The sequence below is a fragment of the Nycticebus coucang genome, chromosome 1, assembly GCF_027406575.1.
Source record: "Nycticebus coucang isolate mNycCou1 chromosome 1, mNycCou1.pri, whole genome shotgun sequence".
Lineage (NCBI taxonomy): Eukaryota > Metazoa > Chordata > Mammalia > Primates > Lorisidae > Nycticebus > Nycticebus coucang.
The window spans coordinates 97,093,304-97,195,563 of NC_069780.1; the positions used below are offsets into that span (position 1 = coordinate 97,093,304).

General features: G+C 39.8%; 5 protein-coding genes across 12 annotated transcripts; 3 read left to right on the forward strand and 2 right to left on the reverse strand.

Annotated features, from left to right (window-relative positions):
- The first annotated feature begins 4,231 nt into the window (after window positions 1-4,231).
- On the forward strand, window positions 4,232-32,509 carry CCDC110 (coiled-coil domain containing 110). The gene is made up of 6 exons (XM_053598219.1): window positions 4,232-4,316; window positions 4,634-4,738; window positions 17,201-17,256; window positions 17,511-17,576; window positions 29,443-29,553; window positions 30,389-32,509. Exons 1-6 carry the CDS (start codon window positions 4,232-4,234, stop codon window positions 32,507-32,509), a joined length of 2,544 nt encoding a protein of 847 aa, XP_053454194.1.
- A 2,146-nt stretch (window positions 32,510-34,655) lies between these two features.
- C1H4orf47 (chromosome 1 C4orf47 homolog) lies at window positions 34,656-48,994 on the reverse strand. 2 transcript variants are annotated; one of them, XM_053584392.1, is made up of 8 exons: window positions 48,515-48,994; window positions 46,778-46,958; window positions 44,563-44,782; window positions 42,438-42,575; window positions 42,261-42,336; window positions 38,042-38,221; window positions 36,363-36,529; window positions 34,656-34,891 (listed from the first exon to the last, which is right to left on the reverse strand). In XM_053584392.1, the coding sequence occupies exons 2-8, from the start codon at window positions 46,875-46,877 to the stop codon at window positions 34,843-34,845; spliced, it is 930 nt and encodes a 309-aa protein (XP_053440367.1). In that variant the 5' UTR covers window positions 46,878-46,958; window positions 48,515-48,994; the 3' UTR covers window positions 34,656-34,842. The 2 variants fall into 2 exon arrangements, with proteins under 2 accessions (XP_053440367.1, XP_053440357.1); XM_053584382.1 differs by having other exon boundaries at window positions 34,660-34,891; window positions 46,778-46,955.
- Window positions 48,995-49,334: 340 nt separating this feature from the next.
- UFSP2 (UFM1 specific peptidase 2) lies at window positions 49,335-67,627 on the forward strand. 2 transcript variants are annotated; one of them, XM_053584407.1, is made up of 12 exons: window positions 49,335-49,401; window positions 54,005-54,083; window positions 54,658-54,841; window positions 54,923-54,989; window positions 56,929-57,086; window positions 57,950-58,142; window positions 59,478-59,624; window positions 62,535-62,699; window positions 62,906-63,030; window positions 65,203-65,279; window positions 65,983-66,107; window positions 67,474-67,627. In XM_053584407.1, the coding sequence occupies exons 2-12, from the start codon at window positions 54,020-54,022 to the stop codon at window positions 67,558-67,560; spliced, it is 1,392 nt and encodes a 463-aa protein (XP_053440382.1). In that variant the 5' UTR covers window positions 49,335-49,401; window positions 54,005-54,019; the 3' UTR covers window positions 67,561-67,627. The 2 variants fall into 2 exon arrangements, with proteins under 2 accessions (XP_053440382.1, XP_053440393.1); XM_053584418.1 differs by lacking the exons at window positions 49,335-49,401; window positions 54,005-54,083 and having other exon boundaries at window positions 54,678-54,816.
- Window positions 67,628-67,937: 310 nt separating this feature from the next.
- On the reverse strand, window positions 67,938-72,156 carry ANKRD37 (ankyrin repeat domain 37). Its single transcript, XM_053584481.1, is given in 6 exon segments — window positions 67,938-68,293; window positions 68,603-68,654; window positions 68,657-68,676; window positions 69,163-69,254; window positions 70,725-70,874; window positions 71,644-72,156. Coding segments are annotated over 6 exon segments (579 nt in total). The 5' UTR covers window positions 71,779-72,156; the 3' UTR covers window positions 67,938-68,163.
- On the forward strand, window positions 70,872-100,995 carry LRP2BP (LRP2 binding protein). 6 transcript variants are annotated; one of them, XM_053584439.1, is made up of 9 exons: window positions 70,872-71,487; window positions 81,772-81,898; window positions 82,841-82,953; window positions 83,757-83,870; window positions 93,323-93,465; window positions 93,544-93,649; window positions 95,171-95,394; window positions 96,894-97,068; window positions 99,821-100,995. In XM_053584439.1, the coding sequence occupies exons 2-9, from the start codon at window positions 81,793-81,795 to the stop codon at window positions 99,884-99,886; spliced, it is 1,047 nt and encodes a 348-aa protein (XP_053440414.1). In that variant the 5' UTR covers window positions 70,872-71,487; window positions 81,772-81,792; the 3' UTR covers window positions 99,887-100,995. The 6 variants fall into 6 exon arrangements, with proteins under 6 accessions (XP_053440414.1, XP_053440405.1, XP_053440421.1 ...); XM_053584430.1 differs by having other exon boundaries at window positions 70,872-71,124; XM_053584469.1 differs by having other exon boundaries at window positions 71,309-71,502.
- Window positions 100,996-102,260: the final 1,265 nt, after the last annotated feature.

A 102,260-nucleotide genomic window follows, 5' to 3' on the forward strand; every position in this document is an offset into this window, starting at 1 on the left:
TCAAAAACAAACAAACAAACAAAAAAACCCCAAAAAACCCTGCTATTTAAAGGTAATTCAGTCTCTTTGAAATTAAAACACTTTATTCTGCGTTGACAGAGTGTCTTTCGATTTAAATGTCTTTTAAAGATAGATATGTGGTCAAATTGAAGGTTTAATTCCATCATTCGTTTCTCCTTGTTCAGTGGCTCCTTCCTAAGATGACATCTCCCAAAGTGGCCAATGTAGGAGCCTCTTAAGGAAGTCAGGGCTGCTGGTGTCTTGGGGCTCTGTTTGTATCCACTGCTAAAATCCATGGTTTCACGTGTGGTCAGTTTTCTTGACATAGCTGGGGCCAGGCAATAGCCCCACTGCCACTCCCACCTGTAAAACTCTTAGCTTGGACTTGGCTGGAGCCGTGGACTCTCTGCATCAAAGAAGCACAAGTCACTCCACCTGGCCCCAGCCCAGGCAGTCCTGGACCCAGGCAAACTATCTCCCAAAGACTGGCCCTGAGGCACTGGGCTTCAACTTCCTCATGAATGAAATAAGAAAGTTACACTGGCTGATCTCTGAGATCTCCACTAGCTCAAACATTCAATAATTTGTTCTTGACATTGTCTCCATCAGTTTCAATTGGCCACTCCATTTAGTGAGGTCATGATGTTGAGGTGGCCAGCTTCGGCTGGGTGCAGTGGCTCATGCCCATAATCCCAGCACTATGGGAGGCCAAGGCAGGAGGTTCCCTTGATCCTAGGAGTTTGAGACCAGCCTGAGCAAGAGCAAGACTCTGTCTCTACAAAAGATAAAAAAAAAAAAAAACTAACCAAGTGTGGTGGTGGGTAGTTCCAGCTACCTGGGAGCCTGAGGCAGGAGGATTGCTTCAGTCTAAGAGTTTGAGGTTACTATGAGCCATACGATGCCAGGGCCCTCTACCCAGGGCCAGGGTGACAGAGTGAGACTTTGTCCCCTCCTCTCCCCATCCCCCCAAAAAACCTGGCCAGCTTCCTGGTTCATTTATTCCGTAGTCACAGATATTGCCCTGACTCAGGGGTTATGGCTTACAATAGAAGTCAACCAAAGAACACGTATTTATTATTGCAAATGTATTAGCTCCATCAGAAGGACACACTGATTGTATGTTTATATAGCAAGGGAAACGCTATTATTATTGATGTGAAACAAAGTGGCCTGAGGCAGCGCAACTCCATAGGTGTTTAAAAAGCAGAAAGCAGCTTAGTATCAGGAAGAAAGGGACTTCTATATTGAGTTGATTACAGACTCCTCCATCTAAAGAGGCTACAGGGACTACTGCCTCTGAGCTACTCTATGTGTAAATACCTACTCACCCTTCGGAAACTTCACAGAGTAGTGATCTGAGCTAAGAGCCTTGTCACAGAGAAAACACATTCCCCGAGGCTTCCACCTCTATCAACTCTACAAAACTGCCAAACCTTCACCTGTTCAAAGACACCATTAGTCCTTGGTCTTCTTCTTAGTCCAAGTCATCCTTATTACTCTATTTTACTACCTCATCTCTCAAGTTCTTTCCAGTTTATTTTTTTCACTTAATCTTTCTTCCTTGCTGACTATTGATTGCAACCTGCAAATATGCTAAAGCCCTTTACCCCATCTTAAAATATCTTACCTTGACACCTGTTGCCTCTCCCTGGCTATTTCTTTCTTTCTTTCTTTTTTTTTTTTTTTTTGCAGTTTTTGGCTGGGGCTGGTTTTGAACCCGCCACCTCTGGCATATAGGGCTGGTGCCCTACTCCTTTGAGCCACAGGTGCCACCTTCCCTGGCTATTTCTTTATGTTGATCCCTTGAGTTCACAAACTGCTCAGGATTAGACCAGGTCTGTCCTCTCAGTATGCCCACCACACCTTTACATAAATCTCCTTAAAAGCAGCAATTTCCTAAGAGCCAGAGCTGGAGTCTATACACAGGGAATTGTGGAGTTTGTTCTCTTAACATAGATGAAATCACATTAATGCTAACAGAAAAGACAATTTAAAGAAGGCTGGGTGCAAAAGTGCTTCTGTTTGAATCAAACCTTTGAGCTGTGGAAGAAAGGTCTGCTACCCACCCACTGTGTTCTAAGTCACTAATACATGTGTGTAGCCCTCCATGATCAAAATGCACGCTATAGTACAGCCACCCAAATCTGCTACACTCAAAGGGTGGTCTGGTCACTTTTTCATGTTGCTATAGAATTTCATCTATGATTTAATGATAGCCTTGTGATCTCAGGTTTAGAAAAAGATCTTATGAAGCTAAAAACAAAAAACAAAGTATTTTAAAATACCCAGAAGTATTTTAGCCTGCTAGTGAGTTGCTGAGAATAGATGATTAGCTTGTTTTTGTGTTCTTGAATTTATTCCTGATTCCTGAATCTGCAGTTGTTAGTCAACAGCTTCGATTCCCTAAGAGGAGCTACTGTTCGAAGGTTTTGAAAGATTGTGACATAGATTTTCTTTGAATCAGTAGTTAAGATTTTAATGTCATCTTTTGGCAATAAACTTCACAAACAAACAAAAAAAGTGTTAGAATTTTCAGGGCATTTGGTAGGCTATGTGTCCAGAAAAAGCATATCTCTCAACAGAATATGCTTTATTGTCTGATGTGAGGCTGCGTAAAATAGACCCAGTCTCAGTACAAGGTCAAGGTCATGCAGGTAAAGGTGAGGCCACACCAGGAAACAGGAACTTTTAACTCTAGTATTAACTATATTAATACATCCTCTCTACTACCCTAAGATTTAGATCAAACACTGACCTACATCATAGGACTATAATTTGCTATGGAAAGAAAAAAACTTTTAAGATAAGCTGCTTTGGGCAGAACCAAAGTTTTAGAATCAGGAAGTCTAGTATTGATGAGTTGTGGTTTTTGAAAAGTTCCTAACTTTCCCATGTTTCAATTTCCCCCACATAAATCTGGAAAACAGTCTTTTTTCCATAAAATTTCACAATTCTCAACATCATGAAATATAAACAGGAATATTTCACCAAAAAGTTATTATTGGGAGAATCAGTACATTGGGGAGGGGCCAATTTAACATTCCCCCAGAGGGTTAGGAAGCTAAACTTCACTCACTCATTTCAAATGGGATAATAAACCATTCATTGTCACAGGAGCAGGAACAGTGATGGATAAGCCCAGGCAAGTCGACTGCATGTTTTTGTACTTATCTATATATATATATATATATATTTTTTTTTTGTAGAGACAGAGTCTCACTGTACCGCCCTCGGTAGAGTGCCGTGGCGTCACACGGCTCACAGCAACCTCTAACTCTTGGGCTTACGCGATTCTCTTGCCTCAGCCTCCTGAGTAGCTGGGACTACAGGCGCCCGCCACAACGCCCGGCTATTTTTTTGTTGCAGTTTGGCTGGGGCTGGGTTTGAACCTGCCACCCTCGGCATATGGGGCCGGCGCCCTACTCACTGAGCCACAGGCGCCGCCCTACTTATCAATATTTTTACATTTCTCAAAATTTTTCTATGTTATTAAGAAATAAAACATCGTGAAGATAAGCCATCTAAATGTGCATTTGTGAGAAGCTCCTACAATTTTTACATTTTTAGAAGTTTGGCAAGTTTATCAATAACGTTGCAAAATAAATAACATATTCATTTAAAACTTTTATTTTTAAATAAAAGCACCAAGATCAAGACCAAGTTCTGGTCAGCAGGAAGGACGTGGAACTAAACGCCCACGCAGGACTATCCCCTGGTTTGGGAGGGTACAACAAAGGGTAGCACCTTCACCCCACGCACCTTAACCAGGGACCGCTCCTGCGGGGAAAGCGACCCGCCCAGTCCACGCGGGATGCAGGACCCGACGCGGGATCATGAGCGCGCACCGCAGCCTGCGCCCATACGGCCCTAGCGCGCGCCACCGGCGCTCGCGGAGTCCCAGCCACCTCGTTACCTGGCAACGGGATGCCTGAGCTAGAAGGGACAGAGCGGAATGCAGGGGGAAGGCGGTTTGGAGAGAGGGCCTGAGCAGCAGGGATGAGTCCAGGTAAGAGCAGGCGGCGCTGCCGGGTTGTGGAGGACCGGGAAGGAGCGCGGAGTGGCGGAGAAGAGCGGAGAGGCGCGGGGAGCAGAGCAGAGGAGAGGGGAAGGGCAGGGAGGGGCGTGGAGAGCCGTGGAGAGGCGTGGAGGCACCTGAGGGAGCAGCGTTGTCGGGAGGGGCGCGGAGGGGGCGCCATGAGAAGGGGCGTGGCAGTGCGTGGGGGGCGTGGCGATGTGTGAGGGGCGTGGTCGCATGAAATGCGTGGAGGGGCGCGGAGGGGCGTGGCGGCGCGCGAGGGGCGTGGAGGGGCGTGGCGGTATGTGGAGGTGCCTGAGTCCGGGCGGGCAGCGGAGTAACGGGGCACCGAGATGCGTGCAGGGGCGCGACGAGGTGTGAGGGGCGTGAAGGACGACAGGGGCTCTGCAGGGAGCTGAGGGGCTGGGAGTGCCTGAAGGATCTGGGACCCCGCGGAGCGCGGTCTGGGTACTTCCCGGGACAGCTTGAGGATTTCTCACGTCTGCCCAGTTCGAGCGCCCCGGTTCGTAACACCCCTCCCGCCCGGTGTCCCCGACGCTGCCACCAGCACCCCCACGTGGTACCGCCGGAGCTGAGCACTTGCACGTTCTGTTACAGAAAAGCGGCGGGAGGCAAAGGATGAGGTGGACACCGTGCTTCTTTCTGCGTCCAAGATCCTGAAATCCTCTGAGGGAGTGAGGGACAGTGGTGGCAGTGAAGCAGGTAAGGTCGCCGAGGACGGGGCTCTGAGAGCCATAAAAGGCTCCTAAACCCGCTAGTCCGGCTGGGGCACTTGTAGTGACCATTGTCGGATTTGCACCGATCCCTTTAATCCTCACAACAGCCCTCTGAAGTAGTGAGACAGCAGGACAAAGAGGTTGTCGAACTCCCTGAGGTCACAGCGGCAGGGGACAGAGCAGGGCGGCGCAGAGCACACCTCTTTTTTATTTTATTTTATTTTTTTGTAGAGACAGAGTCTCACTTTATGGCCCTCGGTAGAGTACCGTGGCATCACACAGCTCACAGCAACCTCCAACTCCTGGGCTTAAGCGATTCTCTTGCCTCAGCCTCCCGAGCAGCTGGGACTACAGGCGCCTGCCCCAACGCCCAACTATTTTTTGGTTGCAATTTGGCAGGGGCCGGGTTTGAACCCGCCACCCTCGGTAAATGGGGCTGGCGCCTTACCGACTGAGCCACAGGAGCACACCTCTTGCCCACCACTCTGCACTACCTGCTTCTCTGAAGGCTGAATAAGAATTGTTGATTTTAGGGTAGCAGACCATATAACGGTTTAGAGTTGGTCCTCTGCATCTAGAGGTTCCCAATTTTAAAAATCAACCAACCACAGATGGAAATTTTCAGGCTACAACCCCACAAAAACCTAAAAAGTAACAATATAATTAAAAAAATACAAATTTCTTAAATACAGCATAACAACCATTTATATTGTATTGGAAATTATAAGTAATCTCTAGGTGATTTAAAGTATATGGGAGGGTGTGAATGGGTTATGTGCAAATAACCCCACCTTATATCAGGGACTTGAGCATCTGCAGATTTTGGTATCTGGAGGGAAGGGATCCTGGAGACCATCCCCAGAGGACATTGAGGGCCTACTGTATACTTTTTCTATAGTATACTACTCTTTACAGGAAATATTTGTGGACTACAAGATACGGTATGGGGAGAGTGTTTGTTATATCCACATAAACCATGAATGAGATATGCATAAGTGCCCAGCTAGGGAAATATGAGAACACTAAAGTTGGTGTCTCACTTTTTTTTTTAATTTTAATTTTAATTTTTTTTATTGTTAAATCATAGCTGTGTACATTAGTGCAATCAAGGAATACAATGTGCTGGTTTCATATACAATCTGAAATATTCTCATCAAACTGTTCAACGTAGCCTTAATGGCATTTTTTAGTTATTGTATGTAGACATTTGTATTCTTCCTTTAGTAAGTTTCGCCTGTACCCATTCTAAAATGCACCGTAGGTGTGGCCCACCCATTACCCTCCCACCACTCTAACCTCCCCCTCCCTTCCCCTTACTTGGCCCATTCCCCATAGTCTTGTGCTATAGTTGGGTTATAGCCTTCATGTGAAAGCTATAAATTAGCTTCATAGTAGGGCTGAGTACATTGGATACTTTTTCTTCCATTCCTGAGATACTTTGCTAAGAAGAATATGTTCCAGCTCCATCCATGTAAACATGAAAGAGGTAAAGTCTCCATCTTTCTTTAAGGCTGCATAGTATTCCATGGCATACATGTACCACAATTTGCTAGTCCATTTGTGGGTCGATGGGCACTTGGGCTTCTTCCATGACTTAGCAATTATGAATTGGGCTGCAATAAACATTCTGGTACATATGTCTTTGTTATATTGTGATTTTTGGTCTTCTGGGTATAAACCTAATAAAGGAATTATAGGATTGAATGGCAGGTCTATTTTTAGGTCTCTAAGTATTCTCCAAACATCCTTCCAGAAGGAACGTATTAGTGTGCATTCCCACCAGCAGTGTAGAAGTGTGCCCTTTTCTCCACATCCACGCCAACATCTCTGGTTTTGGGATTTTGTTATGTGGGCTACTCTTACTGGGGTTAGGTGATATCTCAAAGTAGTTTTGATTTGCATTTCTCTGTCTCTTCATGTGTTTGTAGATTGTGTGTCTGTGTTCTTTAGAGAAGTTTCTCTTCAAGTCCCTTGCCCACCCTGAGATGGGATCACTTGTTCTTTTCTTGCTAATACGTTTGAGTTCTCTGTGGATTCTGGTTATTAGACCTTTATCGGAGGTATAACCTGCAAATATTTCTCCCATTCTGAGGGCTGTCTGCTTGCTTTACTTACTGTGTTCTTGGCTGTGCAGAAGCTTTTTAGTTGATCAGGTCCCAGTAGTGTATTTTTGATACTGCTTCAATTGCCTGTGGAGTCCTCTGCATGAAATATTCACCCAGGCCGATTCCAGGGCGGCGCCTGTGGCTCAGTGAGTAGGGCGCCGGCCCCATATGCCAAGGGTGGAGGGTTCGGACCCAGCCCCGGCCAAACTGCAACAGAAAAATAGCCAGGCATTTTTCTGCAGGTGTGGCAGGCACCTGTAGTCCCAGCTGCTTGGGAGGCTGAGGCAAGAGAATCGCGTAAGCCCAAGAGTTAGAGGTTGCTGTGAGCCGTGTGACGCCACGGCACTCTACCCGAGGGTGGTACAGTGAGACTGTATCTCTTCAAAAAAAAAAAAAAAAAAAAGAGTTTTCCCTGCACTTTCTTCAAGTATTTTTATAGATTCATGTCTTAAGTTTAAATCTTTTATCCAGTGAGAGTCTATCTTAGTTAATGGTGAAAGGTGTGGGTCCAGTTTCAATCTTCTACAGGTTGCCAGCCAGTTTACCCAGCACCATTTGTTAAATAGGGAGTCTTTTCCCCACTGAATGTTTTTAATTGGGTTGTCAAAGATCAAGTAACAGTAAGTAGCTGGATTCATCTCTTGGTTCTCTGTTCTGTTCTAGACATCTCTTCTCTGTTTTTGAGCCAGTACCATGCTGTTTTGATCACTGTCGATTTATAGTACAGTCTCAGGTCTGGTAGCATGATTCCTCCTGCTTTGTTTTTATTGCTGAGTAATGTTTTGGCTATTCAAGTTTTTGTATGATTACATATAAAATGAAGTATTATTTTTTCAGCATCTTTAAAGTATGACAATGGAGCTTTAATAGGAATTGCATTAAAATTATATATTGCTTCGGGTAGTATACACATTTTAACAATGTTGATTCTTCCCAGCCACGAACATGGTATATTTTTCCATCTGTTAACATCTTCAGCTATTTCTTTTCTTAAAGTTTCATAGTTTTCTTTGTAGAGATCTTTCACATCCTTTGTTAGGTATACTCCCAAATATTTCATCTTCTTTGGCACTACTGTGAAAGGAATAGAGTCCTTGACTGTTTTTTTGGCTTGGTTATTGTTGGTATATAGAAAGGCTACAGATTTATGGCTGTTGATTTTGTGGCCTGAGACATTGCTGTATTCCTTGATCACTTCTAAAAGTTTTGTAGTAGAGTCCCTAATGTTCTCCAGATATATCATATCTTCTGTGAAGAGTGAAAGTTTGATCTCTTCTAACCCTATGTGGATAGCCTTGATCGCCTTTTCTTCCCTAATTGCGATGGCTAAAACTTCCATTACAATGTTAAAGAGCAATGGAGACAATGGGCACCTTGCCTGGTTCCTGATCTAAGTGGAAATGATTTCAATTCAGCTCCATTTAATACGATATTGGCTGTGGGTTTGCTGTAGATGGCCACTATCAGTTTAGGAAATGTACCTTCTATACCAATTTTCTTAAGTGTTCTGATCATGAAGGGGTGTTGGATATTATCAAAAGCTTTTTAAACTGCATCAATTGAAAGAATCATATGGTCCTTATTTTTTAGTTTGTTTATGTGCTGAATTACATTTATAGATTTACGTATATTGAACCAGCCTTGAGAGCCTGGGATAAATCCCACTTGGTCGTGGTGTATATTTTTTTTGATGTGTTGTTGGATTCTGTTTGTTAGGATCTTATTGAGTATTTTAGCATCAATATTCATTAGTGATATTGGTCTATAATTTTCTTTTCATGTTGGGTCTTTCCCTGGTTTGGGGATCAAGGTGATGTTTGCTTCATAGAATGTGTTGGGTAATATTCCTTCTTTTTCTATATTTTGGAAGAGGTTTAGTAATATGGGTACTAGTTCTTCTTTAAAGGTTTGGTAGAATTCTGATGTAAAGCCATCTGGTCCTGGGCTTTTCTTTTTAGGGAGATTTTGTATAGTTGATGCTATTCCAGAACTTGATATAGGCCTGTTTAACATTTGCACTTCGTTCTAGCTAAGTCTTGGTAGGTGATGTACTTCCAGGTATTGGTCAATTTCTTTCACATTTTCATATTTCTGAGAGTAGAGTTTGTTGTAGTATTCGTTAAGGATTTTTTGAATTTCTGAGAGGTCTGTTGTTATTTCATCGTTACCATTTCTGATTGATGAGATTAGAGATTTTACTCTTTTTCTCCTGGTTAGGTTGGCCAAAGGTTTATCTATTTTATTGATCTTCTAAAAAAACCAACTTTTGGATTTATTGATCTGTTATATAATTCTTTTGTTTTCAATTTCGTTTAATTCTACTCTGATTTTGGTTATTTCTTTTCTTCTGCTGGGTTTGGGGTTGGAGTGTTCTTCCTTCTCCAGTTGTTTGAGATGTCCCATTAAGTTATTAACTTCCTCTCTTTACGTTTTCTTGAAGAAGGCTTGCAGTGCTATAAATTTCCCTCTTAGGACTGCCTTTGCAGTATCACAGAGGTTCTGATAATTTGTGTCTTGAGTATTGTTTTGTTCCAAAAATTTGGTGATTTCCTTCTTAATCTCATCTATAACCCATCTATCCTTCAGCATGAGGTTGTTTAGCTTCCATGTTTTTGTGTGGGTATGCAGGTTCCTCTTGTTATTGAGTTCAACTTTTAGTCCTTGATGGTCTGAGAAGATGCAAGGAATAATTTCTATTTTTTAAAATTTGCTGAGGTTAGATTTGTGGCCTAGGATGTGGTCGATTTTGGAGTATGTTCCATGGGCTGATGAGAAGAATGTGTATTCAGTTTTGTTGGGATGAAATGTTCTGTAGATATCTGTTAAGTCCAGATGTTGAATGGTTAAGTTTAAATCTAAAATTTCTTTGTTTAGTTTTTTTTTTTTTTTTTTTTGAGGATCTATCTAGCACTGCTAAAGGGATGTTAAAATCTTCCAACTACTATGGAACTGGAGGAAATCAAGTTGCTCATGTCTGTTAGAGTTTCTCTTATAAATTGAGGTGCTTTCTGGTTGGGTGCATAAATATTAATAATTGAGATCTCATCATATTGAGTATTATCTTTAACAAATATGAAGTGTCCATCCTTATCCTTCCTTATTTCGGTTGGTTTAAAGCCTATTGCATCTGCGAATAGGATCGCAATGCCTGCTTTTTTGTGCTTTCCATTTGCCTGGAGTATAGATGATCATCCCTTCACCTTGAGTCTTATTTGTCTTTTAATGTAAGATGCGATTCTTGTATGTAGCAGATATCTGGCTTGAGTTTTTGTAACCAGTCAGCCAACCTGTGCCTCCGTAGAGGACAATTTAAACCATACACATTAATTGAGAATATTGATAAGCCTTTCGAGAGTCCGGTGGACATTTTTAATCCTTTTGCGACTGTGGAAGTTGGAAAATGATCAGAATTTTCTGGGTGGGTTTACTTTTGTGGTGGAGGATTATGCTGTTCTTTATGGAGGATAGGTCTGAGAATATCCTGGAGAGCTGGTTTAGTTATGGCAAATTTCTTCAACATGTGAATGTCATTGAAGTGTTTAATTTCTCTGTCATAAATGAAACTCAGTTTAGCTGGGTACAGGATCCTGGGCTGAAAGTTATTTTGTTTTAGGAGATTAAAAGTCTATGACCATCGTCTTCTAGCTTGAAAGGTTTCAGCAGAGAGATCTGCAGTTATTCTAATATTCTTGCCCTTGTAGGTGATGGTTTTCTTTTGTCTGGCTGCTTTCAGAATTTTCTCCTTCATATTAACTTTAGTGAAATTTGATTATGATGTGTCTGGGGGATGTCTTATTTGTGTTGAGTCGTGCTGGAGTTCTGAAACTGTCTGCTATCTGAATTTCAGAATCTCTTGGCATGTCTGGAAAGTTCTCCTTCATTATCTCATGGAGAAGAGACTCTGTGCCTTGTGAAGTCACTTCATCGCTTTCGGGGATCCCTATAAGACGAATACTGGTTTTCTTCGAAATGTCCCAGAGCTCTTTGAGAGAGTGATCTGTTTTTGCTCTCCATTTCTCTTCGTCTTTGAGAGTTTGGGAGTGTTCGAAAGCTTTGTCTTCAATGTCAGAAATCCTTTCTTCTGCTTGCTCCGTTCTGTTGCTGAGGAATTCTACTGTGTTTCTCAGACCTTTGAGGGCTGCAACTTCTTGTCTCAATGTGTCAATATCTTTGATCATTTGGTGTTTGAATTCGTTGAATTCTTGAAATATCTTTTGGGTTACTGCTTGGAATTCTAATTCGATTTTATTTTCTATCCAGATTCTGAATTTGATTTCTGACATCTCAGCTATTTGTTTGTGCATGGGATCTTGTGCTATGCCTGCCCCCATTGATCTTTGGGGGAGTTGATCTACACTGATTATTCATATTGCCAGAGTTTTTCTGTTGATTTCACCTCATGATTGTTTTTCACTGTTGCCTCTGGCTGTCCTCAGAGTTGGGGAGGTGTCTCTCCAAGATTAGACCCCAGTGGGATCACTCTATTGTTGCTGGATCTTTGTAGGGAGTGACCCTGTGTAGGTCCTCTGAGGCTGCCCCAGCTAGGGAATTCTGGATATGGAAGCAGCTCTGGCGCGTGACACACCCGGATCTAGCAATGGGGGGAGATGGTATACACGGTTCTGGGAGTGCCTGGTGCCCAGTGAGTTTGGCACAGAGAGCCCAAGGCTCCAGCAGTCTCTGGCCAGGAGAAGGGCTCTGCGCAGAGGCAGGTAGGGCTCCGGAGGGCACGTGGCTACCAGTGTCCCTGGCCAGACAAGTGGGCTGGTGTGGAGGCCAGGAGGGTACAGGAGGGAGGAAAGACGTGGGGTTATGCGGTTTCCGCAGTTCGTGATTAGGGCATATGGAGGTCTGGCGGGTGCAGCTCTTATGGAGGTCCAGGCGGTGCCAAGCCCAGGAGTTTGAGGTTGCTATGAGCTGTAACACCACGGCACTCTACTCAGGGCAACAGCCCGAGGTCTCACTCTATCCCGGAGGGTTAAGGCTGTAAGGCAGCTCAGTCCCCACCTTTAGGCTGCTCAGTCACTAGGTTACTAGCTCCCGCTCGATCCTTGCTGTGCCACCCTGAGGGCAGAACTTGCCAGGACAGTTCTCTCACAATGGCTCCCTGCGGCCCACAGCTGAATACTATTAGCTCTGTCCGGCTCAGCGGCTCAGTCTGGGGCCCTAGACAATGCCCAAAGTTCTCTGCACTCCTGCTCAAGCTCTCCCCAAGACAGTTCAACTGAGTGCCAAGTCCAAAAACACTGAAACAGTTCACAGGTAAGGCCTTTCTGGTTTGCAGTCTCACTGCTGCCTGTGCTTAACGGCTGCCGGCGGGATTAGGTCGATTGAATACTACTTGCCAGTTTTCCACTGTTTTTGTCCTCCTCTTGGGGTCCAGAAGTCCCTTGCTGACTCCTTGTATCCTCAAAGGGATGATTATAGGATCCCACCAGCCCGAGATGCCTGGAGTCTTATCTCCCCAGACTCACCATGCCCAGTTGCAGGGAAGCTGTTACTCAGCCACCATCTTGCTCCACCCCTTATGCCCCCGCCCCTGTGTCTCACTTTTTGAGAGAAGCCCAAGGTGTCTGTATACATTTTGGAGGGGCCTGGTGTTCTGAGTCAGATGCCAGATGCAGGCAGAGGTGGTGGCATAGCTTACCTGGGGCACATGGGTAAACCCACACAGAGGTTCTGAGGTCAGGACAGAATTTTTGCCACAAAGCAAATCAAATACCTGGCCAAGGGTCCTGAATGAAGATGAGACAGCCACACCTCAGTAGAAGGATAAGCTGGATCCCCAGCACCACCAGGATGAGCAATATCCCAGGGAAGGCCAACCAGACAGTGACTTCTCAGACCCTTCTATGTCCTTCTGCCTCCCAGGTCTGTCTGTGAGGGTGCACATGCTTCCAGTGCCCCAAAGGTGGTGCAGGGGAGAAAGAGCCCTCCCAGAAAGCTTAGACACTGAATCAGCTCAGTATTACTTCCAAGAGACTGTTTAAAGCCAGAAGAGATGGAGGCAACTTAATTTAGCAAGATCATGTTTTTTTTTATTATTATTATTTCAGGTTAATTCGAGGGTACATACATTTAGGTTGCATTATTTGCATTTGTAAGATAAAGTTCAAAGTCTGAGGTGTAGTTCAGTCCTTCATGGAGGAAGTATGCCATCTACCAGTACATTTTACCCAATAAGTGGAAATTTACCCACCCTTTCCCCACTTTTTTTTTTTTTTGAGACAGAGTCTGAAGCTGTCACCCTGGGTAGAGTGCGTCACAGCTCACCCCAACCTCAAACTCTTGGGCTTAAGAGATTCTCATGCCTCAGCCTCCCAGGTAGCTGGGATTACAGGTGCCTGCCACAATGCCTGGCTATGTTTTTGTTGCTTTTGCAGTTGTCATTGTTGTTTTAGCTGGCCCAGGCTGGGTTCGAACCCGCCAGTCTCGGTGTATGTGGCCATAGCCCTACCCACTGAGCTATGGGCACTGCAGTCTTTCCCCACTTCTTGAATTTAATTGTTTTTCTCTCACCTGGGCCTGTAGTTGTTAGTATACTACTTTCAACATAGTATTGAGTACATAAGATACTTGCTTTTCCTTTCTTGAAATACTTTACTTGGAAAATGTTCTCCAAATCCATTCAGGTAAATAGAAAAGATGCAAAGTCTCCTCCATCTTTATTTATGGCTGGTTAGTATTCCATGGGGTACATATAGCACAGCTTAATTCATTCATGGTTTGATAGGCAGTTGGGTTGTAGCCACATCTTTGCAATTGTGAATTGACACAATCTTTGCAATTGTGAATAAACATTCAAGTGCAAATGTCCTTATTGCAAAATGATTTTTTTTTCTTCCGGGTAGATACTTAATAATGGGATTGTAGAATCAAGTGGGAGGTCTACTTTTAGTTCTTTGAGGATTCTCCAAGTTACTTTCCAAAAGGGCTGTATTAGCTGGGCGTGGTAGCTGACACCTATAATCCTAGCATTCTGGGAGGCAGAGATGGGTGGATTGCTTGAGCTCAGGAGTTCGAGACCAGCCTCAGCAAGAAGGAGACCCCATCTCTACTAAAAATAGAAAAATTAGCTGGGTGTTGTGGTGGGCATCTGTAGTCCCAGCTACTTGGGAGGCTGAGGGAAGAGGATCACTTGAGCCCAAGAGTTTGAGGTTACTCTGATATCATGGTACTCTACCAAGGATGGCAAAATGAGACTCTGTCTCAAAAAAAAAAAAGGCTGTACTAGTTTGCAGTCTCACCAATAGTGCATAAGCATTCCCTTCTCTCTACATCCATGCCAGCATCTGCAGCCTTTGGGACCTTGTAATGTGGGCTATTGTCCCTGGGGTTAGCTGGTATCTCAAGGTGGTTTTTTTTTTTTTTTTTTTTAGAGCTTCAAAGTCAACAAATATTTTATTTTTCTCATAATTTTCTGTCTGTTATTAAAATGTATATGTAAAATCTTCTAAATCTGACAGTATTTGTTTTTTTTTTTTTTTTTATTGTTGGGGATTCATTGAGGGTACAATAAGCCAGGTTACACTGATTGCAATTGTTAGGTAAAGTCCCTCTTGCAAGTGGTTTTGATTTCATTTTTCTGATGATTAGGGATGATGAACATTATTTCATGTTGTTTGTTATCTGTCTTCTTGGGAAAAGGTTCTGTTCATGTCCTTGTCCATTGATTGATGTTGTTGGTTGTTCTTTTCTTACTCATTTGCTTGAGTTCTTTGTAGATTCTGGTTATTTTCCCTTTTGTTGGTAACATCCGAATATCTCCTCCTCCATTCTGAAGGTTATCTGCTTCGTTGATTGTATCCTTTGCTGTGCAGAAGCTTGTGAACTTGATCAGGTCCCATTTGTTTATTTTCGTTTTTGCTACAGTTGTCAACCAGGTCTTCTTCATGAATTCTTTCCCAAGGCTGATATCTTTAAAAGTTTTTGTGGTGGCTCACTCCTGTAATTCTAGCAGGAGGCTGAGGCAGGTAGATTGCTTTGGGAGGCTGAGGCAGGTAGATTGCTTAAGCTTAGCAGTTCAAGACTAGCCTAAGCAAGAGTGAGAACCCATCTCCACTAAAATAAAAAAATAAAAAATAAAAAGAGGAAAAAAGGAACAGCCAGGCATCATGGTGGGTGCCTGTAGTCCCAGCTACTTGGGAAGCTGAGGCAAGAGGATCTATTGAGCTCATGAGTTTGAGACTAGCTGGAGCAAGAGGGAGACTCTATCTCTACTAAAAATAGAAAAACTAGCCAGATGTGGTGGTGGGTGCCTGTCATCCCAGCTACTTGGGAGACTGAAGCAGGAGGATCACCTGACCCCAAGAGTTTGAGGTTGCTATAGACTATGATGACACCAGGGCACTCTACCCCAAGCAACAGAGTAAGACTCTGTCTCAAAGAAAAGAGTTTTCCCCACACTTTCCTCCAGGGTTTTTATTGTTTCATGTCTTAGATTTAAATCTTTTATCTAGCATGAGTTAATTTTTTGTAAGTGGTGAGAGGAGCAGGTCCAGTTTCAGTTCTCCCAGTACCATTTATTAAATAGGGATTCTTTTCCCCAGTGGATAGCAAGACCACATGTTTTCTAATATGAGTAAGGCTTAGGACTCTGGAGGAAAACATCAACATTTGTAGAAAATAAAGTTACATGCAAAATTGTACATTATTTGTTTAAGATTTATAGTCTTTCTTGCTAGAACACAATGGTTATAACCGCAGGGATAGCACAGTACTGGCTCTCAGTAAATGTCAGGTCTCCTAAGGCAGTTACTGCCAGGGATAGCAGGGATTTCCTGCCTACAATTACAACCAGAATTAGGAGGGAAGGCCTTGTACCCTCCTGTCCTTCTGGTTCCTGTCTACACTTCCTTGTCACCTAGTGATCGTACTAACTGACAGAATAATGACCTGATTTGCATAATTTCTGCCAAGTTAGAAAGAGTTATATAGGCCTTTTCCTTATTGTGATAATGGTAGCTGTTTGCCACTGTCTATGGTGAACATACCTTTCTCTGTAAGCCTGTACCTTGTTCTTACTCTATAAAGGTATCTTTGTCTTTATTTTATTTTTTTTTTTGAAACAGAGTCTCATTTTGTTACCCTTGGTAGAGTGCCAATGGCATCACAGCTCACAGCAATCTCTAACTCTTGGGTTTAAGCAATTCTCTTGCCTCAGCTTCCCTAGTAGCTGAGACTACAGGCGCCCACCACAACGCCCAGCTATTTTGTTGTTGTTGTTGTTGTTGTATTTGTAATTGTTTAGGAGGCCTGGGCTGGGTTCGAACTTGCCTGCCTTGGTGTACGTGGCTGGCGCCCTATCCACTGAGCTACAGGTGCTGCCTCTCTTTCTTAATAAACTTTGCTTCATGCTTGCCTTAAAGAAAAAAAAATAAAGAGTTATGTAATATTTCCAGCGTCTCTTTGATTTCAGAAGAGCTAATGGTTAACCTGATTAAGACTTGACTTATTGGAATGGGCAGGTGTAAGCAACTTTTGAACTTCAGGGTATCCAGGGGGTTGGTTTTGGTCTCATATTTCTTACTTGGTTTTAGAAAACAGAATCCTGTACTTAGCTTTAAACTTGCAAGTCCCTGTACAGAAATGGGAAACTACTGCTTTAGGTAATGGAAAGTTAAGGAATTTTGAACAGCAACACCAGTAACAATGAAGTTAAAGGCTGAAGATGTTTACAAGAATGATTTCCTATCTTTGTGTTCAAATAAAGATCTTTGGGGAAACTATGGTTATAGAACAGAATGTAAACATAAAACTTCAGTGTGAAAATAATATACTAGCAAATATCATGACAAGTGGGGAGTAGATATGGAAGAAAATATAATGCTAAGGAGGGGATAGAAAAACTTTGCCACCAAGAATGCCCTTCTGAAGGGGAGGGACATGTGGATCTTTATAGTACGTTGCTTAAGACCAAAACAAAAATTAAGCTCTGTTAATCCAACTTGTTTTCCATACGGGAAAAACCCATCACATGGAATTTTCATAGAAATCGAGGCCCATATGATACTTTGCCAAAGGTCTCCCAAAACATAAGGATTATTGGTTTAAAAAAAAAATAGAAACCAAGATATTTGAATTTTTGAGAGTTCCAAGTTTGGTATTGCAAATTAATAGTGTACTACACAAGTAAAAACATTGTTATAACCTCAAGGGGATATTTTAAGTCAAGAAAGAATTATTTTCTAAACTTATTACATGAGTAGCATGGTGGGTATATCAAGTGTTCTTATTATTTCTCTGTCTCACTCTCCAAGAGAGTTGGAGACTGCTTTCTATTACAGCTGTTTAAATTCAAATTTGAGAATTGAATCATTTGGTTTCTCAATTTTGCTTCTTAGAATATGGCTGCCTATCAGAATCAGACAATCAAATTCAACCACAATCAGCACTTAAAGTGAGTAGTATATTTCATTTCATTATCTCCAAAATCCTGTATCAAGGCTGATCTTTTTCAGAGTAAATACTTCTTCAGTGCTTATGGGTTCTTCTACTTTATCCTCACAAAAATCTAATGATAACGTATTGTAGAGTTACCAACTGATCATAGTCAAGTTTAGGGAATATAAGAGAAGAATCTTAACAATTTTAGAATATGTTCACCTACTTAAAAAGTCTTCCATTTAATACTTTTTTTTAATGTTGTTATAGGTCCTTCAGCATCAGTTGGAATCATTTCAGGCTCTGCGAATGCAGACTTTGCAGAACGTTAGCATGGTATGTTTCATTCCATCTCTGTATATGTATTTTTTTTTTTTTTTTTTTTTTGTAGAGACAGAGTCTCACTTTACCGCCTTCCGTAGAGTGCCATGACGTCACAGGACTCACAGCAACCTCTAGCTCTTGGGCTTCCACTATTCTCCTGCCTGAGCCTCCCGAGCAGCTGGGACTACAGGCGCTCGCCACAACGCCTGGCTAGTACCTAAAATACGATGCATCTTCTAAGTCAGTGGTTACTAGTCAGTTGACTCATTGATAGAGAATTTAATATAATAGAGGCCACAAACAATTATAGGCTCAACGTTTGTTTTAAGGGAAATGTATTCTTCTCTCTGTTACGCTTATATTTGATTACCAGCCAAAAAAAGATTGCACTCACTGATTTTTTTATTTTATTTTTATTTTTTATTTGATGATGCAGGGTCTTACTCTGTTGTCCTTGGTAGAATGCTGTGGCGTCATAGCTCACAGCAACCTCAAACTCCTAGGCTCAAACAATCCTCCTCCCTCAGTCTCCTGAGTAGCTGGGACTACAGGCACCTGCCACAATGCCTGGCTGGTTTTTCTATTTTTAGTAGAGACGTAGTCTCTTTTGCTCTTGTTTAGGCTAGTCTTGAACTCCTGAGCTGAAGTGATCCACCTGGCTTAGCCTTACTCAGTGATTTCTTTTTTTTTTTTAAGACAGAGTTTCATTATGTCACCCTCAGTAGAGTGCTGTGGCATCACAGTTCACAGCAACCTCTAACTCTTGGGCTTAAGTGATTCTCTTGCCTCAGCCTCCCAAGTATCTGGGACTATAGGCACCTGCCACAATGCCCGGCTATTTTTTGTTGTTGTTGCAGTTGTCATTGTTGTTTAGCAGACCTGCTTTGGGTTCAAACCCACCTGCCTCCATGTATGTGGCCAGTGCCCTAACCACTGAGCACAGGCACCAAGCCATTCACTGATTTTTTTTTAAAATACACATTTAAAGTGCTACCTGGATATAGTCTACAAATAGGGACTCTCATTACAAGTGATATAAAATCTAACTCAGACTGGTGCAGGGAAAATAATGCACTTTTGTAGTTTAAGTAACTACAAGTCTTGGAGATGGCTCACTTCAGAACAGCTTATTCCCTGCGATCAGGACTTGGGTCATGGGGAACAAGACTGGCTCCATCTGTTGATTCTGTTGCCATAGTAGTGGATTCTCGGATTCCTTAGATAGCAAAAGATCAGCTTAAAGTTCCAGGCCTTTATCCTTCAAGATTCAAGTCAGGAAAGAGAGGACACTTAGCTCTTCATGTTTATACTAAAATTCCTGGCCTGCTATGGATTGCTCCAGATTGGTCCCATGCAATGCTTGAACCAGATGGATGATGGTCTCTGACTAGTTACTCTGAGTCTCATACCCACCCTGGAAGCTAGAGGTAGAATCAGTATCACCAAAGGCATAGGGGCTTTATCCAGAACAAATAAAGAGTAACGTAAACAGAAGGCTAGGGTATGGATATTGGAGTGAATAGCACACATATATTCTCTAAAGACCCAATGTTTATACACTTCATGCTGATGTTCATACACTAAAAGCACCTGAAGAAAAGTGGGAAAAGAAGATAAATTCCTCCTGATGGTGACAGAATAGATTCCATTGTGATGACTGGAATCAAAGGGCTGTTATTTATTCTACAATGCAAAAGGCAAACATTGAAAATTATTTGAGATTTTCAGCCCACTCTCCTCTCCGCTGGAGCACCACCACTGTGGTCCCCCTTTAGCTGCCATCATGATTGTCTACCAGGACCCCATCAGCCACAATGAGATGTTCTGACATTGACAAGATCTGAGAGATTCAGATGGCCTGTGCCTGGAAGTGAAGGGAAAGATGGTCCATAGGACAGAGGGTAACAATGATAACTCGCCTCACTCATTGGTGGAAATGTTTCCACTGAAGGCCCTGAGGGTGAAGGTGCCTAAAGCACAGTAATCACTGGGGTGGATATCCTCATGAACCATCACTTGTAGAAAACCAGCTTCACAAAAAAAGCTTACAAGGCATACCTCAAAGATGACATGAAGTCAATCAAAGGCACACTTGAAGAACAGAGACCAGAAAGAATAAAGCCTTTTATGACAGAGGCTGTAGACCAAATCAAAAACACCCTTGCTAATTTCAAAAACCCACCACTTCTGGGGGAGAGAAGACTTCAGGCATCTTTGACTTGTGGGCTCTGCCCAGAAAGATCCCCTTGCAGACACAGAGAGACAGCAAGAGACTTCTGAACCCCAGGAGGAGGACAAAAGCAGTGGAGAATGGGCAAGTGGTTGCATTTGGGTAGTGGCTGCCACCACTGTATTAACAATAGCAGCAAGATTGCAAACAGGACTGTGGATTGTTTTGTTTTTTTGAACTTGGGCACTCGGTTGAACTACCTTGGGAGAACTTGGATGAGAGTGTGGATGACTCTAAACCTGTCTAGGGCCCTGAACTGAGCTGCCAAGCCAGAATGGAGCTAACATTGTTTGTTTGGCTGTGGGCTGTGCGTAGCCATTGTGGGAGATCTGCCTCTGCAGGCTCTGCCCTCAGGGTCACAGAGCTAGGCTTGGGCTGAGAGACCTTAGGCGAGTGATCTTGTGACTGAGCAGCCCAAAGGCCAGGACTGAGACACTGGGGAAGAGGGGAGCACTCAGGGTTTGGCAGTAGAAAGGCTGCCTTGCAACCTCGGCCATCAGGGGCATAGAATGAGACCGGTTTTGGTGCACTGGATAAGCGGGCAGCCACTTCAGGAGAAATCCAAGTGACAAGTGCTTTCCTGGGAAAGCTTCGGCTTAGCCAAGGTTAACAGTTTCAGGTGTCTTTTAAGCAGGCTGAGGAGAAATTTAGGCTTTCAACATGGTGGAGTTTGAGAAATCAGAAGAGGCCTCCAGTCTCCATCTCATACAGCTGTATCAGCAGTGTGATTAACAAGTTCTACCTCAGAAGATCACCTGTTGCCCAGACACCAAACAATATTCAGCAAGATATATACTGTTTTGGTTTTTTTTTTTTTTAATTTCAACATTTTCCCTCTAGATTTTTCTTTCTTTCTGTTCTTTTATTTCTTCATTTTTCTAGTTTAAATATAATTTTCCCTTGTTGCCCTCTTTACTAATAAGAGCTTCATTTTTTGCTAGTGTTTCTGTCCCTATTATTTGCTTTTTACCCCCAATTTTATCCCGTAAGGTTTTCTGTTTGTTTTGGTTTGATTTTTAGTATTTTTGTCTTTCCTCTCTATTTGGTGGAGGTGGGGTACTGTGTCTGCTCAGGCTGACAAAGAGATGCTGAACTCAAGGGAACCACTTAACCCAGCACCCCCAGAGGTTGGAGGTTTTTCAGGATGTGTCAAAGTACTCTACTGTATATCTTTATTACTCCTGTATCCCTCCTTCTGTGCCTCACTTCTTTTTGTCAATATTCCCATTTACTCACCCTCTCTCCTTTCTCTTTTTTCTTTTTTAAAATCTTTTTTCCCTTCTTGCTTTTCAGTCTTCTCATCCTTTTGTTCCTGTACCAAAAGGACTCCTTGAAATTTTAGGCCAGAGGCATGGTAACTTTAAGAGCAAGAGGAAGTGAAAAGAAACTTAGGGCAAGGAAATAGATAAAAGAAAACATTCATGAGGAAGAATCAGCAGAAAAATCCTGGCAACATGTAAAACCAGTCCAGAGCAACCCCCACCCCCACCCCACCCACCAAGGAACCAGGAGGTAGCTACTGCAGAGGATTCCACCTATAAAGAAATGTTAGAAATGACAAAAGGGGAATTTAAAATATGGATGATGAAAACAATGAAGGAAATAATGAAGGAAGGTGCAGAAAAAGTGGAAAATAACCAAAAGAAAATCCAAAAACAGAATCAAATAAGAGATTAATGAGTTGAAGAATATAGAAAGGATATAGCAGAGCTAAAGGAACTGAAGCAGTCAATTAGGGAACTTAAAGATGCAATACAAAGTATCAACAACAGATTAGACCATGCAGAGGAAAGAATCTTAGAGGTAGAGGACAAAGCTCTTGAGATAGATAGTTAAAGAGGCAGAAAAGAAGAGAGAGAAAGCAGAATGTTCACTGACAAAACTATGGGACTTTATGAAGTGTTCAAACATACAAGTTATAGGTATCCCAGAAGGGGAAGAAGAGTGCCCCAGGGGAATGGAAGCCATACTAGAGAATATTACAAATGAAAATTTCCCAAATATCACCAAAGATTCTGACATACTCCTTTCAGAGGGATATTGGACCCCAGGTCACCTCAACTCTAATAGAGCTTCTCCAAGACACATTGTAATGAACCTGTCCACAGTCAAGACAAAAGAAAAGATTCTGCAAGCTGCCAGGACTAAGCACCAATTGACTTATAGGACAAATCCATCAGGATGACTGCAGACTTCTCTAATGAAACTTACCAAGCAAGAAGACAATGGTCATCTACCTTTAACCTACTTAAACAGAACAATTTCCAACCCAGAATTCTATATCCTGCTAAGCTAAGATTTAAAATTGATGGAGAAATCAAATAATTTACTGATATGCAAACATTGAGGAAATTTGCCACAATAAGACCAGCTCTACAGGAAATACTTCAACCTATTCTACACACTGACCATCACAATGGACCAACAGCAAAGTAAACATTCAGAAATTAAAGGACAGAACCTAGCTTCCACAATGATGCAAAAGATAAAACTAAACAAAGGACTTTCACAAAATAAGATGAATAGAATGTTATCACACTTATCAATTATCTCAATAAATGTCAATGGATTGAATTCCCCACTGAAGAGGCATAGATTGGCTGATTGGATTAAAGAACACAAGCCATCCATTTGCCATCTGCAGAAAACACACCTAGTCCCAAAAGACAAAATTCAGAGTTAAAGGTTGGAAGACAATTTTTCAGGCAAACGGAATTGAGAAGAAAAGAGGGGTTGCAATCTTATTTTCAGATACATGTGGATTTAAAGCAACTAAAGTCAAAAAAGACAAAGATGTTCACTTCATATTGGTGAAGGTAAAAATACAATAAGAAGACATTTCAGTTCTGAATATTTATGCACCCAACTTAAATGCTCCTAGATTCTTGAAACAGACCTTAATTAGTCTGAACAATAATTATATTCTATAACGCCATAACAACAGGGGACTTTAACACTCCTCTTACAGAGCTGGACAGAGCCTGTAAACAAAAGAGACCCTAGAACAACTGTGCTTGATAGGCATATTTAGAATACTCCACCCCAAAGATAAAGAATGTACATTCTTCTCATGGGCCCATGGAACATTCTCCAAAATTGATCATATTCTAGGACACAAAACTCAACAGAATCAAAAGAATTAAAATTTTACCTGTTTCTCAGACCACAAGGCACTAACGGTGGAATTCAACTCCAATGAAAATGTTCAACCCCACACAAAGTCATGGAAATTAAACAACCTTATGCTGAATCACAGTTGGGTGCAAGAAGAAATAAAGGAGGAAATCATTAACTTCCTTGAACGTAACAACAATGAAGACACAAGCTACCAAAACTTGTGGGATGCAGCAAAAGCAATCCGGGGAGGAAAATTTATCCCTTAAATGCCTACATTTGAAAAAGAGAAAGAGAGCGCATCAACAAACTCACAAGCCATCTTATGGAATTGGAAAAAGAAGAACAATCTAAGCCTAAATCCAGCAGAAGAAAAGAAATATCCAAAATTAAATCAGAGATTAATGAAATTGAAAACAAAAGAATCATTCAGAAAATTAATGAAACTAGGAGTTGGTTTTTTTGAAAAAATAAATAAAATAGATAAACCTTTCACCAGACTAACCAGGAATAGAAAAGTAAAATCTCTAGTAACCTCAATCAGAAATGATAAAAGGGAAAAAACAACAGATGCCACAGAGATACAAGAGATTATCTCTGAATACTACCAGAAACTCTATGCTCAGAAATTTGACAATGTGAAGGAAATGGATCAATATTTGGAATCACACCCTCTTCCTAGACTTAGCCAGGAAGACATATATCTCCTGAACAGACCAATTTCAAGCACTGAAATCAAAGAAACAATAAAAAATCTCCCACCAAAATATGCCCTGGTCTGGATGGCTTCACACCTGAGTTCTATCAAATCTTCAAAGAAGAGCTTATTCCCATACTGCAGAAATTATTACAAAAAATTGAGGAGGAAGGAATCTTCCCCAACACATTCTACAAAGCAAACATCACCCTGATACCAAAACCAGGAAAAGACCCAACTAAGAAGGAGAACTTCAGACCAATTTCACTAATGAATATAGATGCAAAAATTCTCAACAAAATCCTAGCCAATAGATTACAGCTTATCATCAAAAAGTCATACATCGTGATCAAGTAGGTTTCATCCCACGGATGCAAGGCTGGTTTAACATACGTAAGTCCATAAATGTAATTCACCATATCAACAGAAGCAAAAACAAAGACCATATGATCTTCTCAACAGATGCAGAAAAAGCATTCCATAAAATTCAGCATCCTTTTCTAATTAGAACACTGAAGAGTATAGACATTGGTGGCACATTTCTTAAACGGATCAAAGCTATCTATGACAAACCCACAGCTAATATTTTACTGAATAGAATAAAACTGAAAGCTTTCCCACTTAGAATTGGAACCAGACAAGATTTTCCTCTATCGCTATTACTATTTGACATAGTGCTGGAAGTTCTATCCAACACAATCAGGCAAGAGAAAGAAATAAAGGGCATCCAAATGGGAGCAGAGGACAGGCTGGTCTGAAGTTCTGAAAGTCTTAAGTTCTCCCTCTTTGCTGATGATAAAATCTTATACCTAGAGAGGCCCAAAGACTCAACCACAAGACTCCTGGAAGTCATCAAAAAATAAGATGAATAGAATACTACCACACTTATCAATTATCTCAATAAATGTTAATGGCTTGAATTCCCCACTGAAGAGACATAGATTGGTTGACTGGATTAAAAAACACAAGCCATCCATTTGCTGTCTGCAAGAAACACACCTGGCTTCAAAAGACAAATTAAAGCTCCGAGTCAAGGGTTGGAAGACAATTTTTCAGGCAAATGGAATTCAGAAGAAAAGAGGAGTTGCAATCTTATTTTCAGATACATGTGGATTTAAAGCAACTAAAGTCAAAAAAGACAAAGATGGTCACTTTATATTGGTCAAGGGAAAAATACAACAAGAAGACATTTCAATTCTAAATATCTATGCACCCAATTTAAATGCTCCCAGATTCTTGAAACAGACCTTACTCAGTCTGAGCAATATGATATCTGATAATACCATAATAACAGGGGACCTTAACACTCCTCTTACAGAGCTGGAGAGATCCTCTAAACAGAAATTAAACAAGGATATAAGAGATTTAAATGAGACCCTAGAACAACTGTGCTTGATAGATGCATATAAAACACTCCATCCCAAAGATAAAGAATATACATTCTTCTCATCACCCCATGGAACATTCTCCAAAATTGATCATATCCTGGGACACAAAACAAATATCAACAGAATCAAAAGAATTGAAATTTTACCTTATATCTTCTCAGACCATAAGGCACTAAAGGTGGAACTCAACTCTAACAAAAATGCTCGACCCCACCCAAAGGCATGGAAATTAAACAATCTTCTGTTGAATAACAGATGGGTGCAGGAAGAAATAAAACAGGAAATCATCAACTTCCTTGAGCATAACAACAATGAAGACACAAGCTACCAAAACCTGTGGGATACTGCAAAAGCAGTTTTGAGAGGAAAATTCATCGCTTTAGATGCCTACATTCGAAAAACAGAAAGAGAGCACATCAACAATCTCACAAGAGATCTTATGGAATTGGAAAAAGAAGAACAATCTAAGCCTAAACTCAGTAGAAGAAAAGAAATATCCAAAATCAAATCAGAGATCAATGAAATTGAAAACAAAAGAATCATTCAGAAAATTAATGAAACAAGGAGTTGGTTTTTTGAAAAAATAAATAAAATAGATAAACCATTGGCCAGACTAACGAGGAATAGAAAAGTAAAATCTCTAGTAACCTCAATCAGAAATGATAAAGGGGAAATAACAACTGATCCCACAGAGATACAAGAGATCATCTCTGAATACTACCAGAAACTCTATGCCCAGAAATTTGACAATGTGAAAGAAATGGATCAATATTTGGAATCACACCCTCTCCCTAGACTCAGCCAGGAAGAAATAGAGCTCCTGAACAGACCAATTTCAAGCACTGAGATCAAAGAAACAATAAAAAATCTTCCAACCAAAAAATGCCCTGGTCCAGATGGCTTCACTCCAGAATTCTATCAAACCTTCAAGGAAGAGCTTATTCCTGTACTGCAGAAATTATTCCAAAAAATTGAGGAAGAAGGAATCTTCCCCAACACATTCTATGAAGCAAACATCACCCTGATACCAAAACCAGGAAAAGACCCAAACAAAAAGGAGAATTTCAGACCAATCTCACTCATGAATATAGACGCAAAAATTCTGAACAAAATCCTAGCCAATAGATTGTAGCTTATCATCAAAAAAGTCATTCATCATGATCAAGTAGGCTTCATCCCAGGGATGCAAGGCTGGTTTAACATACGCAAGTCCATAAACGTTATCCACCATATTAACAGAGGCAAAAATAAAGATTACATGATCCTCTCAATAGATGCAGAAAAAGCATTTGATAAAATCCAGCATCCTTTTCTAATTAGATCTCTGAAGAGTATAGGCATAGGTGGCACATTTCTAAAACTGATTGAAGCTATCTATGACAAACCCACAGCCAATATTTTACTGAATGGAGTAAAACTGAAAGCTTTTCCTCTTAGAACTGGAACCAGACAAGGTTGTCCTCTGTCACCTCTACTATTCAACGTAGAGGTTCTAGCCAATACAATTAGGCAAGACAAGGAAATAAAGGGAATCCAAATGGGAGCAGAGGAGGTCAAACTCTCCCTCTTTGCTGATGACATGATCTTATACTTAGAGAACCCGAAAGACTCAACCACAAGACTCCTAGAAGTCATCAAAAAATACAGTAATGTTTCAGGATATAAAATCAATGTCCACAAGTCAGTAGCCTTTGTGTACACCAATAACAGTCAAGATGAGAAGCTAATTAAGGACACAATTCCCTTCACCATAGCTTCAAGGAAAATGAAATACTTAGGAATATAACTAACAAAAGAGGTGAAGGACCTATATAAAGAAAATTATGAAACCCTAAGTAAAGAAATAGCAGAGGACATTAACTATGGAAGAACATACCATGCTCATGGCTAGGAAGAGTCAACATTATTAAAATATCTAGACTTCCTCAAGCAATCTACTGATTCAGTGCCATCTCTATTAAAATACCAACATCATCATACTTTCAAGACTTGGAAAAAATAATCCTTTGTTTTGTATGTCACCAGAAAAAACCCTGTATAGCTAAGGCAGTACTTAGCAATAAAAACAAAGCCAGGGGCATCAGCCTACCAGAGAGAGTTTAGGCTGTATAAGGCCATAGTGGTCAAGACAGCATGGTACTGGCACAAAAATAGAGACATAGGCATTTGGAATCAAATATAAAACCAGGAAATGAAACTAACATTTTATAGCCACCTAATCTTTGATAAACCAAACAAGAACATACACTGGGAGAATGAATCCCTATGCAATAAATGGTGCTGGGAGAACTGGATATCCACATGTAAAAGACTGAAAGTGGACTTGCACCTTTCTCTACTCACTAAAATTGATTCAAGATGGATAAAAGACTTAAATTTAAGGCATGAAATGATAAAAATCCTCAAAGAAAGCATAGGAAAAACACTGGAAGATACTGGCCTGGGGAAAGACTTTATGAAGAAGACTTCAGGGGCAATTTCAACAACAACAAAAATAAACAAATGGGACTTAATTAAACTGAAAAGCTTCTGTACAGCTAAGGAGACAACAAACCAGAGGAAATAGACAACCTACCCACTGGGAAAGGATATTTGCATATTTCGAATCAGACAAAAGCTTGATAACTAGGATCTATAGAGAACTCAAATTAATCCACATGAAAAAAGCCAACAATCCCATATATCAATGGGCAAGAGACATGAATAGAACCAGAAGAACAGCTAACAAACATATGAAAAAATGCTCATCGTCCCTAATTATTAGAGAAATGCAAATCAAAGCCACCCTGAGATATCTAACCCCACCGAGAATGGCCCACGTCACAAAATCTCAAAACTGCAGATGCTGGCGTGGATGTGGAGAGAAAGGAACACTTTTACAGTGCTGGTGAGACTGCAAACTAGTACAACCTTTTTGGAAGGAAGTATGGAGAATCCTCAAAGAGCTCAAGCTAGACCTCCCATTTGATCCTGCAATCCCATTACTGGGCATCTACCCAGAAGGAAAAAAATCCTTCTATCATAAAGACACTTGCACTAGATTGTTTATTGCAACTTAATTTACAATCGCCAAAATGTGGAAACAGCCTAAATGTCCACCAACCCAGGAATGGATTAACAAACTGTGGTAGATGTATACCATGGAATACTATTCACCCATTAAAAAAGATGGAGACTTTACATCCTTCGTATTAACCTGGATGAAAGTGGAAGACATTATTCTTAGTAAAGCATCACAAGAATAGAGGAGCATGAATCCTATGTACTCAATCTTGATATGAGGACAATTAATGACTTAGTACATGGTGGTGGGTAGGGGAAAGGAAGAGCAGAGAGAAAGAGAAGGAGGGAGGGGGTGGGGCCGTGGTGTGTGCCACACCTTTTGGGGGCAAGACACAATTATAGGAGGGACTTTACCTAAGAAATGCAATCAGTATAACCTGCTATCTTGTATCCTCAATGAATCTCCAACAATAAAAAAAAATTAACCCCCCCCCCACCACCACTTCTTTATTGGTGAAAACATGAATCCAGATGCCATGGTTGCTCTCCAGGACTACTGTGAGGATTCTGTGACCCCATATATGACTTTCTTTAAGGATGTTTGAGAAATAGAAAAATGTTAACAAATTTGGCAAGCACTTTGGATCTATCACTTTTCATCATAACTGGATGCTGCTTGTCACCCACACAGCACCAGCACTTAAGACGAATGGGGACTGATGTCATCTTGAACTCTTCATTTATTTTGACTGTGATTTATTTGGAGTGGAGGCATTGTTTTTAAGGAAAAACCATGTCATGTAGGTTGCCTAAAAATAAAATGCATTTAAACTAAGAAAAAAAATCTATTTAAATATAGTTCATAGGCTCGGTGCCTATTTCTCAGTGGTTAGGGTGCTGGCCGCATGCCATGGGGCTGGTAGGTTTGAACCTGGCCCAAGCCTGCTAAACAACGACAACAACAGCAAAAAAAAAAAAAAAAAAATAGCCAGGCATTGTGGCAGGTGCCTATAGTCCCAGCTACTTGAGAGGCTGAGGCAGTAGATCCCTTAATTCCAAGAGTTTGATGTTGCTATGAGCTGTGATACCATGGCACTCTACTAAGGGTGACATAGTGAGACTGTCTCAAAGCAAAACAAAACAAAAAAGACAAAAAAAAAAAAAAGCTTAAATAAATATAGTTCATAGAAGTTTATTGTTTAATTAAATTAAGTTTTTCTGATTTTATAATCATAATAAAGGCATAGTTTTCTTACAGATTCCTTTAATGATAGAGCTGATCATAAATTAGCTAAATTTAATTTATATTCCACATAATGGGAAAGAATTTATGGGAGGGAAATTTAAAGATATCTTTTAATTGTAATAATATCCATTATTCCTGTATACTCGTAAGTTTACAAATCTGAAATAAAATTCTAACATTCTCGATTTTATCTTTTAAAGGTACAGTCTGAAATCAGTGAAATATTGAACAAAAGTATTATTGAAGTAGAAAACCCACAATGTAGCTCAGACAAAAATCTAGTATTCAGCACACGCATTGAAAAGGATTTGGTACGTTATTCTGCACACATTGTTTCTATACGTAGGTACTTCAGAAATGTGCCTGCCATGGGTTTGTCCTCACCTTTACATTCTCCCCTTCTTTACAGGAAGAATGGACTGTCCGAGATGAAAATAAGGAAATTCCCATCCTGAAAACCTTAAAAAACGTGCGTTTACCTCTGTATTTCCACGATGTCCCCATTTCTCTTTAAAGAATCTATGAGAGACATTTGACTTAGTCCAGATAGCAAAAGACTCTCAAGTGAATTCAAATACAAGACAGTCTTTATAGCCTATCTGTTCACTTAGGATTCACCTAGACCTGCAGTGATACCCTGGACAGCTCCTAACCAGAGTGACCATCACTATGTTCACACTGATTCACATTTCTTAGAGAGGTCACAACCCTAAAATCACCCAAAACTAAGAGTACAAGCTAAGGTTGACAGCCCAGCTGTAGAAATACTCAATTTCCTCAAACCCCCATTTGGCCTACTGCTTCTGTGTTGCCCACCCATCTGTAATGGTCTCTCAAAGGCTGCTAAATTGCTATTTCTGAAATTGGGAGTTTGGCTTAAGTATCTTACCCCCCAAGGAAGTAAGTGCAAGTTCTGAGCAAATTGTGAAGATCAGAGTTACAGATCTCGAAACAACTGTTGTTAAATTTTCTGGAGAGAATGAATCATACTTGTTGGGATTCTTTTGGCTGTAGAAATGTTAAAAGGCTTGTTTTAGTTGTATATGTAAGCTGTCCACAAAATAGTATTCATTTATTAATAGTATTAATTTCTTGGTCAGATGGCAAATGACAGTACATTTATAGCACTCTTTTTATTGTTACTAGCCTATGGAGAATCAAAAAGAAGTCCTCTCTATGGAGAAGATGCATCATTTTGAAGATTCCAGGACTCTTCATTCAGTGGAAGAAAATTTCAGTAGTGATAATATTAATGGTCTTTCTCAAAGTATAAATATTCCATCCCCGATACATTTTAAGGACATATTAACCCCAAGAACTTCAACAGATAATTCATCTTCAACCATAAGTATGAAGCCTTCAGAAAATTCTGAAATGTTGAAGAGTTATAGTAACCTTTATAGTTTTCTACGTACTGTACCTCAAAATGTGATGTCTCAAGCTGATACAGTAATTCTGGATAAATCCAAAATTACTACACCTTTTCTTAAGCATGGATTTTGTGAAAATTTGGATGATATTTGCCATTCTATCAAACAAATGAAGGAAGAGCTTCAAAAGTCACATGATAGGGAATTAGCACTTACCAATGAACTTCAAATTTTAAAAACTGATAGAAATATTCAAAGTAATAGTAAATATGACCCGTCCCCTTTTCACAAGGAAAAAATTAATTTTATTAAGGAAGAAAACACAGAAGGTAACTTACATGAAGATATAAAATCAAAGAGGATTTCGGAATTAGAGGCATTAGTAAATAAATTACTCCCACTCCGGGAAACAGTGTCAAAAATCCATGTGAATTTTTGTAGGAAATGTAAAAAGTTATCTAAGAGTGAAGCACACAGGGGAAGGAAGAATGAGAAAAACAATAAAGAAATTCCTATCACAGGCAAGAGTATTACAGATTTAAAATTCCATTCCAGAGTACCAAGACATACACTGTCATTCATTGACCAAAAACTCGAAATGAAAGACAAGGAAAGGCAGCCATTTGTAGTAAAACAAGGATCAATGATATTTGAAAATGAGAAAACATCCAGAGTCAATTCTGTCACTGAACAGTGTGTTGCAAAAATTCAGTACTTACAGAATTACCTAAAAGAATCTATGCAGGTACAGAAAAAAGCCACAGAACTGGAGAATGAAAATCTAAGCCTTAAGTCCAAAATAAAACCTCTTGTCTTGACCACACAATCGCTGATACAGAAAATTGCAACATATGAAAAGCAGCTTAAGGATCTTGTAGAAGAAAAGAGTAGTATTCAATCTAAGTTAATTAAAACAGAAGAAGATGGCAAGGAGTGTCTTAAAGAATTAAAAAAAATAATAAGTAAATATAATGTTCTCCAGGGCCAAAATAAAACTCTAGAGGAAAAAAATAGCCAGTTCTCCTTAGAGAAACAGCAAATGATAGAAGCATTAGATCAACTAAAAAGTAAGGAACACAAAACTCAAAGTGACATGACCATTGTCAGTAATGAAAATAATCGAATTAGTATAGAAATGGAAGCAATGAAAACAAATATTCTGTTGATTCAAGATGAGAAACAAATGTTAGAGAAAAAAGTGTACCAGCTTCTCCAGGAAAAAAGCTCACATGAAAATGAAATAAAAGAAAACCAGCTAGAGATAATGCAGCTGAAAGAGAAAGAGAAATTAGCAAAAACAGAACAAGAGACACTTCTTCACATCATAGAAACAGTTAAAAATGAAAAACTTAACCTCGAAACAACATTACAAGAATCTATTGCTGCTAGACAAATGATGGAAAGAGAAATTGAGAATATTCAAACCTACCAGTCTACTGCAGAAGAGAATTTTCTGAAAGAAATAAAAAATGCAAAATCAGAAGCAAGTATTTATAAGAGCAGCTTGTCAGAAATCGGCAAGGAATGTGAAATGTTATCACAAATGGTAATGGAGATTAAAAGAGATAATGAGATTCTAAAAGAAGAACTCAAGAAACATAGCCAAGAAAACGTAAAATTTGAAAACAGTATCGGTAGACTTACCGAAGACAAAATACTCTTAGAAAACTATGTAAGAAGTATAGAAAACGAAAGGGATGCCTTAGAATTTGAGATGCGGAATCTTCAACGAGAATATTTAAGTTTAAGTGATAAAATCTGTAGTCAGCATAATGATCTACCAAAAACAGTTTACATTTCAAGGAGAGAGAAATTCCATTTTGACAACTATGATACTTGTGAGAATGCTTCCAGTCCTAGGAGTAGGCCATTAGCTCCTGATTTGAAAGGTATGTAATTTGCGCGGCAGATGAGTAGACGTGTTTAAGATTGTGTTCATCTTTTGGGCACTAGCCAGGGTACAGGAGTGAGAAGAAAATTTAAGATTAACAGAATTTAGTTTTGTAAGATTGGTATCCAATTTATTATATAGTAAAATTAGGAATTTTTTTCTTTAGATAAAATTTATATTACTTATATGCATTGTGTATGTACAAAGAAATTTTGGCAGGGAGCAGGGAGGTTTTAATTATTATCATCCTAAAGTATCATTAGCATTCCACCTTAAAAAAAAATTCTTCTTTTTTTTCCAGGAACTTCAAGTAAACTGTATCAATTGTTTCCATCCAAAATATGTAAATAAATTTTTAAAATCAATGTTTCAAAGACCTTCGTCCAAGTACTTTCTTCCCCTCACAAAATAATTTTAAATTCACTTTTACATACGATTACAATTACCTTGTAATTTATTAGACTAATTTTTTAAATTAGAAATTGGGAATGATATATGGTTCTTTGGCTGTCTCTGTGGGCTTCTAGCCTATGCCCTTGATAAGGTGTGGAAAGGAATAAATTGGAAACAGGTCTTCTCTATCTTTCTTGTCAACTAACTCATGTTCTATACTTGATTTCCTGCAAGTAAGTATCCTCCACCTTACCCTGCTCTCTAATTTTGATAAGGCAGTAGAGTGAATAATGTAACTTGAAGCCATTTAAAAAGAATCATTATTTCTGTGGAAAATTTAGAAAGTAACATGGGAACAAAATGTAACAATATCTTTACGGTCCCAGATGGCCAAGAAGAGTGCTTCGAAGGTGACCATAGTGATATTTAGCAGTGAGGTATGCAGAGTGCTTTTTCTAGGATAAGTTCACGAACTTTATTGTCAGACCTTGTACAATAGCTCTGATGGCCATTCCAGAAAGAGTTCCAAAAGTGCTTTGAAGAGTGGACTAGGCACTAGTGTCGGTACATAGCTTCCCAAGTTCTTCAAAGGTAATGGTAGTGATATTCAGCAAGGAGGTATGTGGCACTTTTTCTAGGATGAGTTCAAGAACTGACAGCTCTGATTACCATTCCAGAAAAAGAGTTCCAAAGTTGCTTTGAAGGGTGCTGGTATTGGGCATAGATTCCCAAGGGGAGTACCTTGAAGGTGACCATAGTAATATTCAGCAGTGAGGCATGTAGCACTTTTTCTAGGATGAGTTCTTCAACTTAATTGTCTGACATCATATAATTTAAGAGCTGATGCTTTTCAAACAGATAGGATAGGTGATGGAGAAGAGCTATCCTGGGCACTAGAGGGTAAGACTTAGGTGACAGGCAGCTTTGGCCAGCTGGGGAGGAACAAGAGAGGACACCTAAGACATACCTCATCCATCTTGCAACTTGATAACTTTTATAAGATACTGAACAAGTGCAATCTTCCTTCCTTCCCCCAATGTATTTTGGGCCTAACATTGGCTAAATAATCTGATGCCTTATGTAAGACATGAGTAGGAGGCATGACACCACAAAAGCTGAAGCTCTTGCTTCACCATGCAGTGTGTGTGTGTATGTGAACCTATGCAACAGAAATGCATCTAGTATTTATCTTTGATGTTAAGGATGCTAATAGGCTTTGACTCTGGATAGCTCTCAGTCCAATTTTAAGACCTCTAAGAAGAAAGAACAAGTTAACAATTTACTGTGTCCTTCCTACCCTGCCTCCACAGCCCTACCCTCTGACCTTGCAATTATTTTTCTTTTCTCGAGACAGTCTTAACTTTATTGCCCTGGGTAGAGTGCCATGGCATCATCATAGCTCACAGCCACCTCAAACTTTTGAGCTCAAGTGATCCTCCTGCCTTTGCCTCCTGAGTAGCTGGTACTACAGGCGCCCACCACCATGCCTGGCTTGTTTTTCTAATTTTAGTAGCGATGGGATCTTGTTCTTGCTTAGGCTCGTCTTGAACTCCTGAGCTCAAGCAATCTACCTGCCTCAGCCCAGAATGCCAGGACTACAGCTGTGAGCCACCTTGCAACCCTGAGCCTGCAATTTTTTAACATTAGGAGTAAAAGCTTTCAAATGATAGACTGAACTTCAGGTTTTATAAAATCTCTAAACATTATATTCTGCTCAGAAATACAGAATCTAAAAACAGACTAGCAGTCACATGTTAAATTATTAGTAATGAATAGTATTTATTAAGTAGTAGCATTAAAATAAGGCAGAGATTTGAGTTACAAGTTTGTATATTCCTTTTAAATGCTTTAGCTATCAGCCTCACAACATCTTATATTTTTTCAACTAATTAGCTCCTGACAATCGCTGGTAGTCAGGATCTAATTAGCTCATTGACTCCCACTTGCTAATAGGACTGTACAGAAGCGGTCTTGTAGTTCTTCATATTTAGTGCCCTAAAATTAGAAAATAAATGCACATTTAATTTTACAAGTGCAGGTAATATATCTGTGTATTCTTAGAAAAATTTGTGGTATTAAAACATTTCAAAATAAAATGTTTTTTAATGTATTAATAATTCAAAAAATCAAAAATTTCTCACAAACTTAAAAAATTTCACCTTATTAGGAAACTTAATTTAAGAAGGAAAACAGTTATGGAATCAACTGTAAATAGTACTATCCAGAGGTTTATTCATTTTTAAATTAGAGTAAAAGAAATCAAAAACTTGTTTTCGGATAATGTTTGAGATAACAAACAGAAAGACATTTCAATAAATTCAAGATTACTAAAAAAGCAATCAATTACTGTTCACGTTTTCTCTGCTTTACGCATATATCCTACGGCATCATAGCACTTTGTCAGGTTTGTTCTCTGAATAGAATAGAACACAGAGAAAAACTGAAATACAACTCCCCCCTAACACATGAAATTCCATCTGCAGGTGGGTGTAGTGAGGAAAATGTAAAGACATTAATGGGTAGTGACTCAGAAAAGCACTTTTGCAAGAAAGGCAGTCTTATTTTAGTGCAATAATAATATCATCAGTGTCCAAATGTTAAGGATGTACTACTATTTTTATAAAAGAAAAGAATGTAAATTTGATGTCCTTAATTCATTGTATGAGTACATCAAAGTTAGGAATATGTGACTTTGTTATGGCATTAAAACTTTTTCAATGGATAGAAAGGTAATCAAATGGGTTCCTCTATTTCGTCATGATCCTATGTGCATGCCCACACACACACATAGAATTACTGTTTTTTTCTAATTTATTATAATATATTCTAAACTCCAAAGAACTTGTTTTTTATTTTTGCGAGTGTTCAAAACCTGGGTAAAGTGAAGTTTTAAAAAGTAACTTTGATAATATACATATACTTTCCCCAAAGCATAAGTGATGTTATTTTTAACTAACCAGAATATTTCCTGTTTTACAAGAGATTATTTCAAAGTTAAGGGCAGAACTCTCTCTCAAGCATCATCAGGAGGCCTCAAAATTGCTGAGAATTCCCTTTGAGAAATAGCTGATGTTAACATGTACTGCTAACTGAACTATAAATATCTGAGTAGTCTCAAGTCTCCCATAATAAGATTCTAATAGATTAACTTTAAAAAAAATTATGGGCAGAATAGTTGGGAACAGATACACTGAACTTTTTCAGTTGAGAATTTCAGAAAATGAAAAAGAACTTTTACAAAGGAGGACAGGTACCTGGAAGGATCTGAGATTTCTAAAGTTGCCTAAATTTGTTTTTCCTTTCTACTTTTTTCCCCAGATTTGTCATGGGGAACATGACAAAGGTGAACCATGAAAAGATTATTATTTTTTAAAGGTCTATATAAATAAGAGGTATAATTTTGAAGTTAAAAAAGTTAAAAACCATTTTTTTCTTGGCTTGTAGGGTAAATGTAAGATATTCTTACCTTTTGACATTCAAAGTCATTATACTTTGAATTGGTCTGCTTTTTGGTCCACTTGGAGGATGGAAAATCTTACCATCTTTGCCAGAAATCTTTGTCAATTTAGCCACATAAGGGTCAGCAGAATGTGATGGGTAAGGGTCAAATGTCCCTGCCTTCATTCCACCGGCCTATAAATAAAAATGAGACAATTTAATGTAGTCTTGCAAAATATTTCTATAAAAATTAGGTTGTGAAGAAGTTCAGATACATTTTTGTCTGTGGGTCAGTTTTACTTTTAAAGAAATTTGCCTATATTGTTAAATTCAAATACCAGCAAAGCGTCTCCACCAATTCTACAGGGTCAAAACCCTAATTAAAAAATTTCTATATAAGAAAATGAAAATGTTGATAGTAAGGTAATATTCTACACTATTGCCAAGCTGTGATGATTTAGTGAGAGTTTACCAGATCAGGTTATCACCACATAGAGGAGTGAGTTTATTATTGAGGGAATAAGACCTACTCAAATGTATTTTGATAGGAAATTGAGAACAAGGAGCCTGGTACTACATGAGTTGATTAAATGCCAGGCCAGATGTGGTGGCTCATGCTTGTAATCTTAGTACTCTGGGAGGCCGAGGCGGGTGATTGCCTGAGCTCAGGAGTCTGAGACCAGTCTGAGCAAAAGCGAGACCCCGTCTCTAAAAAACAGCCATTGTGGCGGGAGCCTGTAGTCTCTGCTACTTGGGAGGCTGAGGCAAGAGTATCACTTGAGCCTAAGAGTTTGAGGTTGCTGTGATCTATGATGCCACAGCACTCTACCAAGGATGACAACGTGAAACTGTCTCAAAAAAACAAAAAGAGAAGGTACATTTTTCTAATATTTGTGGTAAAAAAAATTCATTTTGAAAATGACAAACCTCACCACAAAGGATTGATAAATTGGACTATATCTGATTGCTAAATTTCTTTTTTTTTTTTTTTGTAGAGACAGAGTCTCACTTTATCACCCTCAGTAGAGTGCCGTGGCGTCACACAGCTCACAGCAACCTCCAAATCCTTGGGCTTAGGCGATTCTCTTGACTCAGCCTCCCAAGTAGCTGGGACTACAGGCGCCTGGGGCTACAGGTGTCCACCACAACGCCCGGCTATTTTTGTTGTTGTTGCAGTTTGGCCGGGGCTGGATTTGAACCCGCCACCCTCGGCATATGGGGCCGGCGCCCTACCCGCTGAGCCACAGGCGCCGCCCGATTGCTAAATTTCTGAACAGCATACAATATCACAATCAAAGTCAAAGACCCAACAGACTAAAAAATTTTTCCATACAAATGACAGAATAAAAGTAACCTTGATACATGAAATAATCTTACAAGTCAGTATGAGAAACAGCCTAATACAAGGTCCATAAGGGAGATGAACAGTCAATTCACAAAAATAAACAAACCCAAAGTATAAACTAAGATTTATAAACTATCAGAGTATTTTATCTTTATTCTCACTTGTAAACTTCTGCAGTAAGAACATATTTAATCACCATTTCAAAAACTAAAAGATGGTTACATAGATCTGTAAAAATGGGCTTCCTGATTCTAGGCATCCATAATAGCAGAAGTTTATTATTTACTTAATAAAGTCATTTGACAAGACGTAGTATTTCTTTATAATGCTTACTGTTTTCCATTATAAAATTTGTAACTTACCTTTTTACCAGGAGAAGAGGGCTTAAAAGGGCTTGGAACTCCTTCTTTCTTCTCTTCTTTTTTAATTGGTGGTAATGGTTTCTCAGAAAAATAAGGATTCACATCAAAGTATTCCCTTGGGTAAAGATTTAACTTGAAAGGTGACCCTTTAACTAAACGATGATGTTCTGCAGTCTCTTTCTGTAAATTAAAGAGGTTGAAATTACATAGCATAAATTATGGGACAACACTAAGTATAAAGACTGCTATTTAATAGAGGAGCAAAAAAAAATTCATGTATAAAATACAGATTCAAAAAGATAACTATAAAGATTATTTTTTCACTTCTTGCAGTTATGAAATCTGGTATTTCATCATTCAACAACTGAACTGAAAACACTTGAATGAAATCTAAAATAGTTACTAGAAAGAAGACTGAATTTTTTTTGCAGTTTTTGACCAGGGCTGAGTTTGAACCCGGCACCCTAATCCTTGAGCCACAGGCGCTGCCCTGAGTTTCTTTTTTTTTTTTTTTGAGACAGAGTCTCACTATGTGGCCCTCAGTAGAGTGCCATGGCATCACAGCTCACAGCAACCTCAAATTCCTGGGCTTAAGTGATTCTCTTACCTCAGACTTCCAAGTAGTTGGGACTACAGGTACCCGCCATAATGTCCAGCTATTTTTTGGTTGCAGTTCAGTTGTCGTTGTTGTTTAGCAGGCCTGGGCTGGGCTCGAACCTTCCAGTCCCAGTGTATGTGGCTGGTGCCCTACTCACTGAGCTACAGGTGCTGAACCAAGAAGACTGAATTTTAAGAACCCTGCTGTAGCACTTTCAGAATTCTTTACTCTTCTCAGATTTTTCTGTAGCTTTTGCTTGCCTTCTTCCTCTCTCCATCCAACCCATAGGACTTGAATCCATCCTTGGTGATCTGCTCTTTTACTTCACAACAGTGGTACTTAAAATTTATTCTATTTATCCTTTGGAAAAGTGTTCCTCAAAATTAAGTTTTCATGGGACTCACCTTGTTCATTTACTTAAATTACAAATTAACAAGCTCTTCCTAAAAGATTTCTATTTGCTTTGGTCTGTAGGAGTCTGAGGAAAGAGGATCACCTAAGCCCAAGAGTTTGAGGATGCAGTGAGCTATGATGATGCCATAGTACTCTAGCTTGGGAGATAGAGTAAGATCTTGTCTTACAAAACAAAACACTGGATGACATTAACAGCAGATTGGATATTATAGAAGAATAGACTAGTGACCTAGAAGACACAGCAATAGTAGAAACTACCCCAAGTGAAATACGGAAAAAAAACCAGAAGGGCCAGCCCCGGTGCCTCACACCAGTCGTCCTAGCACTCTGGGAGGCTGAGGTAAGTGGATTGCTTGTGCTCAGGAGTTTGAGACCAGCCTGAACAAGATTGAGACCCCATCTCTACTAAAAATAGAAAAACTAGCTGGGCATTGCGGCAGGTGCCATAGTCCCAGCTGAGGCTGAGGCAAAAGGATCACTTAAGCTCAAGAGTTTGAGTTTGCTGTGAACTATGACACCACAGTACTCTACTCAGTGTGACAAAGTGAGACTACCTCAAAAAACATAGAAAAGGAAAATAGAGAATGCTTAAAAACTGAATAGGGCATTATTAAGTTCTTGGACAATTTCATGACCTAATACACGTGTAATTGGCATCTCTGAAGGAAAGTAGAATGAAAGAGGAATAATAAAATCCGTGGTGGGGCTGGGTGCCCGTAGCTCAGTGGTTATAGGGTGCTAGCCACATCACCAGGGTTAGTGAGTTCAAACCTGGCCTGGGCCTGCTAAAAAAAAAAAAAAAAATACCTGGGTATTGTGGCAGGTGCTTGTAATCCCAGCTACTTGGGAGGATGAGACAAGAGAATCGCTTGAGCCCCAGAGTTTGAGGTTGCTGTGAGCTATGATTTTTTTTTTTTGTAGAGACAGTCTCACTTTATCACCCTGGGTAGAGTGCCAGGGCATCACACAGCTCACAGCAACCTCCAACTCCTGGACTTAGGCAATTCTCTTACTTCAGCCTCCTGAGTAGCTGGGTCTACAGGCGCCCGCCACAACACCTGGCTATATTTTTTTGTTGCAGTTTGGCTGGGGCCGAGTTTGAACCCACCACCCTTGGTATATGGGGCTGGTGCCCCACTCACTGAGCCACAGGTGCTGCCCTGTGATCTATGATTTAACAGCATTCTATAGGGGCAACAAAGTGAGACTGTCTCATTAAAAAAAAAATCCAAGGTGGCCAGGCCTCCTGGCTCACACTTATAATCCTAGCAGTCTGGGAGGCTGAGGCAGGTGGATTGCCTGAGCTCACAGGTTCAAGACCAGTCTGAACCAAAGTGAGACCTTGTTTCTAATAGCCAGGTGTTGTGGAAGGCGCCTCCAGCTACTGGGGAGGCTGAGGCAAGAGAATTGCTTGAGCTGAAGAGTTTGGGGTTGCTGTGAGCTATGAAGCCACCGCACTCTACCAAGGGTGACAAAGTGAGACACTTGTCTCAAAAAAAAAAAAAAAAAAAAGCTGAGGGAATAATGGCTTGAAATATTCCAAATTTGATAAGAACTATAACCCCAAAGATTCAGGGAGCTCTGACCCCAAGCACAAGACGAATGAAAGAAAAACCAGAGGCACATGATAATCACAAGAAAACCTTAAGGTAGCTAGAGAAAACTAGAAAGACAAAAATTAGCATGATAGCAGATTTCTCATCAGAAACAATTCAGGCAAGATGATGATGGAGTCACCTTTTTAAAATATTCAAAAAAGAAAATAATAATTTTTTCAGGGCAGCACCTGTGGCTCAAGGAGTAGGGCATCGGCCCCATATACTGGAGGTGGTGGGTTCAAGCCCAGCCCTGGCCAAAAACTGCAAAAAAATAAATAGATAAATAAATAAATAATATTTTTTCAAAAATTAGTTTTAGAATTAATTTTTTGGAAATTCAGGAACATAAAATTCTGACTTATGTATAGTTAAGTACTAAAAATGAGAATAAAATGGCTTTACTGCAAGAAAAAAGTATCTTACACCCATAAAGTCTAGGATAAAAAACCAATTACTGGTAAAATTACATTGTATGTGATTGTATATTATACATGCATCATTATTCCTACAGATGAAAGGTAGTTTACATACAAATTTTATATAAATTGCATAATTCATATATTGAAACAGAGCTGCTTACAAGGTTTCTGCCCAATTTAATAGAAAATGTTTCCTGAGTTTTGGAAATGCCCATTTGCAAAATTGGCCACTATTATCTTACATTCCCATTGTGATTTAAAATAACCATAGCAAAATTGTTGAAGCCTATATGCCTATAAAACCCAAACCAAAAAAACTAATAAAGTGATTGCCGTTTAATTTCTATTCTAAACTAACTTGACTGCTCATAACTACCAGCTTTTTTTAAGTTATGCTGTTATTGTTAAATTATGTTGATACTGTTCTAAGGTTCCTCAGTTTATTCACATGTAGACATTCCCCACATTAAATGAATAGATTTCATTATAAGTCAAACATAGTATAGTTCAAACAAGTTCTCAAACTCATCTTAGAAAAAGTTCTATATAAGTCATTGCTGAATATTAATAACTACAGTCACCAGATGGCCAAGGGGAGTACTTTGAAGGTGACCATAGTGATATGCCAGTACATTTTATTCTTTATTTCTGCCATTTAATGAAGTGAACACTTTTTTCCCTTCCCCTCTCTCTCTCATCCACTCTCTAACCTCTCCTTTATCCCATCACTCCACAACTCCTCCATCCCATTGGCTCACTGTAATGGGCTCTTGATCAGCTCCAAAATATTACCATTCCTTTCTTAGGCACAAAATATTGGGGTATGATGGAAATGTGACTGAGAGTTAATATATGACTCTTAAAAAATAGAATATAGTTGATAAGGCAAGTTAATACAAGTCTCAGCAAATGTCAAGAGATGTAAGGCCAAAAAAAGGGGGGGAAATAGATGTAAGATGGACGTGGTAAAGCACAGCAGAGATAAAACTCATCCAGGAAGGAGCTGAGAGGATCTACAGCAAGATGTGGAAATCTAATATCAAAAAGGTACAATTATTACAATCCATAAACATCTGTCTGCCATTGGCCCCAGTAATACAAATAGAACAAAGCAAAATTAGAGTGAGAGTGAATTCTCAGAGTTAACCAAATAAGAGAAAGTTTGAAACACTCAAAATAGATTCTTTTACCTTGTAATTTACTTTTGCTGCATCATAGAAATCAGCTGAGTGTGAAAATTGTTTACCAATGGTAATATTTGCATAGCTAAGGAAGGAAAATAAGTAGTAGTGACTTTAGGCTTTAGACAGTTTTTATTTAATTTTTAAAATTCACAACAAATGATTAGTAAGTATTAAAAATCGTACCCATATCCAGTTCCTTTCTTTCCTGGGTTTGTATATAAATTCTTTCCAGGTGGCTGGTACTTGTCCCTAGGTTTTGACTGCGCGCTGAAGAATGGAATTGGACCACCTATTGTTCCATAGTAGCTTCCTAATCCACATCTTAAATACAATTATTTTTTTAATTTTTTAAAAGGAGGTTAAAATGGCAAATTTCATGTTACATATACATTTTACAGTAAGTTTTTAAAAGATAAAAAAGGACTAAGAAAATGCTATGAAAGCTATGTTAACTAGTGTGATGAAGATGTGTCAAACGATCTATGAACCAAGTGTATGGTGCTCCATGATCATATTAATGTACACAGCTATGATTTAATAAAAATAAAAAAAAGGAAAAAAAAATAAATAAAAGATAAAAAAGGAGAAAATATATGTAACAATTGATTTGTTTGACTTTGGTAAGAGAAAACACTTTTTATTAGTTTTTAATATAATGTTATTTTCCTCACATGTCTGTAATACTTTTATGCTTGTTTTTTTGTTTTTTTTTTTTGTAGAGACAGAGTCTCACTGTACCGCCCTCGGGTAGAGTGCCGTGGCGTCACACAGCTCACAGCAACCTCTAACTCTTGGGCTTACACGATTCTCTTGCCTCAGTCTCCCGAGCAGCTGGGACTACAGGCACCCACCACAACGCCCGGCTATTTTTTTGTTGCAGTTTGGCCGGGGCTGGGTTTGAACCCGCCACCCTTGGCATATGGGGCCGGCGCCCTACTCACTGAGTCACAGGCGCCGCCCCTTTTATGCTTGTTTTAAATGTTCCACAAAAATAGAGCTGGTGGGAAGGAGAAGTCTGAAAAACAGGAAGAAATTGCCTCAAGGGTAAAATACATGCAATACATGAAAAAGATGTCAAAAAAGTCACATTTTCAAATTTGTATCTAAGAAAATCAGTTCAAGAAACAATAATAAAAATTAAAATTTCACTTCTGTACAATGTATGGAAAAGTAGAAAAAAATGAAACTATAATGAAAGAACAAAAGAAAATCCCTACACTGAATAAAGACAATAATTTTGGCCGAGAAGAGATGATTACCTATTAGAATTAGAAGCAAGTCTTAATTATAGCAATGTAGTTTTACTAGTCTCAAAAAGTATTAACAAATAAGCACAATATTAGACTTCATCAGTTCTCATCTATCAAATTGTAAATGGAGAGAGTTGAAAGTAATTGAGCGGAAACAAACAAGATTTTAAATCTCAGCTATATAACACGGTTTTATTTGTTAAACGGATGATTTAACTAAAGTTAAGAAAAAAAATTTGTATTAACAACTATCACAACTAAAATATTTTACTGTGAAACCATGTAAGTGTATCTTCACATGGTTTTTAAATAATGTGTCTCTGATCAGTTATTTTCTTTATCAAAAAAGTGTTTCTCGTGATTTCACATTCTTTATACTTTCTAAAAGCAGAAAAAATCGGCAAGGCCACAGACATTTTAGGATAAGGTAATTTTTTTCCTAAACCTGACTCTTGAAAGTTTTCTGAACAAATTTGTTTTCATTATTTACTTGGTTTTTATTATGTAAACTAATAGAGAACAGTGATATTAGATAACTCAAAATTTAATTTAATAATATATTTTGTCAAAATTACCTGTCAATCTAACACCTTTTCTGGTCCTAGTTAAACAACAACAAAAAAATTACAGCTCGGCACCCATTGCTCAGTGGTTAGGGCGCTGGCCATGTACACCAGGGCTGGCGGGTTCTAACCTGAGCCTCGGCCTGCTAAACAACAACAACTACAACAAAAAAATAGCTGGGTGTTGTGGAGGGTGCCTGTAGTCCCAGCACTTGGGAAGCTGAGGCAAGAGAATCGCTTAAGCCTAAGTGTTTGAGATTTCTGTGAGCTGCAAGGTCATAGCACTCTACTCAGGGTGACATAGACTCTGTCTCAAAAAAAAAAAAAAATTAACCATCAATCTAAATCATACAATGTAACTGCCTCCACTTAAAGCAACCTGAAATCATTCTCAAACGTTAATCTAACATAAGTCCTACAGAAAAATAAACAATTTACACTAGATAGATAAAGGTGCAGGAAATCTATTTAAGACTTTTTTCCTCAAACACTTACGGCTTTTTATCTCCACTACTGGGGAGAAAGGCTTTGCCTAGATTTTTTTTGGCTTCTCCCATCATATGCTGCCTCTTCAGTTGATTCACATTTATGTAGCCTTCGCCTTCAAAAATCCTTACAAAATGGGGATCGAAATAACCTGCCTGGAGATCTGACATTTCCTTGGATCCCCCAGGTAGCATCTGTCTCTTTTTGCTTGCAGCCTCATTAAAGGGCCCTTTAAAAATAAATTAGGCATATTATAATTTTGAGCTCACTAGTAATTAAAGGGACATGGAATGTAACAGAAAAGTTTCCAAATGTTGTTTGGTTCAGTTATGATTTTTGAGTTCTAAATAAAGCCTAAGAGGTTATCATTGAAACATTTGAACCTTTAGTGAAGGTCATGGTTACACTCTGAATTTTAAAATTTAAGGTTGTCTAATCCAGTATTTCTACATCTAAGTACTAGAAAATGCTATTTGCTGAAATGTCAGTAAGAGGGTGTGAGTATGTTGAAGAGAAGGGTGTTTTATACTCAAATTTTGAGTGCCTATGTCCAACTAAAACATGAGCAAGAATGTTAATAGTAGTTTCACTCATAATGATCAAAACCAAGAAACAGCCCAAATGTCCATCAATAAGAGAACAGATTAAAAAGTTGTGGTATTTAGAAAATGAAATACTGTTTTAAAGGCTGTTTACACAAATATTCAGAACTTCTTTGATAATTTTAGAGTTGTATTTGAGGAGTCTTATGGTAATGTGCAATTTTTTTGAAGTGTACAGAACCCTTAATTCAACTGGATATTGACTTGTTGAATTTGTATCACCAATTTTTTTAACCTGATTTTTTGAAAAGCCAGTACATTCAAATAATTCCAAATTCAAAAAAGTATAAAGTCTTCACAAAATCTCTTCCTCTCATGCTTGGACACCCAGTTCTTTTCCAGAGCAATAAGATTTAGTTTTCCAGAGAATGTTTAGGCATGTTCAAGTGAATATTTTCATATATATATTTTTGGTTGTTGATGCTTAGAATATGATATGCACTATTCTACACTTTTCTTTTTTACTTAACTTATCCTAGAGTCGTTTACAAATCAGTGTTTTTTATTGTTTCATGCAAGTCATTAGATATCCAAAAATTTAACTGAGACACATACTATATATATTTACTTTAGCTCTTTTTATTATTTATGACTTTTCTAAAAATCCCTCGGGCAGCAATTTAGCATTTCATATTTCAGGAAAGTAATTATGGATGGTCTTCTTGGATGCAAAAGCTGACAGGCTGCGGTGTGCATACTGGAATGTCTCATCCAAGAAGAAAAGACTAAAAGCAGCAGCGGCGCCTGTGGCTCAAGGAGTAGGGCACCGGTCCCATATGCCAGAGGTGGCAAGTTCAAACCCAGCCCTGGACAAAAACCAAAAAAAAAAAAAAACTAAAAGCAAAATATTCTGGGAGAAAACTGCCACGCACCTTCTGAAAGAAATAAAATTCCCTTATGGGGACAATAAATGAGGGTAGAATAGCCCAACAAAATGAGTTTCCTACTCTTTTTTTTTTTTTTGTAGAGACAGAGTCTCACTTTATGGCCCTCGGTAGAGTGCCGTGGCCTCACACAGCTCACAGCAACCTCCAACTCCTGGGCTTAAGCGATTCTCTTGCCTCAGCCTCCCCAGTAGCTGGGACTACAGGCGCCCGCCACAACGCCCGGCTATTTTTTGGTTGCAGTTTGGCCGGGGCCGGGTTTGAACCCGCCACCCTAGGTACGTGGGGCCGGCGCCTTACCCACTGAGCCACAGGCACCGCCCGAGTTTCCTACTCTTATAAAATTAAATTCTCTTCTGACTCTATTGAAATTTTACAAGTTAATCAACTTTAGAACTAAATTCTTTAAAACATACACTAATGAAATACTATGTGACTTAAACACTAAATTCAAAATTTCTTTTTTTTTTTTTTTTTGAGATAAGAGTCTCACTCTGCCACCCTTGGTAGAGTGCCATGGAGTCATTCACAGGTCAAAGCAACCTCAAAGTCCTGGGCTCATCTGATCCCCCTGCCTCAGCCTCCTGAGTAGCTGGCACTACAGGCATCTGCCACAACACTCGCAAATTTTTCTATATTGGTAGAGACAGCGTCTTGTTCTCACTCAGGTTGGAAAACTGAAAATTTCGTATGGAAAATACCCACCCTTAGGCTGTAAAGAAAATCAAATATACTTACGATTAAATGGTGACACATATTTATCACCAACAGTAATATATTCCATCTCACTAAAGAGGCCAATCCTCTCCATATCTGTTTTTCCTGTTTCTCCAGGCATCGCAGCTACTTGCAATGGTGTTCTCTACACTGGTAACTTTCAAAGTTTCCTTAGAGCTACTTCTTTGACAGAAAAACCCTACTTTACATTAAAAAGTAAAGGGAGAAATTTAAGAAAAAATTGATTACTAAATTTCAGTTCGAATTACTTTCAGTAGTAGAGTTTTAACATCCACTATAAAACAATAGTCCCAAATTCTGTGGGAGAAAGAATCTACTCTGCAGGGCTGAAGGCAAGTTCTGGGATTCAAAATTTATCCCATGAACCCTCCCCTTGACTGTCTCTGTGAAGTGCTCCAATTATAAAGGAACGTGTATGGTATCATCTGTTGCACTGCCATTTATCTGCTGAAAATGATAAAAATCATTACTGTACAGCATAGTATAAATAGCATGTAAACAAATCCTTCTTTCCAGAAGCTTGGGGCAAATTTAAAAACTATAATGATATAAGGCATTTTTTTACAGTTTAGATAAAAATGATTTCAACAGCTTGCACCGTTCCCCATATTGAAAATTGTAACAGATTTTCAGAATGCACAACACATGCAGGTATTTCCCTATAGTTCTTGAGGGTTTTTGTTTTTCGGAGTTTAATAAGAAATGTGCCACTGGCAAAATTAGCTCCCTGAGGGGAGGTGGGAAGAGAACAATTATTTAGGCAAGATTAAAGCAAGAATAAGAAGACAAAAATTCCATGATGAATTCTCGATATTTGCTAAAGGGCAGACTGCAACTAAGAGTTTTCTTTTGAAACAGACACTTCCAACAAAGGTAGCGTTGGAAGTGAAATATCCCATTGAACGGGCAACTCTTTATTAAAAAAATAATTTTTAAATTAGATGTGTCCTTCAAAGGAGGCCCAAAGAGGTAAGAATACTTACCTCCAGTCTAATGCCAAGCATCAACTATGGGCTAAACACTGGGCTTACATTAGTGAATAAAACAAACATTGGCGTATGCTTACCAATTTATAATGCAAGGTAGGAATCTGTTACCTTGAATTTAGAGCAAGCTGTTCCAATTGACTCTCAGCAAGCCTGTCTATTTGGAACTGTGGCTCATCTGAGCATGAATCATTTCTAATGTTAACATCCATGAGGCAAGTCAAGATTCATTTTTAACTAAAGCATAAAAGAAAATTCCAACACCGTCCCCATTCTGCCTCCTCTCCACTGATCGGGTGTGCTTTAGAACTACGCGTCGGTCAACTGGGATGTAGTAATTCGATATACATTACATTTCAAAGCTCCACCCCACTGCCCACTCACAAAGCCTTTCTGCGCTGCCACAGGGAAGTTAAACCCTTAAAATGGAGCTCGAGGTCTGCTAAATCAACCAGCATCATCAGATACCTTGGAGAACTCCCACCCCCACCCCCACCCTCACCCCGGCCCCGCCCCCTTGGATGCATTTGTCCTCTTTCAGTCTTTAGTTTGGGATCTCTCCAGGCACAAGACTATTGCCTATTTTGTACGACGCTACTTCAGAGCGCCCACTTATCTGCTGGGTCATGGTTTACATTCGTAAACATTTTTCATTTACAGCTGTTTTCCTCATTAAACTGTCAGCTCCACAAGGTTCTTCCTCACCACGGGATTCCCAGCTACTGAAGACGGAAAGGAAAGAAGTTCTTACCTAGAACTTTTCCACTGCTTAACTCTTCAGCAACGTTTATGATACAAAATCATTCGTTCGTTCATTCGTTCATTCAGGTATTTAACAGATACTTTGCAAACCTGTCCTTCTCGGGTGAGGCTCGCTAGCTAGAAAATCAGATTTAAAAAGGCACAGATCCTGCCCTCAAGAAGTTTACAATCTCCTAGACAAACACACACAGCGGAAAACGGCGAGTTCCCTTCGAAAGGTGCGGATAAAAAAGGTGTAGGATGGTGAAGAAAGGGCAGAAAACGTCCAGCTCTGATGACAACAAATTACTTCCCACTAGGAAAACAGAAGCTCGGAGTAGAAGGCATCTAAGGGACACCACCTAGTGTCCACGAGGATCAAGTCGCCTCTCCAAAGTGCCCCGAATCCGATAACTGAGATGAGGTAGTACCACTTCCAGTCCCGGCTAATCCGGAACAAGAAGTGACTAGGGCTGCAGCCCGCCCAGGAGCGAGCATTCCGAGCAACACACCCAGTAGCTAGGTTCCCCCGCTGGGGGCCCGCGCTGTGACGCGTTGCCCCGGCTACGGGAGAATCCACTCCAAGTAGGCTGGGGGGTCAGGAGTAGGGCGCTAATCCGTATCCGAGGACATATAGAAGGACACCGAGCGTCAGAAAATACAAATGACTCAAACAAAAGAATTGATCGTAAATAACGTCTCAGCCTCCCGCCTCTCCAGGCTTGGGCGAGGAGACGCCTCGTGGTATGCCCCATGGCGCATGGCGCGGGGCATGCTGGGAGTTGTAGTCGATCCGCTTGGCCCCGCCCACGGATGATGATGGCGCCACTTCCGGGCCGGCCCCCCTGAACCCGTGCACTACGTCAGTGCCTCTGTCACCGCCACGTCGCGGACGTGGTAAGTACACCCTTACTGATCAGTGACCCCGGTGTTTCCCCTCGGACTCCGGTAGCCGCCACAAGTGCGGCTCCAAAATCCCTGAGGGGAGCCGATCCTGCCCGGGCGGCAATGCGAGCTCCGCGGTCTGGGAGCCTCTCCCCACCGGGGCGGGAGGGAAACTGACCCCAGCGCCAAGCCCCGACCTCGGCTGCGTCCGGACGCGCGCTCCCCTCTCCTCTTCGCGTGAATGCATTCTGTGGGGTCGTTCGGCGTTTTTGAAGCCTTTGCAGAAGGTTTTAACCTGGGAGACGCGAGGCTGAGGCAAAAGAATCGCCTAAGCCCAGGAGTTGGAGGTTGCTGTGAGCTGTGACGGCACAGCGCAGCGCTCTACTGAGGGCAATAAAATGAGACCCTGTCTCTTAAAAAAAAAAAAATATGGGAGAGATGGGCTTAACTTTTTCCCAGTGTTCTGTTTCCTGCGCTTCCGCGACATCGCACTCACCTAGTTTCCCTCCTATGTCATTCATTGCTCTGCAAGGTTCTCCACTCTGTCCTAGGTGTTGGCATTCTTTTTTTTTTTTTTTTATAATCAACTTTTTATTTATTTATTTATTAAATCATAGCTGTGTACATTAATGTGATCATGGGGCACCGTACACTGGTTTTATAGAATGTTTGACACATTTTCATCACACTGGTTAACATAGCCTTCCTGGCATTTTCTTAGCTATTGTGTTAAAACATTTATATTCTACATTTACTAAGTTTCACATATCCCCTTGTAAGATGCACCGCAGGTGTAATCCCACCAATCACCCTCCCTCCACCCATCCTCCCCCCTCCCTCCCCTCCCTCTCCTTCCCCATATTCTTACGTTACAACTGGGTTACAGCTTTTGTATGAAAGCCATAAATTAGTTTCATAGTAGGGCTGAGTACATTGGATACTTTTCCTTCCATTCTTGAGATACTTTACTAAGAAGAATATGTTCCAGCTCCATCCTTGTAAACATGAAAGAGGTAGAGTCTCCATCTTTCTTTAAGGCTGCATAATATTCCATGGTGTACATATACCACAATTTATTAATCCATTCGTGGATCGATGGGCACTTGGGCATTTTCCATGACTTAGCAATTGGTGTTGGCATTCTTAAGGTAAACTTCGCCCTATGCTTTCTTCCAAGTTCGTTATCTCCAGCTTACGCTTTTTCTTCTTCTTCTTCTTCTTTTTTTTTTGAGCTCCAGACCCTCAAATCTGCTGACTGTGCCTCTGTTTGGATAGCTCATATGTATTTCAAACTTGGCAATTTCAAAACCTACTCCTCATTTCCACCTCTCCTCACCCAACTTCCTCCCCAAACCCCCGTCTCTGCGCTTGGCACACTATAGACCCTGTTGTGCCTGCCAAAAACCTACAGATTATTTTTGACCTCTTCTCTACTACTGACATTCAATCTGTTATCAAGTCCTATGGATTGTCCTTCTAAATGTGGGTTTTTTGTCTATCCATTCTTAACGATCCTTATTCTTGCCACCCCCTGACCTAACTATCTGGGGCAGCCTCCTAAGTGGTCTTTTAAGCAAGCCTGTGCACCTTCCTTGAATTGGCTCTTCCACCTCTAGCTGCCATCTTTCCTTGGAATTGTTAATACTGGTACCTACCCTTCAGGTATCAGTTTAAATAGTATGTCTTCAGAAAAGATCTCAATTCAGAAAGGTAGGGAGACTCTAGTGCTTTCACATATGGTCTCTAATGGAATCTTCACAACTCTGGAAAGTTGTTTATTTTTACAGTTTTACAGAAGGGAAACAGAACTGGGGGATTAGTTAGATTGTGCAAAATCATACAGTAAGTAGCTGAGGTAAAATTCACACTTTCCTGTCTTTTTAACTTTTATCTTCAATCTTTTTTTTGTTGTTTGTTTTGAGACAAGAGTCTCACTTTATTGCCCTGGGTAGAGAGCCAGGTGTCATAGCTTACAGCAACCTCAAACTATTTGCTCAAGGGATTCTCTTGCCTCAGCCTCTGGAGTAGGTGGAACTACAGGCACCCACCACAAAGACAAGGTCTGGCTCTTGCTGAGGCTGGTCTCAAACTCCTGAGCTCAGCCAATTCACCCACCTTGGCCTCCCAGTTTGCTGGGATTAGAGGCTATGAGCCACTATGCCCGGTCTTATCTTCAATATCTTTAAATATTTTTTGTTCAATGAGCACATAATGTTTTGTTCTTTATTTAACAGACTTCTTTATGATAGCTATTCAAGTGGTTTCTTACTTTTTGGTTCCCATGATGAACAATAATAGAATAAATAGACATTGAAGCTAAATTTGTCCTGGACTTTCTTGTTTCCATAGAATAAATTCTGAGAAGTAGAATTGGGGTTAAAGGTAAGATCTTACAACAGGGTTACTCTTTATAGAATAAATAAAAGGAAACACTCTTAAAGAAATGTGATAATTTGTTAAAGGCTTGGTGCTTGTAGCTTAGTGATTTGGGTGCTGGCCACATGCACTGGGGCTGGTGGGTTCAAGCCCAGCCAGGGCCTGCTAAATAACAACAACAATAACAAAAAAATAGCTAGGCATTCTGGCAGGCGCCTGTAGTTCCAGCTACTTGGGAGGCAGAGGCAAGAGAATAGCTTAAGCCCAAGAGTTTGAGGTTGCTATGACGTGTGATGCCACAGCACTCTACCGAGGGCAACATAGTGAGACACTGTCCCCCCCACCAAAAAAGAATTTTTTAAAATGAGAAAAATTGTAATGGTATTTCATAGTGTTCTGGGGATTAGTACATTTTACATTAGAACTCTTTTACATTTTAAGAGCTCAGTAGATGTTAGTATTTAACTTGTTTATTTCAAAATAGGATTCTTACTATCTTAGTGGTTCTTCAGGCTGTTTGGGACATATATTGAGAATCTGATAAAACTTTTGAAATCTTTTTCCAAAAGAAATCTCTCCACTCCCCTTCAGCATTCCCCCACACATGCACACCCACGTGCACTCAGAAATGATAATGTCATTTGTCATATGTCATCAACTATCTGAAACTCAGCATATGAACTCAAGTTAAAAACTGCTGATCAATTCCATTTTGGAAATGCTTTTTCCCCTTTATAAGTTGCAAGCATTGGCTGAGTGCCTGTAGGTCAGTGGTTAGGGCATCGGCCACATACACTGAGGGTTTGAATCTGGCCCAGGCCTGCTAAACCAGGGGTCCTCAAACTTTTTAAACAGGGGGCCAGTTCACTGTCAGACTGTTGGAGGGCCAGACTATAGTTAAAAAAAAAAACTATGAACAAATTCCTGTGCACACTGCACATATCTTATTTTGAAGTAAAAAAAACAAAATGGGAACAAATAGAATCACACCGCCACATGTGGCCCGCGTGCTGTAGTTTGAGGACCCCTGTGCTAAACAGAGAACTGCAACAACAACAACAAAAAAAAAACCAGCCGGGCGTTGTAGCAGGCGCCTGTAGTTCCAGCTACTTGGGAGGCTGAGACAAGAGAATCGCTTAAGCCCAAGAATTTGAGGTGGCTGTGAGCTGTGACGCCATGGTACTCTACTACCCAGGGTGATAAAGTGAGACTTTATCTCAAAAAAACAAAACAAAAGTTGCGGGGCGGCGCCTGTGGCTCAGTCGGTAAGGCGCCAGCCCCATATACCGAGGGTGACGGGTTCAAACCCGGCCCCGGCCAAACTGCAACCAAAAAATAGCCGGGCGTTGTGGCGGGCGCCTGTAGTCCCAGCTACTCGGGAGGCTGAGACAAGAGAATCGCTTAAGCCCAGGAGTTGGAGGTTGCTGTGAGCCGTGTGAGGCCACGGCACTCTACCGAGGGCCATAAAAGTGAGACCCTGTCTCTACAAAATAACAAAAAAACAAAAAAAAAACAAAGAAAAAAAAAAAAAGTTGCAAGTATTGGCCTATTCCATTTAATTTTAATCTCAAATGTGATTTTTATATGGCTATATGATATTCATAATTATTTAACCAATCTGTTGACAGACTTAACATTTTTATACCTGAATCTTTGTATGTTTTGCAGATTTTTTTAGACTAAATTTCTAATTCAGAATCAGTAGACCAAGGATATGAATAAAAGGCTTTGATTCTTATTGCCACATACAATGAGGAGTTCTGCCAGTTTGTACTCCCACCCTCAGTGATATATTAATTTCCTCTATTGTTTTGACCACCAGGTGTGGGGTTAGTGCTTTTGTCCCCTTCTTAAACTAGTCCTTTACCACTGATGTTTGTCATTGTTTTTTATCTTAAAGCAGTCGGTCTCAGCCTTTTTATATTATAATCACTGGCCTGGGGACAGAAGGGAATTTTAAATACATGTGTGCATAGGTCCACCTCAAACCAATTAATCAGAATCTCTGGGGTATAGCCCAGGTATTTAGTATTTTAAGCTCCTCAGGTGATTTCAGTGTAGAACAAAGGCTGAGAATGGATTAAGAATTTAGGGGTTGTTCTGTTCTGTTTTTCTCCATGAAACAAGGAATTTACTCATGAAGTAATAAATGCTTTACCTTAAACTAAGTTGGTTTCTAGTTTATGTAAGGAAGTGTTTCTTTAGTTTTACAAAGGAATTTTGGCTTTATTTGTTCTAGGTGACCACAAAAACTATGGATATACTCTTCAGAATAAGAGGAGGCCTTGATCTGGCTTTTCAGCTAGCTACTGCTAATGGTAGGTCTTCCAAAACATTTTCCCTTTTTATTATAAAATTTTTGTTGAATTACACTAAGATTCTCTCCATTTTGCAAATGAAACTGAGAAGATAAATCAACTGTGTAAGATTATATAGTTAGTATGTGGATTAAGTGGGTTCAAACTTAGATATTGTGTTCTAACACCTCCACCAACCTATGGGGCATTCTGAGCAAATCAGAAGAAAATGTAGAAGGGAAATTAAAATTTTTTCAATTAGAAAAGTACAGGGAATGAGGAGTAACTGCTAATAGGTACAGGGTTTCTTTGGGGGTTGATGAAAACTTTCTGGAATTAGTGATAATTGTAAAACCTTGTAAATATATTAAATGCCCCTGATTTGTATACTTCATAAGAATTAATTTTATGGCCTATGAATTTTATTTCAATTTTTTAAAAGATAAGAAAGGTAGAAAAAATTATAATTATTGAATATGGGGAATAGATATTTGAGAGGCATTTTTACTATAATCTACTTTTGTCTATATTTGGAACCATTCATGTTGAAAAGTTGAAGTTTTTCTTAACTTCCGTTTATTTTCTTTTAATTTAGAATTTTTTATCAAGAAGGCACTAAAACATATGTTGTGTGATCTGTCTACTGAGCTTTCTTCAAATGCGCTTGTGTTCAGAATTTGCCACAGTTCACTGTATGTATGGCCCAACAGTGATGTAAACACCATACCCGGAGAGCTGACTGATAGCTCTGCTTGTAAGACCATATTGCGCTTTATTCAGTGAGTATGTTTGCAGATTTCTAAGAAGGTTTTCAAAACATTGTTCCATCTTACAAATGGCTTTGTGTATTAAAAATTTAGATTTGAGCAGGAAGAAGATATAAAACGAAAATTCATGAGAAAGAAAGACAAAAAGTTATCGGACATGGTAAGCAAATCACCTGCCTTCTTTATTAATAAAAACTGTAAAGCCTTGAATTTGAAGCTGAGTGAGATCTTAGAGATAATATGTAACATAAGTGATAGATGATTTGTTTTTCTTCACATCAATCTTGCTTCTGGTTGATTTTTGAACAAATGTCATTGAGTACCTACCTGCCATGTGCCACAAATGTTACCAGAAGTTGGAGATAGAAAATGGAGATACTTCTTCAAGGCAGACGTTACATGAATTTAATATGAATGTGATGTTTCTAAGATGGTGGGTGAAGAATGGGTGGACTTCAGGTTGGAGAGATGGGCAGTGGCTGATTTAGGAGAGGCCTAACTGAACCACTAACTATGAAGATAGAGAAGAGGGAATGAATATAAGAGATACTTAAACAACACAATGGATTTGACTCGGAAACTTACTGGACATGGCATGACCAGTTTCTTACTTGGGTGAAGATGGAAGTGGGGGAAGACAGGAGGTCAGCGTGAGCCAGGTTTAAGACCCCAGTTAGACGTACAGATGAGCTGTTAAATTTACAGATGTGGAATGCACCAAAAAAGTTGTGCTGAGGATAATGATTTAAAGATCCCCAGTAATTGGAGCTTGACATTTTAGGACTGCACATTAGGTATTTTGTAGAATGCTCCTCAATTTAGGTTTGTTTTATGCTTCCTTATAAACATTTAATCCAGGTCATGCATTAGTGGCATGAATACCACAGAAGTGAAGTTGTGTCCTGCTCACCACATCATATTAAAGAAATATATGCTATCATTCTGTTCCTAATATTAGTGATGTTAATTTTAATCACTTGAGATAGTAGCCACCAGTTTGTTCCATTGTAAAGGTACTAGTTTTCCCTTATATATTAGTATCTCATGGGAAGTTACTTTGAGACTATGTATAAATCCTATTCCTCATTAGATTCTTTACTCACCACTTTAACATCCTTTGATAATTTTTGCCAAAATCTAATATTAATCTGTCAGTCTGTCATTTCCTTCTACATTGATTAGATGAAACTGTACTATGAGAAAGAACTTTCCTTTCCTCTATTTATTATCTGCATAGAAACATGGATTCTTATTTTATTAAATGGGTTATAAGCTGTAACTATCATTAGTTATTTTGATGCTTACATCTTCCCAAGATTTGGCCAACAAAACCTTCTTTAAGCTGGCCCCAGTGCCCATCTGATACTGTAATTCTGAGCACTTCCTACTTTATTCCATCAGACGTTCCAGGTGTGACATGTCCTTCCTTGTTCCAGATCAAGAGTCCATTATTTCTCTACAGAGCACATATTTATATACATACATACTATACATACACACATGTAACATTTTCATTTTTATCTATATAAATCATATTGATACTTCAATTCCACTTGAACCTCAGAGTCCCTAACCTTTCTCAGTGAGAAGCCTGTATCCCAGTATCCTCACAATTCCATTAAATTTATTCAGTACACAGATAGTAGTTTCAGAAATGTTCTTCCATACTACTGTAAAAATCAAAGAATAGTGTTTAATATTTGTTTATAGTTTAAAAAGTAGAATTTAATATTGGCATATAGTTACTTACATGTTTAAAAGTTCCTGCTGTATTTTATGTTGTTGGTTTGATTTTTTTTATTTTAAATCTAGTTGGAAGTAGAAAGACTAGTTAATGAATCCCAGGGAATTCAATTATAATTAATCAACTGTTAATGCTTTGCCTAGCATTAACAGTTATCAACAAATGACCAGTAAGATTTTGTCTTCTAGATTATTTTGAAGCAGAAGGGAATTTCTTTTTAAAATAATATTTGTGCTGTTGAACCATTTACTATAATGTAGCTTTATATATTGTCCTTAAAAAAGCTTTTTATTTATACCCTATATATTTAGTGTATTAAATGCTACAAGTTGACAATTTCTGTTTATCTCTATAGCATCAAATAGTAAATATAGATCTTATGCTGGAAATGTCAACCTCTCTGGCAGCTGTAACCCCCATCATTGAAAGGGAAAATGGAGGACACCACTACGTTAATATGACCTTACCAGTTGATGTAGTTGTATCTGTGGCTCCAGAAGAAACATGGGGAAAGTGAGTATCTTTCAAGATCCTATCTCTTAAAAAGAAAAACAAAACCTTAAAATATGAGGACCCTTCCTCAGAATTATCAGAGCCCATTTTAAGATATCATATAGGCATATCCAGAGTGCTGGTTGGGTTTTTTTGTTTGTTTTTTATTGAGACACAGTCTCACTTTATTGCCCTCTGTGGAGTGCTGTGGCGTCATAACTCACAGCAACCTCAAACTCTTGGGCTTAAGCGATTCTCTTGCCTCAACCTCCCAAGTAGCTGGGACTATAGGCACATACCACAATGCCCAGGTATTTTTGTTGCTGTTGTTGTTGTTGTTGTTGTTTATTTAGCAGATCCAGGCTGGGTTCAAACCCACCAGCCCCAGTGCATGTGAAGGGCACCCTAACCACTGAGCTATAGGCACCAAGCCATGTGCTGGATGTTTTTACTGTGACTTACTCCTTGTTTATTATTAATGTAAGAGTCATCTAGTAATTAAATGGATATTAGGAGGAAGTAGAGTGGCATACTAAAACCTTGAGTATTTCCCTTCATCAACACAAAACAAATACATAGTTTTGTTTTGGAGACAGAGTCTCATTATGTTGCCCCTGGTACAGTGCCGTGGTTGCAGTTGTCATTGTTGTTTAGCAGACCGAGGCTGGGCTCGAACCTGCCAGCCTTTGTGTATATGGCTGGTGCCCTACTCACTGAGCTATGGGCGCCGAGCCATATAGATCTTTTTTATATTACATAATTTAGACTTTAACAAATCTAGTCCAATCAAGGTTTTTGCCACAGTAGGGCTATATTAGCTCTAAACTTTAATTTATCATAGCCACTATAACTTGTGTTAATATACTTGTATATTTCCCCTACAGAGTTCGTAAACTCCTAGTTGACGCAATTCATAGTCAACTAAGTGATATGGAAAAATGCATTTTGAAATATGTGAAAGGAACATCTATCGTGGTCCCTGAACCACTGCACTTTTTATTACCAGGAAAAAAAAATCTTGTAACAATTTCATATCCATCAGGAATTCCAGATGGTCAGCTTCAGGCCTATAGAAAGGTAACATCAGTTCCTTTATTCTTAGAAAATAAGATAATGACTATCATTCATTTTGTATTTATTCTGATAAGTGGAAATTATATTGTGATTTAATTTTAAAATGTGGACATAGACTATTATGTGATGGTTTTATGTATTATTTAATTTCTGTTCTCAGGAAACTTCTTTTTTTAAGTATTAATGAAAAAATGTTGCCCTAAACCCATATGTGGCATTTTAATTTCAGATGTTCAAGGTGGTTCATGTATTCTATGAAATGTTTATATTTTTCCATATTGAAATATAGAAAGGTGCTTGCCTGCCTGGAGTAGGCAATGAGTGTTAACAAATTTATTTTCCCTCCATACTTCCATATTTGTGAGAGACAAGATTATAGTTTGGGAAGGAGTTAGGATTTATACTAAATCTGATTAGGATTTATGGTCATACTCTACCGTAAGTAGGGTTATTTGGGTTTCATTTGAGGAAGTTTAGGGAAAACATGGCCAGTGTTCAAAAAAGTAAGATTTATTGGCAAACTGGTTTTATTTATTTATTTATTTTTACATATTTTTGATATTTTGCCTTTCTTGGCACCCATGAAATTATACCCTGGTGTGTCTTCTGATCTCTATTCCTGAGAAGAGATACAGTAACTCTAATTCTCCATACCTTTCTGTAAATACAAGATGAATTGGTTTGCTGAGGCAACAGCTACAGGAGCTGATCTATTCAAACCACTACAATACTTCGGAGATATGACAAAGAAAATGTCAAACTTTTAAAAGTAACTATTACATGTTTTTATATGATTGGGAATATTTTGCATTTTAAATATGTGTGTGTGTATTTTTATTTTCATTGGTTGGTTTTATACCACCGACTTCTATTCTGTAATTTTAGTGACTATCACTTAAAATGTATTTGTAAAGCACTTTAAACAAGATTTTTCAACAGACTGTGATATAATTATATCATTGTTAATTATAATTTACTAATTTATAAGACTGTTTCAAAACCAGTTTTTAGCCTGGGTGTATTTTAATAGACTATATTATAATAAATAATAAATTTATAATTATCCCACCTCTCTTACTCTAACAAATTATTTTCATTTTTCTACGTTCTTTTCCAGTTTCTATCCATATACATAAATAAACAAAAATAAATCTTTCTTGGTTTTAGTTTAACTTTCACCCTCTTTGACCTTACTGAATTAAATCATAAGGGTGTTTGAAAACTTTTATAACCAACATATGGTCATTTTCTATGTTTTATAACTTCTTTAGTCTATTTATTTATGACAAATCTAAATCAGCTTTTTTACCTTTTTCTGTTGATTCTGATTTCATCTAGGAATTACATGATCTCTTCAATCTCCCTCATGACAGACCTTACTTCAAAAGGTCTAATGCCTATCACTTTCCAGATGAGCCATACAAAGATGGTTACATAAGAAATCCACATATTTATCTTAATCCACCAAACATGGAGACTGGTATGGTGAGTTTAACTGACTGTGGGAGTCAATCAATCATTAATATCAGTAGTTGTTTTGTGTTCGTACCCAATACAGCATGTAAGCATTGATTCCTAATGTAGCTCATCCTTAAAACAGTTTATCACCCATCTCTTTTAAGATACAGCTGTAATTAACAGTGGTCTGAAAAGGTTATGAACCAATAGTAAATACCACATTTCTGTTACTAAAATTCCATTCTCTGATATCCTTAAAGACTTGTCCCATTTTTTTTATTCTGGAATCTGAGAAATCATGCTAAGGGCAAAGTCTACCCAAACCACGCTGTAGGATAAGTCTCAGAAGGTACTAGACTTTATTTTCTATGTACAATATACCTGGTTGCACGGGATAGATCCTTATGCTGCACAGAAAGTAAGACTAGTAGACTGAAGGGGCTGGAGAAAGTGTTACTGTAAGGTACATGCAGGGCAGTAAAAAAGGATATCACAGGCATCCAGGAATAGGAATATAGCCTAGTACAGCTGGGCCTCTGAGAAACTAAGCAGGCCTAGAGCTGGGAGCCGTCTCAGTCTCTCTCAAGGCCCACATGGATTCCTTGATGGCATTTTCTGTTGCTTTCTGTGTGTACGCTTTCAATCCTAACTGGCCTGTTCCTTACCTTTACTCTGTCTCTTAGCCTCATACCTTCTGTAGCCACATTGTTTCAGCCTGTGTATAACTGTGTATAACTTTCTCCTATTCTTTCAAGCAGCTGCTCAGTGTAGGATTCATTTCAACTTCATCCACCACTCCTTACTGCCTGATTGACTCTGCACTTTCTAATCCAGATTCCTGAGAGAAAAACGTGATGGGCTGTCTTTTTATGGCATTTATTTGGTATCTTCAGGAGCTTTGTAAGGAAAACCTAAGAATGAAAAATGATTATATGATACAGTATCTACCTTAGGGGAGTTAGGGTCCCAGCTACAAGGGAGGCTGAGGCAGGAGGATCTGTTGAGCCCAGGAGTTGGAGGTTGCTGTGAGCTATAATACCAGGGCTCTTTATCCTCAGGGCAATAATATGAGACTCTGTCTCAAAAAAAAAAAAAGAAAGAAAAGAAAAAAATAGAGATTGCTTGCAGATGGTGACTTGAACAAAAAGAATACATATAATTGTATGTAGGGCCCACCTGACTAGGCCAGGATAATCACCCTATCTTAAGATCCTTAATTTATAATTACATCTATGAATACCTTTTCTTTTTTGTTTGCCATAGAAGGTAGCATTCGTAAGTTCTGTTTTCAGGGATTAGATGGTCAGTATCTTGGAGACCATTTTTTTTAGCCTATCACAATGGTTGAGTTATGTATTTTCTATCTGTGCTTGAACAGAACATATATATATTCTCTAATTGGTGGGGGAGGGTTCTATCTTTACCCATAATTCCTCTCACCTAAGTTTTAAAAAGTAATACTAGTTCATATGAAAAGGCATTTGCATTCTTAGCATTGTACTACAAGTAAGAATTTATATGCTATTGGTCCTTATTTTAGAGTCACTAAGTAACATACCTGGGCTGTAATCAATGGTAGGTTTACAAAATTGCAGAAACATTCTTCCTATGTTCCATCGTATGGATCCTTCATCTGTTTGTGCCTTCCTTCCTTTAGTCCTTCATTCAGTCATTATTTACTCATTAGCATTTATATCCACTATATGCTGGGCCTCTTGAAGAAGCTCAGGCTCAGAAATGAATAAGACACAATGTATGCCCTCACTGAACCCTCAAATTAGTGTAGATAGGCAGATTATTTTTTAAATGGTAAGTTATATGTCAAGTAGAGATAAGAGCTTTGAAAAATAAAAAAATAAAGCAGGACAGATAATAGCTAAGGCAAAGTGTTGGATGGTAAGAGAGTGGGTGTACCATTCATAGGCCAGATGGTCAGACAAGATCTCTGACATCTGAACAGAGACCAGAGTGAGTAAGAGTACAATCATACAATTACTTCAGGAGAGGCTGGGCATAGTGGATCATGCCTATAACCCACGCACTCTAGGAGGCCAAGGCAGGTGGATCACCTGAGCTCAGGAGTTCGAGACCAGCCTGAGCAAGAGCAAGAGCAAGACCTGACTCTACTAAAAATAGGAAAATTAGCTGGGTGTGGTGGTGGGCACCTATAGGCCCAGCTACTCTGGAGGCTGAGGCAGGAGGATTGCTTGAGCCTAGGAGTTTGAGGTGGCTGTGAACTCTGATGCCTGGGCATTCTACTCAGGGCGACAGAATGAGACTCTGTCTCAAAAAAAGAAAAAAAAAATTATTTGGGGAAAGAGTTCCCTAGGCCAAGAGAACCATAGACTTTGAGGTGAAATTTCCCCTGGTATGTTCAAGCTGAAGTAAAAGTAAGTATTAGGGAACCGTGTAGGAGATGGCATAGGAGAGGAAGCCAGAAGGCAGGTGTTACTGGGCTCCTTAGTAAGGACTTCAGACCCTGAATAAAAACCCAGGAGGGTCTAACATGAAACCCTAGTTCTATGAAGGCATTTTCACTAGGAACTAAAGTAACAGCCTAACTCTGAGAACAGTAAACATGGGCTCGGCGCCTGTGGCTCAAGTGGCCAAGGTGCCAGCCATACACACCTGAGCTGGTGGGTTCGAATCCAGCCCAGGCCCACCAAACAACAATGACAGCTGCAACCAAAAAATAGCCGGGCGTTGTGGCAGGCACCTGTAGTCCCAGCTACTTGGGAGGCTGAGGCAAGAGAATCGCCTAAGCCCAAGAGCTGGAGGTTGCTATGAGCTGTGACGCCATGGCACTCTACCCAGGGAGACAGCTTGAGGCTCTGCCTCAAAAATAAAAAAAGAACAGTAAACATGACTCAGGTATACATAGCACATGTCTTTCTATCTTAAAGTGAATGTGTCACTCTATTTCTTTTCCTCATAAAGGTATATGTGGTCCAGGGCACATACAGCTACCATCACTACATGCAGGAGCAGGTAGATGACAACGGCTGGGGCTGTGCTTACCGGTCTCTCCAGACTATCTGCTCTTGGTTCACACACCAGGGGTACACAGAGCGCTCCATTCCAACACACAGAGAAATTCAGCAGGTATGGGACATGCCATTTTTAGTTATAATCAACTACATTTCGTTAGCCCTTAACATGGCATTAATAATTATTACCTCATGGCGCAGACTTATTTCTGTTTTGAAGAGAAAAAGTGTTCTTGTGTTGGTAATCAGGGAAAATGCCCCAAGTGTAATTGTTAATAGTTGTCTTGTTTATGGATTTTTTTTTTTTTTAAATACATAAAGGCACTAGTTGATGCCGGTGACAAACCAGCAGCATTTGTGGGATCACGGCAATGGATCGGATCCATTGAGGTTCAGCTGGTACTAAACCAATTGATTGGTATAACTTCAAAAATACTGTTTGTCAGGTAAGGACACTTTAAGAAATTAGATAAATCATTTCAAAGTGACACTGTCATTTTTATTAAAACAATCAACAAAGGTAGCTTTTCCTCTCATTTATTTTCACTGCTTTCTCTTCCTCCTCTTTACCTCATTACTTTATAAATGTCGTTTATTTATTTTTTTCTTTTTTATGAAGTCTTTTGTACATAGATCATAAATACATTTATGCCCATTTCAGTGTGTTGATTATTTGTACAAATTGGAGTACCCTAAATTTTTTTTGGTTAGTTTTCAGAAGGTTTCTGAGTTTTTTTTTTTGTTGTTTTTTTTTTTGAGACAGTCTCACTTTATTGCCCTCAGTAGAGTGCCATGGTGTTACAGCTCACAGCACCTTCCAGCTCTTGGGCTTAGGCGATTCTCTTGCCTCAGCCTCCTGAGTAGCTGGGACTACAGGTGCCCCGCCACAACGCTGGGTTATTTTTTTGTTGCAGTTTGGCTGGGGCTGGGTTTGAACCAGCCACCCTCAGTATATTGGGCCGGTGCCCTATTCACTGAGCCACAGGTGCCGTCTGGCGTTTGAGTTTATGAATAAACTTTGTGATATAATACACTTGCCTTGTCTAGGCCTAGTTTTAGACTAGATGAGGAAAACATAGATATATGTTAACTATAAGTGAAATGATAGAAAACCTAGTTTTCTAGGCTCAAGTCTTTGAAAAGTCTTCAGAGAAGAAAATCAAATGTTGATCTCTAATTGATCTTTTGGTTTACCTCCTATTCTTTTTCTTTAGGATATTAATAGATCAATAATATGTCCAAATGATGTACTCATTTTATCTCTTCCAGTATACAGAGTGGCCATAAAGTTCATGTGCAATTTAAAATAGTTTACTATTTTTTTAATGTTAAAACGGCTATAAGAAAATATGGAAAAATACTATATGAGAAATATAAATTAACCAATACCTTTTTTTATGACCTTAACTAGTTTACTGCTGATTGTAAGAGCTTATGTTTTAATATAACTTTTCTATCCATAATTATAGTAACATTATTGTTATTGTCCAAGTACTGAGAGGCTGTAGAAATCTGTGCTAACAAATGACTAATTAAGTAGTGAAGCACTTTTAAAAAATGAAAATTTTGGTACATGAAAACATTATTTATACATCCCTCATTAAGCAAGAGCTAAAGTATAGGACTACCTGGCACCCCCCCCCCAAAAAAAATACTTCCTTTTATTAGTCCCTCTTTCTTTCTCTTAAATACAAATTGCATATACATTCAAATATCCCTTAAAAGATAAAATGCTGCACTTGAAAACACTTTGCATTTTTCACACTGGCTAAACAGACATGTATTTTAGTCCTAGAATCTCTGTAGCACATAAACATGTTAGGAATTGGTCCCAATTTAAAGATGAGGAAACACAGCCTCACGAGTTCAGGAGGAAGAATAACCCAGGACTTCAAAGTCATTCTTCTGATAATTAAGTCCACCCATAAGAGCCTCCTGAGCATCAAGGTGACCTGTTTCAGTCTTATGTAAAAAATCTGGGACCTTGGCTCGGTGCCTACATAGCTCAGTAGCTTGGGCACCAGCCACATACACCAGTCCGGGCCTGCCAAACAACGACAACTACTACCAAAAAATAGCCGGGCATTGTGGTGGGCGCCTGTAGTCCCAGCTACTTGCTAGGCTGAGGCAAGAGAATCACTTAAGCCCAAGAATTTGAGGTTGCTGTGAGCTGTGACACCACAGGACTCTACCCAGGGCAACATGGTGAAACTCAGTCTCAAAAAAAAAATAAATCTGGGACCTTCTTTATGCAGTGCCAGAGCAGAAAATCAAAGTCTTTAAGCTTCTTTCCTAGTGTATTAGTAGCCTTAAATATTTGCAGAGTTTATGTTGCTTTATTTTTTAGCCATCAGAAGAAGAGAAATTTATGTTGCTTAAAATCGGTAAGTCAGCTTCCTACCACTTAATTTTGTTTACACACAAACACACACACACACACACACACACACACACACACGGTGCCCATAAAGTTCATGTGCAATTTAAAATATATATGTTTTTTTTTTTTTTAAATAACAAACCAAGAAGGAAAAGGGTAGAAAACATTGGCTCCCAAGCTCATGATTTGACTTTAGTGTTGAAAGTAGTTCATCTGATGGACAATGATTTCTTTCTAGCCAAGGTTCAGAAATGGCCTCTCAAGGACGGGAACTGGCTAATCATTTCCAAAGCGAAGGAACGCCAGTTATGATCGGTGAGGTGTTTTGGACATCTTGGGCACTTTTGGTAGGGTGGAGAGTATGTAAAACTTATCACTAATATAAATATTTAATGTTGCATTAGAATCATTCATCTTAAACATTTTAAAATTAACTTTTGCACTGCACATATTAATCTCTGGATATTTAAAAAAATTCCAAATTGGCTTGAACAAAAAAGTTTCTAATAAACAGAAATAAAGGCTAAAAAGAGAAATGATAACTGTGTTCAAAACATTTAAAAGCTAAGAGCAGTTTTAAAAAGAGGAGACGATCTCCAAACTGAGAATCGTAAGTCATAGTACTGTTACTAACTTGGCTGGCTGTGTGACACTGTGCAAATTACTTAATCTCTCTGGACTTTGTGTGTTTAAAATAAGATTAGATTAACTGATGTAAAGATGTATACTTCCAAGAAGAAAACTTATCCTGTGATGATAGAGGTAAGCTCAGACTACTGTGATGTCAACAGAGTATCAGAAAAAACATCATGAGTGGATGGGCTGTGTCACTCAGAGCAGTGGCAGCTGACCATCTGCTCAGAGGGGTACCACAGCAGTGATTGCTGCGCTGCTGGGAGGAGTTTGGACCCTCTGTGGGGTTCAGTTCAAGTAATTCCGTGGATGTGGCAGAAGACTATAAACTTTAGCAGTTGAGATTAGTTTATGTCCTCTTTTGTATTTCATATTTCTTCTACAGGGGGAGGAGTTTTGGCCCACACAATACTTGGTGTTGCATGGAATGAGATAACAGGGCAGATAAAATTTCTAATTCTAGATCCACATTACACAGGAGCCGAAGATCTACAGGTTATTTTAGAAAAGGTAAGTATCTACTTAGCACAAATTTTGACCCAAGGCAGAGAACCCAGAAGTGGAGGTTATCAAACTGCCTGTTAACAGAGAGAAAGTAGCTGAGGGCAGTGATTCTTAGGGTCAGAATGCTACGGCTGCCGTGACTGAGAGCCTATCCATATGTGAGGACAAGAGGGAACAAAGTTAATTTGCAAAAGACAAAATTTAGGTTAGTTTTTTTTTTAACTCAGTTATTAAACTTAATAATAGAACACAAAGTTCATAGATACTATCCTTTGCAGGGGTCCTCAAACTTTTTAAACAGGGGACCAGTTCACTGTCCCTCATACCAGTGGAGGGCCGGACTATAGTTCAAAAAAAAAAAAAAAAACCATGAACAAATTCCTATGCACACTGCACATATCTTATTTGAAGTAAAAAAAAACAAAACAGGAACAAATATAATCACACCACCTCATGTGGCCCGCGGGCCATAGTTTGAGGACTCCTGCAAAGCAGTGGTTCTGGCTCGGCCCCTAGAGCTCAGCAGCTAGGGCACCAGCCACATACACTGGAGCTGGTGGGTTCGAATCCAGCCTGGGCCTGCCAAACAACGACAACTACAACCAAAAAATAGCCGGGCATTGTGGCAGGCACCTGTAGTCCCAGCTACTTGGGAGACTGAGGCAAGAGAATCGCTTAAACCCAAGAGTTTGAGGTTGCTGTGAGCTATGATGCTACGGCACTCAACCCAGGGCAATAGCTTGAGACTCTTGTCTCAAAAATGAATAAAATAAGTAAATAAAGCAGTGGTTCTCAACCTTCCTAATGCTGTGACCCTTTAATACAGTTCCTCAGGTTGTGATGACCCCCAACCATAAACTTATTTTCATTGCAACTTCATAACTGTAATTTTGCTACTGTTATGAATCATAATGTAAATATCTGATATGCAGGATGGTCTTACATGACCCTTGTGAAAGGATCTTTCGACTCCCAAAGGGGTTGCCACCCACGTTGAGAACCGCTGCTTTAAAGATTTTACTGCTTTGTATAAATAAATGTATTGAGGTATCAATGTCTTAAAATAGAAAAGTAGAATATATATTTGCATAATTTTAGAATTAACCAAAAATTAACTAACTCTTTGACATTATGGAGGCTTCACTAACAAGTTGAGACATATTTAAGTGTATTTGTTTTTTCTTATGCTAAATTTAAGTTAATTTATAGGCAGCTTAATCCTTACATATGAAAACTCAGTAGTAAATCTTTAGGAGAAAGTATTGTAAAACATTATTAACTTGGAAAGTGCTGACAGAGCCCTCGTTGTAATTTCCATCACGCAGTCTTGTAACTTTGTAAAAAGTTTTCCTTTCCCTTCTCCTGTCTCCAGGGCTGGTGTGGATGGAAGGGCCCAGACTTTTGGAACAAAGATGCTTACTATAATTTATGCCTTCCTCAGCGACCAAATATTATTTAAAGTGTCCTGGAGTCAAAGGCTGCAGTAAAGTGGTATTATAAATTTAATAAAGAATAAGTTTAATTTTATATTTTATCCTGGGTATAGTTCGATGGTTTAAACTGTTTTGTCCCCCCAAAGCTGTAAACACTGCACAAGAAAATTTATTCTTTAGACATTCTTTTAATAATTTAGAAGATAAAGCATATACAACCAAAACATTACAGGCATGTAAACACATGTATTCTTAAATGTTATCTTCAGTTGGAAGAACATTTTCCTCCTTCTTAGAAGGAGGTTAGACATAGACTATGGTATGCCAGAAACAGTAGCTTGGATCTGCAGAAAGGGAGGCATTCTTCAAACTTGTCCATAACCAGCATCTATTTTTAAAAAAACATGTTAAAATTAAATACTTAAAAAAAAAAAAAAAGGTTTTCTCCCCAAATTTCCACCATGCATGCCAAGTTTTGGTCTCTAGAATCTAGTAGTAGTAACAACTATAACTGTATTAAAATGTTAATGATAATGCTAGAAATAAGAGTGTCAATATTTAAATGGAACAATAAATTCAATTCTAAAAGAGAAGTCCTTGAGGGAGGGAGAAAGCAGCAGCTCAGGTGTTTACCAGCACTTCCTTTTTCCACTTGCATTTTCAACATTTCCAAAACTTTGTTTTTGTCTAAGCACTGGAACACGATGATCTCTGTCAGATTGTTCACTTGATTTTATCATCTGCATATATATATGTGTGTATATATATATATATTTTTTTTTTTTTTTCTTTTTGAGACAAAAGTCTCACTATGTTGCCTTTGGTAGAGTGCTGTGGCATCACAGATCATGGCTACCTTAAACTCCTGGGCTTAAGTGATTCTCTTGCCTTAGCCTCCGAAGTAGCTGGGACTACAGGCACCCGCCACAACTTCTGGCTATTTTTGTTGTTGTTGTTGTAGTTGTTATTTGGCAGGCCCCAGCCTGTATAAACCCTCCAGTCCTGGTATATGTGGCCGGTGCCCTAGCCGCTGAGCTACAGGCGCCAATATCCTGCATATGTTTACTTGTAAGAAACTTGGCACATACTGGAAATCCATATGACCAAGCAAGATCTGCTGTTTGCCATTCTTATTACATAAACTGAAATTATGACTTAAAAAGAGTTGAAAATCCATTGTTTAGTCCTTGTTATATCTTTCTAGCTAAGAAATTTGGGGCCCATAGAAATGTTGGTTACAGAACAGAAGAAGAGGTAAAGGATACATAGGGAAACTTCATTTTTCTCACTGATACATCTTCATTGGCTAGCATAGGGTGGGCATTACATTTTTTAATGAATACAAGAGTATTATTGTTCAATACATTAGTCAATGAGAACTTCCACAGAATGGGTTTACCTAAAACAAAACTGAAGTAGAATACTGCCATAATGCATAGAATGGCACATCCGATTGCCCAGAATCCCTTTTTTTACTTGCTGAAATTGAATATTATTAGATTATCACTAGTAGCCTACATTAACATTTAAATTAACAGACTAAATCATCAATTAGGTATTATGTCAGTTTCAAGAGTCTGAATAATCCAAGAAAATATAAAATTTGAAGCTGCTAATTTTATACTCACTCAATTTGAGCATCTCCAGCTACAAGCAGGCTAAGGCATTCCAGGCTTCCAACTTTTGCTGCCTTGGGTAGTGGAGCTTCTCCTAAAACATCCTTAAGAATAAGACACAATGCATTTTAGGGACTCTCCCCAAAATACTTTATGTGGAAACTGGTGGGTAGTCTATTTGAGGAAGCCAGTCAGAATTGCATTCTACTGACTTAAATTTTTTAATTCAAGCTATTTATTTTTGATAAGTTCCTTTATGTGCTTTTAGTACAATTTTTATTTTATTTTTTATTTTTTTTTGTAGAGACAGAGTCTCACTTTACCGCCTTCAGTAGAGTGCCATGATGTCACAGGACTCACAGCAACCTCTAACTCTTGGGCTTCAGCGATTCTCCTGCCTCAGCCTCCCGAGCAGCTGGGACTACAGGCGCCTGCCACAACGCCCGGCTATTTTTTGGTTGCAGTTCAGCTGGGGCTGGGTTTGAACCCGCCACCCTCGGTATATGGGGCCGGCTCCCTACTCACTGAGCCACAGCATGGTGGTTATGGTGCCGACCACATTCACTGAAGGTGGCGGTTTCGAACCCCACCCAGACCAGCTAAACATCAGTGACAACTGCAACAAAAAAATAGCTGAACCTTGTGGTGGGTGCCTGTAGTCGAAGCTACTTGGGAGGCTGAGCCGAGAATTGCTTAAGCCCAAAAGAGTTTGAGATTGCTGTGAGCTGTGACGTCATGGCACTCTACTGAGGGGGACAAAGTGAGAACTCTGTATCAAAAAAATAAAATAAAATAAAGCAGAGATGGGGTCTCACTCTTGCTCAGGCTGGTCTTGAACTCCTGAGCTCAAGCTATCCACTTGCCTTGGCCTCCCCCAATGCTGGGATTACAGGCATGAGCCACCATGCCCAGCGTCAAATTTTTCATTAATAAAAATGTGCAGCTGCATCCATATTAAAATTTAAGTGAATGAAAGCAAAGTAGAATTCTACACAAGTCAAAGGTATACAATTTAAAATTCACTGTACTTTAATATTCAACAGAAGATGCAAACTACCATAACAGAGTTCTTGAGGAAACCATGACTGTGGGCATGCCTCGAGTTATTTCAGTTGCTATACTGAGACTTAGGGCAATGTAACAATCATTTCTTTTGACATAAACTGTAGACCTGTGCTGTCCAGTGTGATAGCCAATAGCCACTTACAGGTAAAATGCATATGCTGTCACATCAGACTGTGAAGACACAGAAAATAAAATGCAAAATACCACATCAATAATTGCTGGATATTATATATTGAAATGATAATATTGTGGATAAATTGGGTTAAATTACTAAGATTTCATGTTTTCCTTTATTGCTATGGCTGTTAAAAAATTAAAAATTGGTCTCAAGTTATTAAGAAAAACTTGAAAAATAAAAAAAAATTTTTTAAATTACATACTCTCTAGCATTCTGTTTCCATTGGTCATCGCTGCCATGGACATGATTATAACTGGCGTGTAAGAAGTGTTTGTGTGGACTTGGGGTGTGCAGGGCAGTGTCTAGCAGCAACAATCAGTTGCCTAGTTACCTGCTGGTTGAGGTCAGCGTCTGTTTGCAGCTGCCAGAGAAGGAAACACGCAAGCCGCCACTTGCGGCCAAGGGAACAGGACTCCTGGCAGGAATCCAGGGGTGCGTTGACGGAGGCCCCGGTCTCCAGCAGATGCTGCAGACCGTCCACCTGCTGGAAGAGACAGATCCAGTGCCCTCTCCGGCTAAAACAAACTCCGAGGAGACTTGACAAGGCAGTGCGGAGTACTCCGTCTACGGTCTCACCCTTCCAATGCTCCCACGACAGCGTTAGCCCCAGAAGCCAAGAAGCCGGAGTTTCACCTCCAGGTTGTGTTCAAGCAACAGCATTTTCCGCCCAAAACAAATGACAAGAGTGTCTGGAAATGCACAGTGGTGTAAGTCTGGCTGCAGAATGGCAGGTAAGAATACGGGAAATTTTAAAAGGCTGCTGGAGCCAGCAGAACTCTCCCAAGGCTCCGGCCGCCGCACGTACACACACTGGCTCGTGCTACCGGGAACCCCGGGGTAGGCGGGGAGGGGGCGGGCACGCAGACTCGCCAGCTGATTGGTGAGTTTAGGCGCTGCTAGACACGCCTGCCGAAGGGCGGGACGCTGGACTTCTGGCGAGCCTTGGCGCGCGTGCGCCGGGATTCAGCTCCCGCCCTTTAATCCCTCCGAGTGGCGTGAGTGGCGGGCGGGTGCGGGGCTGCTCTCCGCCAGCACCAGGAGGCGGGCTACTGTCTGTTGGGCTCGCTGTTGACGCCGGCCTCGGCAGGAATGAGGTTTCCTTCTCTCTGGTTAAGTCTCCCCCCTGCTCTCTTATCTCCGCGGCCACTAGCGTTTAGGATCGAAAGGCAAGAGCTGGGGCGTTGGAGAGCCGGCGAGCGCGAGCCGGGGGACCCGAACTTGACGGCGGGAACGGCGCCCCCGGACCCTACCTGGGCCTCGCTGCGTTGGACGCCCGCGCCCGGAGGGGTCCCAGCTTGCAGGGCGGAAACCTTTGATGTCCGGGGTTGGGGGAGGCGCTGCTGGAATTGGGGCGGCCCGAAGTGGGGACCCGGGGTAGCTGTCATCCTGCTCACGGGGTTCCTGGAGGACCACAGGCTTTCCCCGCCGGGCGGGGCGACAGGCTGGGGCGCGGCTCTCCTGGGGAGTTTTAGACCGTTAGGCTTGAGTCACTCGTTTTTGTACAACCGTGGGAGCAGGTGATGTCACTTAAATTGTAGCCCCTGGCGTCAGAGCTAATGTCTCCACTCTCTTCCTAAACAGTGTTTTCACATTCAAATTAGGTCTAAACTAAAGTTCCAGCCATGTATACAGACGGTGACCCCCCACCAAATGCACATTTTAACAAAGGAAAAAATATTAAAATTGTCTTAGGTCACATTTGACTTCTGTAATTACAAGAGATGCTCAACATAACTTGTATCGATCTTTTGTTATTCGTATATATCATGACAATTTTAATACGTTTTTTTCTTTCTTGAAATGTGTATACTTTTTTTTGCCTGCCTCCACACTTCTTTTCCCTAAAATCTTTAGTAATTCTCTTAAATCAGCTAGTGATATTTTTGAGAGCAGGGCGGAAAAATAAGTATGTTTATTATTATGATATTACAAGACAGGGTTGTTGCCCTCTAAAGTAAGGGCAACACTTACTTTTAGTTCTTTTAGTTCTAAATTTAGTACAGTATATTATTTGTTTTATAACAGCCATAAAATAATTTTGCAATCTTAGGGAGTGACCTAAGACGTAGTTTTGAACATTTTTGTTCACACAGATATTTGAACATAAATATGTCTTAAATGGATATATAGAATCGATCTTATATTCTGTATTTTTAATACTTGAACTGTTTACAGTAGCTTTCCATAATAAAGAATGGCAGTGCAGAGTAACTGTTGTCAGAGATTTGTGAGGTGAATACATGCCAGTATTAATAATGTCCCTGTTCTTCATATCAAATCAGAAAGCATCGCTTTTAAAACCACATGTAATTGGCTGGACTGGCTCACACCTGCAATCCTAGTACTTTTGGGAGCTGGAGGTGGGAGGATTGGCTTGAGTCCAGGGATTTGAAACCAGCTTGGGCAACCTAGTGAGACTCTCTCTCTCTTTTTTCCTGTACTACAGGAAAAAAAAAAAAAAAGAAATCAGTAAGAAAATGCTTTCAAAGCGGGTGAGACTAAGTCAGCTATTAAAGATGGAAAAAGAATTCTACGCTCAGACTGCTTCAGAGCATTTTGAAATTTATACTCCAAGAAACCTAATCTGGAATACATGCGGCCATGGTTTATACAGAAAAGATAACTTAAACTTTCACAGTTGACCCTTACTTAAATCACTTCTAGCTCTACATGTAAAGATTGGAGAATAACTATATTTTTACAGTTTATTTTTTAAAAGTTTACCATTATTTTATTATTCAGTTCAATATCCAAATTATACAAATATCCATTGTATACCATTAACAATTAGAGAATTAAAGTGAACATCACAACTCAAAATATGAAATACATAGAAATAATTCTTCAGAAATATAGTATTTCTACACGGAAAACTTCTAGTTATTGAAAATATAAAAAGACATGTCTGTATAGGTTGCAACATTGGTTTTTTTTAATTTGTTTAGGTATTCCTTCTGTTATAACGAGTTATCTTTCTAGGGATATCAGTATACCACATAGCAAATTCAGTTTGCTCTGAGGGTTCAGAAGGATTGTAGCAAACAGCTGACCCACTGGGGACACACTTATCTGACGTCGGGTGTTATTATATATGCAAGTACCTTCAGGCTTTCCTTTATATTCATAATAAGAGTAAACCAATAACACAATTTTGACAGTCAAGTTTGGGTTACCTTTTGGATACATTTTTCACAACTTTTATCATGTCTCACACCTAAGATTAAAGAAGGAAGGTGAGAAAGTCCAAAGAATCAGTAATCAGTCCCACCCCGCTGCTATTCATCCTCAAGCTTCTGCCACACATAGACCAGTCAGCTCCTTGGTATGTGACTGGGGCAGGCTGTGGGTCTGTTTTGTCAGGGTAAGACGGTGGGGATGTTCTGGACTGGGGGTGTTGTTGGACTGTCCACTCCCCATCGTTGGCTGGTTTCACACATGAGTGATGTATCCAGGCAGGGATGCCATTCACTATCACTGCTGTTGGTGAGAACAGGATCACCAAGTAGGGGTCTTTTCACCATGGTTTCAGCAGGCTCAGGCTTCAGTCTTTGATCCACACCTGGTTACCTGAATAGGGGATGGACTGGGGGTGATAAACTAACAGGATATCTATCATTCACCCATTCTGAAATTTTTTTTTGTTATTTTTCCCAGTGACATTAGTTAGTAAGTTAGTAAATTTTGTTTCTTGCAGTTCTCTCAGGGTTCCTGGTAAATTTCTTTAAATGGGAGGGGTCCGTGACATAGTATTTCATAGGGTGAGTAACTTAGTATTTATTTATTTTTTATTTTTTTGGTTTTTTTAAACCACATCACATTGATTGCATTTATTAGGTAAAGTCCCTCTTACAATTGTGTCCTGCCCCCCAAAGTTATGTCACACACTGCGACCCCCTACCCCTCTCCCTCCCTCGTTCTACTCTCCCCTTCCCCCTGCCCCCCACCGCATGCTAGGTCATTTATTGTCCTCATATTAGAATTGAGTACATTGAGGATTCTTGCTTCTCCATTCTTGTGATGCTTTACTAAGAATAATGTGTTCTACTTCCATCCAGGTTAATACAAAAGCTATAAAGTCTATTAAAACTGGAATACTATTTTTGCAGTTTTAAAGTGTATATGGTAACTGGGCATGGTGGCTCACTTTGGGAGGCCAAGGTGGCTGGTCTTAAGCTCAGGCCTTCAAGACCAGCCTCAGCAAAAATGAGATTCCATCTCTACTAAAAATAGAAAAACTGAGGCAAGAGGACTGCTTGAGCCCAAGAGTTGGAGGTTGCTGTAAACTAATGCCATGGCACTCTACCCAGGGCAATAAATAATAAAATCCAAATTATCTTACAAAAAATAAAAATAAGTGTATCTGGTATGTTTAGATCTACCATTTTATTTTTTGAAGTTTTTAAATTTCAAATTAATCTGTGTGTACAATCCATTAGGTTATATAATGTACACATGAAAGGTTAAAGTCAGAGTTGTACTGTGGCCTACACCCAGGGAGTGTGCCATACTGTACCCATTGGGTGGGACACTACTGAACCCTCCTCCCACCCCCCACAACTCAGATGAGATTTTCTCACAAGTGGGTCTGCGGCTGTTAATCTCCTGGTTTCAGATTGGTATTGAGTGCATGTGGTGCTTGTTTATTCCAATCTTGTGATACTTAGGAGAATGTTCTCTAAGTCCATGCTAGTTGTTACAGAGGATGCAAAATCTCCATCTTATTGAAGGCTTAGTAGTATCCCGTGGTATACATGTACCACAGTTCATTAATCCATCCATGTGCTGTTGATGGGCACCTGGGTTGTTTCCACATCTTTCTGATGTGAACTGAGTTGCTATGAACATTCTAGAACAGATGTCCTTGTGGTAAAATGTCTTTTATTCATTTGGGTAAATGCCTACTAGTGGGATTGTAGAGTCAAATGGTAGGTCTGCTTTTGGTTCCTTCAGGATAATCTCCATACTTCTTTTCTCATGAGAAAAGTTTCTATTTGTATATCTTGTCCAGACAAGTTTTTAATGGGTTTTTTGCTCTTTTCTTGTTGATAAGCATGAGTTCGTTGTAGATTTCTGGTAATTAGCCCTTTGTTAGATTCATAATATGCAAATATCTTCTCTCATTCTGAAGGTTGTCCTTTGGCTTTGTGGATTGTCTCCTTAGCTGTGCAAAAGCTTTTTTGCTTAATCAGGTCCCATGTATTTATTTTAGTTGCTGTGGCAATTGCCAGTGAGGTCTTCTTCATAAATTCTTCTCTAAGCCTATGAGATGAAGAGTTTTTCCCATACTATCTTCTAGGGTTTTTATAGTTTCATGTCTTAGATTTAGATCTTTTATCCATCATTTTTGTGAATGGTGAGAGGTTCAGGTCCACTTTCATTCTCTTACATGTGGCTAACCAGTTCTCCCAGCACCATTTAGTAAATAGGGATTGTTTCCCCTAGTGCATGCTTTTGTTTGCTTTGTCAAAGATTAGATGACTGGTTTCATCTCTGGATTCTCTAGTCTGTTCCATAAAGCTATATCTCTGTTTTTATGCCAGTACCATGCTGTTTTAATCATTATAGACTTATATAACCTAAAGTCTGGTATGGTGATGCTTCCTGAATTATTCTTTTTTTTTTTTTTTTTTTTGTAGAGACAGAGTCTCACTTTATGGCCCTCGGTAGAGTGCCGTGGCCTCACACAGCTCACAGCAACCTCCAACTCCTGGGCTTAAGCGATTCTCTTGCCTCAGCCTCCTGAGTAGCTGGGACTACAGGCGCCCGCCACAACGCCCGGCTATTTTTTGGTTGCAGTTTGGCCGGGGCCGGGTTTGAACCCGCCACCCTCGGTGTATGGGGCCGGTGCCTTACTGACTGAGCCACAGGCGCCACCCCCTGAATTATTCTTATTTTGTAGAATTGTGTTGGCCATTTGGGTTTTTTTTTTCCTGGTTCCATACAAAATGTAGAATTATCTTTTCAAGATCTTCAAAGTAGGCTCGGTGCCTGTGGCTCAAGCGGCTAAGGCGCCAGCCGCATACATATTGAGCTGGCAGGTTCAAATCCAGCCCAGGCCCACCAAATAACAATGACAGTTGCAACCAAAAAATAGTCAGGTGTTTTGGCAGGTGTCTGTAGTCCCAGCTGCTTAGGAGGTGGAGGCAGGAGAATCGCTTGAGCCCAGGTGCCGGAGTTGGAGTTGGAGGTTACTGTGAGCTGTGATACTATGGCACTCTACCCAGAGCAACAGCTTTTGGCTCTGTCTCAAAAAAAAAAAAAAAAAAACTCTTCAAAGTAAGATGTTGGTATTTTAATGGGGATTGTATTAAATCTGTAGGTTGTTTTGGGTACTATAGACATTTTTGATAATATTGATTTTTTTTCAAGCCATGAACATGATACATATTTCCATCTGTTAACATCCTCTGCGATCTCTTTTCTCAGTATTTTCTAATTTTCTCTGTAGAGATTCTTTAGTCTTTGTTAGATACATTCCAAGGTGTTTTGTTTTGTTTGATGCTACTGTGAAGGGTTTTGTTTCTTTGATTTGATGCTCAGCTTGACTGTTGTTGGTGTTCATGAAGGCGACTGATTTGTGTACCTTGATTTTATAACCTGAAACATTGCTGCATTTCTTGATTACTTTGAGTAGTCTCATGGCTGAGTCCTTGGGGTTTTCTAAGTATCGGATCCTATCATTTGTGAAGAGTGATAGTTTAACCTCCTCCTGCTCTCATTTGGATACCCTGGGTATCTTTCTCTTGTCTGATTGCATTGGCTAAAACTTCCAGCACTGTGTTGATAAGTAGTGGAGTTAGTGGGCATCCTTGCCTGGTTCCGGTTCTAAGCAGGAATGCTTTCAACTTTTCTCCATGCAATGTGATGGTGGCTATGGGTTTGTCATAGATGGCTTCTATCAGTTTGAGAAATGTCCCATCTATACCTAAGTTCTTGAGTATTCTTATCAAAAGAGGATTCTGAATTTTGTCAAAAGCGTTCTATGCATCAATTGAGAGAATCATATGGTCCTTGTTTTTACTTCTGTTTATGTGGTGGATTACATTCATAGATTTGTACGTGTTGAACCAGCCTTGCTAAGATTTTAGTGAGTATTTTTGCATCAACATTCATTAAGGCTATTGGTCTATAATTTTTTTGTTGTTGTGTCCTTTCCCAGTTTTAGTATCAGGGTGATAATTTGCTTCATAGGAGTAGTAGGGAAGGATTCCTTACTTCTCAGTATATTGGAATAGATTCTGCAATATAGGTATGAGCTCTTCTTTGAAGGTTTGGTAGAATGCGGGTGTGAAACTGGTCTGAAACGTTTTTTCTGTTGGAATTTTTTTTATTGTTTGGACTTTGTAGCTTGGATTGGTCTGTTCAAGAGTTCCATTTCTTCTTGGTTGAGTCCAAGGAGGTAGTATGATGCCAGGAATTGGTCCATTTCCTCTCCATTTTCAAATATCTGGATGTAGAGAGCTTTGTAGTATTCAGTAAAGATTATTTTTAATTTTTTTTTTTTTTTTTTTTTGTAGAGATGGAGTCGCACTGTACCACCCTCAGGTAGAGTGCCATGATGTCACACGGCTCACAGCAACCTCTAACTCTTGGGCTTACGTGATTCTCTTGCCTCAGCCTCCCAAGCAGCTGGGACTACAAAATATTTTTTTTAATCCCTGTGGTGTCAGTGGTTATTTCTTTCTTCATTTCTGACTGAGCCTATCAGAGATCTTGCTTTTCTGTTGCTAATCTGGCCAAGGGCTTATCAATTTTGTTTATCTTTTCTACCAACCAGCTTTTTATTTCACTAACCTTCTGAATGGTTCTTTTGTTCTCAATTTCATGTCGTTCTGGTCTGATTTGATTGCTCTTCCTTTTCCAGCTCCTTGAGATGAGTCATTAGATTGTTGACTTGAACTATTTCTGATTTCTGGATGTGGGCATTTAATATGATAAATTTCTTTCTTTTTTTTTTTTTTTGAGACAAAGTCTCACTATGGCACCCTCAGTAGAGTGCCATGTTGTCACAGCTCACAGCAACCTCAAACTCTTGGGTTTAAGCGATTCTCTTGCCTCAACCTCCCAAGTAGCTGGGACTACAGGCACCTGCCACAATGCCCGGCTGTTTTTTGGTTGTAATTGTCATTGTTTGGCAGGCTGGGGCTGGGTTCGAACCCACCAGCTCTGGTGTATATGGCTCGTACCCTAGCTGCTGAGCTACAGGCGCAGAGCCATCATGTGATAAATTTCAAACTTAGGACTACCTTTGCAGTATCTCACAGGTTTTAATAGCATGTGTTTTGTTTTAGGAATACAGTAATTTCCTTATTTCTTTTTTGATCCAGCTATTGTTTAACAATAGGCTGCTTAGAGTTCATGACTTTGTATGAGGATAAGTGTTTCTATTGACATTGAGTTCTGCTTTTATTCCTTTGTGGTCCATAAAGATACATGTGTAATTTCTGTTTTTATAATTTCTTTTTTTTTTTTTGTAGAGACAGAGTCTCACTTTATGGCCCTTGGTAGAGTGCCATGGCCTCACACGGCTCACGGCAACCTCCAACTCCTGGCTTAAGCGATTCTCTTGCCTCAGCCTCCCGAGCAGCTGGGACTACAGGCACCCGCCACAACGCCCAGCTAGTTTTTTTTTTTTTTTGGTTGCAGTTTGGCTGGGGCCGAGTTTGAACCCGCCACCCTCGGTATATGGGGCCGGCGCCTTACCGACTGAGCCACAGATGCCGCCCATGTTTTTATAATTTCTTGAGGCTTGATTTGTGTCCTAGGATGTGATCAGTCTTGGAGAATGATCTTTGAGCTGATGAGAAGAACATATATTCAATAGTATTGGGGTGAAATGTTCTATAGATGTCTGTTAAGTACAGTTGTGCTACAGTCCTGTTTTAAGTCCTTTGTTTCTTTAGTTTCTGCTTGGAGGATCTGTCCACTTCTGTCAGTGGGTGTTGACGTCCTTGGCTATTACAGTGTTGTTTGTTACTGTATTGTTCAGACCACGGTAGGATTTGTTTTATAAATCTGGGAGCATTTATGTTAGGTACATAAATGTTTAGAATTGAAATGTCTTCTTGTCTATTGTTTTCTTGACCAATATATAGTGTCCATCTTTTTTTTTTTTTTTTTTGTTTTGTTTTGTGCAGTTTTTGGCCCGAGGCTGGATTTGAACTTGCCACCTCCCACATATGGGGCTGGTGCCCTACTCCTTTGAGCCACAGGCGCCTGTTTGCCTGAAATATTGTATTATTGCCCTTCACTCTGAGTCTTGATATATCCCTGGGGGTTAGATGTATTTCCTGAAAAGAGCAAATTTTAATTTTATCCAGCCAGTCTGTGCCTCTTTAGTGGGAACTTCAAGCCATTTACATTGAGAGGATTGATAAGAGAGTGGTGTTCTGTTTGTCTTGTTATGTGGAAGACTGCTGCATTGTTTTATCACTTGGTCCATTGTGGAAGCTAGGCCTTGTCCTAGACACCAGGGATTATGAATCTTACCAACTTGTCTTTTTTCTTTCCTGTTCTTTCATGTATCAGTGTTTATTAGCCTGTTTTATTTGCTCTCAGAATACATGGCAAATTGGAGAAAAATAAGGTAAAAAGCTATGAGGTTCTCATATCCAGTGCTCACCTTAGCTTATCTAGTAATTAAAGACATCCCATCTTTCTTCATACTTTTTTCCTCTTACTTCAAGGCCTGCTATTGTAAATTTTCCACGCCCAAAAGGAAAAGCATGGGGAAAAGCACTTTGTTTTAAATAAGCAAATGGGCCTAGCTAGAAGGGGGAAAAAATAAAGAATAGAAGGCCAGTGAATGAATCCATAAGGTATTTTGATATCTCTATAATAATATTCTTTTTTCTAATTTTCTATCTTATGTGTATAGATTAGGCTTACAGTTAATATAGGAGCACTACTTTTTAAACTACCATTAGACAGCAGTAACTACAGAAACAATAACAATAAACAGAGAGCTTTGAGGTTTTGCTTGGGATGTTTATCTTTCTTTTCTTGGACACCAGTAACATTGTTTACTATGACAGCAACTTCAGTGTTGAACCTCAATTTAAAAAAAAATCTTTAAATACATTATTTTAGTATTGGATTAGGCCAACTACTAAGTGCCAAAAGAGCCAATTAGAAGTATCAGCAAATATAATTAATAACAAACTACTTACAGTCCAAACTACAGAGGAAGAAATTAACTCGTAAGATTAAATGACTGTTCCAAAATCACAAACATAATTCAATGACTTTTTTCTAATATACTGACTTTATCTCCTTTTTCTGCATCACATTCTCATTTAATGAAGCAATCTATTGTCTAAAATAGTATCATGGCTCGGCACCTGGAGCTCAAACGGCTAAGGCACCAGCCACATACACCAGAGATGGTGGGTTCAAATCCATCCCGGGCCTGCCAAACAGCAATGACAACTACAACCAAAAAATGGCCAGGCATTGTGGTGGGCACCTGTGGTTCCAGCTACTTGGCAGGCTAAGGCAAAAGAATCGCTTTAGCCCAAGAGGTGAAGGTTGCTATGAGCTATGATGCCATGGCACTATACCCGAGGCTACAGCTTGAGGCTCTGTCTCAAAAAATAAAATAGAATAGAATAGAATAAAATTTCACGTAATTATATAAATGAAGCTGTCCAATTATACTGTAGGTCTCTTGAGTTCTTCCCTTGACCACCAATCAGGGGCCTTTACTCCAAGCTTGTTTCTGATTGGTGGAAAGATGCTGTACCAGCAGAATGCCAAGGACTAAACAAACAAAGCATAGCAACAACTGAGTCTCCCTACTCTCAGCCTAGGCCAACCTGGACTCCTTCATCCCAAATGAGGTGGCCTGTGCATTTTATATGAAGGCTCTGATTTACCATTCAACTGCAATCTATCCTATAACATGGCAGTCCAATACAGACAGGAAGATAAAACTGATCAGCACAGCTGAAATAAAGTGCATTTCCAAGTAAAATAGACAATGGTTGCCCTTGTGTCTGATGAACTTCTATTAGAAGACTACAAGAAAGCACCAGTGCACAAGAACTGTATAAGTAGTTTTTCCAGCTCCCACTAAATGGCTGCTGTTGGGAGTGGGGGGGTGACATGCTCATGCAATGTGTGAACTCAGCTAGCCAGGAGATGCAACGAGGTCTCATGGTTAATCTCAGGTGGTGGAAACAGACAGGAGAGGCTGCTGTGGAGGGTCCTGGTTTCTTGGGAAGGAATATTCAGGCTAGGGCTGTGGTTTGGTGTCCTATCCCTAGGCAATAAGGGCAGGATGCTCTTCCTAGTGAGTGCCAAGTGGTAATGGAGTCTCTGTGCACTTTTCCCGGAGGAAGAAACTCCAATGCCATCTTATTTTTTCTTCTTATTTACAGAATACATATTGTGGAAACAGGATGAAGTTGACCAGTGAAAAGTTGCCTAAGAACCCCTTTCGTGCCTCTGCATCTCAGCATGCTGCCAAGAACCAAAAACTCTCCCAATGGCGTATGGGAAAGACTGGTACAGATTCTGACGTTTAATCTTCCACTGAAAATATTTTCACTAAGATTCTTTATGTATGCTAGAGCAAACGAGACAAGGAATATCTGTCTTACTGATTTCAAGGAAGTGGTTACTTTTACAGTCTTTTCCAGCTTTTTCCTGCAAGAATCTAAAATTGCTACCTAGTCTATCTGGTACAGATCATCCATCATCTTATAATTACATCCTGATCTTGATTTTACTCTCAGTACTTAAGGAAATGCTTCTAGAAAAGAGAAGCTAGATGTCATTCCTGTTAAAGAGAACAATGCATGTTTTTCTTGAAATTGTCATTTAAAATGACTTTTTTTCCTAGAAACTCTTAAAAAATTGTATTTGGGATGGTTAGCTCATTTGGTTAGAATAATTCTAATTGAGTCTCCTATTAAGAATTTAACTCACCTACAAGATAGCTTTGCCCAAAGACAAACCAATGTATGGACACAGACGGCACTGCTGGGGCTCCTGCCTGTCTGTGAATAGGCTTAGTGTGGGAGCCAATCAACAAATACTCTTTATTACACGTGTCAGGCACAGTGTCAGGTACCAGGATGATGCATTTTCTCAGGCAGTACTTTTTCCTTGAGCTCAGGCACCCAGTTTTAGGGATGAAAATTAGGAAGGAAACTAATATGTTTGATGAATTTTACGTAATTTCTTTCTTCAAGAGAAAAAATTAACATTGTATGGTAAATGGAGTTCTTTACCTTTTTTTTTTTTTTTGAGTCACAGTCTCACTTTGCTGCCCTTGGTAGTGCCATGGCATCACAGCTCACAGCAACCTCTAACTTTTGGGCCCAAGTGATTCTCTTGCCTCAGCCTCCCGAGTAGCTGGGACGACGTGCGCCCGCCACAAGCCCTGGCTATTTTTAGAGACAGGGTCTCACTTTGCTTAGCTGGTCTTTACCTTTTTAAAATCAGATCACTATAGCCATGCTAATCTGGTGGAGAAGGCATTGCAGCTCCTGAAGGAAAGGATAAGAAGAGGGGACGCTTTCGCATATTTCCTACGAGGTCAACTATATTTTGAAGAGGTATTATTTTTTATTTGTTTCCTGTAATTTATCATTTCCTATAATTCTGTTGTTAGATCTCATAGAAAAATTCCATGTATTCTGTCACATCACATAGACTATGGCTGTGGCTTTGGGGCACATAGCACACTACCAGCCTACAGAGATAGCTGACCTTTCAAGAAAAGGCATCCTAAGGAACATCATTTATGGGAGTCATGTCGGTGTGAAATCTTTCACACTATAAAGATTGAATTTTAATACTTTGCTCAAAATATTTGATATAATTTGTTAAATATATTCATATTAATAGCAATTGAAGGCTGAGTCTGATCCAGTACTCCAAGGTAGTTCTGTGCACTCTGACACAGCGGGAGGAAGCACTTGCCCTCCGTGTGCACAGAATGCTGGGAAAGCCTGGGAGGCAGACCCAGGAGGGACTCTGCAAACTCATCCCAACTCCAAGAATGTAGTTTCAGTTGAAGGGAAGATATGAAAAGGGACGGGCTGTCCCCAATCCCTCACCATCCATTACCTATTTGGGCAGCTATTCACCTTATTCCCACTTCCTTTCTAAGCTTGTGAGGGCACCTTCATTTATTGCGGCAATGGACATTTCTTGAGGGCTTATCATGCGCTGTCACTCTGAGGCTAGTGTAGCGCACTGGCGAAGAGTGGGATCTCTCAGCTCTGGGCAGGAGCCATATACAGTTAGGTTGTTTGCTATATGTCCTTGGACACGCATAAATATTAACCTCTTGGTGCCTTGGTTTGGGATTATTTTAAGATCATAATAAAAATAATTGTTTTCTGGGGGCTTATAGGGATGGTATGAAGAAGCATTAGAACAGTTTGAAGAAATCAAGGAGAAAGATCACCAAGCCATGTACCAGCTGGGAGTGATGTATTATGACGGGCTGGGGACCATTGTAGATGCCGTAAGTTACTGTCTTGTTCCCAGCTTTTCAAATTTCATTATCAGTGGATTATTTGATCCAGTTAAAGCTATTTCTATTTTGATAACACCTGTATCCTTATATTTTAATATCTATCTTTTTAGCAATTAAAATATTTTGGTATCATTTTTACATATATGTAAAAAAAACAAATCTGATTTCTGTTTGTCCCTCTTTCCCTTCCCCACCCCCAGCTTCAACCCCAGCTTCTCTCCAAAGCCCTTCCAGATTCATGTTACTGGGCTCAGCTTTAAAAAAGAATGAGTCTTTTTTAACCTGAACCCTTGGTAAGTTTACTTTCAATGACTTGTCACAGATGCTAAAGAAATACTTAATCTTTACAGGAATTTCCTTTTTTTGTTAATGGACTCAGTTATTCTATTGGAATTGCTTCTGTACATTTTGCTCACTACATTTTTGCTCAAGTGATGAGCAGATAAGGTGAAAAAAACATCAGTGGAAACTTCTTGTTCACTGGGGATCTTTTAGGGCCCACTTTGTCCCTTCTGGTGCAAATAGTTATGCCATTGAGAGTTTTGCTTTTTGGAGAGGCAGGGAAGGGGGAAGGTTCAGATTCCTTTCTCTATGCACGGTCTCAGAATTAACTGCAGAATCTTTGATGTGTTAAAATATTTTCTAAAAGCATTATAGAAAGTGTCTTCAACTCTAGTAACCTTAGATAAAAATGGAATTTTTAGGGCGGTGCCTGTGGCTCAAAGGGGTAGGGCGCTGGCCCCATATGCCGGAAGTGGTGGGTTCAAACTCAGCCCCAGCAAAAAGTGCAAAAAAAAAAAAAAAATGGAATTTTTATATGCTATAGAAATAGTAAACACATCTATAGTTCTTGTTTTTTGTTTTTGTTTTTTTTTTTTGTAGAGACAGAGTCTCACTTTTTCGCCCCCAGTAGAGTGCTGTGGCATCACACAGCTCACAGCAACCTCAAACTCTTGGGCTTAAGTGATTCTCTTACCCAAATAACTGGGACTACAGGCGCCTGCCACAGCGCCCGGCTATTTTGTTGTTGTTGTTGTTGTTGCAGTTGTCATCGTTTTAGTTGGCCGAGGCTGGGTTCGAACCCACCAGCCTTGGTGTATGTGGCTGGTGCCCTACCCACTGAGCTATGGGTACTGCCCACGAATGCTTATTTTAAAATATATTCTTTTTTTTTTTTTTTTTGAGACAGCATCTTACTTTATTGCCCTTGGTAGAGTGCCATGGCATCACAACTCACCGCAACCTCCAATTCCTGGGCTTAGGCGATTATCTTGTCTCAGCCTCCCAAGTAGCTGAGACTACAGGTGCCCACCACAATACCTGGCTATTTTTTTGTTGCAGTTTGGCCAGGGCTGGGTTGGAACCAGCCACCCTCAGTATATGGGTCCAGTGCCCTACCCACTGAGCCACAGGCGCCACCCTTAAAATATATTCTTTCATGTATTGTCCAATACACAAAAATTTATATAGTTGATCCTTGAACAAGGGTGGGGGTAAGGGATGCCAGTCCTATGCAGTTGAAAATTGACATGTAATCCCAGCACTTTGGGAGACCGAGGTGGGAGGATCACCTGAGCTCACGAGTTTGAGACCATCCTGAGCTAGAGCAAGTCCCCATCTCTAAAAATAGCTGGGCATTGTGGCAGGCACCTGTAGTCCCAACTACTTGGGAGGCTGAGGCAAGAGAATTGCTCGAGCCCAAGAGTTAGAGGTTGCTATGAGCTATGATGCCCCGGCATTCTACTGGAGGTGACAAAGTGAGACTCTGTCTCCAAAAAAAAAAAAAAAAAGAAAGAAAGAAAGGAAAAGAAAATTGACATGTTAATGGAAAAACTAAACTCTGCAAGATTTGTTATGTATTTATTTATTTAGTTTTTTTTTGAGAGTCTCAAGCTGTTGCTCTGGGTAGAGTGCTGTTGTGTCATAGCTCACAGCAACTTCCAACTCTTGGATTCAAGCAATCCTCTTGCCTCAGTTTTTCCATTTTTAGTAGAGATGGGATCTCACTGTTGCTCAGGTGGTCTCCAACTTATGAGCTCAAGCAATCTACCCGCCTTGGCCTCCCAGAGTGCTAGGATTGTGAGCCACCTCGCCCAGCCTGCAAAATATTTTAAAGAGGTTTATTTTGCACTAAATATGAGTGACCATGGCCTGGGGGAAATAACAAATTCAAGCCTTAAGTAAGTGATCTTGAGGGGGTCAAATTACAGTTTGCTTTTATACATTTCTTTATACATTTCAGAGGTAGGAATTATAGGCAAAGACATAAATCAATATCCAGAAGGTCTACATTGGTTTGGCCTTAAATGATGGGACATCTTGAAGTGGAGGCTTGCAGGTAATGGGTAGTTTTAGACATTAGTTAAAGGAGTACAGCTCTGTATAAAATTTGGACACTGTAGAAAGGAATGCTTTAGGTTAATATTAAGGACTATTATTACCTGTGATGTGATATCATGCCAGCAAAAACAAAACAAAAACAGACCTGTTTAAATAGATTGTATGGATCGTAAGGCATTACTTAATCCTTGCCTTGCATGGCCTTAATTCTTTCTTATAATTTTTTGGTATCTTTTTTGCCACAAAGAGTCTGTTTTATCAGTCTTATTTTACCATTAATGCTGGTCAGTTTTTATGACTAAACTCCAAAAGAGAAAGGGTGTAACAAGACATGTCCAACCTCTCTTCTCATCATGGCCAAGAACTCAGATTTTCAGTTTTCTCTGAGATCCCCTTGGCCACCCAGGGTGAGCATGGGAGGCTTAGGGTTTGTTTTTAGTTTACACATGTATTACTTTTGACTCCCCCCAAAGTTAACTACTACTAGCCTATTCTTGACCAAAAGCCTTGTCAATAAGTCAATTAATCCATATTGTATATGGAACATGTATTATATACTGTGCTGTTAGAATAAAGTAGGCAGGAGAAAATAAAATGTTAAGAAAATCATAAGGAAGAGCAAATAGATTTACCGTTTATTAAATGAAAGTGGATCATTACAAAGGTCTTCATCCCTCATCTTCTCATTGTGTAGGCTGAGGAGGAGGAGTTGGGCAGAGGCAGAAGAAACTGTAGCAGTTCAAACCCCAGTTCAGGAGTCAACTAAGTATATAAATTTACATGCACACTTGTATATAAGAACCTATTCACACACTCATACACTTTGTCAACATAGGACCATGCTGTCTGTACTATTTTGTAATCTTTCTTTTTCACCTAACTGCATTTGTTGATAATCTACCTCATGATTTTAATACCTCCATAGTAATCTATTCTACATCAATCATACTCGTAGGCCTTGTTTTCACATATTTGAAGATAAAAGAGAATAAACTAAAATAATGAGATTTGGTCTTAAGCATTACAGTTTTCGCTAGTCCTTATGCAGTTAAGTGATCTGGATTAAGACAGGCACAAAGATGAGGTCAGAGGAGATTTCGTAGAACATCCAACACAAGCTGAGTCCTAATGACAAGAAAAGCATATAAAGTAAGGAATGGCATTCAGACAGGAGCAACATGATCAAAGTCGGGAAACCTCCTTTAGCAGCCCACATCCAACGTTTCCAGCTGTCCTTTTGCACATTCAGTATCTTTTTTTTGTAGAGACAGAGTCTCACTTTGTCACCTGGGTAGAGTGCTGTGGCATCACAGCTCACAACAACCTCCAGTTCTTGGGCTTAGGTGATTCTCTTGCCTCAGCCTCCCAAGTAGCTGGGACAACAGGCGCCCATCACAACGCCCAGCTATTTTTTTGTTGCAGTTTAGCCGGGGCGGGTTTGAACCCGCCACTCTCATTATATGGGGCTGGAGCCCTACCCACTGAGCCACAGGTGCTGCGCCACATTCCAGTGTCTTGACAAATAATCATGGGAAGTGTTTGTAGCCAACCTATGACCTATGCTGGATATGTAGGCAGGGGGCTAGCCACTGGAAAGCCATGTATAGCAACCAGCACTAGAATAGTAATCTCAGTATCACGTACCCTTTAACCGTATCGGAGGCAATTGCCACCTAATCTCGCTGACCATTATAACCTATGACATATACTAAATAAAGCCAGGCATGTAAATTAATATATTAATTTTATTAATCTTTTATGATCTTGAAATAATATAGCTCTTTTTTGGGAATAGCTTTAAATTCTATTCTAGAAAATGTTTTAAATAACACTAATCACAATTAAGAATAGTTAAAGGATGGATAGCGGCGCCTGTGGCTCCAGTGGGTAGGGCACTGGCCCCATATACCAACGGTGGCGGGTTCAAACCCAGCCCCAGCCAAACTGCAACAAAAAAATAGCAAGGCGTTGTGGCAGGCGCCTGTAGTCCCAGCTACTCTGGAGGCTGAGGCAAGAGAATTGCCTAAGCCCAGGAGTTGGAGATTGCTGTGAGCTGTGATGCCATGACACTCTACCGAGGGCAATAAAGTGAGACCCTGTCTCTAAAAAAACAAGAATAGTTGAAGACGTTAAGATCATTAGGTCTGTTAGTTATACTGAATCACTCAGATGTGCATGCTGATTTGAAAGTCAAAAGATGAAAATGTTTCAAGATGGAGGGATCATCTTTCTGAAACTCTGCTGAGAGGTGAAGCAGCTTGAAGACTGAGCAGTAACTGTTGGACATACTAAGATGACTTTCATTGGAGACCTTGACAAAAGCATTTGCAGTGGTGGCGCCATAATGGGCCAAAACTAGAGTGGATGGCGGGGGATGTGTAGAGGCAAAGGAATGGAGATGAGCAGTTTGTACAAAGTGGAACACTTGTGTAGCAGTTGGACAGGGTCATAGCAGAGAAGAAAAACTTGATGGATAAGGTAATTTTATAGATTCGATATTTCTTTTGATTTCTTCTATTTTCTCAGTGAAATAAAAGTAAAGCTATCCGCTTGCCTTGGCAGCGTGTGTACCAGAACTGGAACAATTCAGAGCAAATGAACATAGCTGCTGCCCGCGGAGGGCAGACTGATGGGAACAGTGGTCCATGTTCTTTATAAGCCACAGCTGAGGAAGAAGGAAAGGGGAAGTGGGCGTGGAAATTTGATGAGATGGAAAGGTTTGAAATGGCATCTTAGTCCATGCTATGCTGCTGTAACGGTACCATGGATGGGATAATTTATAAAGAATAGAAGTTTATTTAGTTTACAGTTCTGCAAGCTGGATAGTCTGAGAGTGTGGTGCTGGTGTCTGGTGAGGGGGCCTCTCCTATGTCATCTCATGGTGGAAAGACAAGAACGGTCAACACCATGCTTTTATCAGGAACTCAGTCCCATGACAACTAACCAACTCCCGAAAGCATGGCATTAATGCATTAATGAGGGCAGAGCCCTCTTTGCTTAATCACCTCTGCAAGGCCCTACCTCTGATACTGTTGCAGCGGCAATTAAGTTCCAATACAGGAACTTTTAGGGAACACATTGAAATTATGGCAGTCTCTTCTCCAAGGAAGCAGGATAGAGAACTGAGGAAACAGTTGCTAGTGTTGCTCAGCAGTACAGGGGGACTATGAAATTTGTGGTCATAAATTTAAAGAAGGACCTGTCGTCATAGTTGTGTTTTCCCCAGGCCATGTTCAGTTGCTTGAGAGCAGCAGAGCAGGCAGGAAAATGGGATGCTTGCCAGATGAGCTGGTGTCAGGAAGGGAAAGAACAAAGGAATGTGGATGGTGACAGATACAGAATAAGCTGGGCAATGTGGGTAAAGGAGAGAGTGAAATTTGAGTGGAGAAAGGAGAGAGTGAAATTTGGTAGGGTCAGTCAGTTGCCATACGGCACCTCTGGTGGACTGGCCTGAGTGTATTCCCACATGGAGACCAGAGGAGCAGAGAGACAGCAGCCTCAGGCCCCTTTCTGCCTGCTATTGCATCCAAGGTCAAGGGGCAAAGATGAATTTCTTTCAGTATTTTTCACCTTCTTTCATCAATTTACTAAGTTGTTCTTGATAGTAATTTGATCCAGACTCTTGTTGAACCATATGTACTTTATGTGGCAGACTTGAAGTGTTTATTTCCTTTCGGGAGCATTAAAAGGTCACTATTGGGGTGGCGCCTGTGGTTCAGTGGGTAGGATGCCAGCCCCATGTACTGAGGGTGGTGGGTTCGAATCTGGCCCTGGCCAAACTGCAACAAAAAATAGCCAGGCATTGTAGTCTCAGCTACTTGAGAGGCTGAGGCAAGAGAATCACCTAAGCCCAAGAGCTGGAGGTTGCTGTGAGCTGTGATGTCCCAGCACTCTACCGAAGGCGATAGAGTGAAACTGTCTGGGGAAAAAAAAAAAAGTCACTGTTACCCTTGTAGACACAATAGTCACAAGTGAGCTACAGATGGAATTTGGGGCTTGCATTGGGAAAAATGACAGAGCAACCAGTATTTTGGCTGAGATGTTAAAAGTGAGGACAGTTTTACCTGTTTTACCTTTTCTTACCCTATGTCATAATCAGAATTCCAAAAAGTTTTTTTTTTTTTTAAACCATAAGGCAGTTACCATCTAAGTGAGTATAGTGCCAGTAACTCCCTGTCTGCAGGCTCATTGGGCAGGGAATGGCCACTCATTTGTCAGGGCTTCTGTTTTCCAGTGCCACTAGTTTCACATCTCACTTGTAACTGCTCTCTTGATTCAATTTTGTATATTAAATGAAATCAGAATCAAATTTCCCATAAGATGTCTTTATGGCACTTGGCAAGCTGATCCTAAAATTCATATGAAAGAGCAAATATGTAACAGCCACCTTAATTTTAAAGAAAGAAATGTGGGGAGGCTTAGATACTGCTAGCCAAATGTAAAAATGTACCACTCACAACAATGTGGTACCTGTTCAGGAAACGGAGAGTTCAGAAAGACACCCAGAGAACGTGTGGGTATTTATTACAGCACCTCATGATGACAGCGTAGTTTATTACTTAGTATTCATTCCAGTTCCTTTTCTAGCTGTTTTTATTGTTCATTTTTGTACTTGCTGAAGAGATTATAAGATGCATGTTTAACCTGTCACAGTTTGCACAGAGTTCATACTGAGTTACTTCAGGTAAATTAGGAACCTTGCCGAGGTGTCTTCCTTTTACCGGCCCCGTCTCCCAGTCCTTGGTGCCATTTGTTGGTAGTTAAGTGTGAAAGAAGTTACAAGGTGTTCTTGCACTTGTTGAGGCTTGTTATTTGCCATATTTATGTATGTCATTGACCTCAAGATACAGATAACAGTATGTGTTAGTCACAAATCTTCTGAAAAATTAAAAGAAAACCATACACACAGACAGGTGTGTTTCTTTGCGTCCTTTATCCTCGCTGCGTGCCCACCGCATTGGCGTCAGCACACCTTCCTGTCAGCTGCGCGGCCGTGTGGCACCATCCCCTACTTCCAGCCTTTAAGGGGCATTTCTGGAAGTGCAGGTCTCTAAGGTGAATTCGCTCTGATTTTGATTATCTAAAAGTTTGCCTTTACTGGGGCGGTGCCTGTGGCTCAAAGGAGTAGGGTGCCGGCCCCATATACCCCATGAGGTGGTAGGTTCAAACCCAGCCCCAGCCAAAAACTGCAACAAAAAAATAAATAAAAAATAAAAAGTTTGCCTTTATTTTTGATAAATTGTTTTTCTAGTTGACAGTTTTTCCTTCCACACTTTAAATGTGCCTCTCTCTCGTCTCTGGCCTTTCTTCTGTATCATGAAGTCAGTCACTGATTGTACCGCTGCTTCCCTATACAGAATGTGTACTTTTTCTCTGGCTGATTTCAAGACTTTCCTTATCTTTGGCTTTCAGCAGTGTGACTGTGAGGTGCCTGCGAGAGGATGTTTCTGCATTTATCCAGCCTGGGACTCCTGAACCTGGGTCCCTTCCAGTCTCAGTTTAAGAGTAACCTCTTCTCCAGCCTGTTTGCTTTGATTCACCTTTCAGTGCTTTAAAAATTGTTTTCATAATAATATTTCAATTGTTGTGATCTGCAGATTTATATAACCACTTCACTCAACAACTGTTACCTTAAATTCCCTTTTACTATCCAATTGGAGGAAAAATGGTAGATAGGTGTCGGGACCCAGGACTGGCTACAGCTATCTCACTTGGGAACAATTACCTTTAGGTGCCTGAGGGCTATTTGCCTTAGCAGAAGGGTGAGAGAGAGAGAGAAACAGTCTTAGTAAGAAAGTAAATCTTAGCAGTCTTCTTGGAAGGCCTCGGGTAGAGGCCCTGCAAGCCGGAGAAGTGAAAGAGTCAGCGTGAGCCAGTCTGTTAAAGAATACCATGCATGCCCCCCGACTGCCTTCTCCTGCAGCTTCTTATAGACGTGACCTATGGCTATTACCCACATGTTACCGGTGTGTTTGTTTTTTGCAGTTTTTGGCTGGGGCCAGGTTTGAACCCACCACCTCGAGTAACCCAGCACCCTACTCCTTTGAGCCACAGGCGCCGCCCTACTGGTGTTTCTTACAATTACAAAGTGTTCCAAGCTTTGCTCTTACTTCTCCTACCCGTGAAGCTAAATGGTCTGCTACAGACAGGTATCTACCTTACACATTCACAAAACTAAATCCCTACACTCTAGGATAGTCACCATCAGTCAACTGCCTTTCTTTCCTCCCTTCCTGTGCTGTTTAGCCAGTAATAGCACTTTTGACTATCCAATACTCTTTTTTTCTTTTAAATGATGTTTAAAGATTTGTGTCTGATGAATGTTTGTTGGGAGGAGGCCATTCTTTTGTTGCTAGGGATTAGAATGCCTTCCGTGCTTTCTTTGTGACTCTGTAGTAGATGTCATGAAGATTAGCACGTGTGCACATTAGATGCAGATTGTCACTGGGCACACTTAGGAAGACAGGACTAGAGGCAAGAATAGCAAGTGTGAAAGAAGGTGCAAGGCGTTCTTGTACTTGGTTCTAAGAACCATGCAGACTCAGGATAAGCTTGTAAGGTGAGAGGGGCAGAGTGAACAGGAGGAAATCAGTATTGAGACTTGGTGGCAACTCTGGGTGCCATCAGATGGAGATTTCTTACATCCCAGAGCTCCTGATTAGGAGATGTACTGTTACACATTCTTTCCTTCCTTACTCTATTTTTTAGAGACAGAATCTCACTTTGTTGCCCTTGGTAGAGTGCCGTGGCGTCACATCTCACAACCACCTCCAGCTCTTGGGCTTAGGCGATTCTATTGCCTCAGCCTCCTGAGTAGCTGGGACTACAGGCGCCCACCACAATGCCCGGCTATTATTTTGTTGCAGTTTGGCCGGGGCCGGGTTCGAACCCGCCACCCTCAGTAAATGGGTTTGGCACCCTACCCACTGAGCCACAGGTGCTTTACTCTAGCCCTGCAGAATCCAGGACAGTCACAGCCCCTGGGCATAGATACATGACACTCTACATCACAGCAGAGGAAACTGTCCAGCATGGTTGGGAGACAGAAATTTAGTTTGGGTAAAACTAAAAACTAGGGTTTTTTGTTTCCTTTGTGGAAGGAAAAAGGAGTGGACTATATGAAGAAAATTCTTGATTCTCCGTGTCCCAAAGCAAGACACTTACAATTTGCAGCTGCTTACAATCTTGGAAGAGCTTATTATGAAGGAAAAGGTGTTAAGCGATCAGATGAAGAAGCAGAAAGGTAATCTTCCCTGAGAGCGGGGTTTCATTCTAATGAAGTGCTGAGACAGAGACTAACCTGCCTTGCTTTCTCTTTTAGACTATGGCTTTTTGCTGCAGACAATGGAAATCCAAAAGCTAGTGTGAAGGCTCAAAGTATCCTAGGATTGTATTATTCAACAAAAGAGCCAAAAGAGCTAGAGAAGGTAACATTTCCCTTTCTTCCCACCATCCCCACCTGGAGAGAGGTGTTGCTGTGTTGCCCAGGCTGGACTTGAACTCCTGGGGTCAGTTGATCCTCCTGCCTCAGACTCTCAAGCAGCTGGGGCTATACGCGTATGCCACCATACCTATACCCAGCTCTTCTTTTTTTAATGCTAGCATTATTTTTAGATTAATACTTGTTTGACTATTTTTTGAGAGGATGGTGAAGAATAAGTATGCAGATTTGAATTTCTCCTATACTTCCTTAAAATGCAAAGAAAGTTTACATTTTAGGCTGTCAAAGCTCATATCACACCTTTTACTTATATGTAAATATTCCTCCCTGTCTATACCAAGGCCATAAATCTGAGAGTATTTTGTGTACTATAAAAAGCTGAGAACCTGGGGCTCAATCAATACCTTTAGGTATGAATAAATTAAAATTATCTTGGATTTGAGGAATATGATATTAATAAGGAAACTATACTAAGAATCAGAAATTAAATCCATTTAAAATTTTCGTGTAAATGTCCCTTTCATTGGCAGTGATTTAAATCATTTTCCAAAAACCCTATAAGGAAAGTAGATATAGTTTTGAGTACTGCTTGTCAGACAGGAGTTAATGGCAGACTTGTCAGAGGAGCATAGCTAAGACCATCCACCTTTTTTTTTGAGAGAGTCTATGTCGCTCTTGGTGGAGTGCTGTGGTGTATGTTGCCCTTGGTAGAGTGCGGTGGTGTCACAGCTCACAGCAACCTCACAATCTTGGGCTTAAGCGATTCTCTTGCCTCAGCCTCCCAGTAGCTGGGACTACAGGCACCTGGCTGTTTTTGTTACTGTTGTCGTTGTTTAGCAGGCCTGGGTGGGGTTTGAACCCACCAGTCCCCGTGCATGTGGCTGGTGCCCTAATCACTGAGCTACGGGTGCTGAGCCTGGGAAGAAATTTTTTTTTTGCAGTTTTTGGCCGGGACTGGGTTTGAAACCTACCACCTCCAGTATGTGGGGCCGGCACCCTATTCCTTTGAGCCACAGGCGCCACCTTGGAAAGAATTTTTTAAACAAATTCAGATTTGCTGTAACTTTGTGTTCAGACTGCACTTAGCTTTTATCCTCGGTTGTCTTTGATCTTGGCAGTGCCCAGCTCTGAGGTGCACTTGGAGCTCTTACTGGCTCTCAGCCTTGGAGCCCCTTCTCTCCCTGCTGGACCTCAGGCCTTTCAGACATTTCATTTCCATTTTGACCTTCTTGACTCTTCCTCTGGAGGGTTGAGAATCCTGAAACCTAGGACTGCTGCTCCTGCTCTGCCACACCTCTCTGGACTGTGCCCCCACCCACACGGTGGGCAGACACAGTGGAGCTGTCATACCCTTTTAGGCATAGGAATTCGGTGCTAGTGTGAAACATTCAGGGGGCTAGAAACTGTTGCTTAGGGATGAATAATACTAGCATATAATGAAAAGATATTTTTTTCTAATATTCCCTTATAATTTTGTCTCATGAATAAATATTGTGCTTTTTCTTAGGCATTTTATTGGCATTCAGAAGCATGTGGCAACGGCAACCTGGAGTCACAGGGTGCACTTGGTCTCATGTACTTTTATGGACAAGGCATCCGCCAAGACACTGAAGCTGCCCTGCACTGCTTAAGAGAAGCTGCGGAACGCGGGAATGTTTACGCCCAAGGGACTCTCGTGGAGTACTACTATAACATGAAATTTTTTACAAAGTGTGTCACATTTTCCAAAAGGTGAATGTCTTAACCCACTCTGTCTATAACAGAATCCCGCAGACTGGGAAATTTGTAATGAATAGAAATTCATTCCTCAGAAGTCCAAGATCAAGGCAGGGGGAGGTTTGGCTGTCTGGGGAGGACTGCTACATCCTCGGGTGGCAGCAGGAGGGAGAGGGCAGGTTAGCTGAGAGCTGTGCACAGCCCCTTTTAAGGGTCTCAATACCATTCACAGAGAGGCGCCCTCGTGACCTGCTCTCTCTTAAAGGTTCCACCACTTGGTGCTATCACATTGGCAACATGTGAATTTTGTGGGGGATGCTGTTCACACACAGCAGTAAGGTCTGAATAAGCAAGCTGGGTTACAGTATTTACAGCCATTCCCCCACATGCCCTATGCCAATGGGGTTGTTGAGTACTTGGTACTTATCTAGCACAAGTTAGAACTAAACTTTTAAATCTTAACTAAATAGCCACATGGCTAGTGGTTATTTACCATATTGTATTGCACGATTCCATCTCAGTCTTTAGGATTTCAGCGCTATTAGCTTAAACAAGTTTCTTAACTTTTTAAAGCATCTGTTACTTTTAAGAAGAAAATACTTTTACAGCAGGATTATACAAATGGGCATACATTCTGGCTTCCAGGCAGCCACTTAACAACCTGACTGCCAATGTCCCAAATTCAGTGCCCATCCTGGTTAAAACTAAAGTTTTAAATCATTCAAAATCTTTGGAACTTCTCCATATTCCCCAAAACATTGTGGTTAACATGGAACAGACTGGGGCAGTGCCTGTGGCTCAGTGGGTAGGGCATCGGCCCCATATACTGTGGGTGGCAGGTTTGAACCCAGCCCCGGCCAAACTGCAAGAAAAAAATAGCTGGGCATTGTGGCAGGCGCCTGTGGTCCCAGCTACTGGGGAGGCTGAGGCAAGAGAATCACTTAAATCCAGGAGTTGGAGGTTGCTGTGATGCCACAACACTCTACTGAGGGCGACAAAGTGAGACTCTGCCTCTAAAAAAAAAAAAAACATGAACCAGAGTAGGTCTCATTCTCACACAATTCTCCATATTTGTGTCCAAGTTATGACTTCTTGTCACTGCCCATTTTTAAAGAGTATAAATGTATTGGTTTCTTAAAGTATTTTTCTGGACGTATGTGATTAATGTTCAGATATAAGGTTGATATTTCAATACATGATCAAAAAATAGAAAATGCTTTTCCCCCCATTAGGTTTAAATACACAAAGTGATATGAAGCTTAAAATAGTAGAACAAAGAAAAGTTCCTTTGTTTTCTAGTGAGCCTGCTGAATGTGGCCCTGGGGGAATTGTAAAGTGGCTGTGCTCCTAGTTACTGTGTCTGTGTTACATATTACTTGACTGTTAGACTAACCCGTCACCTTATACAAACAACTTAGTTCTCTGAGGAATAGAGAGATTTTACTTTGGACGCATCATTTTGTGAAACTGTAAACCATAACTGATGTTCACTTTGCAATTGAATATCCTATTAGGATCGCTGACTATGATGAAGTTCATGACATCCCCATGATAGCCCAGGTCACGGACTGTCTGCCGGAGTTCATCATCCGAGGGATGGCCATGGCAAGTTTCTACCACGCCAGATGTCTTCAGCTTGGCTTGGGCATCGCAAAGGATGAAGCAATGGCTAAACAGTACTATTCTAAAGTAAGTTTTACAACAAAATACAATCTGACCCAAAAAGAAACTGCTGGGCTTTCAGTTGAGGCGTGAACAACCTCATGGATTAGTGTGTTTTCCTACTCAGTGACTGTGCAGATAACCTGTCTACAGAGAGGGGACAGACAGGAAGGCTGTTCCTAGATGGTTCTGTCACTTAACTCAGGTGATAAAAGTCCTGTTTTAATGCAAATTGTTTCATTCTGCTAGTACCTGAAGCCAAAAGCCCAGCACTATAAAATATAAAACCTTAGAGCTAAAAGGGTCAGGTCTTTCACCCAGAAAATGCATGAATCTGTTATGTTCATTCTTGTAATGGAATGTGGTTTTTTAAAACAGTTTTTGCACTACACTTAAGAGATAATCGTTTAAAATAAGGCTTTTCATATTTTAATCCATGTGATCAATTTATTTAGATCTCAGATGGATCTCACATCTAAAATGAAGCCAGGGGTTGAGAGGGATCATATGAATAGTAACTGTAAGTGCATTTTTTAAAAATGAAAAATCAGAAAGTTGTACACACCTAAAGTCCATGATTCCAAATTAGAATTACGTAAGTTTAAACTTTGTATAGCAATTTGTGTAGTGCACAAATTGTTCAGCTTGAATCAGAAAAAGGCAAGGAATAATTTTCATAGTCCCTTGACTGCATCTGCTATTACAGCAGTGGTTCTCCAATTTATCTGCATATTAAACTCACTGGGGGATTTTTTTTAAAATTTAAAAGCTCAGACAATTAATGACAATTAAGGTTATGGGGGGGAAGCAGAAAGAGGGACGGAGGGAGGGGGGTGGGACCTTGGTGTGTGTCACACTTTATGGGGGCAAGACATGATTGCAAGAGGGACTTTACCTAACAATTGCAATCAGTGTAACCTGGCTTATTGTACCCTCGATGAATCCCCGACAATAAAAAAAATAAAAAAAAAAAAAAGAAAAATCAAGAGAGTATTATTTCATGATATGTGAAAATTGTATCAAATTTCTATCTCAATGTGTCCATAAATAAAGTTTTGTTGGAAAAAAAAAATGTCTCTGGCTTTTCTGATTGTTTTCTGTGGAAGATTATTTGAAAACAAACTATTCTATCATTGCTAACGTAGATTGAAAATTCTAGTATGTATTTCAAACTAATTAAAAACAACTCCCAGACTCACTTATATTATTTACCAAACCTTTAATATACATAGATTACTAGCATGATAATGTTTGTTGCTGAAACAATGTAATTAAAAAACGGACTTGCAATAAAAAAAAAAAAAATTTAAAAGCTCAGGCCTTATTTCAGAACAATTAAATCATGATCTCCAGGAATTAGATACAAGCAAAGTTGTTGATGCTCCTGGTGGGAATTCATTGTCAGGTAAGGTTGAGAACCCTAAATTATTTTGCTTGAAATTAAAGTTTACAGAGCATGAAACCCATTTTAACATGTATCAAATACAGCCGACCTTTGAGGTATTCACCACTATACCATTGTATTATACTAATTTGCAAAGCAAATTCATTTCAGGTTCTCAAACCTCTTTGTAAATATAGTATATATTAATCCTTTATAAAACGTCAAACATTGCAATCTGAGAACTATTTTCCATCTGAGGGGAGATAGTAGCCCCAGCACTTTGCACTAATAAGGCCAGGTCTAGAATATGTACTCAGTTTTGGCCGTTATACATTATGGGAGGTGCCAATAATATGAAGGAAACTTTGAGGCGGCAAAGTCATGGTCTGGAGCCATGTCCTTTAAGGTATAGTAAGAGAAAGACTGTCTCGTTCAGAACAAAAGGACCCCTGACAGGGGTCTTCCTGGACCAGCAGAATGTCCCATGGGAAAGGGGAGGAGGTAGAATCAGGGCCACAAAGGAGGTGAGACAGTAAGACAGATGGTAACGGGGCACCTAAAGGAGGGGGACCACGACCAGTCTGGGTGACTTTGCCTCTTAGGGTTTCTATGAAACCAGCATTATGTGTTCTCCTAGGACCCTTCAATAATTCCAAAGTACATTTGAGCTTAATGAAATTTTCTCTGTAAGGGATTTCCTGCCACTAGACGCAACCAAGCAAATACCTAGTAACCAATTGTCATGGATTCTGAAAGGACAGTTTCTGTGTGGAGTGGGGTTTGGAAGAGGTAACCTGATCTCCCTCTAACACTCACCACTTAGCACCTTATCCCTGTTTACCTTAAGCATAACAGAGATAGAATGAACTAATACATCATCAAACTTACCTTGTTTATTCATGTTCATTCAGAGACACTGTTGTCAGGACTAGAGTGCCGTGGCTGCAGCTTAGCTCACAGCAAACGCTAGTTTTTCTACTTTTAGTAGAGATGGGGTCTTGCTCTTGCTCAGGCTGGTCTGGAACGCCTATGCTCAAGGGAGCCACCTACCTTGGCCTCCCAGAGTGCTAAGATTACAAGTAGGAGCCACAGCACCCAGCCTAGAGTTGTATATTTTAAAGTAAGATTATTTAAAATGTGAAGATGCTATCCTTCACATAATGAGATTAGAACAAGTTTGAGGCCAATGAGGCTTTCCATTTTACTGTTAACAGTTTGTAACATACAATGCTATCATCAGTGCTGAAACTCCCTTATTCTGATTAGAAAATCATGATAGACAGTATCTTAACAAATTCCCTGGAAATTCCCTGTACTTTACTATTCTTGAAAAAGAAAAAAGGAAAGAGACCCAAACTACTAAAATATCTCTAACTGACCTTCTTTGATTTTCAGGCTTGTTGTCTGAATCCTGCATTGGCAGATGAACTTCACTCCTTACTGATTTGTCAGAGAATTTAGACTACAGCACATTTCAACAAAGACCGTCGATCCTGGCACCATACAGTGTATGTAATGTTACAGCAGCCATGTTTGGTTATTGTCTGCATCCCCAGTTACATGATCCTGGGTATTTTACACGTGATGTGTTATCTTTGTTCTTGAATTTGTATGCTGTAATTCATGCAGCTTGAAACCTAGACATAGGATCAGATTGCTGGAAGAGTCCCAAAGGTCTGCCTCTTAGCCTTTAGACTGGTCTACACCATTTGAAATACGAAATCATTCCACAAAGCCAGTTATCTTTTGCCTTTCTTGAGTGTCTGAAAAGATTTTAGTACAGTTTTTTTTTAGTTTAAATAAGTTCAGAAATAGAAATGCTACAACTTATTTAAAACCATCATTTGAAAGTCTAAATCTTTAAAATTAAAAATTTGTTAATGAAAATTTATAAAGCTAAATGAGGGCCAAAGAAATTTAAAGAATTTAAAACTTCAAATGATTAACTATGTTTGGCATTCCTACCTCTGAAGTTATTAAAACTAAAACTGCACTAAATCTTCTGGGATATCCTTTGAAAAGATTGTTATAAATATTAATTTATTACATAAAATGTTCAAAACAGTAGATATCAGATAATTTAGAATCTTACCCCTCTAAATCTTCCCTCAGACATCTTAATTAGTAAAACGATTGCTGTATTCCTGATGAATAAGATAACCAATTAAAGCAAGTTTCTTTAGATATGCTTCAATGCAAGAAAACTGTGGAAAAAAACCCTCAAATCATCTAATAGTACAAGAACTGTAACTATTGTTTAAAAATTAAATTAGCAAAAGGCTTTCTTTATATTAATTACATCTATGAAGAGAAAAGCTAACAGTAAAAATAGTAAGATCCATGTGTAAGATTATATAAGGTTATACACTTGTGAAAGAGATACCTTAATTATCCTTTTGTAAGCATGCTAAACTAATGGGGCTTTATGAATTACAACTATCATTTCTGACCATGGATTTAACACAGTAACTGCCATGTGAATTATTTTTAACTTAAGCTTGTTTTGAGCCCGGGGCCTCATGAGGCATGTAACTCACAAGTCTCTTACTGAACTATTTTGATATGTAATAAAAAACATTTTATTTTCCTAGTGTGTGCAATTAATATGTAGGTGACAGTCACTAAAGAACTGTTTTATATGGAAGAAAATTATTTGCTGTTTTTATGTCCTGGTTTGTCTGTATTACTCGAACTTTATAAGGGAAAAATTTCAACAGAATTTGAGATATCTTTAAAAATAGTCATGTTCTTCCGCCTTAAATATCTTAAAAATATGTTTAAACTATCCCTGAAAAGTTTAAAATCACTACTAAAGACTTTATATTCTCCCCTAGTAAAACTGTTCAATGTCTCAAAGCTCAGTGCAAAATTTCATAATACCAGCCAGGCGAGGTAGCTCGCACCTGTAATCCCAGCACTCTAGGGAGGATCCCTTGAGTATAAGAGTTCATGACCAGCCTGAGGAAGACTCATCTCTACTAAAAGCAGAAAAATTACCTGGGCAGGGTAGCAAGTGCCCATAGTCTCAGCTATGCAGGTGGCTGAGGCAAAAGATCTCTCGAACCCAGGAGCTTGAGGTTGCTATAAACAGGACACCATGGTAGTCTGTCGCCCAGACTAGAGTGAGACTCTCAGTCTCAAGGAAAAAAAAAAAAATTCCATAATAACCAACTTAAATCTTTCTACAACATAAGCCCACTCACTTTGCTTGACTTTTCTTAATACCATCCATATAACACTCCTTTAACCATTTGAAGATCCAGATTTGCAATCAGTATTCTCTTCTCCATCCTTAAGCCAGTTCCAAAAGCCTTTAAGAATCTTAAATAAGGAAAACAAAGGAGTGACCCAAAGTAAAAACTAGTTTTTAAACTTGCCGTTAAAAGTCTCAGAAATCGTAACTTAGGGATTTGACACGTGCCATATATGGTAATGTGCTATGCCTTAATATCCTAAGTGAATCAACATGGAATTTAAGATTTCGGTTTCTTCCAGTTGCCATAGCTGGTACCCAGCCTCACCTGTGAGTTGAGCTGGTCTTTAACCCCCAGGTGAATTGAGACACCTGGATTACTCTTAAGCTGCTATCTCATAAACAAATGAGAATTATCATAAATATTGAGTCAAAGTAATATTCTTCCTCATTTGCAGTATAAATGATGGTACAGGATTGTAAAGATGGACATTTCCAGTAATTGTGTTATAATGAATTCTCAGAGCTTGACATCTTCACATTTCTTCTCTTTCCTGAATGTATTTTATGCCTTTGGAAGGAGAAATGTTACCCATATAAATAGCCAACTTTGAGTTTTTCTGAAGTGTCAAATATTACACT

Coding starts and splice junctions, on each gene's coding strand:
- CCDC110 (XM_053598219.1), top strand. CDS start 4,232: ATGTGTGAGGGGCGTGGTCGCATGAAATGCGTGGAGGGGCGCGGAGGG. Junction 4,317..4,633: donor GGGCGTGGAGGGGCGTGGCG/GTATGTGGAGGT, acceptor GTTCTGTTACAG/AAAAGCGGCGGGAGGCAAAG. Junction 4,739..17,200: donor CAGTGGTGGCAGTGAAGCAG/GTAAGGTCGCCG, acceptor TTTGCTTCTTAG/AATATGGCTGCCTATCAGAA.
- C1H4orf47 (XM_053584392.1), bottom strand. CDS start 46,877: ATGCCTGGAGAAACAGGAAAAACAGATATGGAGAGGATTGGCCTCTTT. Junction 42,337..42,437: donor AAGAAAGGAACTGGATATGG/GTACGATTTTTA, acceptor TTCCTTCCTTAG/CTATGCAAATATTACCATTG. Junction 36,530..38,041: donor CCTCTTCTCCTGGTAAAAAG/GTAAGTTACAAA, acceptor TTTTATTTATAG/GCCGGTGGAATGAAGGCAGG.
- UFSP2 (XM_053584407.1), top strand. CDS start 54,020: ATGGATATACTCTTCAGAATAAGAGGAGGCCTTGATCTGGCTTTTCAG. Junction 54,990..56,928: donor ACAAAAAGTTATCGGACATG/GTAAGCAAATCA, acceptor TTATCTCTATAG/CATCAAATAGTAAATATAGA. Junction 62,700..62,905: donor CACACAGAGAAATTCAGCAG/GTATGGGACATG, acceptor AAATACATAAAG/GCACTAGTTGATGCCGGTGA.
- LRP2BP (XM_053584430.1), top strand. CDS start 71,089: ATGCACAGTGGTGTAAGTCTGGCTGCAGAATGGCAG. Junction 93,466..93,543: donor TCAGATGAAGAAGCAGAAAG/GTAATCTTCCCT, acceptor TTTCTCTTTTAG/ACTATGGCTTTTTGCTGCAG. Junction 93,650..95,170: donor AGCCAAAAGAGCTAGAGAAG/GTAACATTTCCC, acceptor GCTTTTTCTTAG/GCATTTTATTGGCATTCAGA.